This window comes from Oryx dammah, unplaced genomic scaffold, assembly GCF_014754425.2.
Source record: "Oryx dammah isolate SB20612 unplaced genomic scaffold, SCBI_Odam_1.1 HiC_scaffold_6, whole genome shotgun sequence".
NCBI classification, from domain to species: Eukaryota; Metazoa; Chordata; class Mammalia; order Artiodactyla; family Bovidae; genus Oryx; species Oryx dammah.
Window position 1 is genome coordinate 24,788,327 of NW_024070190.1, and position 139,933 is coordinate 24,928,259.

Genomic DNA, 139,933 nt, shown 5'->3' on the forward strand with positions numbered 1-139,933 from the left:
CAGGAGACTTGGGAGGGAGTAGCTAGCTGCCTGTCCCTCGCTGTGCAGACCACAGCAGAGCAAGGCCAGCCTTCCTGCTCCCTGGCTTCCTGTGACCTGCGTGAACATCACCCATTTTCCCTGTCGGCTTCCCTTTGGGAGCCACACGTGTGTGTATGCATGCTAAGTTGTTTTAGTCATGTCCAACTCTTTGCGTCCCTATGGACTGTAGCCCACCAGGCTCCTCTGTCCATGGGATTCTCCAGGCGAGAATACTGGAGTGGGGTGCCATGCCCTCCTCCAGGGGATCTTCCCGACCCAGGGACCGAAACTGTGTCTCTTACGTCTCTTGCACTGGTAGGCGAGTTCTTTACCGCTAGCACCACCTGGGAAGCCCTTGGGAGCTGTATAGGCACTGAGAATATCCTTTCAGAGGATTTGGAAATTGAGGTCAGGGAGGTCAGGGAGCCTGCCACGGTGTCAAGAGAACTGCACATACTTTGTAAAACTAAAAAAGTCTAAAATCAAGTGTTGGGAAGGGTGTGGACCCAAGGGACCGCTTCTGCTGGACAGCAGTTAGCTGTATCTTGCAAAGGTGAACATTGCTGGATCTTACAGTGCAGCAAATGCATACACTCCAGAAAAACTCTTGCAAAGGTAGGTCGGGAAGTCCCAGCTGCACTCTTGCAAGAGCTTCAACCGCGCACAGCTGAGGAGGCTCTGCTGTAGTCACACAATGAAATCGAATGACAGCCATTGGAATGAAGGGTGATGGCGGCATTTCTCAATAAGACTGCAGTTTAGCAGTACTATACAAAGTGAAATAAGTCAAAGATTCACAGTGTGATACTCTTTAAATAAAGTTAAGTCAAAGGTATATATTTTTAGAATATGTGTACAAATATGAGACAAAACTCTAAAAATAAGAAAGCAAGGGCATGGTTCTGGAGGCTGGGGAGACCTCGGAGATTGGCTAAGGGTTAGCCTCATAGGTAGATATAAGGTATTGTCAAGGTCTGAGTTTTTGCTTTGACTGACTTGTTTGTAGAGACTTATATTAATAAACAAATAATAAAATAAAACTGCAGAGTGAGGATCATGGTTCATGCCCTCTGCTGCCCAGGCTGAGGAGGAGGGGAAGGTTGGCATTGCAGATCAGAAGACTTGGCTGCTTTTACCAGGTAATCCTCAGGGCAACAGTTCAAAAATCACAGAACCAGAAGCCACGTGATTTTCCTCTTCTAGGTGGCAGTTTTCTTTTTCTTTTTTTGGCCACACTGTGTGGCATATGGGATCTTAGTTCTCAGAGCAGGGATAAAACCCACACCCCTTGCGCTGGAAATGTGGTGTTTTAACCACTGGACCAGCAGAGAAGTTCATATTTCTTGTGTGTGTGTGTGTGTGTATATATATACATATATATATATAGGCCACACATACAGCTTGTGGGAGGCTTGTGGAATCTTAGTTCCTTGACCAGGGATTGAACCTGGGTCCATGGCAGTAAAGCACAAGCCCTAGCCACTGGACCACACAGGAAACTCCTTAAGTGGCAGTTTTCATATCAATAAAATGAGGTTTGGGGACCATATCATCTTTGAGCCCCCCTATTCGCTGAGTTGGTTTCCCTAGTGACTCAGTGGTGAAAAACTCACCTGCCAACACAGGAGACAAGAGTTTGATCCCTGGATCAGGAAGATCCCCTGGAGAAGGAAGTGGCTACCCACTCCAATATCCTTGCCTGGGAAACCCCATGGACAGGGGAGCCTGGTAGGCTGCAGTCCATGAGGTCGCTAAGAGTCAGACATGACTGAGCGACTTCACTTTCACTTTTCACTTTCACGCACTGGAGAAGGAAATGGCAACCCACTCCAGTGTTCTTGCCTGGAGAATCCCAGGGACAGGGAGCCTGGTGGGCTGCCATCTATGGGGTCGCACACAGTCGGACAGACACGACTGAAGCGACTTAGCAGCAGAGCAAGTTCTGATGCTGTAACAAAGAATCCTCTCACCTCCACCTCCATCTCAGAAGCTGAACACCAGAGAGTTTTGTTCCAGTTCCCACTACAGTCTAAGAGGCCCTCCTTGTCAGCTCTCCTGAAATGCTGACTTAGGGATCTGGCCTTTTCTGCCTTGGAATTTTTCACTCTCCACCAGCAAAATGGGAGAGAGAAAATGTGGAGAAGCCCCAACAACGCTTGCTGCCTCACCAGAGACACACTGCTTCTTCTCACCACCCTGTCACTGAGAATGAGTCCCGTGGGCCCAGCCCAACTGCAGAGGATGCTGGGAAAAGGAGGGAGGGCATGGATGTTCAGAGAATGGGGACTCTCCCTGCCAGAGCCCCCCGCATTTCTGCAATCCTTTGAGCCTCTGAGTCGTTCCAGACCAGATTTGACAGTCTCCTGTCTCTGAGTCTACAAACCACAAAGGCTTTCTGAGTTTATTCGTTCATTCCTTAAGTAAACAGAGGACGTGCTCTGATCCAGCACTGTGTCAGGCAGAGGAGCTCATAGTCCAGTCAGCAGTGGTGCTGGGTGGAAGGGAGTGAGAAGGGAGAAATAACAGTTTTACAGAGATCATGATACCATGCAAACACTGATGCGTGCATGGCCAGTCAATTCAGTCATGTGTGACTCCTTGCGATCCTATGGACTGTAGCCTGCCAGGCTCTTCTCTCCAGGGGATTCTTCAGGCAAGAATACTGGAGTGGATGGCCATGCCTTCCTCCAGGGGATCTTCCTGACCCAGGAATCGAGCCCGAGTCTCCTGCATTGCAGGCAGATTCTTTACCACTGAGCCACTGGAGTTAAGAGTAAAAGAAAAAATATCTACTGGGTGACAGTGGGGCTGGGGGTTGTGATTACTAAAGTCTTCTTTGGGAAAGTCATTTTTTCAGTTGGATCTTGAAGGGTAAGAGTAGCCTGCTGGGAGAACTGAAAGAGGGGGCTCTTGCTGGTAGGAGAACAGCATGTGCAAAAGCGTGGAGGCCAAGGCGGCCTCGCGTGAGTGGGGAAAGGCCAGTGCTTTCACTTTATTGGAAGGCAAGGCACACGTGGTGTAGGGGTGAAGGGTAGACTGTAAGAGCAATGGTTTTTCTTAATTTGGCTGTGTCAAGTCCTTGTTGCGTCATACTGGCTCTTTAGTTGTGGCTCATGGGCTTAGTTGCTCCGAGGCCTGTGGGATCTTCTGGACCAGGGATCGAACCCGTGTCCCCTATGTTGCAAGGAGGATTTTTAACCACTGGACCATAGAGAAGTCCCCTGTCACAGCAGTTCGAGTAGAAAGGTGGTCAAGAATCAGAGATCAAAAGGGCCTTGAATGTCATGCCCAGTGGATGTTTGGACTTTATCCATTGGGCAGCCATGGAAAGATTCTAAGGAGGCAAGGAAGGCCAAGGGTCACTGGAAGGGCCACTTCAGCCACTCCCAAAGTCTCCATTAACCAGTTTCCCTTCCTTCCTTTGATATGGACAAAACATTCCCCAATATACGTACACAGTTCTGCACACTCAACGCTGGGTGAGTGTCAGGCCCCACCTTCCAAACAGATGCCCCACAAGCCTAAATACACACAAATTCCAGAGCCCTCTGTGCCCCACACGTTTCCATCACTGGTTCACAGCGACCGAGCATCTTCTTTCCAACCCTGAAGGTCTGGGGTCTCTCCATGGGGTTGAGGTGGTTGAGACTATTGGTAAAATTTATATGGCTGCTTTGTTTTGCTTAAGAAAAGTGGATGGGAAATTAGAAGGAGGGGAGGAAAGTCGCTGCTGCCACAGTCCCTGTGTGGAACGCCCCATCTCCGCCCCACCATTTTTCTGAAGGCCATTCCTCAGGGAGCACGGGGTCTGCTAGGGCTGTCCCTGTGACTTCTGGGATCAGAGGTGAAGGGGCTTTTGTCATCTTGCCCTAGGTCATGTCCAGAGGGCTGGGCTGAGAACCCTCCGAGATATCCAAGCTGGTGCCCCTCACATCCACTTCACAGAATCTAGCCTTGAAACTGGGCAAGCACTGAGGGCCTTCCAAGGGCCAGCGCCATCAGTGTCCAAGTCCTTCCTGTGTCTTGGAATTCAAGAAGCGGAAAGATTTTACACACGAAGAGAGGATATTCAGCTTTCCACTGTCACACAGTGAGGAACGGGGTAGATTCCAAAGGCCCTGGCACTATTGCACAGTTCCGAACCTGCGTGCAATGGCCAGCTGAGTTTAAGGTTCACGGCTCTGCCCACTTTGTATGATTCCCTCCTGGACAAGAGTTTGTAAGCGAGGCCTGGAGTGATGAGGCTGCCCCTCTGGTTTTCTCATCAGAGAAACTGCACAACCATATCTGGGATTGGTGGGCACCAAACTCTAGCTGGCATTTACCAAGTCTTGGGCCCTGGCAACAAGGGAGCTGCATCCATGGGAAGAAGGATTACCTTTTGTGTGTCTGTACAAAAAGTGATTTGTATACAAGATTGGAGCCCACTGGGATTGAGGGCAGCCTCTTTCTAATTCTGCACAAAGTCCCCATATATGTCAGAGGGTTCTTTGGGATTGTGGATTTGTTTCAGGGATGGCAAATAGTTTTCATCTTGTGGACCAGCTCCACTCTTGGCAGCAAATCCAGAGTGCTGTGTGGAGATGGAGCCTGGAGCCCTGTCTGGGAAGGAGTGCTGCGCTCAGTGACTTCTGCCCTCAGTGGGGGATGGGGCAGTGGAGTGTGCAGGGAGAGTATTTGCCATTTTGCTATCACTGCTGTAAACTGACACCTTCTGTGTCAACACACAGCCCAAAGGAGCCCAGTGCACAGCTCCGGCCCAGAGGAAAGGCAAACGTCAGCCTTCCCAGTGTGTGTCAGCTGTTTAATTCCTGACACATGGAGTACAGGTGGGTTCAAGAGGGTTAGGGGTTTCTTTCATTACAAATCACCATGAGATGTTTTCTACTGACATAAGCAGCATCAATTTGCACAGGACTGTGAAGTCCCTTCTTCTTCCTCTGCTCATCTCTGCCAGCCTTTCAAGCCCAAATTAAAGGCTGATTCCTGTCCCTCTTCCCCTTCCCCTGCCCAAGACACCCGCCCCAGATCCTTGCTTGCTCTTCTGTCCAAAGTTTCTCCTGCTCAGAGCCCAAAGCTCTTGGTTTGAAATGCCACCAAGGACTACCAGATCTGTTGCCTGGGCAACTTTAGGGGCAGACACTTCCCTACATGGGTCCTCCTCCTCCAAACACCATGCCAGGAAAGTTGAATATCACTCTTATTGAAATTATTAATACCACACTTCCTTCCCACATGATTGCTTATTTCCAGCTAGCAAAGCACCTTCCTGTTTGCCTCTTCATTTGACCCTGCCAAGCACTGAGAAAATTGAGGTTTACAGAGTGGACAGAGACTTGTCCAAAGCCACTCAGCCAGGTTTCTTTCCTCCAAATCCTGTCTTCTCTCTGTTGTCTCATCCTGGAGACCACAGGGTGGATGGAGTCGCCAGAGAGGGAATGGGACATGGATCCAACCCTCATCTGAGAGTGCCCTGTGGTCCTGAGGACAGTGCAGGGGCTAGAGTGGGCATGCAGGAGACTGCTGGACCAGGGCCAAGGAAGAGAGAGTTAGATGTGGACTGGACTAGGAGCAGGTGGCTTAGCCCTCAGGCTTCCTGGGTGACCCTGGGCCAGTCCCTTTCCTTCTCTGGGTCAGGGTGCTTCCTTCTCTGTAAACTGAAGGCTTGAGATAGGACCTCTGACTTTTTTTTTTTAAGTTATTTATTTTAGTTTTGGCTGTACTGGGTCTTTGCTGCTTTGCGCGGGCTTTCTCTAGTCACTGCAAGCAGGGCTATTCTTCTCTGTGGTGCTCAGGCGTCTCACTCTCGAGGTGCGTGGACTTCAGTAGTCGCGGCTCATGGGCTTAGTTGCTCCTCAGCATGTAGGATCTTCCCAGACCAGGGGTTGAACCCATGTCCCCTGCACTGGCAGGCAGATTCTTATCCACTGCACCACCAGGGAAGTCCCCTCTGACATTTTGAATGCAAGGCTTCTTAATGTGTACATGATGGGGGGTGGGGACTGAGTTTGGGCTTGGACCAGTCTTCTTATCCTGGGACCCAGGCCTTTGATACCTATCTTGTCACTCTTACCCATCACTCTCCATCCCACGGGAAGGGTTGTCTCGGGGATATGAGGGGTCCAGTCAGCTGCTATCCAGGCAAACTGCCTGTCGGTTGCTCAGATTTATTGATCACTGACTGGGTACAGAGCCCACGTGTTGAGCAGGTGTGTTGTGGGCAAGGGGAGGGAGAAAAGTACAAAGCAAAGAAGCCATTCAGGCTTCAAAGGGGAGCATAATCTGGCTCCCATAATCCCTCCATCCAACCATTGACCTAGCAAACATTTTTGGATCATCTCCTATCTATGTACAGGCCCTGGGTAGGAACTATGGAGTGGGGGTGGTGGTGAAGAGGGCAGAGGCGCTCAGTGTGGCCACCAGGTAGGACCAGTACCCTTGCAGCATCACATCATTCTCAGGGACAGGGGATCCCAGACCAGGTGCCTGAGACTCAAAGTCTCTCTGAGGCTGAGAACCACAGCAGTAGGGTTTTGTGTGGCTAGCACTTTGGTTCTCCACATGCCCCATCATTACCTGTTTATTGCCTGGTACTTGCCTGGTCTCTAAGGCAATTTGAATTTGCAACCCACACTAGGGAAAAAATATGCACTTCAAGATAACAGGACTATCCTTGCCCAGAAGAAGAGTGGTGGGTGGAGACAGATTTCTGGGCTAGTGCTGGGAACCCTGGAGTCTCCTTTAGGCTCCCCAACTGCCTGCTTTTGGAACTGGAAGATGTACAATTGGAAGATGTCTCCTCTCTGACTAGCATTTTCTCTGTAAAACTTAGGGAGAGTTTAGATCGGTGGTTCCAAATCCTATCCAGCCCCTCCCCTTGGAACCTTAAAGATAGTATCAGAATTCCAGTTCAGTTCAGTTCAGTTCACTCAGTCGTGTCCGACTCTTTGCGACCCCATGAATCGCAGCACGCCAGGCCTCCCTGTCCATCACCAACTCCTAGAGTTCACTCAGACTCACGTCCATTGAGTCAGTGATGCCATCCAGCCATCTCATCCTCTGTCGTCCCCTTCTCCTCCTGTCCCCAATCCCTCCCAGTATCAGAGTCTTTTCCAATGAGTCAACTCTTCACATGAGGTGGCCAAAGCACTGGAGTTTCAGCTTTAGCATCATTGCTTCCAAAGAAATCCCAGGGCTGATCTCCTTCAGAATGGACTGGTTGGATCTCCTTGCAGTCCCAGGGACTCTCAAGAGTCTTCTCCAACACCACAGTTCCAGAGATGACCCCAAATGTTTCCAAAAGTAAGTGGTTATAACATTTATTCCCAACAAATGTGTACTTTCTCTTTCAAGGAATAGGTTTAAAATATAAAGGGTACTATATATATGTGTCTCTGATGATGAAAAATATTAAGATTGGTATCTGTGCTATCATTTGTATTAATAATCCCAAACTGTTTGATAGACAAAATCTTTGAAAACATAATCAAATGAGACAAAAAAAAAAAAATCCAAGGGGTTCTTGGTTGGTGACATGGTTGGAAAGAGTGGCATTTGATCACCACTGAAGTCCTCTCACTTCCAAGCATCCACAGATGTGTGCCTATGCAGGTGGTGGGAGAAAACCTCTTGGAGGGGATAGCAGAGAGCTGACCTTCATGGAATATCTTCTGATTTTCAAGCTCAAACTGGTAAGTTCGTAAATATCCCTAGAGGTAGGACAGTGACCCTCCCCATCTTACAGAAGAGAAAGGTTCATCAGCAGAGGTTAGGCGCAACGCCAAGGCCACTCATCTGGAAGGTGGCCAAGCTGACACTTGAACGCCAGGCTGAATGGCTCCAGAACCATTGGAGGTTGGAGTGGTGACTTGCGTCCCCCTCTAGGCGCCTTGTCGCTAGGTTCCTGGCGCTGGCGCAGCGCAGGCGCCCGATTACCTAAATCTGAGAGGGTGAAGGCCTCGGGGCTTCGGAGTGTGTCGGGCGGGGCGAGGCGAGGGATGGTTGTGGAGCCCACCCCCCGCCCCCGGCCGCCACCCCGTGGCATACTTGAACTAGGTGGCCTGCCCTGGGGAGCAGAGTGACAGACGTCTTCCTCAGTTCCCCAAACTCATCTAGAGTCCTGGCGACCGACAGAGGCATTGGGGTGGGCTGGGACCGGGGGTTCGGGCGGAGGAAAAGTGCAAGAAGTGAGGCGGTCACAGAGCAGAAATAGGAGAAGAGAGAGGGTGGGGGGAGGAAGGCGAGGGAAGAGGGCGGGGAGTCCTTCCTGGGGCAGGAACCCAGGCCCCCCTTGGCTAAGCAGACCCGAAAAACGATTCTGCAGATGGAAGGAATTAAGTGGGAGGGGGAGGGTCCTTTGGTGATAGCGAGAGGAGGGAGGGAGATGTGTGTGTGAGTATGTGTGTGTCTGTGCGCGCGCGCGCGTGTGTCTGGGTCTGAGAGGGTAAGGGGAGAGGCAGAGACACATCAGACTAGACGAAAGTAGAAAAGACGAGAGACTGAAACAGATCCGCCGAGAAAGACGACAGACAGACGATGGACACAGGAGATGTTAGTCTGAGAGAAAGAAGAGTATGTGGAAGCGAAGAAAATAGGGGGAAAAAACAAGTGAAAATGAAATCATTGTAAAGAAGTTGGAAAGAAAGACAGCAGTGAGCCGAAAGCAGAGAGAGCCTGGACAGATCAGGCCCGGGGAGCAGAGAGCTCCTGCGGAGCTGGGGAGCTGGGCTGGCCGCGCACAGAGGGCGGGGACTGCAAGGGGCCGCCCATGGGCGGCCCCTCCCCGTGCTACCTATGTAGATGAGCTCTCTTTCCCCCTCTCACCCCGCCCCCGCTACTCTATATTCAATGATACAGCCAATGGAAGGCGAGGATGGTGCCACAAGGGGCGGGGCCTCATAGAACCCCACCCCAGGAGCGGCCGCTGAAGGGGTCAGCACAGAGGCAGATAGCGGATCGCGGGGCGGGGCGGGGCGGGCGGCTCGGAGGGGGCGGGCCCAAAAGTTTCCTGCCCAACTTTCGCTGCCTCCTTCCTCCGCCCGCGCGCGTTGCTGCTGCAGTTGGGGGGAGGCGGCGGCGGCGGCTGCGGGCTGAGCGCGGGGTGCAGGCGATCGCCGTCCGGGCTCAAGCGGCGGCAGTGGGCGCAGGCTCCCCGGTGCCCGCCCCTCCGCTGGAGGGGGGGGCGCGAGCGGGCGGGCGGCCGGGGTGGGGGGCGGGGAGCCGGCACCGCCGCCGCAAAATGAGCCTGCTGTCGGCCATCGACACGAGCGCCGCCTCGGTGTACCAGCCGACCCAGCTGCTCAACTGGGTCTACCTGTCGCTGCAGGACACGCACCAGGCGAGCGCCTTCGATGCCTTCCGGCCAGAGCCGCCCGCCGGCGCCGCGCCCCCAGAGCTGGCCTTCGGCAAGGGCCGCCCAGAGCAGCTGGGCTCGCCCCTGCACTCCAGCTATCTCAACAGCTTCTTCCAGCTGCAGCGCGGAGAGGTGGGTGCCCCCGCGCGCCCCCGCCCTCCGGCGACCGCGCAGGGCCTTTTCCTATCTGCCCAGGTCTTCCTGGCTTGGCCCCGGCCCGGCTCCGTATTGCCCGGCCCTGCTTGGCTTGACTTCGCTCAGCTCTGCCAAACTCGCCTCCCGAAGTCCCCGGGGCGCCGGGAGCGCGTCACCTCCCCGCTGAGCCCGGCCCGGAGTAGCTCTGGGGCGGGTGGAGCCCTCCTTCCCTCTCTCCCAGCCTGGGGCGCCGTGCTCCAAGGGGGCTGGGGAGCCCGACCGGGTGGGTGGGTTCCGGATTGTCTCCAGACAGCCGGGGCGCGGCTTGTGCGGGGAGCCCCTTCCAAGTGTCCTTCCCACGCCCAACCCCATCCCCCTCTTGGCCACCGCTCGCTGGGACGGAGAGTGTGGATTTGCTCCGAGTTCCTCCGGAGGGCCCTGAAATCTTTTCTCCTCCGACTTCGGTGGTTCCCGACCTGAAGGGCACTCTGGAGAGCAGTGACTCACCCGCAGAATTTTTCTGCTGTTCTCACGCGGGGACCCCCAGATACACTCTTCAGCCGCTCGCCCTCCCCCAGCCACATAGGAAGTGGTTTTTGAGGGCTTGACCCCACAGACTGTGCTGTCCCCCGCCCTTCTAGCCTGGAAGGAAATGAAAGGGAAATCTCTTGAGCTCCTGGGAGGGGGCTCGATAGGGGGAGAGGTTCCAGCTGCCCAGTGCCTTCTCCAGAAACCTGGGCCGGCTGCCGTTGCAAAGTCTGCCTGTTGGATGGATTCAGTTACAAAGTCAGACGGGCAGCTAGATAAATACCCAGATTGCATCTTTCCCCAGCTAGATAAATACCCAGATTGCCAGGACCTCCCAGCCCCTTGGAGAGCTCTTCAGAGCCTTCCTGGATACCATCCTCTCTCCCTTCAGCTGGATTCCTCCTGGGCCCCACTCCCACTTACTCCGGCCTCATGTGAGAACCGCAGACACCCTCTGTGGCCTTCCCTCGCTCTGCTTCTGGCAGCTCTCTCTGCAAAAGTGCAGAGGGAGGGGCCTGGGAAGAGGACCCACGGGAGGGGCACTTGCCTTCTAGACCGGGGCACACCGGTTAGCTTCAGGAGAGTCAGAGTCCCTTACCAGTTTGCGGGAGAAGACCTGTGTATACACCAGTGTGCTGGTGATGAGGTGGGAAAGACAGAGGGTCACCCTTTGTGACCCCATAATGTGTTTGCCTCTGCCATTATTGACTAGGGAAGACGTGGCCATGTGAATTGCTGGCCTGAGGCCTAGAGATGGGCCAACGGCAGGCGAGCAGAAAGAAGGGATGGTTGACCTGTATTGGACTGTCAGGCATAGCTGGGGGAGATGAATCTAGAAAGCACCCTTTGGTGCCAGGCAACAGCATTTGTATTCCAGAACTCTTTGTAAACTGTAAAGCACTCTCTCCACCTGAGGAATTGTTCTTGGCTGGAAATCTTTCTTTCTTACAAGGGACTTTGCCTTCTCTTCGGGGAACTGGCTTCTGTGACCAGGGGCTTTGGAGGACAGTGCCTGGGTCTTGTCAGTTTGCTCTCTTACCAAACATTTCTGAGCTCCCTGTGGCCCCCTGGGGATTCCACCAGAGTCCCATGGGGGCCCCAGATTAGAAGACAGATAAGGTGATATTGTGTGAATGGTGGGTGATTTCATGGGGATCCTGTAGGAGCCCAAAGACAGAAGGGAGACCATGGTTCACAGATCAAGTGGGGGTCCCTAAGCAGCCTCTGCTAGCTGCTTACCTTGGTGTCCCCACTGAAGGGGCACATTCCTTTGCTAGGGCCAGTGTAGAAGGAGCTGGTAAAAGTTATCTAGAGCAATGGTAGAAAAAACTCTCTCATGATCTGACTTTGGAAGAACCCTCATCTCTATCTGGGCCTCAGTTTACCTATCTGTAACTTGTAGTCTCTGCTGTCCTCCAGGGTGATGTGTGTGGGATTTGAGAGCTGTGCAGGAGAGAATGCGCCTACAGACAGGCTGAGTTGGGAGAGTAAGGAGGGGCTTTTCCTATGCTCATGGGCCAGTGGCTTCCATGCAGGGGCTGGAAGGCTGTGCCTGCTGACTTCCGGAAGAGTCTCTTGGCTTCAGACTCACCCGCTCTCACCACCTCCCCCCTACCAGTTTTGCCTCCTAAACCCTCTTGAAGCCCCAGCTGTGCTTCTAGGGACAGGCCTTTCCTGCATCCAGGGCTTAGCTGGTGACCTAATATGGCTCCAAAATAGCAACTGGTTGAGAAGGCAAGAAAAAATACCCCCTACCTGAATGCCACTGAGGGGCTTGTCTGGCAGGAAGCAAGTTGTGTGTGGGCCTGCAGGGACTCTGCGAAGGGCCCCAGGGCGCCAGGAGCGTCGCCATTCCATGCAGAGCCTGGCAGGCCCGGTGGCAGCGCCTGCGGATGTGACTTGCATGCTGACCACTGACCACGGCCTGTCTGCGCCGGTCCCCGTGCCAGGAGCCCACCCCCTCCTGCACCACCCCCAGGCTGCTCCCACCACAATAGCAGAACACCATGAATGCAGCTGGGGTTTGGGCGGGGGTGGGGGCTGAGGACATGGGGGCACAGAAGCCCATTGTGCCCCTAGAACCTCCGCTCTGGAAGCTGAAGATAAGCCAAGGGTTCTGAGTGGAACACTGGTCCTGCGAGCAGAGAGGGAGATGGTGGAGTTCATGGGCAAGTGCAGAAACTGGCACCAGGGGGTGACTGGTCTCTTGTGGGGGTTTTCTCGGCTTCTTAGTGTGTGGTAAGCCTGCCAAGCCAAAGCACACACGGGTACTTGGTGCAGCTTTTAAAAAGGCCTCTGGGCATAGAAACTAGACCCTGTGAACGAGCCCCTGTTTCAACCCTTGATCTGTGGCAACAACTATTAATGTATGTCTTTGGAGGGAAATTTGTGAGGCCCTTGGCTATGCCCTTCCTCTCTTTCTCCGGTACCCGAGGAAGGCAGGTCTTAGAGGCAGTTGGGGTTGGTGGCATGAGGGTGAGGGTCTTCCCTGCTATCTTGCTAGTGCTATCTTCGTAGCACTAGGTTTTGTTTGGGAATTTAAATTCACAGCAGTGTGGAGGCTGTGGGACTCCACCTCCAGAAAAGTAGAGTTACCCTTATGTTGAGCATTAGTGCTTAAGCACCTCTGAGTGATGCCAAGAGCCGCTCCTGGGTAGCTCCTGCACCCCCTTAGGGAGACGGAGCTGTCCCATTCCAGGTCAGCTGTTTAAGGCAGCTGTTTTCTTTTCCTCTTCCTCCAGGGCCAGATGTGGCTTGAAGGTGTGGCTCTGCTGTCAACTGATGCTTTGTGGAGGTTGGGGGGAAGGACTTTGGAGTCAAATACACTTTGGGAACACAGCCTAGTATCCTTCCCTTGGAGACACACATTGCCCACTAACACAGTAAAGGCTCTGAGAAGTTCTGCAGGACAGAACCTGCTAACCTTTCTTCAACCCAACATTCTTCTGAATACCTCAAGTTCAGGGCATGCTCCATGAAAGCAGACCTCTTCCTTGTTGGATATATTTTCAACCCGTAGGAGGCTCTTCCTGCAGCTGTTAACCCAGATGCCCTCCTGGGTCCTAGTGCTATCTCCATAGCACCAAGGTCACCCTCCTCTTTGCTTCTCTGGACTCATTGGAGATTTGAGAACAGCAGTAAGGGTCTCATGAGGCTTACCAGATAGGGCTTGAGGCTCCCCCACACACGAGGCTGTTAGAGCCCCTTGAAGGGGTAACCGCAGTGTCCTGATTTAAAAGGTCCTAGGGATTGGCAGTCTTCTGAAGGTTTGGATATATCACTTTTGCTCTCCATTGGTGCTGCTGAGCCGAGGGGCTGCCTGACTAGCATGGATGGGTAGAACAAAGCCACCTGTCTGCTGAAGGTGGGAGTTTGCCTCACTGGGGTTGAATGGGCTTCAGGAGCTGAGGTTTGTTCCCAGCAGCCTTTGTGGTCTGTGTGAAGTGGTGGGGGGCAGCCCCAGGACCTGGGAGGAACAGCCGTTCCAGCCCAGCTGGGAACTTGGGAAGATGCCCGGCTCCCTCTGGCCAGCCCTGGAAAGCTGAGCTCTGACTCAGGCAAGGGAGACCGTTGTTCGAGGGCCTGTTGGCCGAGGTGGCCTGACCCTCCCTCCGTCAAATTCAGTTGATGGGGCGGGCCTAGACTCGGAGGGAGACCACACCTCATGGACCTTCTGAGTCAGGTGGAAGGGAGGAAAGCAGGCAGCGTTAGTAATAGGGAATTAGCAGTGACAGAAAGTCAGGCACTGTCAGCACCAACAGAAAGACCCTGCGGAGAAGCGTCCCTTTGGGTGGTGGTGCTTTCTTCTAGGCATCTTTTCTTCATGGCCCCAGAAGAGAAAAATAGAGGCCTGGCTAGTAACTCAGCAAGTCAGTGGCAGAGCTCGACCTAGACATCTCCTCCATCCCGACTACAGCTGTCCCATTGGCTGGCCCTGCTGGTGCGGGTGGCACTCACCTGGATCGTGCCCTGGGTGCCAGTATGGGGCACGCATTAACCAGGGTGCTCTGTCAGGCTTCAGCGCCTCGCTTGATTTGTCCCCGACCCCAAACCTTCTGAGCAGTGGCAGGCATTGCTTATGGGTCCTGGGCTTTCTGTCATGACCTTGCTGCAGCCTGGGACTCTGTGAGGCATGAGTCCAAGGGTGGCCTGGCTTGGGGGAGGCAGAGGAGATGGACACCGAGGACTTCCTAGCACTCCTGTCTCATAGCACCTACTGGGTGCAACGTGGGGACACTAAGGCTCTTCAAGAGGAGGAAGATAAAGTCAGGGAATCAGTCGAGGATCAGGGCTCCAGGGTGTGTCTCAGGGCGCTTGGTCCCTTGTGTGTATGTGTGTGGGTGGTGGTGGCTGGGATGTATAATCTTTATTCTGCCCTCCTCTGGCCATATAGATTCACCTGAGGTTTCTGAAAACACTAAGCACCAAGCTTTCACTCTAAGCTTTTGCACTTGCTGTTGTTTCCACTGCTTCTAATGCTGCGGACTGTCCTTGTATAACTGATAGATTCCAACTTACTTCTTTATGGCCCCAGTGGATGTCTCTTCTCTGAAGGCTTTACCTGGCTGCCATGGGAAACACACCTCCCTCCTCCCATGCCCCGTGACAGAGAAATGGTACATGCTTCCGGTAAAGCGTGTCTGAACAGTCGGTATTGCTGTGAAATATTACCATATGTGTCAGCACTCTGAGAACAGGAATCCTGTCATCCTGTCACTTGGTAATCCCAGCATCCCATGCTTGGTCAGTGTCTGGGACAGACTAGGTGCTCAGTTGACATTCGCTAGGTGGATGGGTGGATGGACGACTTGGACTCTCTCCTCCTCTTCCTTCCCCAGACTTGTGACTAGGGAACACTTTCCTCAGCCTCTTAGCCTTTTGTTTTATCTCACAGAAGAAGTGTTTATGAATTGCTTGATAAATTTTTAAAGAGCTGATGTGGGAGTCATGAAACCCTATGCGTAGAGGTGTCCCAGCAGAAGTTTAGGTGTGGGAAGGGTTCTTGGCCTTCTTTGGCTGTGGGCCTCTTTGAGAATCTGAAAGCAGCTCAAGTTACTCTCCTCGGTGCAATGCACACAGCACGCTTGTCCACGCACTCACAGAATTTGCATTTGCACATGGTTTCGGGGGGTCATGTGGACAGTGGACCTCGAATCCAGGCCCCTTGCTGTAGAGGCTGCAAGCCTTGGTGGTGCCCCAGACTGTCTAACTATTAGGGACCGTCTAGTCCTCGGATTCTCAGATCCATGCTTTCTGCTTTCATTCAATGCATTTGGTCTAGAAGCAAGAGGCAGCCCACTCCCCAGTGCCTATGCTCGAGCTGGGGAGCTGGGCAGCAGGCTATGAAATGTGAACCCCTGCCAGGTGAGTGGTGACCTGCAGGGGAGCAGGAGAGACTAACTGGGGAGGGGGAGCCTCCCCTGGGTCTGTTCCACTCCATCTTGCTGCCACTGTGCTCCTCCATCCCTTGGTCCTTTCTTTTCCCATTTCTCTTTCCCAACTCCCCTTACCAAGAAGAACACAGCCTGCTTATTGAAATCTGAATCTCCCATCACGTTCTGGGTGTGTCCGGAGGCTGTGTTTTGCACACCCTCGGTGAATGGACTTCCCGGAGGCAACAGTGCCCTTAGGGGTCCTGAGGGGGGGGTTGCTGCGTCTGCCGTGGTCAACACTGCTGCATTCTTGGCCCACAGGTCATCTTCAGACCTTGGAAACAGGAGCAGAACTGGGGTCTAACCGCAGCTGGGGAAACCCTTGGTCTGACTTCACTTTCCCATTGGCCCGCTCCATCCTTGGCCATGGCTGTCTCCTATCCCTGAGCCCAGCCCACATCCATCCCTGCTTTTTGTATAGACTGTATGTGTGTTTGTGAGCATGTGTATGTGTCTGACCCCAGGGGCTGGAGCCCCAGATAGAGCCTAGGGGTGAAGAAGTGCAGATCTCCTTGGAGAAGGGGTGGAGTCATTTGTGAGATGAATGGTTTCTTGTTCCAAAGAGAGGAGTGTGGGCGTGCATGTCTGTGTGTGTGTATAGCAGTGTGGACACGGATGGCTTTGGTGGATAAGGAAGGGGTTGTTCAGCTGATGGAAGAATGGAAGAACCCCCACAGAGCAGGGAACTAGGACCAGAGGATTCCTCCTCTCAGGCCTTCTCAGGCCCCGGGGGCAGCAGACTCCGCATTTGCTCTGCACAGACCTTACCCCTGGTGCTGCGCCCACCTCTGCCAACTGTTCCCTCTTCTCTTCTTGCACCCATCTCTTATTCTTGGCTGCCCTCAGAAGCTCCTGCCCACCTGCCTCGACTCCTTCCTGCCTCTCGCACTGTTCCCTCTTTCTGTCCCGGGGATGGTGGCCAAAAGGAAGCGCAGTTGGTCAGGTTGACTTGGCCTTGGAAATCTCTCCTTGTGTACCCTCAGCAGAACCACAAACCCCGGGGCCTGAGCCCCTCACACAACCCAGAGAAGGTGGTACCCTGTCTTATCAGGCCTGAGGGGCTTGGCAGTGTGGAGTCACAGGGCCTCTGTGGCAAGGAAGATGGTCCTTGCCAGGTGGCTCCCCTTCCTGTAGGGAAAGACAAGCCTCGGAGGCCATTCGGGAGCTGAAATGTAACAGGCCAGCAGATCGGCCTGTGAATCTCCTCTCAGACACGTGCTGGTTGTGTTTCTTTGGGCAAGTTACTCAGCCTTTCTGAGCCTCAGTTTCCAGTTCTATAAAACCGGCCCAACAAGGACCATCTGAACAGTGTCCTTGGCAGATATGAGTCTCAAGAAAGGGAAAGGATCCAGTCGAGTATGTGACACAAGTAGGCTCGGACTAAACTCTAGTTCTTCCCATCTAACTTTCCCCAACAGTCGAGCCAGAACCTTGGAGAAGTTCCAGCCGTGAACAGGAACCTGCTGCTTTGTTCCCTGCATGTGGCATAAGGATCCCACGCTTCCTGCTCGCTGCTGGGGTCACTGACCCGGGGAGGAAGGAGGTGGTCTCCTCCCCAAGGCTGTGCATTTGGGCCTAGATGACCCAGAGCCATACTCTGGGGGGCTTTCCTCACCGCCCCCCCAGCCAACGCAGCAGACTCTGGGGTGAGAGCACCCTCCGAGTTAGTCCATGGGAACTCAGAGACCCTGAGCTAAATCCTTCAAGGCATTAGGGCATCCCCCATCTGTCCAGTGGAGCCCCCTTCTTGCCTGTGACTGTCTACACGCAGGACTATCATGGGCTTGAAGAGCACTGGAGTCTGGTCTCTGGGGCAGTGGAGGATGTTAGAATCTTTGCCTTCGGGGACGTTCAGCCCTGTGGAGAGACGAAGAGGTATCTCTGTATAAAGAGATGAGAGACAGACTTCAGAGCTCCTTCAGGCCAGGGCAGGGGAGTCCCCACCCCAGCCTGCAGCACAGGGCTATGGCCACGAGGTCTGGAAAACCTCTGGAGGGGGCTGGGGCCTCTGTAGCCAGAGGGACCTCAGGAGCACCTGAACCTATGCTTTTCACACCTTCCCTTGGAGCCCAGGCCTGAGCAAGAAAAAGGGGTGGCTTCATGGCCGTATCACTGGAGTCAGAACCAGGTCAAAAACCAGATCCTGGAGGGTTTGGCTCCAGGGTGGGCTTCCCAGGGGTGGACAGCAAGTGCAGGCCTGGAGGGAGAAAAGCAGTGGCCAGTAAGACGCCAAGGGGAGTAGCCTCGCTGTTGTAGAATTAGGGGCTGACTGATGAAAGGAAGCCCTGCCCAGCCTTGCCCTCCAGGCACGAGCGGCAAGGCTTGGGAGAGGTGGTACCCTTGTGAATGAAGGGCCCTCTTGTGTACCATGCTCTGGGGGCATCTTTCAGTACCTGAGTGTCTGGACCTTAAAAAAGCAGGCCTGCAGAGATCATAAAGTTTGCCCTCCTTCCCTGCTCCCTGTTACACGTGGGGAATCCAAAAGCTTGGGGCCAGGCTCCATGGGCAGAGGGGAGGGAGTTCTGTATGTCCTGGCCTCTGCTCCGGTCAGTCCCCACAGGCCGTGGAAACGGCTGAGACCGGCTCGCCTTTTACCTCCATGGGCCGAGCTCCTCAGGGCTTCAGAGAGGAAACAGCTTGCCGCCCCACCCGCTCATCCAGCCAGCCGGCCAGCAGAACTCCTGGCCCTTAGGCCTGGCTACATGCCCTGGCCTGTGCCCCTGGCCTCACTTTCTCTATCGTAACTTCAGAGTGAGTTTGGGTCGGCTGACTGCTCCTTCCTTTCGTCTTTTCCTGGTGTCATCTTGAACTGGGGCTGGGGAAGGCAGTTGGAGCAGCTGTGAGGGCCAGGCCAGTGTACACTGGATGGGGAGAGGCGGCAGGGAGGGGAGCCCTGGCCCCGCTCCTCTGACCCACAGCTGCCTGTGTGACCCTCCTGAGGAACAAAGCTATGACCTTCCTGAGGCGGTGGGAGGGGTGTCAAGCTGCCAGGGGGAGGACAGCCTGCTGGGAGGCCCCTGCCTGCCCAGGGATACCCACGGGGCTGCCCAGGGGCAGGGGTGCGTGGCCACAAGATGGGGGAGAGGTTTTTCAGGGTATAATTAGTGCAGTTTCTGGCACCCACCAAACTTCCCCTTCCTCTTGACAATTTGCTGCCAAAACAGCCCTGATTCCTGTGGACTTGCTTAAATCTTATCCAGAAAAAAAAAAAGAAGAAAAAAAAAAAAGAAAAAAGGAAAGAAAGAAAAAAAAATAAGAGGGTTGTTATTTGTGAAATTGCATTTCCCAGTCATGAGAATGAGTCACACCATTTGGAACTTCAAGTTTCTTGTTTGGATGAACTTTTCTCTGGGAGGCTGGGGTGACACTGCCCTCCCCTAGACCAGTTTGGATGGGGAGAGGCCTAGAGACAAGCTAAGGAGAAACCTTGATGGTTGGAAAGTCCAGGTGCTCCCAAGGCCAGGGAGGGCTAGGAAGGTTGTACCTTCCAAGGGAGATTGAAAATGCTGACTTGGGCTTAGGGGTGAAGGGGGTGTGGCGAGTTAGTGTTTAATGGGGACAGAGTTTCAGTTTGGAATGATGAAAGATTCCTGGAGATGGATGGTGCTGATGTTTGCACTATAAATAACGTGAATGTGCTCAGTGCCATTGAGCTGCACGCTTAAACATTGTTAAAAAGATAGGTTTTTACGTAACGTATTTTCTACCACAGTGAAGCAAAGCAGATTCTGGGCCCTCAGTCCCTGGTGGCTGCTTTGATAGGTATCAAGTGGGACCCAGAAAAACTGTATTGGTTAAAAGTTTCCTGGGTCATTCAATACAAGTTTGGACACACTGATCTAATCTGTAAAATGGGGACAGTGACTCATAGAGCTGTGGTGAGCATTAGTTATCTTAACACACGTAAAGCTTCCAGTGCCAGGGACACTAAAGTGCTCAGTTCGTGTTACTAACATCATCTAATCCCACTTCCGTTGGGACTCTCCCCACATCCCTTAAGGTTTTCCTGCCTTGGCTTGCATACTGCTCCCCCAAGGATGGGGGACCCTCTGCCTTTCAGGATGGACCATCTGAGGCCACCTGGGAGCTGGAAAGTTGCCCTCAGACTGGATGCAGGTTTGTGCGGGATCTTCCACAGTGGCCCTGTGCAGTGGTAGAGCAGAGATTTGTGACCCCGTGAATTATGTAGTCCATGGAATTCTCCAGGCCAGAATACTGGAGTGGGTAGCCTTTCCTTTCTCCAGGGGATCTACCCAATCCTGGGATCGAACCCAGGTCTCCCGCATGGCAGGTGGATTCTTTACCAGCTGAGCCACCAGGGAAGCTCGAGATGTCATCAGGAGCCTTTAAGCCTCAATGCACAGTCCCTGAGGACTGACTGTGTGCTGGGCCTGAGCTGCCCTGATTGTCGTGTCTCTGTCTTTCCTTCCAGATCCCAGGCTTTGGTCCAAGCCTACATGAGAGAGAAAAGAGGCCCAGAGAGGGAAAGGGCTGGGCCAGAGTCACAGAGCAGGATGTCCAGGGAGCCAAGAAGAGTGAGGGCTGTGTCCTCCAGGGAGGAGTGCCGGACCTCCAGAGGCATACTTGTGTGAGCTGTGGGCTCTGCCCTGGTTGGAGGAGGGGTGTCTTGATTCCCTGGGACCAGCTCTCAGCTTACTACCCTCCCTTCCTACACTGAGGGGACACAGAAAAAGAAGTGGTATGCCCAAGAACTGGAGCCTAATAACCTGAGCCCCGTGCCCAGGTTTGTCATCAGCCCCTGGGAAGCTACCTCTTTCTAGCCTTGGCCTGGCCCCAGGAGAAGGGTCTCATGGCCAGCCTCATTGCAGGCCCCACCTTTGCTGAATTCCAGTGTGCCTGGCTGCCCAGAGCCCGTGACTCCTATAAATAGAGGCTGTATACACCAGGAGGGGGCCTGGGCCGCGTCTGCTTTGAAGCCAGGCAAGACATCTGGTTCCTGTCAACTGGAGGTGGGAGAGGTGAGAGAGGTGGGCCGTTTCCTCCCCGGGCTTCCAGAGAGCTGGTCCAGGCTGGGCTGAGGGCTCCCCGGACCCACTGTGCACAGGCATCAGCCTGCAGGAGGCCAGGCAAAGTGCCGAACTTCAGTGTCCTCTTCTGTACAGTGGAAATGAGGCTGCGAGCTGGTCACCCCACCGGCACACAGCAGAGTTGCGGCTCTAGCAGGTGGCTTTCTGCTGCTTGTCTTACCTCCTGGCAGCGTGTAAAGAACTAATGATCACCACTGTCACCATCATCATGTACTGAGTACTTCTCCAGTGCCAGGCAGGAAATAAAGGGCTATGTTAGCCTCCTAGAAACCCCTGGAGGTAGCTGTCATTAATCCTTTTTACTGGATGGGGTCACTGGGGTCCTGAGTGGTTCACTGGCTTGTCCATGGATGCACAACTCGAGTTGGGATTTGAACATGGGCTCCAGGAAGCCAGAGCCCACAGGTGACTAGAGAGTCGGTATGAAACTAGGAATGAAACCACCATATGACCCAGCGATCCCACTCCTAGGCATATATATACCCTGAGGAAACGGAAATTGAAAAAGACACACGTATCCCATTGTTCACTGCAACACTATTTGCAATAGCTAGACCATGGAAGCAACCTAGATGCCCATCGACAGATGAATGGATAAAAAGTTGTGTACCTATACACAATGGAATATTATCAGCCATAAAAAGGAACACATTTGAGTCAGTTCTAATGAGGTGGATGAACTTAGAACCTATTATACAGGGTGAAGTAAGTCAGAAAGAGAAAAATAAATATCATATTCTAACGCATATATACGGAATCTAGAAAAATGGTCCTGAAGAATTTATTTGCAGGGCAGCAATGGAGAAACAGACTTAAGGAATAGACTTATGGACAGGGGAGAGGGGAGGAGAGGGTGAGATGTATGGAAAGAGTAACAGGGAAACTTACATTACCATATGTAAAATAGATAGCCAACGGGAATTTGCTGTATGGCTCAGGAAACTCAAACGGGCTCTGTATCAACCTGGAGGGGTGGGATAGGGAGGGAGATGGGAGGAGGGGGTTCAGAAGGGAGGGGATATATGTATACCTATGGCTGATTCGTGTTGAGGTTTGACAGAAAGCAAGAAAATTCTGTAAAGCAATTATCTTTAAATAAAAAATAAGTTAGAAAGAAAAAGGAAAAGATCAGGGAAGACAAAAAACAAAGAATCGGTATGAATTTGTGTGTGTGTAGGAGCCTGTGGAAGCATGGCTGCACCGGTGGCCGGCCTCCAGGCCTCACAGCCTCTGTCCCCCTCAGGCGCTGAGCAGCAGTGTGTACAAGAGTGCCTCGCCCTACGGCTCCCTCAACAACATCGCCGACGGCCTCAGCTCCCTCACCGAGCATTTCTCCGACCTGACCCTCGCCTCCGAGACCCGCAAGCCCAGCAAGCGGCCCCCACCCAACTACCTGTGCCACCTGTGCTTCAACAAAGGACACTACATCAAGGACTGCCCCCAGGTAAGGCAGCCCGGCCCCGGCGGCGGCTCGCGGCCGGGCGGGCCTGCGGACCAGCCTCCGTGCGCGGAGGAGGCGCAGCAGCTCGCCGGGGCCCTTCCTGCAGCGCCTCGCCCCGTGGCCGCTGGCCGCCACCTCTCTGTCCCCTCTGGTTTTCCTGAGGCGGGCTAGCTGGTGTGAATGGGACAGAGCCCCAGGTTGGGCCTGCACTGGCCAGTCAGCAGTCTGGGAGGGGCCCCCCAGAGTGAGATTCTGAGCCTTCGAGTCTCCCCTCACCCCACCCCAGTCTTCCTGCCAAGGTGGGTCCTGTTACCATCGGGCAGGAGGGGCCAGCGGCTTCCTCACGGTTCTCCTGAGAGCCCATCACCTCCCACTCACAGGGAAGGAAGGAATGTGGGCTCCAGGCCAGGAACCCAGATGTGCGCCCCCTCTCCCAGACCCCACCTCTGCCTGCTCTGCAGCCTGCAGCCTGTGAGGGGGAGGGGTGCCCCCAGGATAGGTCTGGGTGAAGGCCTCAGGCAGGGGCTTCCCCGGTGGCTCAGTGGTAAAGAATCTGTCTGCAGTGCAGGAGACACAGGAGACCCCGGTTCGATCCCTGGGTCAGGAAGATCCTCTGGAGGAGGAAATGGCAACCCACTCCAGTATTCTTGCCGGGAAAATCCCATGGACAGAGAATCCCATGGGACAGATGGACAAAATCCCACGGGCTACAGTCCGTGGGGTCGGAAAGAGTCGGATGCAACTGAGCACGCACACACGAAAGTCTCAGGCATGGGGGGCTGGGCATTGCTCCCTTGGGGTGGGAAGGGGGTGAGGAACAGCCCCCATCTCTCCCTTAGTGTTTCGCTGCAACAAGGTGGGGCTCTGGGGGCAGACCCCACTCACCGGATGACCCCTGACTCTGACAGATGTGGTTTTGGAATCCTGGAGAGAGAGGTTAACAGTTGTGTTACATATAGTATGAGATTATCAGCGATTTTTTTTCCTATTATTTTTTCATACTTTCCACTGTTTTTATAGCATGGTACTACTTTTATTTTATACGTGTAATGGAAATGGAATCCTGGAAACTCAGAAAATCCGTGTAATCTTGCCCTCCAGATGTTGGCAGCTGAGGGTGTGGCCAGGCAGGGCTGGGTCCCTCCAAGACCGGTGAGGGTGCCGAGATGCCAATCACCACTCTTCTCAGGAATGGCCATGCCACGCTTTAGGTCCCTGCTCCTTCAAGTACAGCCAGCCATCTCCATATCAGTGTCACCCCAGAGCTTGTTAGAAATGCAGAACCTCAAACCCAGCCCAGAACTATGATCCCTGGTGATTCAGCCGGTGATCTCAGCCTCCCCCCGCCCCTGGCCAAGAGAGGCCCACCCACCCTGGACCCACTGCTGGCTGCCCTCCAGATCCGCACCCCCTGGGCAGATGTGTGCAGTGAGCAAGGGACCCTTGGCATGAGGGCACCCTGGCAGAGGGTCAGGCCCCTAGCCCCCAGGGTTCTAGGGATGAGACAAGAGGCCACCAGGTGGCTGAGGATCTGGTTGGTGCTAAAGGACGTGCCTGGGCCCACCCAGTGAGCAGCCCCCCATGCCTTCCCTGACTGAGCCCCCCATACCACCCCACACACAGAGCCTGTCAGCTCTCAGTCACCCTGCCTCCAGGGTGGAGCAGGACTCCACCCTGTTTAAGGAAGAGATGGACACTGTGTTAAGTGCTCTCCAAGCATTTCCTTTAACACTCACATCTGCCCAGTGTGCTGAGTACTTTTAATAACCTCCTGTTACGGGTGCATGAGCGCAACTTCTCAGAGCCCCCTGAGAGTGTCTGCTGGGTGGGCAGTCCAGGAAAGCTTCCAGGAGAGGGGCTTGAGTGGGGTTGGCAGGTTGATAAGTAAGGGGTGACCAGTATCCAAAGGCAACGGATGATGAATCCAAGGCAGAGGGACAGTGAAGAGGTGTGTGTGAGTTTTGTGCACTTGCTGCTCTTTCCCAGATGGGGCCAGAGTCTTGCCAACGTGCAGGATAGAGGGTGCCTCTCCTCAGTACCTCTTGCTTCCTAGCATGGTGCTATAGTTACACAGTGTGTTCACTAATCTTGTGCAGGGCTTTCAACTCTGTGGCCGAAGTAGGAATAACAGCTCCGTTTTACAGCTGAAGAAGCAGAGTCTCAGGAGAGGATGGCTGCAGAGAGGGCTGAACCCTGCTCTTGGGACCTCGGTGCTCTCTGCTCCCTTGAGCATTCGTGCTGCTCCAAGCTGAGAAGCCTTAGCCTGTGGAGCCTCATGTTCTCCCTAGAGGTCCTTTTCTAGCCCCATCTCAAACCTGATTCTGTCTAGGATGCCTGCAGGCTGGAGGACCTCCCTTTACTCTTCACAAGTGTCACCATTTGTAAAACAAGGCTGTCGACACTCACATCGTGGATTGCTGTGGGGACTCAATGAAGTAATGCTTGAAAAGTGCTTAGCATGGTGCCTGGCACCCAGTAAGTGCTCAGTAACTGTTGGCCAGCATTATTTTTGTCTCCCTTATGTCACAATGTGGAGTGTTCATGACTGGCTAAGGATTTTAGCAGGCTGGAATAGGGTTGGATGCTCCCCACTTCTCTGCTGACCACAAGCCCCAGGTGCTGGACTAAATTCATCTCTGTACCCCTCTGCCTGCCCAGGTACCACACAGTGCAACAGGTGTTCAGTATGTCTTCCTGAATGAAGGAACAGGTGGAAACCCTTGTTTCAAATGAACTATTATGTAAGAGCTCAACATTTTTAATATTGAAAAGTGGAATGCTTATTTTGAGGAACAGCTTTAATGAGATATAATTCAACTGTTTATAATAGACAAGTCGATGATTTTTAGTATATTTACAGAGCCGTGCAGCCATCACCACCACAGTCAATTAAAGAACTTTTCTTGTCACCTTAAGAAGATACCTCATACTCTTTAGCTATCACCCTCTGGTCCCCCATCTCCTAATAATCACTAATCTACCTTCTATGTCTGTAGATTTCCCTATTCTGGACATTTCATATAAATAGATTCATATAATATGTGGCCTTTTGTCACTGGATTATTTTACTTAGCATATTGTTTTCAAGGTTCATGCATGTAATAGCGTTTATTAGTTCCATGATTTGGGAAGGGTTCCATCCGCTTTTACTTTCTGGAAGAGTCTGTGGGGAATTGATATTAATTCTTCTTTAAATGGTTGGTGGAATTCACCTGTGAAGCTATCCAAGTGTGGGTCTTCTTTTGTGGGTAGATTCCTTTAAATTACCAGTTGGATCTCTTTATTTGTTATTGGTCTATTCAGCTTTTCCATTTCTTCTTGAATCAATTTCTGTAGTTTCTGTATTTCTAGAATTTTTCCATGTCATCTAAGTTATCTAATTTCTTGGCATGAAGTTTGTTCATAATATTCTCTTATAATCCTTTTTATTTTATTTTATAATGTCCCCCTCTACCATGTCTGATTTTTATAATTTGAGTCTTCTCTCTGTTTTTCTGGGTCATTCTAGCTGAAGGTTTGTTAACGTTGTTGAGCTTTTCAAAGAACCAACTTTTGGTTTGGTTGACTTCTATTTTTTTCCTCTCTCATTACTTACTCTTATTTCATTACTTTCTATGCTAATATTTTAAAAAATTGTGGAAAAATACATATAACATATAATGGACTATTTTACCCATTTTTCAGTGTACACAGTTCAGTGGCATTAAGTACGTTCACATTATTGTGCAACATCCCCATCAACCATCCCCAGAACTCTTTTTATCTTGCATAACTGAAACTCTGTACCCATTAAGCAATAATTCTCTCCCCTCCCCTGACCCACCCCCTGGAAACTATTGTTATACTTTCTGTCTCTAAGAATTTCACTACGCTAAGTACCACATATCAATGGAATCATACAGTATTTATCCTTTTGTGATTGGCTTATTTCACTTAGTAGAATGTCCTCGAGGTTCAGTCATAGTATAGCATGTGTCAAAAGTTCCTTCCTTTTTATTTTTGCCTGGTGATATATTTTTATTAAAAACGTCCTTCCCTTTTAAAGGCTAAATAATATTCCAGTGTGTGTGTGTGTGTGTCCGTGTGTCCACCACATTTTATTTGTTCATGTATTCATCAGTGGACAACCGGATTGTTTCTGCCTTTTGGCTGTTGGGAATGATGCTGCTTTGAACATGAATGCACAAATATCTTTGAGTCCTGCTTTCAGTTCTTCACGCTAATCTTTATTATTTCCCTTCTTCAGCTTGCTTTATGTTTAGTTGCTCTTTGTCTCGTTTCTTGAGGGTGAAGGTTAGAATACTGATTGTACATTTTTTTTAAAATTAAATGGAGGTGTTTTTAGCTAGAAATTTTCCTCTGAGCTGCATCCCATTAGTTTCGGTATGTTGTATTTTCGTTTATCACAGGATATTTTCTCATTTCCTTTGTGATTTCTTCTTGGACCCACCAGTCATTTAGGAGTATGTTATTTAATATCCATGTTATTTGTGAGTTTCTCAAGTATCCTTTTTTAATGATTTCTAATTTTATCCAATTGTGGTTGGAAAACATACTTTATATTATTTCAGTGCTGTTAAATTTATTGTGGTTTGTTTCATAGCCTAAAATTTGGTCTGTCCTGGAGACTCGCTCATGTGCGCCTGAGAAGTATACAGCTGGGTGGAGTATTCTGCAAATACCTATTGTCTAGTAGGGTTATAGTGTTGTTTGTGTCTTCTGACTCCGTGTCGACATTCAACCTAGTTATATTGTAAATTATTGTAAATAGGGGTATTGAAATCTCGATTATTGTTGAACTGACAATTTTTCTTCAGTTCTGTTGCTTTTTGATGCATGTATTTTGATGCTCTGCCATTAGGTACATCTGTGTTTCTGATGGGCTTTCCATGTGGTGCTGGTGGTAAAGAATCTGCCTGGCAATCCAGGAGGCACAAGAGACGTGGGTTTGATCCCTGGGTCAGAAAGATCCCCTGGAGGAGGGCATGGCAACCCACTCCGGTATTCTTCCTTTAAGAATCCGATGGACAGAGGAGCCTGATGGGCTACAGGCCATAGGGTTGCAAAGAGTCAGACACAAATGAAGCAACTCAGTACACACACATGCTTGTTTATAATTGCTGTATTTTCCTGATGGAGTAATCCTTTTGTCATTAGAAAATGTCCCTCTTTATCTAGCAGTATTTTTTGTTTTAAAGTCCATTTAGCCTGATATTAGGGCTTCCCTGCTGGCTCAGAGGGTAGAGCGTCTGCCTGTAGTGCAGGAGACCCGGGTTTGATCCCTGGGTCAGGAACATCCCCTGGAGAAGGAAATGGCAACCCACCCCAGTACTCCTGCCTGGAGATCCCATGGACAGAGAAGCCTGGTAGACTACAGTCCATGGGGTCGCAAAGATTCGGACATGACTGAGCGATTTCACTTTCTTTCACTTAGCCTGATATTAGTGTAGCCTGCCTTCTTATGGTTGTTGTTTACCTGATATATCTTTTCCCATCCTTTCAGTTTCAATCAGTTCATATCTTTGGATCCAGAGTGTGTCTCCTGTAGACAGCATAAGGTTAGATCTTGGTTTACTTTTTATTCCACCTGACAGTCCTTGCTTTTTATTTGGGTTGCTTAATCCATTTGCATTATTGATAATGCTATTTTAATGCACTTTTTATATATGCTATTATTGATATAGTTGGATTTAGATCTGCCATTTCACTTTGTTTTTGAAGTTGCTCATGTCCTTTTTGTTCCTTTGTTCTTCCTTCACTGCTTCCTTTTACATTAAGTGATAATTTTCTAATGTAACATTCTAATTTCTTTAAGTATTTTTTCACCATTTTTTAGTTATTTCCTTAGTGGTTGCTCCAGGTTGTATACCCCTTAACTCATCAAAATATGCTTCAGATTTATATTAACTTAACTCCAGTGAGAAATATTACTTAACTCCAAAATAGAAATGTTACCCCCTTATGGTTCTATTCTTTGTTCCTTGTTCTTGGGGCATTCTTGTTATACATATTACATCTATGTCTATTACAAATTCAGCGATGTTTGATAGAGTTATTACTTTATTTAACTTTATGTGTTTTAGAGAAGCTGAAAGAAGAAATGAGTCCAATTATATACCTATTGCTTTTTTCATGCTAGCCTTCTTATTTCACATGTTGAATTCTCATCATTTATTCCTGTGAATTCAAATTACCACTTGGTGTCATTTCCTTAGCTCAAGACACATTTTCTCCCACCCACCTTCTTTGTGCTATTATTGGAAAAGGTACTATATTTCTGTATGTTATAGGACAAATATTTTGAATTAGCTAAGAGAAGAAAAGAAGTACACACTTGTACTGTCTTTTACAATTACATAATCTAATCACCTTCTCAGTGCTTCTTGCTTCTTCCTGTGTATTTTCATTAGTCTTTGGGGGTCACTTGTTTTCAGCCTGAAGAACTTCCTTTAGTATTTCTTGAAAGATTGGTGTGCTAGCAATGGGGAATTATCTGGAAATGTCTTTATCTCACTTTCATTAGTTTAAGGATCGCTTTGTTGGGTATAAAATTCTTGGCCGACAGATATTTTTTAATTTGAGCACTTTGAATATGTTATCCCCTGCTCGCTGGCCTCCATTGTTTCTGATGAGGAGTCTGTTATTATTATTAGAAATCAGCTGTAAATGTCATGCCATTTTTCTCTCACTGCTTTCAAGATTTTTCTCTTTCACTTTCAGCAGTTTTACTGTGATGTGTCTATTTGTGAATCTCTTCATCTTTATGCTGCTTTGGGTCTGTTGAGCTACTTGAATGTGTTGATTAATGTTTTAAATCAGATTCGGGAAGTTTTCAACCATCATTTCTTTCAATGACTTTTCTACTCCTTTCTCTCCTCCCTTTTTATGGAATGACTTTTAAATGGTTTAAAAGCTTTTAAAATCTTAAATGGTCTAACTAGAGGTGGAACGTGCAGAACCCTAGGCCAGCCCTCCCTGGGTCCTGAAGCTGCCATGGAGCCCCAGGCTCAGAGAAAGGGAGCAGTGAAAACGTGGTTAAAGCATTCACTGCCAACAGCCTGGGGAGTGGGATACAGGCACCAGAGGATGATGACCTGTTAATTGATTCTTTTCCAACCTTAAGGGGAGAGAGAGGTGTCCAGAGTTCAGCTCCTTAGACTGGTGAGGCTTCTCATAGCTACCAGGTGCTGTGCAAGGGGACTGGGCACTGTATGAAGAGGAACCCCAGAAGCAGAGGCAGAAAGTGCTGGAGATAAATTTCCAATGTTGGTGGAAGGCGACCCCTCTTTGTGGGGTGAGGCTGTGCCTGGCCAGGATTTCTCTCCAGCCAACGTCAGCACTGGCCCAAGAAAACTAGGATTCAAGAATGTTTATCACTGACCTCTTTAAAAAATCTGTCCCTGTAGCTATCCGTGTACAGTGTGCCAGGTTTCTATTCAAGGGTAATAATAATAATATGAACAGCAATAATAGTGTTCTCTAAGCATTGAGTTTACCTCTGAGCTTAGTGTGTAATATGTACCAGTTCCTTTAATTATCTCAAAAACTCTATCAGGTCAATTGCCAGATGATAAAACCAAGGCCCACAGAAGTTGGGTGGCTCGCCTAAGGTCATACAGCTAATGAACAGCAAAGCAGGGATTGAAACTCAGACCTTCCTGATTCCGGAGCCCATGCTTTTTAAATTAGATCCTACCTCCTGCGTCAGCATCCAGGTTTTGATCTCCACCATCTTTCTCAGAAAGTCAGCGTTCTTTAAAAAGATGGGTTGCTAGAAATAAAGAGGGACAAAGACAGTGTGGACAAAAGCCATATCAGGCCTGGTCTGGCCAAGGCCTCGTATCTGGCAGATTTCTCCACTGGTCCAACCCCAGGGTGTTTGCTGCCCCAGTGCTGTCAAGGAGGCCAGGGCTGGTCGGGGTGCCAGCTGTGGTGACTGCAGAAGCTCCAGGTGGCTGTAGGGGAGCCATGGGTGTCTCTGTTGGGCCTGCCCTCAGGGTCACCGGTGTGTCTCATGTTGGCCTCTGCACACCAGTGTGGCGGGACCTGCTCTGCGTTATCCACATTTGCCTGTATGGTATGTGTGTATGTGGTGAGGCCTTGACTAAGTGCCCCATCCATGTTCAGGACACACAATCTGTCCAGGACAGAGCCCAGCCCAGCCCTCAGTACAACCGCCCAGAGCTTCCTGAGCTCCTACTGTACGTCAGGCCTGTGCTGGACAAGTGCTTGACCTTTGTCCACCGTGGCACAGTGTGGAAAACAGAAATGCTGTTGACCGTTCAGGGTGATCAGGGCTATAATGTTTGCATGAGGGACCAGCTTTGCCTGGGGCTTCATGGGAGGCCTCAGAGAGGAGGAGTCTGAGTCTGGAGTGGGGAAGGCTTCCAGGAAAGTGTGTTAATAGTAGGAATTTGCTTTCCGGGAACCACGAGCCCTTGGCGACAGCTAGCACTCTGGGTGCCTGAGGGGAGGAGCAGGAGGTATGGCTGCAGCAGGTGGTGGAGGATTTGTGTGCCAGGCTACACAGTCTGGACTTGATCTGGAGGGCCAGGAGAAGCCATCCAGGGGTTTTAGGTGACACACTCAGATTGGCATTTTGAAAGATCATGCTGGTCGCAGTTGGGAGGCCAGGCTGGAGGAGGCAAGTCTGCAGACCAAACCAGTCCAGGCGCATGGAGAGATGATAAGACCAGATACAAGGCAAGGGCAAGGAAAGCTGGAGGTGAGGGGACAAATCTTAGACATGATGAGAAGGTGGCATTCATGGGGCCTGGTGACCAGGTGGGTAGGGGGAACAGGGGTAAGCAGTAGAGGAGGTGCTGCTAGATCGCTGAAGTGGCCAGCGGGGTGCCACTACCTGGGACTCAAATACACTTGCCTGAGAAGATAGGTTCCTCTTCCTTTATTCATTTAGTGACATTTATTGAACATCTGCCGTGTGCCAAGCGTGTAGCAGGCATTTGAGGATGCCGTAGTGAGCAAACTAGGGAAGAGTCCCACTTTCTTGGAGCTCATGTAGTATTGGGTGAAGTCAGACAATAAGCACAAATCAATAAGAAGGAGATATGAGATGACAAGAACTGCTGTGCAGAATGTGAGTGGTTTGACCAAGACTGCCAGGCCAGCTTCTCTTGGAGAAACAGCAGGCATGCTGAGGCACTGTTCTTTCAGGGGCCCACAAAAATATCGTAATTTTCATTTATCTTAAAACCAGAAGGAAAAAAATGAATAATAGTAACTGTATAATAATGAATCCAGTCTGAGTGATATTTATCTTTATACCAATAAGGTCATAAAATAGTGGCTCGGATGGTAAAGAATCTGCCTGCAATGCAGGAGACCCAGGTTCGATCCCTGGGTCAAGAATATCCCCTGGAGAAGGGATATTCTTCAGTATTCTCCAGTAGTCTTGCCTGGAGAATTCCATGGACAGAGGAGCCTGGTGGGCTACAGTCCATGGGATTGCAAAGAGCTGGACACGATTAAGCGAGAGACACTTTCACTTTCACTGCAGAGGAGGGGACCCACTGGTGTCCTCCCTGAAGAGTGTCTGAGGCTGCTTCAGTTGGATGGCCTCTACACGCCTCTCTGATGGATGATATGGTGTGAAAACTCCAGATACTACCTTTCCTCTGAAGCTCAGACAGCGTTGAGGGTCCATAGGCCACCAGGAAGAACCCTGATGTTAGTGAAGGGACATCTTGTTGAGGTCAGAGGAAACAGCTTCAAATGTATAACCTCAAAGCCAGAGTTCAAGTTCCAGCTCTGCTTTTTACCAGCTGTACAACCTTGGATGAGTCACTCGCTCTCTGGGCCACCTTTCCTCATCTCCAAATTGTATCTCCTATTGGGGATCGGTGCAGGGCTCTTTGCCTCGATGGCCCACTCGGTGCCTCTGTAGGAATGGAGACTGGGGTACAGATGGAGGCAGTCCATCCAGGACCTAGCGTCCTTTCCTGCAGGCTTCATGGTGGTCACGCCCAGCCACGCCCAGCTGGCAGCCACCCATCAGGCAGGCGCTGAGCTGGGAGCAGAAATTCTCTAAGTCCTGAGCCTCCACCACACCCAAGGTGTTCTTAGGGGGCTAGTTACTCCTTTGGGGGCGGTCTGAAGGATGTTGGCACCTGTGCCTCCTGCGTCTAGCAAGGACCAGGCACCGTGAGGGGTCTGGGAAAGGTCTGAGCCCAGGGGAGCTGCCATTCCTGAGTCAGCATGCCCAGGGCTGCTAATGAAATCCAGATGTCAGACAGAAAACAATCGTCTCCCCCACCCATCTGGCAGCTCGAGTTTCTTGGAGATTGCAAAAGAAGAAGAAAAATAGAGCAGGGAGAGAATTGAATCCTAGAACAGCTGAAATCTTAGAGGTGGGATGTGAATAGTCTCAGGGTCTTGCTGGGGGAGGGGCAGGAGATAAGGGGAAAGTGAAGGCAGGCCCAGATCCCCTCCTCCCCACCCAGTCTCTGTAGTTCCTGGACCCTAGCCCTTCCATCTCTCCCCAGGTTAGAGCAGGCACCCCACAGGGATGTCCCAAGGAGGCCAGGAGGGCCGTGGCCCCCAGCCCATGTCTGACTTCTGCTTGAGTTTTCCAACCCCTCGTTGTGGCCCTGACCTCCCTGCAGGCCTGGGTTTCCTCTGGGGCCAGAGTGGCTGAGCCTGGGGAGGGAACAGGCAGAAAGGGACAGGCAGAAGCTCAGGGCAGGGACCACTGATTAGTTCAGAGCCATCACTATATGGATGTGGAAACCGACGTTTTCTCATGGCTCTAGGCCAGGACTATAAGGACTACAAGTTACAAAAGATCAATGGAGAGAGGAAAGGAGGAGAGAGGGAAAAGGAAGGAAAAAGGAAGGGCAGGAGGGCAGAGAGAAAGAAAGAGGGTGGACACACAAGGTCATTTTGTGATACCAGTGTGGAAGGACTGGGCTCAGGGAGGTGGCTTGCATTGCATGCAGCAGGCATCATTGCACGGGCTTCCTCCTAATCTTGGTGCCTGGGCTTGATACTCCAGAGCTCCGCACAGAACCTGGGATGTCGTGAGTGCTTGGCGAATGTTAGCTGGGATGGGTGTTCATAGGGATGGTGTTCAGTTCAGTTCAGTCGCTCAGTCGTGTCTGACTCTTTGCGACCCCATGAATCGCAGCACGCCAGGCCTCCCTGTCCATCACCAACTCCCGGAGTTCACTCAGATTCATGTCCATCGAGTTAGTGATGCCATCCAGCCATCTCATCCTCTGTCGTCCCCTTCTCCTCCTGCCCCCAATCCCTCCCAGCATCAGAGTCTTTTCCAATGAGTCAACTCTTCGCATGAGGTGGCCAAAGTACTGGAGTTTCAGCTTTAGCATCATTCCTTCCAAAGAAATCCCAGGGCTGATCTCCTTCAGAATGGACTGGTTGGATCTCCTTGCAGTCCAAGGGACTCTCAAGAGTCTTCTCCAACATCACAGTTCAAGAGCATCAATTCTTTGGCGCTCAGCCTTCTTCACTGTCCAACTCTCACATCCATACATGACCACAGGAAAAACCATAGCCTTGACTAGACAGACCTTAGTCGGCAAAGCAATGTCTCTGCTTTTGAATATGCTATCCAGGTTGGTCAGGGATGGTGTAGTGCCTGCTAATTTGGGGGTTGTCCCCCCCAAACCCTGTATTGTGGCCTCGAGTCTTTCCTTCCTCCCCTTCCAAGGCCCTCACCTTCTGGTGTGGTGGTTCCAAGCAGAGCCTTTAAGAGAGCCCACTGGGGTTCAACCTCCAGCAGTGCCTTGGACTAGCTGTGTGCCTTTGGGAAAATCAGTTAAAGGTCTCTCCAGTGCTCTTGCCTGGAAAATCCCATGGACAGAGGAGCCTGGTGGGCTGAGTCCATGGGGTCGCTAAGAGTTGGACCCGACTGAGCGACTTCACTTTCACTCTTCACTTTCATGCTTTGGGGAAGGAAATGGCAACCCACTCCGGTGTTCTCGCCTGGAGAATCCCAGGGACGGCGGAGCCTGGTGGGCTGCTGTTTATGGGGTCGCACAGAGTCGGACACGACTGAAGCGACTTAGCAGCGGTAGCAGCAGCAGCAGGCCTGTTTCCTCCTCAGTAAAGTGAAAATGATAGAAACCTAGCTCACAAGATGTTGTGAGAATGAACGAGTTATTTTATCTGAAGTACTTCAGTGAGAAACACTTCGTACGCACCGTGTTAGCCGTTGTGGCTGTGTTAATGACCATCATGATTGCTATGCCTCAATTCAGCTGCTCCAAACTAGTTTGTGAAGTCCCAGAGGTCTAAAAAAGCGTTTTAAAGCTATGAGGTCATCAGAGGGGGCTCTGGTCCTTCTAGCCCACTGTCACCGCACAGGACAGGCTGCCTCCAGGGCGGGCTGCAGGAAGGCCATGTGATGAGCCTGGCCTTTCTCAGGAGGTTTGGGAGGGTGACTGGGACAGGCTCTGATGACTTTGGGTCTTGCAGGTTGGCTTGAGGGATGAAAGGTTATGAACTGGGTCCCAGAGGCTCCACTCTGTCCAGGGTGGGGGCTCTGGGAGGAGGGATGATAAACCATGGCTAGAAGGTGCCACCTATGGGTTGTCAGCTGCCCTCTGGCCAGGCAGAAGGATGGCCTGCCAAGTGCTTACCCTGGCAAAGACAAGTGGGAGGGATGGACGGATAGAGTGTTGGGGCTCACGGGACAACCACTTTTACATCCTTCCTGCTGCCCCACGCTTGGCAAGAAAGAGTCTGAGAGGGGCAGTTTCACATCCCCTGTTGCCAGTTCTTCTTTTAAATGGATCGCAGAGAATGAACTCAAGGCCCCCAGGAATCTCGCCATGTCAGCTGGCCTCACCTCAATTCTCTATCTCTGGTCTCTGAGGGACAGGGGTGATGGCAGAGCCTGGGAGCCAGAACCTGTCGCTGGTCCTTTAACCACCTTCAAGGCCCAGAGGATGGAGGGCTGGAGCAGAGTGATTATATTCTTGGGCTGATTAGCTTGCTGATGTCACCTCCTCCAGGCAGCCCTCTCTGATTTCCCCTTTCCTCTACGCTCAAAGGGCCCACCCTCTGAGTTTCACTGAGCTGGGCTCAGAGCTCACTCCTGCCCTTCCCCAGCTCTGTCTTTGTGTTACACAGCATCCCCAACCATCTGTGAGATGGGCTTACCCACTTGCAAGATATTTGTGTGAAATGGGCTAGCTATTCCAGTGCTCAATGGCAGCTCTTGTTAGTATTGCTTGCTAGGTTGCTGGGCCTCCCTGAGCCTTATCTGCTCTTATTGTAAAGGGAGGCTCCACGAGCCTGGCTTTGTAGATTTGATATGTAGAGGGTGAGAGGCAGCCTAGGACGCCGTGGTTCCTGAAACCTCCTCTTTTCTCTGCCCCACCCCAGCCAGGCTGCTCAACCACACAGACAGGTGAACGGTGCCCACGGAGCCCCCCAGCCTGCAGTCCTTTCCCTAACATCTCCTTCCTGCCCCCTTTCAGGGCCCAGCTCAAACTCACCTCCATGAAAACTCCTTCCCCAGCAACTCAGGCCCACCAGCTCTTCTCTAGAATCCCACTTTTCATGATCTGCAGCCCCATCCAGAGCCTGGTTCTAAGGCCTCCCATGGCTTCTCACCTGTCTGCCTCCCCACCTTATCCTCGGAGGACAGATGATGCCCCCTGGTTGTGGGCTTGGTGCCCTGCCCTGAAGTGTGGCCCCAATTGGGCCCCCCCGGAGGTGGTCCTGGCTGTTTGCCATTTGAATTCTGCTAACCCCTCCCATCTCAGGCTTTGCCTGTGCTGTGCCCTCAGCTGGTACTTCACTCTCATTTGCTCCATCCTTCCCTCCAAGCCCAGCGCAAATGTGCCCTTTCCTGTGGTGGAGCCCCTGTGCTCCTCACCCTCCCACCTTGTTCCCACTGTCTTGCTGAGCTCTGCCTAGCCGGGAGCCCATCCTCGCATGACCGTCTCTCCTGCTTCCTGGGGGGCCCACTGCAGGTAGGGTCTGTGTCTACATGGCTGGCAAGAGGGCCTGGGCTTTAGGGTCAAAAGCCTTGAGTTCTTATCCCAAGCCTCAGTAGCTGGTCCACTGTGGCCAAGTCGACCCTCCCCATGAGCCTTCACGACCCCTGAGTGCTTGAAGCAGGGTCGAGCCATGAAGCCCATCAGTCAGGGCTTCTGTGAGCTCCAGAAACAATGAGGTAGGGGCAGGCAAACCCAGTTAGAAAACTATAAAGTCGTACCACTAGCCCGACTGCTCACTGAGCAGCTGAGCACAGGTCCGGCATATAGCAGGCGCTCGCAGAGTGTGTGTTGAAATAATTAGGGGTGAATGGACCGCAGAGAGTGACTCAAGGCCCCCAGGAATCTCGCCACGTCAGCTGGCCTCACCTCAGTTCTCTATCTCCGGTCCCTAAGGGACAGGGGTGATGGCAGAGCCTGGGAGCCAGAACCTGTCCCTGGTCCTTTAACCACCTTCAAGAGTGCATATGCTCCTAGAGTGAGTGTGAGCCCGGAGGTTGCCACGGACTCTGCCTTCATCTGCTGGGGGTTCTCGGAGGCACGTTTTGATAGTGGCAGTTTCCCTTCCCATTGCATCTGGGTGGCCCCTCAGGATGGAGTCTGGACCCCATGGCTTTGTCTGGGGTAGGAGGTGACTCTGTTGCTGGTTTCCAGGACTTGATACCATTGACTTGGCTCGCTTTTAAGATCTGGGCTTCCTTTCTCTCACCATGCCCTCCCACATCTAAGGTTTGGGCTACCGAGAAATCAGGCAACAAACGCAGGGAAGGAGCGCCCATGGAGCGGGGTGGAAAGCCTAGAAAAATGTGCCCGCCCTCATACCCAGCCTGCAAAGCGCCGCCACCTCGGGATCTAGGAGGCTCATGCCAGCCTGCACTGCATCTGCAGTCCATCTGGCCACTTTCTTCTCCCACTTCATCTTCCCCTCCTCTCTTCCTTCCTTCTTTTATTTTGCAAGAAAGTACCACAGAGAGGTTAGGCAACTTGCCCTTGGTTCCACGGATGATTAGGATCAAGCCAAGTCTCTCTGATCCAGGAGCCCACTTTTGCCACTGGCCCTCTCTGCCCACAAGAATAGACCCATCCTCCAGGACACGCTGTACACTTGCTGTGCTCTGGCCCAGGCAATAATCAGGCTGCGGGAGAGAGTGTCATTCCCCACCACCACCTCACCCCCGCCCCTTGGCTTTCTCCTTGCCTTGCATCCCCACGCTTCCCTGACTTGGCCAGAGAGGGAGGCTTTGTGCAGGAGTTGAGTGTATGAGGAGGTGGTGAGAAGGGGCATGTTCCCAAGGCGGTAAGCATGATGACAAAGAGTAAAAGCAGGCAGAAGCCCAAACTCCCCTCACTCTTTGGTATTAAGTATGACGCTTAAGCAGGGCTGTTATCTCCTCCCCTCCCAGGCCTTCTAAACCCTCTCATCCACCAGTCCTTCCCTCCTCTGTGTTCCCAAAGGACCCTTGCACAACCAGCCTGGTATCTTGGTCTTCTCTTCTGCCTGTGATCTGGGGCGGGGGCAGGGATGGGCAGGAGGCCGTGAAATCACTAATGGCAATGCTGCTTCTCACTGTGCCCCCAGCATCTGCCATGGCACCTGCCGCAGAGCCAGGCCGTCGTGTTGAGATCCTGTGAACAGTATGGTAGCTGACAGGTGCAGGGGGTGTTCGCTGTGTCCTAGACTCTGCTCTAAGTTCTTCACATGTGTTGACCCATTTAATCCTCACACCAGCCCTCTGTAGGCTCCTATCATCCCCACTGCCCAGAGGAGGAAACTGAGTCACAGAGACAGGAAGTGACTTGCTCAGGGTCACACTGCTCAGCTCCAATCCAATCAGCAACCTTGCTTCAGAGGCTGTGCTGTGATAAATGTGTGAGGGAGGAAGGGAGAAATGAACAAGACTCAGCTGGGAGGTGGGGAAAGAAGGGAAGGCAGGCAGCGAATGTTGGCTGAGCACCCTGCGTGTACCAGGGAGCGTGCTGAGTCCTGGCACATCATCCATGTCCTCAGAGATGTCAAGGAATTCTCCGAGTCACCCAGAAGCCAAGGGCAGGGTGTGGGTTTAAGCTCAGTGAGCCTGACTGATTCCTAACCCTCTGGACCATCAGCTGAGGCTACTGGGAGCCAGATCAACAGCCAGCACAGTTCAGTGAGGGACCCTGAAGATCCCCAGAGAACTTAGCACCGGCCTCTACCTCCAGGCCGGCACAGCTGAGTAGAAGGCAGGACAGGGAGTTGCTCGGTCAGGGCACTCGTTGCCAAGGTGTCTGTGGTTCTGAACAGCCATGGAGAAGGAGTTTAAAGGAGTCACTGAAAAAGACGCAGGTTCAGTCCCTGGGTCAGGAAGATCCCCTGGCGAAGGAAATGGCAACCCACTCCAGCTTTCTTGCCTGGAGGATCCCGTGGACAGAGGAGTCTGGTGGGCTACAGTCCACAGGGTTGCAAAGGGTTGGACGTGACTTAGTGACTAAACAACAATGGTAACCATATGGGTGACCTTGAACAAGCCCCACGCCCTTGCTTCACCTCGGTTTTCCCTTCTGGGCAGTGAACCCAACGATCTGCGTCCTTTCTGCCCCTCAGGGCTGCTTTGTGGCTCTCATGAGCTGAGCTGGAAATGAATTGCAAACCATTCCTGACAAAAGTAAAGAATTCTTAGGAATAGAAAGATTTTTATTTATGAACATCTAGAGGCTTGCTTCTCAAAGAGTGGTCCATGGGCCAGCAGCAGCAGGAGCTTATCAGAAATGCAGAGACTTGGGCCCCACCCCAGACCTACTGAATCAGCGTGGGCATTTTCACAAGCTCCCAGGTGGCTGGTGGGGATGTTAATATTTGGGAAACACTGGTCGCAGGACTATCTGGGCTCCCACTTCCCCATTCCTGGAGACTGCCTTTTGGGCTTTCTTTCCATGGCCTGGCAGGAAATCTCCATCTCGTTGGAGGAAACACTCCGGCCCAGCAGGATCCCTGCCCTGCTAGACGGCTTAGGAGCTGTGAGCACATCCGATGGAAACTGCAGTCATCAGACAGCTCTGTCGGCCTTTGCTGCTCTGGCGGCCCCTGAGGTGTGCCACCCCTTCATCATTTGTTTGGGAGGTTAGCTCCCACCAAAGTCAGCAAGGCCAGCCAGACCTGCAACAGGGGCACCCTCAGGTGGGCTGCGGGATGGCTCTGGGGCTTTCCTCTGAGCAAGTAGAGGGCATCTGTGGCCAGATAGGCTCCATCTTCCTGCAGGAGGGCTAACACTGCAGCGTTTCAGATTAGACATAAGAAAGACTGAGGACAGAGTGGCAAAGGCTGCTGAGGGCGTCCATTCGACTAAATGTGTGGCCATGCTGGGTGAGGTCAAAAGGCAGAGGAAGAAAGGATTTCCGGAAGTTTCCTGTTCTTGAGACCATTTTTGCTTAGAGAGGTCAAGTGACTTATCTAAGGCCACTCAGCAAGCTAATGCAGTGGGGGACCCCTGTCCTCTGACTCCCGACACCTGGAACATCCCTGCATTACAGGCCTCCTGGAGGCTGGGGATTGACCTTGATGACCTCCACAGTACTCCTCTGACTCGGGTGGATACCACCTGGAGGACTTTGAGTGTGAGGGGTTGGGAGCAGGGAAGGAGGGGCTGGCTTAGTGAGCCTAGCAGTTTCTGTCCCGGCCTGCTTGGCCCCCAAGACCGCTGGGGACGCCCCTGGAGCAGGGGTGCTCTGAGGCAGACACCGAGGGTTGGGAACAGGGCCCCTGGAGCCAACAATGTCCAGGCGGAGTTAGAACACAACCTGAGGGGCATGACCTTGCTGTAGAGACTAGGGACCACCGCTGAGTGCTCTGGGGCCAGCTACTTGCGCTCTCTGTTACCCTGTCTGGACTAAGGCGGTGAGGCTTACCAGATCAGTGCTTCTCAACTGGAACTTCACAGTAGAATCACCTCGGGATTTTTTTGTTTGTTTTTTTGCTGCTGGACATTCTGATTCAGTAGACCCAGATCAGCCTGGCCATGGGCATGTTTTCAGCTCTCCAGGTGATTCTGATACACTTTTGCCCAGGTCCAAAGTGGAGCTCAGGCAGGTGTGTGGGAGGGCCCTTCAGGTAAGCGAAACCATATTCGTCCTTCTGAGGTCTTGGGGAGGCAAGATTAGATGGTTCCGTGAGATGAAAATGAACATTCCAGGAGTTCCTACTTGCAACCCTGTGTGACGTTCAGTCCTGGGTTTCTGAGATCCTACGATTCCCACATTTTATTATTCTGGGAAATGAGGCTTCCCACACGGGATGATTCTGACACTTGGTTGGTCTGAGTTTGTTAAGAGTCTGAGGTTCCTACAATCATTTCATGTCAAAGTTGTGGGATTCTGAACTCTCCGACAATTTCTGTTTCACCATGCTGTTATTCTTATTCTTTGAGATGAAGATTCTGCATGTCTGTGATTCTAACACATAATTCTTCTGAATTTTAGAGATTCAGAATCTAAGCTAACGTTTAAAAAAAATGTCTAAATTCAGCAGCTCTGTGATCTGTCATTCCATCCGGGCAGTTGGCCGCCAAGGCCCAGAGCCTGGCCTTTGTCTCCGCCAGACAGGGTGCTGATTGTGTAAGCTTGGACAAGTGCCCCCTCCCCTGCTCGGCCCGGACAGCCTCTCAGGGGAAGAGTGGAGGTGGGGAGAGAAGAGACCCCACAGAGCTGTCTCTCTGCTCTGGCTCTTGCTCCATAGCTCTCAATAGAGGAGTGGAAGGTAGAACAGGGATGAGGGGCGTGTTTGACCTTGCAGCAGGAAGGGCTGTGGGTTAGACGTGTAGCAGCATCTTCTGTTCACTCAGGGCATTAACCCCATCCCACAGCAGAGGGGTCAGTTCCCCGGGGGGGGGGGGGGTCAGCTATGGCTCAGACATTAGAGTCTATCGCATCTAAAGCATCTCTAGACACATGCACCCTGATTCCAGATGGGAAAACTGAGGCCCAGAAAGAGGAAGCGACTTGCCTGGTAGAGCTTGTGTCCCAAACCCATTCCTCCGCACTAAGTGTCCGGCTCCTGCTTGTATTTTCCATCTAGTCCTTCCCAGACCTTGCTTTCTGCACAGAATCGTCAACCTGTCACAGCACCCAGAGGTGACAGGGACCAGTCTTGAGATTCAAGATATCATATTCACAGCCTGTAGCCTGGTGGATTTTGCCAGGCCCAAGAGTGGCTCTCCCCGTCCCCTGTAACCCCCCACCCCTGGCTGTTTTGTGCTGGCCCGACCACACCATCTTCCGTTTCACTGCCCTAGGAGTGGTACCACACCCACCAGCACAGGGCTGGCTCAGAGACCGGGAGGCCAAGGGACAGCTGGGGTCCTGGGGTGGCGGTCCTGCCACTCATTCACTTTGTGACCTTGAGAAAGTCCCTTCTCCTCTCTGGGCCTTTCCATGCTGGGGCCCATGTATCGCAACTCCCAGGTCCTGTGAGGATGACGTGAGATCCTATGTGGGAAAACCTGATGTGATCGGAGGGGACAGAGGCCAGCCTCACATGCTGCTGGCTCCTTACCCTCAGCAAAGAGCCCAGGTCTCACCAACAACTCGTGTTTGTTGAGGGAGACTGAGTGAGTTTATTTATATTTGCTGAAAGGATGAAATTTGGGATTCCAGAGACTTTTCTGGGTTTTCAGAAAGTTGGCAAAATAGAAGGGAAAAAATATAAACGTAAATTTTGGACATGTGAAGTTTTATGTGTCCAAATAATGATGAGGAGGGTGATGAAGTCTGCCAATTACTGAGTTCCAAACATGTGCCAAGCACTCTGTCTTCCCAGGTGGCGCTAGTGGTAAAGAACCCGGCCGCCAACGTGGGAGATGTAAGAGACACAGCTTTGACCCTTGGGTTGGGAAGGTACCCTGGAGGAGGGCATGGCAACCCATGCCAGTATTCTTGCCTGGAGAAGCCCATGGACAGAGGAGCCTGGGGGGCTACAGTCCACGGGGTTGCAAAGAGTCAGACATGACTGAAGTGACTTAGCACGCATGCATGCCTGCCAAGCACTCTGCATTCATGAGTTCAGGAAATCCTCTCACCTCCCCAGTGGATAGATATTATGATTCCCACTTGAGAAATGGGAAACTGAGGCTCAGGGAGCCTTAGAAACCTCCCAAAGCTCCTGCTGTCAGGAATGACAGAGCCAAGATTCAAGCCCAGGTCTCAGAGCTGCACAGCCAAGGCTCTCTCACTTCCGGCTCAGCTGGCTGACAAGATGTGGGGTCATGGGATAGATGGTGGCCAGGGACTAGAAAGACATCTTCAGGAGAGATGAGTGGTTGCAGTTCTTTCTTCCTTCAGGATAATTCTCCCAGTTTTCCATGCGTTTATGTTGATGGTTTTGAGAAACTCTTTGAGTTGCCTCTGCTGCCCAGCCCTGGGCCTCCCCACAGTCCACAGTAGCTTGTGGGGATGGGTCCAGAGTGGAGGGTTCTGTGCAGTCACATGCGTGACACAAATACCCGGAGCTCCAAGTGTGCCTGCTGCACTCATTCCCCTCCGCAGTACCCAGTTCATATGAGCCCACAGAGGCTCTGCTGCTGCCGAGCCTCCGGGAGCTGCCCGGTTTACGGGAAGCGCTGTGAACTGCCTCCCTTGGGCCCCAGGCAGGGGTAAGGAGCCTCTGCTGCCATCTTGACCACATGCTTCCCTGTCGGTGGACTTAAAATGGAGCTGGCAGCTCCCCAGGTGTGTACCCCAGAGAAACACCCACGTGTGTCATTCTTTGGGGCACTGCGTGTGCACCTGAGTGTCTGCAGACATGTGCCCGTCCAGGCCCAGTTCAGGACCCAAGCTCAGCGCCCTTTTGTGGGCAGAATAAGGAGGCTTTTCTCCACAGCCTCCACATGCCAGTCTTTCCCACGCTGTCCCTTCCACTCCCGTGATTCTGATCTTTGGGGATGCTGGGAGTGAGGCAGGGGCGGGAGAGATGGTCTGGGGCCTGTAAGGAGCACGTGTGGGTGGGCCTCAGGGACAAGGACAGTGGGCTTCTGGGGAGCTTGCCGTGGGTGCCTGTACTGAGTGCTGCCCTGGTGCCACCCCTGGGGAGGAGATGTGTCCTCCTGGGGACGGGGTTGGTGTCCGGTGCTTTGCTGGTGCTGAGAGACCCTCTCAGGGAGCATGGCAGGTCCCAGGGCTGAGGAGGTGCTGGAAGAGCTTCTGGAAGTGCCCCCTACTCCTCTTTCTCAGCCCTAGCCTCAGGCTTTCCCCCAGCACTGGACTTGGATCAGGGAGGTCTGAGCCCTGACCTGCCACTTATGGGCTGTGTGATGCTGGAAGTCCCCTCCCTGCCTCAGTTCAGTTCAGTCGCTCAGTTGTGTCCGACTCTTTGCGACCCCATGAATCCCAGCACGCCAGGCCTCCCTGTCCATCACCAACTCCCGGAGTTCTCTCAAACTCACGTCCATCGAGTCGGTGATGCCATCCAGCCATCTCATCCTGGGTCGTCCCCTTCCCCTCCTGCCCCCAATCCCTCCCAGCATCAGAGTCTTTTCCAATGAGTCAACTCTTCGCATGAGGTGGCCAAAGTACTGGAGTTTCAGCTTTAGCATCATTCCTTCCAAAGAAATCCCAGGGCTGATCTCCTTCAGAATGGACTGGTTGGATCTCCTTGCAGTCCAAGGGACTCTCAAGAGTCTTCTCCAACATCACAGTTCAAAAGCATCAATTCTTCGGCGCTCAGCCTTCTTCACAGTCCAACTCTCACATCCATACATGACCACTAGAAAAACCATAGCCTTGACTAGACGGACCTTAGTCGGCAAAGTAATGTCTCTGCTTTTGAATATGCTATCTAGGTTGGTCAGAACTTTTCTTCCAAGGAGTAAGCATCTTTTAATTTCATGGCTGCAGTCACCATCTGCAGTGATTTTGGAGCCCCCAAAATAAAGTCTGACACTGTTTTCCACTGTTTCCCCATCTATTTTCCCATGAAGTGATAGAACCAGATGCCATGATTTTCGTTTTCTGAATGTTGAGCTTTAAGCCAACTTTTTCACTCTCCTCTTTCACTTTCATCAAGAGGCTTTTTAGTTCCTTTTCACTTTCTGCCATAAGGGTGGTGTCATCTGCATATCTGAGGTTATTGATATTTCTCCCGGCAATCTTGATTCCAGCTTGTGTTTCTTCCAGTCCAGCGTTTCTCATGATGTACTCTGCATATAAGTTCAATAAGCAGGGGGACAATATACAGCCTGACGCACTCCTTTTCCTATTTGGAACCTGCCCCAGAGACCCTGCTAATCCCTTGCTATGCACACTGCATGGCTGGACCATGGAGGGCCCGGGGCATCTTTCCCTTTGAATCCACCTTCTTCCCCTTCCTCCTGAGTTTCCTCCCTTTTTAAGACTCAACACCTTTTCCATCAACTCTTCCTTCTGGGCTCTGAAGAATTGCTCTGGGGCCTAGCAGGCAACTCAGAACTGTAGACAAGCCTTGGGACTGAGTGCTTGCGGTACTCACAGCCTGGCTGTTTCTAGCTTGGCCCTTCTTGGAATGAGAGCCTTTTGCTCACCTGTAGGAGAGTGTGTGTGTGTGTGTGTGCGTGCATGCACGCACATGTGTGTGTGTGTATAATTGCAGCATCACACCAGGGTATCTGACCCCCTCTCCATATCAGCTTTGGGGCATACCTTCCCCCCAAGGCAGCTTGTACAGGCTTAGGTGACAGGTTTATGGGCAACTCCTGACTCCTGAGGGCAGGCCCCTGGGCAGAAGCCCAGCAGATAATTATCACGAGGCTGTCCCAGCCATCACTGCCACCGGCTGCCCTGTGACGGCCAGCCCTCCTTCCATCTGTCACTGTCAGCCTCAAGGCACTGCCATCGTCTCCCCCTGCCCTGCCCAGCCCCAGCCAGAGTTAGCGCTGTCACCAGCCAACAGAGGGAGCCCGGCCCAAGCCCCACAGCCAGGCAGGATGGCTGAGGCTTGATCCCTGGTTTGCCCTTCCCCAGGGCTACCCCAGATCTTGACTGCGCTTCCTGTCTGTCTCTGGCATCCCTTCCCCTTTCTCCTGCCTGCCACTCCTCTCAGACCCCACCACCATCGCCTCTCACCAGCCATGTGGCCGCAGCCCCCAAGGTGTCCTCTCATGTTTTCCCACGCCCCAATTCAATTCTTTCTCTAAATCCAGCCAGACTTCCTGAAATGCCAGACTCAACTTGCCACCCCTGATTTTAAATCTTTCCCTAGCTTCCTGTGACCCCCACCTGAAATCTGGCTTTGGAGCATTGTCCCGGGGCCTGGTGTGGGCTGGCCTCCAAGCTCTAAGACCTCTGTGCTTCCTGCCGTCCCAGCCCTTTGCACATGCCACCTGGTCCACGTGGATCCTTCTCTACTTTATCTTCACCTGGCTCTTCCTGTACTTTACACCGCCTCTGCCCCAGCCACCCTGTCATATACTCCCCAGACACAGGCCTCTGTTCCCCCAGAGCACGCCTCTCGGTGTGTGCATTGATGTTCAAGTGTGTCACTTTGATCTGTTCATTCCGCATGTCTTTATGGAGCACCTGTTATGTGCCAAGCACTGCCCCAAGCACTGAGGACAGTCCATAGTGAACAGGAGGGACTTCCCTGGCAGTCCGGTGATTACGACTCTGTGCTTCCAGTGCATGGGGTGTGGGTTTGATCCCTGGTCCGGGAACTAAGATCCTGCATGCCATGTGGCATGGCCCAAAAGTTGGGGAAAGGGAAAAGGAAAAATAGGTGGTAGGATTCTCACCTGCCATAATGAACAGGAAATACAAGGAAAGAAGACAGCTCACCCTGTGCAGAATGACCTACAGTAAAGATCTAGGTGCAAACGGACGTGCTGTGGTGTTAGGTCATGTTCAGACAGGCTTGTCTGGGACAGCCTCTCTGCGGCAGTGGCAGCCTGAATAGAGACAGATGAAGCAGGAAACGAATGGTGGGGAGATGCGGGAGAGGGGCCCTCCTGGCCAAGGGGACGGTAGGAGCAGAGGCCCTGAGACGGGGCGAGGATGCGCTTGGCCTGTTTGAGGAAAAGCAAGAGGGTCAGAGTGGCTCTGCCGACAGCTCCAGCTCAGAGGGAGAGCTGGTCGAGAGGACAGAGGCGGCAGCACAGGGGTTAGCGTGTCCCAGCACTTCTCCCGCCTCCTCCCCCAGCTGGGCAGCCCTCCCCTAGGGGACATAGATGGGTGCTTGTCTGGAGGGCCCCCCTCCCCTCTCCCTGCCCCTCGGAACACTTGTGGCGGGGACAGGAAGCGTCGGCCCTTGCCTCCCAGCTGCCCGGGTGGGACGCCACCGAGCCGGCCGGCCTGCCCGAGGAGGGACAGAGGCCCCATTGAGCCTGCTCTCTGGACCAGTGGGGACAATAGCCACACTGAGAGCCAGGAGCATCGCCGGCATGCTTGTGCAGGAAGTCACCAGCCCGTTGCTACCCCCTCCCCACGCCTCCCAGCCCTCCTGACTTGCTCCTCTGGCTACTTGTTTCAGGATGACCGTCATTTCCAAAATGGTCACTTTGTCTTTCACCTCCTCCCCAGAGGCTCCCTGCTCTGTGCTAGGCCTGGGGATCAGAGAGGAATCGACATGGTCTCTGTCCCTGGGGAGAGGGCTGGGGAGGAGACAGCAGGCACTCAGACCAAGTGGGGCATCCTTAGTGCTGGGGGTGTGGTGGCACAGTGTCTGCCAGGAAGGCTGACCAGGAAGGCTTCCTAGAAGAGGAGTCACCGTTCTGAAGTGTTTCTGCAGCCAGAGTCACAAGACAACACAGCCATAGGCATAGGCAGGGTAAGACCAGCATCTGGCATAGGTCCAAAGGGGGGAAGAAGCAATGGCTTCTGCGTTGTGGCAAGCCAAGGCTCATGCCCTGCCAGACTCAACCCCTGTCTGCTTCTCAGCCATGTGCTGTCTTCTTGTGGAACATTTGCCCTGGAAGGATTTTCAGGGATCACCCAGGCCTAGAATGCCAACACAAGACACGTGTGCCTGTCACCCCCAGCCCATGGCCATGGCAAGGCGGAAGTCACCAAAACTGCACTATTTTTGCCCATCAAGCTAGGATGCTGCTGCAGGGTCTCTCTTAACACAGTGCACTGATGGCAAGTAATTGGACACACAAGATGAGGTGTTTGCTTTCCCTGTCATGCTGTCATTAACAGAGGGGGAAACTGAGACCCAGACAAGGGAGGGCCTTGTCCCAGGGCAGAGAGCATGTTGGGGCTGGGGTAGGGGTGGGGTGTGTTAAGAAACACCCACCTTAGACTATCAACTGGTTCAGCCACTGTGGAAAACAGTATGGAGGTTTCTCAAAAAACTAAAAATAGAGCTACCATATGACCCAGCAGTTCCACTCTTGGATATATACCTGAAAAAAACAAAAACACTAATTCCAAAAGATATATGCATTGCAATGTTCTAGCACGTTATTTACAATTCAAGGTATGAAAGCACCCTAAATGCCCATCAACAGATGAATAGACAAAGAAAATATGGAATATATATGTATACACCCATACACACTCACACACACACACACAATAGAATACCACTCAACCATTTCATAAGAATGAAAATTTGCCCTTGGTAGTGACATGGATAGACTTAGAGAGTATGATACAAAGTGAACGAAGTTGAACAGAGAAAGACAAGTCCTGTATAATATCACTTGTCTTATCTAAATATAAGCAGAATCTAAAAAATACAACAAACTAGTGACTATAACAAAAGGAGCAGACTCACAGATATAGAGAAAAAATCAGTACTCACCACTGGCGGGGTTGAGGGCAATATAGGGGCGGGGGGTGGGAGGCATGAACTATTGGATGGCAGGCTCAAGGATGTGTTGTACGACACAGGGAATATAACCAATATTTTGTAATAACTGTAAATGGAAAATAATCTCTAAAACTGTATGAAAATTTAGAAAAGAAACACCTACCTTGAGTTTAAGTTGCAAAACCCCAGAGGCTGGCACAGACCCCACAGTGGCTGTTTCCCTCTCTGTTAGTTGCCTCCGTCGTAGCATGCCATTCCTTCATAGCTCTCATCACAGCTGTGATTATTTGAATGAGATGCTTTTTTCCTTCCTTCCTGGCTGTAAGTTCAGGGGTCTGGGGTAACATCTGTCTTCTTAACCACTCTGCTCCGGTGCCTCATGGACAGCAGACACTCAGTGCACGTGTGTTATTGACGGCGTGAGCTGACGGCAGGTGGGGTAAATGTACGCAGTCCTGCATCCTTTTTCCATTCCATGGCTGGCTGCTTGGCCCCCACTGGCCTGCAGAGGACAAGCGGGCCCCTGGGGGCAACAGTGGACCCAGGCACCAGACTGGTCAGATCTATGCCAGTACATGGTAAGCAGCCAGCCCAGGTGGTACCTGAACTTCCTGTGGGGAAACTGAGGCCTCCCCCCCACCTCCCCCAGAGCTACAGTAATACCGGAGTGTTGCTCACAGAGCTGGAGCTGAGTGGGTGGAGTCTCTGACTTCTGGCCTGGCTTCTGGGCACCCAACCTGGCCACCAGCCCCCGTGTCTATAGTTCAGGGGCTGACTTTTCCTGACAGCTGGGCCCCTTGGGAGCTGTGTGTGCCAATGCCAAAACAAACAGCGGTGATGGAGATGGGGGCGGGAGATGGCTGCAGGGCCCCGGTTCCTTTGCTTTCCTGAACAGTCGGGGGCCGGAGCCCCTGAGCAGCCAGGCCCCCTGCTCCCTCCATTGTTCCTTGTGATGGTTTCCAGATGCCGAGGAGTCACAGGTTTGGGGCTGGGCCAGGAGAGCAGGCCAGCCCTCCCCCAGCACCCCGCCTCCACCTCCACCACCAGTCCCCCTTAAAGAGATGGCTCTTCTCCTCACCCGAGGCTCTTGTACTGTTTTGCCTAGCAGCCTCACTGTCCTGCATCCAGACCAACTGCTGGGGTAAGGAGCCCTGGGCTCCATTCCCAGCTCTGAGCCTAACTTCCTGTGTGGCTTGGGCTAGTTACTTGCCTTTTCTGTGCCTCTGTATTCTGGGCTGTAGAATGGGCATGAGGGAACGGGGAGGTGTGGAAAAGACAGTACCTGACCCATGCTCCTACTCTAACAGACTGTTATCAGGATCATCTAAAACAGCGGTTCCCAAAGTGGGTCCCTGGACCCACAGCGTCAGCATCACCTGGGAACAGGTAGAGATGCGGATTCTCAGGCCCAGCCCAGACCTGTGGAATCCAAAGCTCTAAGGATGGGCAGTGGCCGGTGTGATGACAGCCCCCAGGTGGCTCTGACGCAGCTTGAGGTGAATAACAACCTGTGCTCCAGAAATAAGAGCTTAGGCGTCGGGAGTCAGAAAGATGGCACACAGACTTCGCAGCTCAGTGGTTTTGGAAATGAGCCTTGGTTTCCTGGTGAGGAAAGTGGATGGATATTCCTACACTGTGCGTGGTGGGATTACTGTGCTGATTAAATGAGACAGATAACACACAGCCGGGTCAGCCCAGCTCCCACACCTGGGCTCCTCTGGGACAGATGCTCCATGAGGGTAGGTCCCACACCTGGCTCACACCACCATCAGCACTTTAAAGGAGCGGGTTCGGAACCCTGGAGAAGGGGCGTGTGCTTTCATAGGAGTGCAGTGGGCTCCGGTGCTGCCTGGATCTGGGCACAGAGGACACGAGATGAGCTGCAGAAGGGATTGAGACCAGAGTGGTGCCTGCAAGAGAAGTAGTCAAGGAAGGCTTCCAGGGGGAAGTGCAGCTTCCCATGGGATTTTATTGGGAGACAAGGTATGCAGAGTGTGCACACCGGTGGGACTGGTGTGCAGAGACGATGTGAGAATTCGTGCTATCAGCCAGCCTCCTCCTGTAATAGGTACATATCACTCCCCTCCCATCTCAGCATCTCTACCCAGTTCCCAGGTGATGCTGCAGGTCCAAGGACCCACTTTGGGAACTGCTGTTTCCGATGATTCTGATAACAGTCTGTTAGCGTAGGAGCATGGATCAGATACAGGTCTTTTCCACACCTCCCCGTTCCCTCATGCCCATTCTACAGCTCAGGATACAGAGGCCCAGAGAAGGCAAGTAACTGTTGCCTTCTTATAAGGATGAGGCTTATTGTCATGTGGGGCTGCCCCCAGAAGGTCGGTGCTGGAGACCAGAGCAGAGGTCTGTGTGCTGTCGTGGGAGCCAGCCAGACCTGAGTTTGGATCCCAGCTTTGCTGCTTCCTGGCTGTGTGATCCCAGGCAAATCTCCCAACTTGTCTGTGCCTTGGATTTCTCATCTGTCAAGGTTATAGTGAGGACGGAATGGCTGCTGGAGGTAACTGCACACGGCAGGAACTATAAGGGTTTTAACAGCTGGGCGCAGGGAGGAGGATGGACCATCTGAGGCCAGACAGTATGGCTCCATCATCCTGACTGCTACAGAGCCCACTGCACTGAGCACCCTTGCTCTTGGAGACAGTGGGGGAGGCACAGTTTTGCCAGCTTTCCCTGCCCCTGGGTGAAAAAGCAATGTCAGCTGCAGCCTGGACTGTGGGGGTGGCAAATAACTCGCTTCCTCCCCGTGACCACCTAGAAAAGTCACATAAGGGCAGCTCCTCCTCTGCCAGGCCCCACAACAGGAAGATGTGTGCCGTGGTCTGCTGCCCCGCAGTGAGCATGAGAGATCCACGTACGCCTCTATGCACACAGGCACACGTGCATTTTCACGTACACACACCCTCCTCTCCATGGCCCATTCTCTGATTTTAATACCAGCCATCACCGTGGAACCACAGTAAAGGCTGGCAGATGTCTGGGCTGGCTTCCAGGAACCTCTTTAACCCCTGCTCTGCCCAATGACAGTTGTCACAGATGACCCTGAAACCAGTCCCCAGCCATGTGGCCCTCATTCGGCCATGAGGGAACTGGATGACTGCCAGAAAGACTGGGGTTGAAGGCCTGCCACTTACTTGCTTTGTGACCTTGGACAGGTGACTTAACCTCTCTGGGCCTCTGTTTCCTCATCTGGAAACAAGGTCATAACGAAGCCACCTACAAGCCAAGTGCGTGGCCCGTGCTGGCGCTCCATTCCTCCCTGTGGTTTTCGCCATCTCCCAAGCATCTCCAGCTCCAACACTCACCTGATGAAAGTTCTCAGAGGTAGACAGCTCTCTTCTCTTTCTACCCCTCGGGATCAGGTCAGGAGGTAGAGACCCAGAGAGAGGAGCGATTGATGTCAGTACAGAGCTGAGGCTGGAAGTCGGGCCTGCAACTTCTCACCAGGCCACCTGGGAGCCCCAGCCCTGGCTCCTGCCAGAGTGGCCCCGAACTGCTGACGTCAGCGTTTCATTGGCCAGGGCAGATCCAATTTCTTTTCTGGCGCTTGGCCACCCTCCGCACCCTTCCCCCACTGCTATTTTGAGCTGAGTTCCCCTGTCCTCCCCTACCAGGGCTGTGACCCTCACACCCAAAGCATCACTGTAGGCTGAGGCCATCACCTCTTACCCACATGCCTTCCTGCCCCAGCACTGGTGCAGAGCCTCCCTCCAGCCAGGTGGAGCTGGGCTGGTTACAGCCACATCTAGCTGTCGCGTGTGGCCAGACCTCACCAGGGATGGCCTCAGATGCAGACCAGGGCCAGACAATCTGTAGAGATGGTGCTGGTGTCCCAAAGTGGCCCTCCAGAGAGCTCAGCACAGCCCAGAAGGGGGCGTCCTGGGAGTTGGCTTCTGCCTGCGGCACCCCTACCCGGACCCACACACCTCACCCATCACCAGCACTGCCCACACCTCTGTCCCCTCCAGCTGTTGATGTGGCCTGAGCCCCATCCAGGTGCTTCAAGAGCCTCTCATGGTCCCAGAGCACTCAGAGACTACTGGGAAACTAGATGGAAGAAACGGCAGTTTTCAAAAAGTTCTTTAAATTCAGGATGAAATCTGTGGCATGCCAGATCATCCCTGGCATGCCAGAGGCTGGGTCAGGGCGGGACATGACCCGCAGCCAAGCGAGTGGTGCAGACCACAAAGTCCCCTGGGAGTGTGGGGAGCCAGAGCTTCTCTGAGGGAGGCAGCCGAAGGGCTCCGCTAGGGCTCGAGCCTGGGACTCGAGTGGCATGAACACCCCAAGGAGGGCAGTTAACCCTGTCTGGGAGGGGGGAGGCCAGATGGAGTGGCCTTGGAGTTTGGCCTTGAGTACAGGAGCATCCACCAGCTGGAGAAAGTTTAAGGGGGTAGGGGCAGGGAATAGCAAGAGCAAAGGTGTGAGGGCAGAGGGGGGTGAGTTATTTGCAGGAAATGATTTCGTTGTTGTTGGAATAGAAGTTTGGTAGGAGGGAGCAGCAGCGACAAAGGTGAGGTCAGCCGGGCCAGAGGGGGAGGAGTCTGAAACTCTCGAGTGTTCTGCCTCCATCCTGCTGGTCCTGGGGGCTCCGAAGCCTCACGTAGCCATTAAAGCACCTGAGGCCAACTCTGCCTGGCTGAATCCCGGTTGCGGCCACCACAGGGGAGGGTCACAGTCTGAAGAAAGGGTTTGCCAGGCAAACGGACCACCCAAACAGGGATGCACCAGGCTCTGGGAACCCGCTCAGGAGGACAAATGGTTTCCAGAGCAGCATCCAGCTCTTGGCCGACCACACAGCGGTTGCAGACCTTCTGTCCATCGCATCCACCCATCAGCGGTGGCGGCAGGACGAGCAATCGCTGTCTCTGCAGTCACAGGAGGGGAGGAAAACCCAGGCCTTTTGCAATCGCTCTGATTCGGATGTTTTCTGCCCCTCTGGACTGGCCGCCCTTCCCCTCCCGCCCCTGAGCTCTGATCTGTGCGGTTTTGCTAATGGAGGAAAGCCAGAAGCAGGAAACAGATAGCTTAGGGAGTGGCTGTTCATGTGATTACAAAGTCTCTGGTTTCCCAAAAGTTTTGCCTGAGAGCAAGTCCAATTGCCTGGCCTTGGGGTGGGATTTGGAGAGAGGGGTTCCTGTGGCAGGGAGGGTAGCTCCTAGGGGTGCTGTGCCCAGAGGCTAAGGGGGGTGGTGTCAGGGGCCTCTGCACTGCTCTGGGTCCTGGAAGGGCTCCTTGGCCTCCGTCGGGGGCCCCCATCCTGTATGTTTTCTCCTTCCCTTTCGGTTCATCTCCCCGCTTCTCTCTGCCCTCGCCTGTCACTGTTCACACCGCCCCCCCCACCCCCGCCTCCTCCCACCGCCCGCCCCGTCTTGGCAGTCTCCTGGCTCCCAGCCCACACCCCCTCCCCACTCCTGCCTGCCTCTGCCTCTGGCCTCTGCCTCTCAGCCGCCCCTTGTCTTCTCTGCTCCATCTCGGCCCTCTCCCTGTCTCCTCACTCCCCCTCGGTGCCCCCTCCCCAGGGTTTTCCTGAGACCTTTTCCTGGCACTGTGAAAGCGTCATTGTTCCCTTGCACTTTGACAAACCCTAGTGTTGTGGAATCAGGATGGCATTTTTGCGGTGGCTTTGGGCTGGGAACGGGGTGGGAGGGGTGTCGAGGAGGCTGGGCCTTCAGGGCTCCTGCTGGGCTGCGGCAGGAACCCAGAAAAGGGGAGGGGGCCTAGAGGAGGCGGCCAGGACGCCAGTGCTCAGACAAGGGGGCCCTTGAGGCTCGGGAGGAAACCCAGGGGGCTTCTTGCAGTGTCCTTCCTCCCTCCCAGCAGCCTGCCGGCCGCAGGGCCCAGCCCACCTGTCCCTCTGATCTCCTGCTTCCTCTGGGGCCTCCGCAGAACCCGCAGCTGCCTCGGCCAGGCTGCAGAGGCCAAGGAAGCCCTCCTGCCAGCCTCCCCGGGCCGTGTGTGTCCCCCCACACACGAGCGTGGGGGACTTGGGAGGGTGGCTTAAGTGGAGTTACAGAAAACAGCGGAAGAAGCAGCGTGGGTCCTGGCACTGCACAGGCTTAAGCTCAGATGCCGCCCCACTGCTTCCTAATTCTGTGACTCTGGGCACCGCTGCCCCTGTCTGCAGCCTCACGTCCTCATCTGTCAGTAGGGTTCAGAGTGCTGGTTTTATAGGCTGTTGCATCGATTAGAGACCATTCCACATGTCTTGCATTGGCCCCGTTGCCTGTCATCTGGGAGGACTGGGTGCAGAATAGCCTCTACCTGAGGACACGGGTCCGAGAGTGTTTCTGCAGGTGTGAGTCTGACTTGAGCCAGAGCCTGGAAGTGTGAGTCCGAAGGTGTCTGTGACTGGTGTAGGCTACGCTTGGTGAAAGGGTCACACAGGGTCAACTCCTTTGGAAGGCCCCAGACTGTGCAAGCATTCCTCATCTGTCCTGTTTATTTCCATATTCCTGGAATGTTCCACAGAGCCTGGTGCAGAGCAGGTAGTCAGTAAATGTTAGTTGAATGAGTGAATAATTGCAGTGGCAGCCAAGGGTTGGCGCTCAGAGATGGGGTCATGGTCCTCGGAGCAGGCTTGTTCTCTCCTTTTCTCACAACCATTTCAGGAGCAGGTATGCGTGAGGTAGGAGGTGTAGCAGGTCAGGTTCAATTCTTGGCTTCATGGCTGTGGGGCCCTGCACAGGTTGCTTGGCCTCTCTGGGCCTCCATTTGCTCTCTCATAAAATGGAAGAACTGTGGAGTGACAAGTTGGCAAGCGGCTGGCACATGGTGGGTGCTCATGAAATCTTGGCGTCCCAGCTCCTCTACGTCAGCCCCTTTACTTGGCAGAAGAAGAAACTGAAGTTCCAAGTTGGGCCCATGAGAGCCAGGGCTGAGCCCAGGCCTCTGATCGTAGCCCCTAATTCCTCCCCATGCATCCAGGCTTGGGGAGAGAGTGCCAAGGGCAGGGGTGCCCCCATAGGCCTAAGGGAGGGGGCTCAAGAGAAGAGGTTCTGGGAAAGAGCTCCTCCTCCAGGGAAGGCCCCCAGCCCTTAGAGAGGGTCCCCAGAACCCTCTTGGGCTTTCCAGGAAGAGTCAGCAAGGCTGCACCAAGAGTCCTGGGCCCTTCCGCCCCTGTGTCTTCATCTATGGAAAGGGCATCTCAAACCCAGGGCTCTTTCCCTCTCTACTCTAGGCCTGCACCACCTCAGCCGCCTGGCTGCAGAGAGCATGCAGACAGGGGACAGGGAGCCAGCAAGGTGCCCATCTGATCCTTATTTCTTCCCCTGCTCTCCCAACTCAGCCATTTCCTCCAGCTGGATGCACTGTGGGGCCAGCCTAGTGCTCCCTGGCTGAGAGGGCCAGCGTGCGTGGGGCTGCCAGGTTGTCCTATGGGCCTCAAGAAGGAAAGCCTGCCCAGTGGATTGCAGCACACCAGTCCTCCCTGTCCCTCACTATCTCTCAGAGTTTGCTCAGACTCGTGTCCATTGAGTTGATGATGCCGTCCAAGCATCTCATCCTCTGTCGTCCCCTTCTCCTGCCCTCAATCTTTCCCAGCATCAGCATCAGTCTTTTGGAATGAGTTGGCTCTTCGCATCAGGTGGCCAAAATATTGGAGCTTCAGCTTCAGCGTCAGTCCTCCCAATGAATGTTTAGGATTGATTTCCTTTAGGATGGACTGGTTTGACTCCAGGCTAACCAAGAGACTCTCAAGAGTCTTCTCCAGCACCACAGTTGGAAGGCATCAATTCTTATTCTAGAGATGGGGAATGGAGAAGGCAATGGCACCCCACTCCAGTATTCTTGCCTGGAAAATCCCATGGACAGAGGAGCCTGGTGGGCTGCAGTCCACGGGGTTGCTAAGAGTCAGACACAACTGAGCGACTTCACTTTCACGCATTGGAGAAGGAAATGGCAACCCACTCCAGTGTTCTTGCCTGGAGAATCCCAGGGACGGGGGAGCCTTGTGGGCTGCCATCTATGGGGTCGCACAGAGTCGGACACGACTGAAGCAACTTAGCAGCAGCAGCAGCAGAGATGAAGAAACTGAGGCCCAGAGAGGAGAAGGGATGCCCCGGGGGCACCCAGCATGCCAGGGCCCATGGCAGTAGCAGCCCTTTCCTGCCTCTTACTCTCCTGGCTGTGTGAGTCCCTCATCTTTGTGCCATCCTGGCACAGTGCAAGGCAAATGAGAGAGTGGGCTTGAGTCAGCGGTCTGGGTTCAAGTCCAGACTCCACCAGCTGCTGGCAGTATAGCTTTGGGTGAGTTACTTAACCTCCTCGTACCTGTGTTCTCATTCAAAACCTGGGACTAAGCATGCTTGACTCACAGGTGATTGTACAAAGAGTGCCTGGCTCCTAAGAGACACCTAGTGAGTATAGCTGTTAGTCTGTCCCAAAGCTCACCAGGGCACAGGATGCTCTGTTGGGCAAGCAGAGGTGGTGTGACCAGGGCTGGGCTGAGACCTTGCAGCTGGGGCCCGTAGCCGAAACCGTGATCCTGAGAACAGAGGCTATACCTCCTGGGACAAGCCAGCATGGAGTCGTCACGTGCAGGTCATAGCCTCAGGTCTTCATCACCCCAGCTCACTGAGTCCTCCTGAGCCAGGGTCCCTGAGATGCTCTCCTTCGAGCGACCAAAGGTGATGATGTCATCTCCCTGCAAAAAACTCAATCTAAAAAAGGCTAAGAGGAAAACAACCTTCACCCTGAAGCCTGACTCACTCCTGGTGGGACTTCAGGAAGCAGGGGCAGGGACACTGATGGGCAGAGTGACCAGCCAGACTCTTATGTTACATGATAGGTGTGGATGATTCTAGCTGTTCTCAGCATTGAGGGGGCAAATGGGGTAGAGGAGGTGGGAAGCCCACACCATGGCTGAGGGCAGGGCAGCTCTGCGAACACGTGCGTTCCAACAGACCCAGCAGCCAGAGGTTGACCGTTGCCCCACACCCAGGCCCAAGAGGACAAGTATGGACAGAGCTGCCATCTCTGGTTCACCACCTTGGGAAAGTGCACGGCGCCCCCTTGTGGGCAGGAGGGGCCTGCAAGTCAGGGCCATCGTTTATTAAATACCTACCTACTCATTTGAGACAATTATTTAGAGCAGAGCATCCTGTCTCATAGAGGCAACCTCCGAACGTTTCTGACTGATTTCCCTCCTACCCTCTTCTTGCACACATTTTTTCTTTTTATAGTTTTACTCTGGGAGCAGACTATATTTGATTGCTTATTCTGCTTTCTTATGAAATGTTTTCCCAAACCCTTTTTAAGAAATCCTCATAAATGTTTTAATGGTTTTGTTGTCATTTGTCCAATGGGTGTAACATCATGAAGGGAACCAGGGCATTAGCTTTTTCCAGCTTGTCACTGTCATAAACCGTGATGTGATGGTCATCTTTGAACTCCCCTGTGGTCTGCATCTCTGATCTTTTATTTCCTTAGAATGGTCACCCAGGTATAGATTTGCTGGGGGGGAGGAATGGACATCTTCTCAAGTTTGAAACCTTGCTGCCGAGTTGCACTATGGAACTGCAGTAGGCAATGTTCCTGTTTGGCCTCCACCCCCAGCAGTTCTGAGTGGGTTCCCTTTCCACACCTGCCTGGTTGGCCTTCACCAGCAAGAAGAGTTGGGAGGACTGCAGAGTTGAAGTGTCCTCAGAGTGACCTGGTCCCACTGTCTGACCAGGGCAAAAGTCCCCTTGGCAGTATCCCTAATAGTTGTTCACCCAGTCACTGCTTGCATACCCCTAGTGACAGGGAGCTCACTACCTATTGGTCAGCCACACAGGAAATCTCAGGAGCTGTTGGAAAGAAAACACTGAGCCACCCCCCAAGAAGTGTCCAGGTAGTGTCAGCATCATCTGCATCTCTCCCCAAGCTTCTGGTATGCCTGGATGACACCCCACCCCCTACCCTCTGCCCAGCTTTGCCCTGGCTGCTCCCTGGCACAAGTTTTCCTTCCCACCTCCATGCCAGCCACCATCTCTCACTTCCCAGGCTGCCCTCCATGCTGATTCTATCCTGATCTGGAGGTCAGAGGGTCTCAGCTCAGTCCCTGATTGGCTGTGTGTCCTGGAGCCAAGTCCCTTGGGTTCTTTGGTCCTTAGGGGGCCCTGTCTGTGTAAGAGGGCTGGCTCCTGAGCCCCACTGAGCTTTGCCTGGGTTCCTGGCACACGTGATCCCCCAGAGGGGAACGTGGCAGGGGCCCAGGTCAGGAGAGCCCAGTCAGTCTTGGCTTCCTTCCCAGCCGGGGTGGGTGGCGGCCCCTGTGAGGCTGTCAGCAGTCACTGCTCACACTGACGTTTATGAGCAGAGGCCGTGCCTTTCTGGGAGGAGAGGCGGCGGGGGGAAGTGTTGGGGGTAGGGAAGTCTTTGTCCCATCCAAAATTCTTACTCCCTTTGGCCCTGCCCTCGTCTGTAAGCACAGCCACAATGGGACGGAGCCCTTCCGGGAAGAGGCCGCTGTCTACCCAGAGCTGCCTGCTGACCTGCCTTCCCCTCCATCCCCTGCCTCCCTGTCCCTGCCCTACAGGTCATCTCTCCCCTTCTGACCCACAGGAGGGCAAAGCCACTGGGCTAGGCTGAACTGGAGGCCTGGGGATTTTTCCTCCTGAGTGCAGGCCTCTGCTTCATGGTGTGGATGCATTTGGGAATGACAGACAGAAAGAGCGAGTTAACTGTAGGCTCGTGGAAAAGCCTGCTGAGCCTGACCTCCTGCCCTTGTACTCTGGAAACTCTTTGGCAAGTCCTTCCACGTGCCTCAGTTTCACCATCTGTTAAGAGGGTCGATGATATTCCCTGCCCCATAGGATTATGGGAAGAGTTAAATGGGAGCTGAACAGGCCGTGGAGCCATGAGCACAAAGCCTAGCCCACAGGTGGTGCTTCGTAAAAACCTGTTCTCTTCCCTTTTCTCTTTGTCCTCTCCACAACATCTGCAGAGCTTTCACAGCCCTTCTGTACTTTTCTTGGCTCTCTCTCCGAGGATTCCAGCAGGTGAAGACACCTAATGCTGTTCATCTTTTGCTTGCGCCTTCCCTGCTCAACTGCAACTCCGGGATGGTTAGCCCAGCCTCTCCCTAGGCTTTCCTCTCATCTTTAGGACTTCCCTCTTACAGTTTATGCTCAGTGGTCTCAGCCCCGGTCTCCACATCACCTGGAACATACCTGCTCCCTCTCCCTGTACAAGGTCCAGAAGTGAATGCTACTGAAATCACTAATGGTTACTGAGCACTTGCAATGTCCATCCACCGAGCTAAGACCTTCATCAGTATGAATGCATCAAATTCCTCCAGTAGCCCTGGGAAGGCTGGCCCATTATCATCCCAGGTTTCTGGTTTTGGAAACCAAGGCACAGAGAGGTTGTATGATTTGCTGAAGGTCCCCCAGACAGTCACAGGTAGAGACAGAATATGTCATTGCTAGCATCTGGTCCTGAAATCTGAGATCTGAGCCACGTCCTGTATGGTGGGGAGTCAGAGCTGGCCCTCCTGGTGCCTGGCCTGGTGACAGTTGTTTGGGAAAGGTGTGCTGGTCCGGCAGAAGCCCCTGTCCCTGGGACCTGCCTGGCCACTTAGAGTCCCTGATGGAAGGCTCTGGAATGGCTGGTTTTCTGGTTACACAGCGTGGCAATACTTCCCGCCTTACCCCTTGCTCGTCTCTCATCTTCTTGCTTCTTCCTTTGGTGCACACACAGTATCTTCTTTATTTGTGTAGCTTTCCTTCTTGTTCATTTCTGAAGCAGAGACTTTGGGGGTACTGCATCATCAGTCTTGCCCCGATCCTCACGCTCTGTGCTGCTGAGTGCCCCAGGATACCTCGACTCCCACCTCTGACACCTTGACCCCTGCCCTTGGCCCCAGATGTATGAGGTCGGGTGCCAGGTCCCATCCATCTCTGAACCAAGAGGCCTGCAGAACCAGATCTCAGGGTGGGTCTGGCTGGGGAAGAACCACCCCCACTTCCACCAAGGAGCCTGGAATCCTACCATTGGTGCGGCACCCCATGCCTATCCTGGTTCCCCTGTGAAATGTAGGTGCCTTTCAAGGGCTTCCCTTGTGACTAAGATGGTAAAGAATCCGCCTGCAACGTGAGAGACCTGGGATCAATCCCTGGGTTGGGAAGATGCCCTGGAGGAGGGAACGGCTACCCACTCCAGTATTCTTCCCTGGAGAATTCCATGAGCAGAGCAGGCTACAGTCCATGGGTTTGCAAAAAACTGGACACAACTGAGCGACTTTCACTTTCACTTCTGGGCTTCCCTGATATCTCAGTTGGTGAAGAATCCGCCTGCAATGTAGGAGACCTCGGTTCAATTCCTGGGTCGGGAAGATCCTCTGGAGAAGGCAACAGACACCCACTCCAGTTATCTGGCCTGGAGAATTCCATGGACTGTATAGTCCGTGAGGTCACAAAGAGTCAGACACGACTGAGCAACTTTCACTTTAAGAACAAGGACCATGAGGCTGAGTTCATCTAGTCTCTTATTTCAGGATTACTATAGAAGGGAGGCTGTGGAAGTTGGGCACCAGGAACCAGGGAGAAAAGGTGCCCCCCAGAAGCAGTTGGAGGGCTTACTGCAGTGTCCCTATCTTGAGACCAGCACAACTCAGAGCATCTTCAGAGTCATAAGGTGGCCTCCCTACTGCACACTGATTGGACCCTGGGCCTTGACCACATGCAAAGCGCTCCTTCTGGCATAACTGGTCTCTCCCTTGAATCTGATCAGTGCTGAGAGTCAACGCTGCCTCGGAGCTCAGGCGGAGTCTTCCCCCCAGGATATCACGGCTGCCAGGAAGGCCAGTAAGGATCCAGACATAAGGCAGTGGGCCCAAAAGACCTGGGCAGCGTTGCTGTCACCTTCTAAGTTTAGATTTACACATTCAGCATGTATGCCCCTTTTTAGGATTTTGTCTGTAATTCTAGTAGGCTGTCACCAAATAGTGGGAATGGTGCCTGGGTGAAAAACACATGATTACTGGAGGAAGAAGGTATTATCTTATATACCGCTGTTGTTCTCCATTAGTAAATACTAACAAATCCTCCTGTTTTATTTGCCAGACATTGTTCTGAGTGTTCTGCCTCACTTAATCCTTGGAACAGGCTTTTGTGGTAGTTCTGTCGCTAATCTTGTGAAGTAACTTGCCCAGGGTCACAACCAGGGTTTGGATCCAGAGTCTGTGTTCTTGACTGTTAGGCACTACTTTGGGAACAAACAAATACCCAGGGAAACATTACTATGGAGGCACACTGTCTCATAGCACAGGACTTCTTTTTTAAAACACTTCTTGCTTTATTTATTTGGCAGCTTCGGGTCTCAGCTGCAGCGCGCAGGATCCTCGCTGCATTGTGTGAATCCTTCTAGCTGCCATGCACGAGCTTCCTAGTTGTGCTGTGCTGGCTCCAGAGTGTGTGGACCCAGCCATTGCAGCATGTAGACCTAGCTGCCCCGCGGCACGGGAGATCCCAGTTCCCCAACCAGGGATTGAACCTGTGTTCCCTGTGTCGAACCTGTGTCTCTTGCTTGGCAGGCAGATTCTTTACAGCTGAGCCACCTGAGAAACCCTAATGTTATATTATTTGGCACCAAAAAGGAATGAAGTCCGGATACATGCTGTAATGTAGATGAACATCACGCTGAGTGAGAGAAGCCAGACACAAGAGGGCAATCATCTTATGATCTACTTACCTGAGATGTCAAGAACAGGGAACCTATAGAGAGAAAGTTAAAGTAGTGGTTTCCTGGGCCTAGGTGGGATGAGGAAGTGGGGGTTGGACGTTGAATGACTGTTAATGGATGCAGAGTTTCTGTGGGGGAGTAACAAATAATGTTCTAAAATTAGACTGTAGTGATGGTTGTATAACTGCGAATATACCAAAACCCATTGAACTGTACACATTAAATGGGTGAAATATTAGCTATATAAATAGTATCTCAGTAAAAATGCTTTTAAAAAAAACACCATTTAGGAGAGAGCTAGTTTCTTTAATATATAAAGTACAGTTGCAAATCAACAAGAAAAATATCAAACCCCAGCAGAAAAAAAAGAATCACAAAGGAAACACAAATGATTCTTAAATGCAAAAATTCTGTCTTGTTTGTAATACATATCATAGAAGTCAAAGCTACCCTAGATTAGCAATGATGAAAACTATTGATGAGTTGGAATGTTAAATTGATACAACTGCAGCTTGGGGTGGGGAAAGGATGCTAATGGTAACTGTCATCTTTAAAAATGAAAAGTGCACATATCCATATACCCAGCAATTTCACTTTTAGGAACTTACTGGGCAAATGTACTCTCATATGTCCAAAATTATATATACTCACATGGAAGTGTTAGTTGCTCAGTTGCGACCAACTCTTTGTGACCCCATGGTCTGTCCGTGGAATTGAATTCTCCAGGCAGGAATACTGGAGTGGGTTGCCATTCCTTTTTCCAGGGAATTTTCCCAACCCAGGGATTGAACCTGGGTCTCCTGCATTGCAGGCAGATTCTTTACCATCTACACACACACATTTATATATGCAAAGTTATTCATTGCAGCACTGCTCGTAATAGAAGAGACAATCTAGACAGTTGTAGTAGTGATGAGAAAGCACTAAAGCTTGCGCAGTTACATAGTATGCTACTCTTAACACAATACAGCAGCTCTGTTTGTACTGATTGATCTGGGGGAAATATTTTATATATGTATGTCTATGATTATTATTAAGTGAGAAAGGGAAGATGCAGAACCAACTGTATAATCTGTCTCCATATGAGTGAGGGAAACGAAAGGATGTGCGTACGTATGTATATGCCGTTCAGTTCAGCTCAGTTCAGTCGCTCAGTCGTGTCCGACTCTTTACGACCCCATGAATCGCAGCATGCCAGGCCTCCCTGTCCATCACCAACTCCCAGAGTTCACTCAGACTCACGTCCATCGAGTCAGTGATGCCATCCAGCCATCTCATCCTCTGTCGTCCCCTTCTCCTCCTGCCTCCAATCCCTCCCAGGATCAGGGTCTTTTCCTATGAGTCAGCTCTTCGCATGAGGTGGCCAAAGTATTGGAGTTTCAGCTTTAGCATCAGTCCTTCCAGTGAACACCCAGGACTGGTCTCCTTTAGGAGTGTATATGCTGTATGCATTTGAAAATGGAGAGTCCATCTTTGGGGTGGTCTAAAAGAAATTAGCACAGCTGCCGAGTAAGGGAGCAGGTGGCTGGGAGCAGGGCTGAGGAGAGACACGCTTTCACTGCTTCCGAGGTTGTGTTCTGCCCACGTTGCCCCTTCAGGGGCCATTTAAACTGCTCCACCCTGGGCCATGTGTTGGTAGGTATGTGCCTGCCAGCTGCCCCTTCATGGCAGCGGCGTTAGAGTCATTCCTCACCACCAGCAAGTACTTGCTTTCTTCACTGTAAAAACCCACCACCAGCTCCATTCTTCATTCCCATGCGAGTCTCCCAGCCTTGGGATCCCCACGTGAGCTCTGGGCTGACTGGTGTCCTCTGGACCTGGGACAAAAAGGTGTCCCCATGTCCGCACCTGGGGACGTAGGGCATGAAGGCTGAAGGGAGAGACCGTGGGGACCCGGTGGGGCATTGTTTTGGCCGCATGGACCCCAATCCCTTGTATTTGCTTCCTGTCCTCTAGGCACGCCCCAAAGGCGAGGGTCTGACCCCGTACCAGGGCAAAAAGCGCTGCTTCGGCGAGTACAAGTGTCCCAAGTGCAAGAGAAAATGGATGAGCGGCAACTCCTGGGCCAACATGGGGCAGGAGTGTATCAAGTGCCACATTAACGTGTACCCGCACAAGCAGGTGAGGGGCGGGGGCAGGGAGCAGGCGGGGGCAGGTGAGGGGCGGGGGCAGGGAGCAGGCAGGGGCAGGTGAGGGGCGGGGGTGCAGGGAGCAGGCGGGGGCAGGGGGCAGGTGGGGCCAGGGGAATGTTCCGAGTGGGAGGAGGAACAGGGGAGCAGGTGGGATGTATTCAAGGGTCTTTATCTAGAACAGATAGAGGAGGGTTGGTTACCTTTTTCCTTACTGAGCTTCAGTTTGCTCCTTCATACGCTGCTGGCCACATCTATCCAAGTGAGCCCTTTCCTTTCCTTGTCTCATCGGAAATGGGAGGTGGGGGCGGTTGGAGAGAGAGAGGGCCTGTTTTCCCAGGCAGGGAGGGAGGATAAAGGGCAAACCATACCAAGACCCTGAGACCACAGACCCAAGTGAATTTTGGAAGGAATGAACTGGAGGTGCGACTGTGACACAAAGAGGGATGAGAGGGCAGCGGAATGCCGTAGAAAAGCGCCCTTCATTGGTTCATTTGCCCAGTTGGCGCCTGTACACAAGGCAGCTGCTGGGTGCCTGGGACTGTGCAACAGGGCTGGTGGCCAAGGGCCTGCTGCCCTACTGGGAGGGGGTTGAGGTGGATCACCCCAGGGAGGTCCCACTCACTGCAGGCTGCAGAGAGGAGGAGGCATTTACTCTGGGAAACTACACCTGTCACGAGAGGGTGGATGGCCATCCTGGGAAGAGGGTAGAGCAGGTGCAAATGCCCTGAGGCTGTTGGACTTGGGCTACTCAAGGCTCAGAGCTCAGTGAAGGAGCAGGAGGGTGGAGTGGGAGGATTAGGAGAACTAATGGGACAGTCCCCAGAGGAATTTGGGGGACCCCACAGGGTAACTAAGAGTCAGACACGACTGAGCGACTTCACTTTCACTTTTCACTTTCATGCATTGGAGAAGGAAGTGGCAACCCACTCCAGTGTTCTTGCCTGGAGAATCCCAGGGATGGGGGAGCCTGGTGGGCTGCCGTCTATGGGGTCGCACAGAGTCGGACACGACTGAAGCGACTTAGCAGCAGCAGCAGCAGCACAGGGTAACACCAAGAAACAGCTTCATTTACAGATGATTACTCTGGTTGTGTGTAGAGATTGGTTTAGAAGGGCTGGGAGCCGTGGGGAGACCAGTAGGCAATGGCATGGCAATAATGCCAGGCAAGCCATAGGAAGTCTGTGGGGCTGCCCCGGGGTCTGACACAGAACGTCATGGGACTGGATGTGGATGGTGAGGTGAGGCCAGGAACCCAGGAAAACAGTCACACTCTGGCTTGAGCTCCTGAGTGGATGGAGGTGGTCATGACCACGGTGGGCAGTCTGGGCTGGGGGCAGCTTGGGGTGGGACATAGGTGTTCTAGATAAAGGCAAGAGACCTCTGTTACATGTTACATGTAAATCCAGGTCAAGATGTCAAGAAGGCAGCTGGGTTTGTTTTTCTGAAGTTCATGTAAGAATTCAAGGTGGTTTACCGATAATTGGGTACCACTGGCCTAAAAAGGTATTTAGGGAATGATGAGATTCCCTGCAGAATGTGGACAAAGTAGAGAAGGGATTCCCCAGACCATGTGCTGTGGAGTCCCAGCATCCAGAGGTCAGATGAAGGAGGAGCATCCAGTGAGGAAGGCCACAATGCAAGGAGTCCCCGAGGCGGGAGGGAGCGCCATCCCGGGCTCAGGCAGTGGCTGCTGCTGAGCTGTCAGCTGTCATGACCACGGAGAAGGGCCTTGAGGTTTGGTAACAAGGAGATGGTCCCGAAGCTTTTACTTTTACCTGGAGGATTTTTTGAGCTGCCACCCAGGTCTGAGAACCACTGAAGTCAACACCCTGCAGGTCAGGCATAAGCGGAGTGAAGATTTTGATTCACGAGGGGATCTGTCGGCCAGGGTGGTGGTCCTGGTGGCAGAGGTTCCCTGGGCCAGGCCGCAGAGGAAATACCTTCACTGTCCACTTTTTCAAAGGGCATTGGTTGTGGAGAGAAGCAGAGAGATGGGACCATAGCTGGAGTAGAGACAGGCCATTGAGATGGATGTTATAAGGTGAGAGAGCCTGGAGCATGTTATGGGTAAATGAGGGTGGCCCAGAAGAAAGTAAAAGCCTGGTGATACTGGGACAAGAGGCATGCCTCATGGTCGGCCCAGGAGGGAGGGAGGTGGAGGATGCCTGGAGAGGGACATGGAGCAGGGAAGGGGACTTCACTTCCAAGGCTTCTGTCTCCTCAGTGAAATGGGATGCGAAGTTTTCAGCTAAAAGCCAGGGTGAGGAGGGGTATGGTGAGCTTGCTGAAGGATGAGGGAGGAAGCAGGTCTACCAGGAAAACATAACCAGACTGGCCAGCAGCATCCAAGCCCAGGGGAGCTTCGAGACTGTAACTGTCACCAAAGCCATCAGCTCACTTCTGCTCCTTGCCCAGCAGTGTTCATTGTACGCAGGTGCGAGCGAGACAGCGCACGGGCTGAGGGCCGAGGTGCGCCAGGAGAGTGTTTCAGAGGGAAGAGGGCCAAGTTTGGGGCATATTTGGAAAAGTGTGCTTTTGGAAACGCCTGGTCCGGGGGCATCAGCTAGTTGGTCAGGAAAGGAAGCCAGAGGAGCCCTGACAGAGAGATGGGGCCAGGACTGGGTTCAGGAGAGGAGCTGAGAGCTGCCACGAGAGCGTGTTTCTCAAGACCAAGTCCAGGGTGTGGCCAAGGGGTGTCGGGAGAGAAGGTTAGAGTTGGTGAGGGAGTCGGGTACTGAGGAGCTGGGGGTAGGGCAAGTCTCTCCTGAGGATGGCAGGAGCAGGGGGTGGAGGAGGGCACAGGGAAAGGGAAGCCAGAGGGTGGGGGAGGCTCCCCGAGGCAGTAGTGTCAGGCTGAGCTCTGAAGGGGCCGTGGAGGGTCGGCAGACCGAGGGGACTAGACTGGCATGGGGGTGGCAGAGAGCAGCGTGCACGTCTGGTGAGGGAAGAGCATGTACAAAGTGGAGAGGACAGGAGAGCCGAGGAGGGAAGCTAGAGGGAGTTTGGAGGGAGGGGCTGGCTCAGAGACTGTGACCCAGAATTTGGTCTTTGTCCTACTAGGAGGTCTGGGAGTCGTCCAGGAGCGCTCTCGTGGCTGAACTATTCTGTGATTTTGTGACTCTTGTGCAGGCCTCCGTTGTTGCTGGGTTTCCATGGTTCCCAGCACCCACCCTGTGGCTCCCAGGCAAATAGATGAGAAGCTGGCCACACAGCCCAGCTGATGAGGAGCTCCATAGTGCAGGGGCCTGGTCCACGGCCTAATGACACCGAGGGAGACACTGAGGCCCTGGGGCGCCAACACAGGCTTGGTGACCCAGTAGCTGGGGCACAGATATGTGGCGTGCACATGTTTTGGAGCACATCAGGGATGGGGCTGAAGGCGAGCAGGGTAAAGAAGCCTCAGCCTCCAGGCTCCCGAGGTCTTCCTGGCAATTCCTAAGCAGGTCTGGGACCCCAGTCCAAAGGCACCTCCCATAATGTCCAACCATCAACACAGGCGCCCAGGGCCCTGGGGCGTGGCCAGTGCTATCAGAGGGATTCCTTCTTTCCCTCGCTGGACACATTCTGTTGAGGACTGCTTGACTGGTCTGTGTAGGTTCTAAAGGAAGGTGAAGGTCAGGGCGCTGCCAGGAGCTTCCTCTCCAACCCAAGGGATGGGATTCCATTAGACAGGGTTACCTACTGGTGTTCAGAGAATCCTGGCCTGAGTCACAGGTGTGGCCGTGCTCTGGGTGCCATTTGCTGAGCCCCTGTACACCCTTCCTGTGTGCTCTGCCTGCAGACCAGGTGTCCTGTTCATCCTGCTTCACTGGGAGTGAATTTGCAATCTTGAGAAGTCATGCGGCCTTTCCAAGGCCCCCACATAGACGTGGGGCCTTGGAATTGAATTTGCACCTGTCTTTGGAGCCCGGTCCTGAGGCCAGGTGGGCCTAGCACTGCACTCCTTGAACTGGGTGGGCTGGAGCACACCCCTGGGGTCCCAGCGCAGGAGGGAGGATGCCAGGCTGCAGGTGAGCCTCAGCCGCTGGAGACTCGGGAAGATCCTGACAGCAGTGTGCAGTGGCCAGGCACTCCTCTGCATGTTTTATCCCTTTATCCTCTCAGCCATCCCAGGAGGTCAGCTCTATTGTCTCCCCATCTTACAGAGGAGAAGACTGTGGCAAAGGGCATAAGTGACTCACCCAAGCTCAGTAGAGAAGCTGAAACTCATGAAGGGTGGGGCTAGCCGAGAACACCTGCAGGGGACAGGTGCAGGGGAGGGGGGAGCAGCAAGTGCAGGTCAGGCCGGCTGGCTGGGGCAGGAGTCGGGGATAGGCCAGTTCCTGCCAGAACTCAGATGTATGGTGCCGGAGTCTGTGCTGGTGGTCTGGGAGGCTCAGTCCCAATGACTCTCACGGCCCGTGACCATGAGAGGGGTCCAGTCCATGCACCCAAGTCCACCGGGGCCCAACTCCCTGCAGTGGCTCCAGCCTCCTTGACCCTGCCCCTGTATTGCCTTAGTACCCCTTCCAAGAGGCCAGGGCTGTACCACCATTCCCCCAGGCTGGCAGCAGCCTCATCCGTTTCATTTCATTGTCTCCAACCTGAAAGCTCAGTGCAAGCACCGCCTCCCTGATCATCACCTCCAGAAAAGAGTCTCTGGACCAAAAGCAGGAGAATCTTCTGAGCATGTGTGGCTCTGCTCTTCCCTCTCCCAGTCATTCTGTGCTTGTTTGTTGAGCACCTACTGTGTGCAACAGGGAGACAGACCCAGAGAGAAGAAGGGACTTGAGTGAGGTCATTCAGCCAGTCAAGGGGGCCTGGGACCCCAGTCTGCCCTTGCTTTACTCCCCAATCTCCTGTCACAGGGCTCTTCTTCCTCAGGGAAGTGGCAAGCTGGGGGCAGGACAGAGGGGGTGATGGCCCTGCCAGGCCCCCCAGTAGTCAGGAGCCTTTGAAGAACTGAGAGGAGAGGCTTGGAGCATCTGTCCCCCCTGGACTCCCCCCAACCCCTGCGGTGGAGAGGGGCTGCTTTATTTCTCCTGCTCCCTGAGCTCTGACCTGTCGGTATCCATCTCTTGAGAACTCTCCACTTCCCCTCTCCCTGCTCCCCACTACATCTGTTTCCCGTCAGACTCCAGCTGTGGCTTCCCCCTGCCGGCCCTGCCCTCCAGGAGAAGAAAACAAGAATGGGCTTTGCCTCCCTGCGGGGGGTGGGGGTGGCCCTGGGGTGATCAGTCCCAGCTGCTGACTGTTTTCCCTCTGCAGAGGGGAGTTGCCTTGACAGCTTCCCCACCTCCTCCACCCAGCGCCTGGGCAGGGCTGAGCCAGGACCCATGGAGGGAAGGGGCACTGACAGGTCACAGCCAAGGAACGGGAATGGCCAGGATGTTGCAAGTGGGTTTCCCCAAGGGTTCAGCTGGTTCCCCTGTTCTCAGCCTGCCCCCTTCTACATAACAATAGCAATGATGCATGGTCTTAATACTAATAGACAGTTTGCTCTTTATGTACTAGGCACTGTTCTAGTAACTTTGCGTGTATTAACTTATTTACTCTTCACAACAACCCTATCAAGTAGGTACCCTTATTGAAAGTGAAAGTGAAGTCACTCAGTCATGTCCGACTCTTTGTGACTCCATGGACTATAGCCTACCAGGCTCCTCTGTCCATGGGATTTTCCAGGCAGTAGTACTGGAGTGGATTGCCATTTCCTTCTCCAAGGGGTCTTCCCAACCCAAGGACTGAACCCAGGTCGCCCGCATTATAGACAGACGCTTTACCGTCTGAGCCAGCAGGGAAGTCAGGTACCCTTATTAGCCTATTGTATAGGTGAGAAAGGGGACTTCCTGGTGGCTCAGTGACAAAGAACCCACCTGCCAATGCAGGAGACGTGGGTTCAGTCCCTGGGTCAGGAAGATCTCCTGGAGAAGGAAATGGCAACCCACTCCAGTACTCTTGCCTGGGAAATCCCATGGACAGAGGAGCCTGGCGGACTACAGTCCATGGGTCGCAAAAGAATCAGACACAACTTAGAGATTAAACAACAAAAGAAATGGAAAAAAATGAGGCCCAGAGAGGTTAAGTGACTTTTGAGAGGTCACACAGCTCATAGGTAGTGTGAGCCCAAGTCTGACATGAAGACAAACTGTTTCTCCTCTCCCCTGGGCAAGAAAGCTGGTCATCTAAAAGTTTCTTGCGGTGAGGCCAAGGCTCCTGCCCTGTTTCTATGTCTTCCCAATGTGGCTGTAGGCCTAGAAGCACGGAAATGACGTTTTATGACCCTGCATCAGAACCCTGCCCACCCACAGTCCGTCACCTCCCAGAGCCCTCTGACTTGTCCACTCCCCACCTGCTCTGAGTGTCAGCTGCAGGCCAGGCACTGCATAATTATCCAGACAAGCTGATGTGCTCCTTTTGAGCAGTCTGCAGCCTGCCTGGGGGCAGCGCTCACACTCAGCTTCCCTCTAGGACCATCCTGGGTCCTGGTCACGGGCACCAAGGCTCCCTGGGCCCACACCAGCCTGCAGTTCCTGCCCCTCTCCTTGGCATGTGGCTGCCATCTGGCCCTGACCAGCTTTCTTTGAGTCCCCTCCAAGTCCTGTACAGGGGACCTCACTACAGGTAGGGGTTCTGGGCTGGGGCTACAGCTGCCAGCCAAGAAAACGTCTGCTTAATAGCCTCCATATGTTTTCCAGAGAAACAAGCTAGCTTTTGAGAATACCAGAGGGAGCAGGGAAGCCCCCCGTGTAATAGAAATGTGCTTTTACATGCTGAACACCCCTCAGTTTACAAACATCTAGATGCCTGACTCCTCCCTGTAAACAAGCTGCAAAAATGGCCCATTTAACAGATGTGGAAGCTGAGGTTCTGTGAGGTCACATTGTGAGTGAGCAGCATCAGAGGTCTGACAAGTCACCTCCTCTCTCTGGACGTCAGTCTTCCATAAACAGGGCAGGCCCCGGGGTGCGGGATGAATCAGAACACTGGCTACTGACCTCATAGAGCTAAGGGCTTGCTTGCCCCAAGCCTGAAATGCCATGACCCCATCCAGGTTAAACTCCATGTTTAAATTTACTTTAAACTGGAGGGCAGTTGCTTTGCAATGTTGTGTTGATTTCCGCTGTGCAGCAGCAAGAATCAGCTATGTGTATACACAGATCCACTCCCTCTTGGGCCTCCCTCCCACTGCCTGCTGCCCCGCTTCTCTAGCTCATCACAGAGCACCAAGCTGAGCTCCCTGTGCTGTGCTGCAGCTTCCCACTAGCTGACTGTTTTACACACGGCCGTGCATATATGTTAGCGCCACTCTTGGTTCGCCCTACCCTGCTGTGTTCACAAGCCCATTCTCTGTATCTGCATCTCTATTCCTGCCCTGCAAATAGGTGCATTTTTCTAGATTCCATATACATGTGTTAACATATGATACTTGTTTTTCTCTTTCTGACTTGCTTCAATCTGTATAACAGGCCCTAGGTTCATCCACCTCACTTCAACTGACTCAGACTCATTCCTTTTCGTGGCTGAACTCTTGAGTCTTTTTTTTTTTTTTTTTTTTTGCCGCACCACATGGTTTGCAGGATCTTAATTCCCCGACCAGACATTGACCCTGGGCCCCCTTAGGGAAAGCGCCGAATCCTAACCCCTGGACCACCAGAGAATGTCCTAAACTCCCCTTGAGTCTTGAGGCCACAGGAGCAGATGTGGGGTGACAAGTGGCCTGGGAAGAAGCAGTGTGTGCGGGGAAGCAGGGGAGGTAGCTTGGGTCTCCCTGGAGCGGGGCCTCCATTTCTTCAGCTGGATCACGTCTGTGCCCCATCTGTGAGCTTCAGGTGGTGGCGGCTCAGAGAGTGCTGGCTGGGGGTGGGGTGTTGGGAGGTGGTAGGCAAAGTGGTGTCTGGACCTGGGGCTCTGGGTACAAGACGCCCTCCCACAGCTCTGCTCCCAGCTCAAGGCCTCGGCCTGTGCCCTTCAGTCCACAGGACACGTGTGTTACCTGCAGCAGGCGAGAGGCAGGAAGGGTCCTGGGCGCTTTGGGAAGCAACCTCTGATTACAGGCTCATGTGCCCTCTCTCTGCGCCCTCCCTGTCCCTGTCACCTTCCTCCTGTCTGCCTGTCCTCTCTCCACATCTGTCTCACTCCTCCTACTTTGGTGTTTCTTTCTCTCCACCCCCCTCCTCCCCACCCTTGGGCTCGCTTCCTCCTTCCTCTCTGCAGAGACCCCTGGAGAAGCCCGACGGCCTGGACGTGTCTGACCAGAGCAAGGAGCACCCCCAGCATCTGTGTGAGAAGTGCAAGGTGCTGGGCTACTATTGCCGGCGCGTACAGTGACCTGGCCGCGGGCCTTGCCGCCCACCCGCCTGCCCGCCAGAGAAGACGCCACCCCCGCATGTCCCCTGCGCGTGTGCGGAGGGGTCCTCGCAGGCTGACAGATCTAGGGGGTGGCCTCTTAGATTCTTGGCTCATGTATGTTGACAGTGTTACTGATGTCGCTGTGTGCCCCCAGAAGGCTGAGTCTCTGAGACTCCCTACAGTGGATGTGGGTCTGTGTGAAGGGGTCGGGGCGAGCAGAGGTCAGCACACAGGACCCCACAGAGTCCTTAGTGTCCCCCGCAGGCTCTCCTCTGAGACTCCCTTTGGGCTGAGCAGCCTTGTATTGGCCACGAGTGCACTAAATTTACTGTGAATCCTAGAGCCTGCAGGGGACTGTCTCCCCGAGACCAGCCAGGCCGCCTTCTCCCACCCAGAACCTTCCAGTTCGCCCTGTGTGAAAAGCCACTCTCGCAAAGCCCCAGTTTTCCAAGTCAGCACTCATGGTGAGCTGACACCTGTTCCAGCAGCTGCTGGGGAGTGGGCACTTCTGCCCCCTGCCACTTTGAGCCCCAAATCTGACTGCCTCTAATGTCACTGGCTTGGCACCTGGGTGCTGCACCCCACCCCCCACAAACCCAGGGGTCAGGGACAGGGAGGCATTGAATGTTGCAGAGGGTTCCAAGGTGTGACCTGGTGCATGTCAGGCCACGCCTCCACCCCTCACCCCTGCCACGTGCCTCCCCTGTTGCTTAGATTTTGTTGGTCCTATTTCCTTCCCTCCCTCTTCCCCTCCCACCCTTGCTGGGGGGCCACCCTCGGACGGAGGTTGTAGAACCCAGCAGTGAAGCCACTCTGGCAGGAAGTACACAGGCCTGGAAGATCCAAGCCCCAGGTTCTAATACTGGCCCCGCCAGTGATGCCCTGTGGAGTCTTGGGAAGGATTCTCATCTCTCCGTTTCCCCACTCATCCCGTGAGAGAATGACAGCAGAGAGGTGTTCTGAGGTCCTGGGGTTCGTCCTGGCTGCACACCGTGTCCTAGAGCAGAGAGCTTTATTTGGAGAGGGTTTCCAGGTCCTGTAAACCCACTATCCTGTATGCCACGGGAGCCAGTCAGTCACTTAATAAGTCATGTGGAAGGACCTCGGTCCTTCCCTGTTTGTCCCTGAAACCCCAGCTCTTCCTGTTGTCCCCTACCCTGCAAACATGAAGAAGTGTCCCCCCCCCCTTACATAGGCAACACCAGTACAAGCTACAGAACCTCTCAAAGGTTCTGTACAAAGCCGGGTTGATGATTCCTACCTCCCCAGGGGACGGGGAGGCTTCTTGGCGCTCACACTGGCCAGGGCCATGCTGTCCCAGCTAGCAGGAGGGATCACCTTCCCAATGAGAAGCCCTATTTTTATTGTTATGTTACCCTTCCTTTCTCCTGGGGGGTAGCTGGCTTGTCAGAGCTGAGTCACTTGATTTTTGCCCCAACATTATGCCTCTGTGGGGGGAAAAAAAAAAATCAGACCATGAAATGGGCCTGAAATTCAGTGTTTACCACAGCTCAAGGACACCCAACCTGTGTCCGGTCGCCTTTTGTTCTCAAATGAAAATGCTTTGTACAACTGAGGAGTTACAGCGAAGTGTTTATAGGGGTCCAGGGAGTGAGACGAAGAGATGGAGAGAGTGTGTGTGCAGCCAGAGGGCTGCAGGGCAGGTTTGTGGGGGAGGCCATGCCCTCTGAGCACTTAAGAGGAGAGTATTTGCTCCAGCCTGAGCCCCATAGCCGCCTCCTTCCGGCCACAGGGATAGAGTGCAGGTCCCTGGCTGTGAACACGCGCACCACCCACCCCTGAGGAGGCCCTCCCGGCTGCTCCCTGCCTGCTCCCTGGTGTCAAGGTGAGCCAGAGTCACCCTGGCCCAGGGCTCTCCTTCCCGGAGGGGAAGCTGTTACTGTCAGTCATACGACTGCCCTGCTAACGAGAACATTTGTTTCGGTGGACGTTGCGCTGGTCTCTGCTGTGTGGACCGGGCTCAACATTTCCAGGGACCTGGCCCCATGGGGGGACCTTGGTCTCAGAGTGCCTGGGCTGCAGTTGTGGGGGAAGCCCACACCCTAGAAAGAACCCAGGCTCCAGACCCCTGGAGGCCAGGGTGTTCCACAGGTCAAGAGGGGAAGGGATATCACCCCAAACTGACCTTTCCAGTGGGCTTGTCCAACTGGCAGCCACTGCACCCCACCATCTGTACAGAGCCGGCCAGCGGGGGCTGGGCCTCCCCCTGAGGCTGCCCTTCTGCACCACCCACTCCGGTACTGTTTGGCTGAATTGGGGAGCTGTCTGGGCTCAGCGAGAACCACTGCTGTCCAGGCTGGTGCTGTAAGAATTAAGTGCTCAGAGGGCCTGGGTGCCCAGGAGACAGGAAAGTGTGTGGTTGTAGTACATTCAAAAGGGACAATCGCTTGCAGTTAGTAGGTCTAGCGATCCAGTTGGGAGATAACCGTGTTTACCCAGTATGAAGAATTCAATAGTTCTACTTGTGAATTTGTATTTATTTTGAGTTATACTTGACACAGAATTCCTTTTTTTTTTTTTTTTAAGAAAAAAATACTATGTGTGTATTTTGAAACGAAAATTCATGGATGTTAAAATTTCTGCATGGTTTCCAATTTTTCTCACAACACTGAATTTGTTACCTTCTCCCGAAAACTTCACAGTGATTTTTGTCTGTATATATTTGAGGGCTTTTTTTAAGAAAAAAAAAGAAAAAGAAAAATATGATTGCTTGATTTTTGAGGTTAAACAAAAAGAGAGGCATTTTCAAAACTTCAGAGCTTTCAGGAGGGCAATAGAATATCAAAGGAAGATTTCTGGAAGTATTTTTTGCAAACCTTCTGGTTGAGCCGCAAGAAAATATTTATGGTGAGAACTTTTCTCTTTTTCCTGTTTTTTTTTTTCTTTTTGGTTTGTTTTTTTGTTTTGTTTTGTTTTGTTTGTTTTTTACTATGCTTTGGTCTGTAAAAAGTCTGCACAACTGAATTACATTAAGAAGGAAATATTGTCTACATAGAATATTATATGAAGTTGGTACATAATTCTGATGAGGAAAAAAAAATCTTTGCAATTCTTTAAGCCATATTATTGTTATTCTCTGTTGTTTTCTTTGGATGAAAATATCAGTATTAGGTAGCCAGCATATTATTCAAGTGCTTAGACTTATTCATGTGTTCCTGTCCTGTATTTATACATATGTGTATTTGGGAAAGTATTACTTTTTGTAAGGGAAGCTATTATTAGATACTTAGTGAAAAAGGGAATGGTGAACCCTTTGAGCCTCTTCAGCTGAGGATAGCACAGCATTAGAATCCATTCTCTTGCACCTTCTTATTATTATCTTGTTATCATGGTTATTAATCTTGTGGGGGGCGGAAGTGAGCCAGGTTAGGAGGAGGTGACACGTGACTACGTAGCCCCTCCATAAGCCGGCCAGCTCCAAAGATGGCTTCCTTGGCCTGGTCCAGGGCTCCCAGTCAGCAGGGCCCAGGGAGGGAAGAGGAAGCAGGAGGGGGATTTCTCCGACCTCCCTCTTTGGAGCTTTGCCGTCTGAGCCATCCCTCAGGGCCCTGTGCTCTTTGAACTTGGATTTGCCACCCAGAGCCCTGAGACCTGCCCTCCAGCATCTAACGGACTTGAATCTACTTGGAACAAATATTAAATCCAGCATCACTACATCATAGCCCAGAGTGACAACTAACCCTGACGTTTGGGAGGCGTCCGGTCTTCGGGAGCTCACCGCTCTCTGTTGTCAACTTCACCGTTCAACCTCCTCCACTCCTGTGTGGTGACCCTGTCGGTGTCTGTATCTGTTAATATGTGTGTGTCCAGCTAAAAAGACAAACAGAACCCGCGGGCCAGCTCGGAGGGTGCGTGGAGAAGCCTCCCAACCTCTCCTAAGGGCCGCCCTTGGGATGGCATTCCGTCGTGTGCCTTATTCCTGGAGAATCTGTATACGGCCTGCCTATAGAGATATAGCCTTTTCATGCTCTATTAAAAGAACTTTTAAAAGCAAGAGAGGCTCCTGGGTTTCCTTGTCTACACAGAGCATCAGTGGGGAGCTGGACATTTTCACAGACGCAGGAGGCCATGGGGGTGGGGGGCCTTGGGGCTGCCCCCTGGTCTCTGGGTGTCTGGGATGTCTTGTCTCACCTTGTCTCTACCCCGAGCATTCGCCTCCTCCCAGCCCCTCTGTCCCCAAGCAGACATTCTCCGGGGCGAGGGCCCTTCCCAGGCAGGGCCCCAGACTGGGCGAGATTGTCGGCACATTAGGTCACGGCTCGCTCTGCAACGGGGCTCCCGGTGACCATATATAGGAGAGAATCTTCCTCAGAGACGGCAGCCCCGGGCCTCCGCTGCAGCTCCCATTTGGCCTTCTCTCCAAGCCCAGGATTGGGGCCTCAGATGCTGAGTATCTCACAGTGAGCAGACTCAAGTGTCCGGGACCTCCTGGAAAGTCCCTGGGAGAGGAAACAGAGGGCCCTTCTTCTGAGCAAGGACCAGGCTGGGCTGTCTCGATGTGGGGCTCTCCCCGAGGGCCATGGCTCACAGAGCCTGGAGCCACAGTGAGCCTTAAGGAGCCACCTGCATACGGAGCCCCTCCACTCAGGGTCAGCGGCTTGTGGTTCTCGGCCTGACTGCTCACCAGCATCACTTGCGGAAGGCCTGGTCCCACCCCACACATGCTGAGACACGGACTTGGGTTCCCTGGTGTTCCCTCGTCAGTCCCACATGCACGCTTGAGAAGCACCAGGCTCGGAAGTGGGCATTATGCTCCCATGGGGCTGACGGGGATGGGAATGAGGAGACCATGGGCAAGGAGCTACACCTCCCCGCCAGCCACCACATCCTCAGCTCCGTGCACTTGCTGCTAAGAATACACCGCCTGGGGTGTGGTGGGAAGTGGGTGGTAGGGGAGACTAGAAGTCCAGGTTGTTACGTGGAATTTTTAAATTTTGGCAACTAGTTTCCGACATGTCTATGGGCCAGTCCGTGCCTCCAGACTGCAGCCTCTGAGATGGAGCAGAGAAAACAAGATGTAACTCCTTGGGATCAGGAAACACAGATGGGGAAGTGTGGGGAACAGGCAGGAACAGAGGTCCCTGACTCCAGAAACAGGATCCCTTGCCTTCTTTGGGGGGCACAGTGAATCCTGAAATCTATCAAGCCCTTTCCCTTTACTGGCACAAAGAAAGAATTCACTTTTGGGTGCCTGGCCTCAGGCTTTGTGAAGTGATGGGCAGGGCAGGTGGGTGTCATTGCAGCCAAGCAGTGAGCGGAGAGGGGATCCAGTCCAGAAGAGTGGGCGGGGAAGAGAATCAACCCCCAAAAGAGGGCATCTCCACCTGCAGCCCAAGGAGGGCTGCGCTCCCGATACAGGTCTGAGGACTCGGAGCCCGTCCATCGCAGTGGCCCTGTGCCCCGTCATGCTGGCTTCCAGATCAGTCCTATTTCCCACAGCTGGGTGACCCGGAGCAGTTGCTCTGGCCTCTCTGAGTCGTGGCTTCCATGGGGATGTTGTGCGGATAAGTCAGCCCAGTGAACGCAAGACCCTGCACACAGCTTGGCAGCAGGGTGGTGGGTATGGGGCCAGCACTGTGGATCGCTTGCTCCCACTGTCTGTGGCTCAGGCCAAAGATCACACAGGGTGTCCACGGGGACACCAGGCCTCCAACCCAGGAAGCTGGTTCTCTTGTTCACTCGCCGAGCGACCCCGTCCTGGGCCCGAGGAGTCAAGTCTAACACTCGATTTTCCGCCTTGGGTGTCCTGTGCACGTGCCCCGGTGTTTGTTTTGCTTTGTTTTCTGTGGAAAGAAAACAAATTCAAGGCAAGCACAGCCTGCATTTCGACATCTCCTGGAGCCGTGGAAACCAGTAATTCCCCTGGACAGGAAGGATTTCCGGTTAAACTTAATGTCCACGTCCAGAAGCAGCTGGCAGCCGAGAGTAGAGAGAGCAGAGTCCACAGCAGAAAGGGGCGTCAGTGGACCCAGATGGGAGGGCCCAGCTCTGACCCACCCCTGCCTCTCTCCCCTTGGTGTCCTCCGCCACCCTCACACCCCTAGTTGAGGCCTCCAGAGAAAAGGGCTCACTTGAGATCACTTGGGCGACAGAGCAGGATTTGAACCCTGAGGTGTCACCTCCTGGTGCAGTGTTTCAGAGGCAGAGCCGGGGCTCAGCCCCGAGCAGCGTGCTGCGCCCACAGCTGCAGAGTTGGGCGAGGAGGGCTCCCGGGCAGAGGTGGTTTGGGGAGTGGGCAGTTCCAGCCCATGAAGGCCTTGGTGTAAGACACCAGACACCGGGAAGGGAAACCAGCCAGTTCCCCAGCGTGGAGTTGATGGAGAATATGTGCTCAACCAACCCCCCACCACCACCTCAGCACCAAAGGCCTTGGGGGCTCAGGGGACCCTCGTGGGGCCCAGGCAAAGCTCCTAGCACCACCCTCTTCTTGAAACACATGCGTGGAGCTGGGGCACGCAGGACCGACCGCAGGCTGCAGAGGGTGCCCTGTGCCGAATGCACCTCCTCTTGCTGGCTCCTGCTGCCATGCGGCTTCTGCCCTGGGCCCTGGCCTCAGGCACACGCCTCTCCTGTCCCTCGGGGCTCATATGTGCTCCTAACGGTCAGGGCAGGAGCCAGGGCAGAGAACAGTACAGCAGGTGGGGAAACTGAGGCCTGGGGAAGGCTGCGATGCCCCAGACTGGCAGACGGGTCCTTCCATCTCCATGCCGTGTGCTTTTTCTGATTCCAGCCAGAGACTCCAAGTGCCTTTCCACCAGCGCGCTCAGGCCTTCAGCAGACGACTAGGGGTGAGCCAGGTCTGGGCCACGTGATGACCTGGGTGGGGAGTCAGGTCCTGCCTGCTCCCAGACAACTGGACCCCAGCTCCCCACAACCTAAGGTTGGGCATCCAAAGGCCACCCCAGCTGCTCCCTGACCCGCCTCCCACATAGTGTTGGGAGGGGAGACGGGGCAAGAGAAGGTGACGTGGAGGCGGTGACGACTGGGGAAGGGCTCCTGCAGCCGGAGGCAGGCGTTTGGTTGTTCCTGGCACTCTGGCTGGAGCCAGGAACAGCCTGTCCTCGGGCACAAAGGCCCCTCCTCACACCTCTCCACATTTCTGCAGAACGGTTAGAGGCTTGGGCTTGTGGTTCCCCATCTCTCTCTCACACACACACGTTCACATACCTCTTTGTACTTGCTTGCACTAACATATATCCACACACTGACACACGTGCACTCACACACTCTCAGACACACTTACACACACATACCACAAACATGCACGGCTGCAGACCATTGGGAGTACTGAGGGGGTAGGGAGCCCCGAGGGCAGCCCCTCTCCCTGACTCCTGTTAGCCAAGGGTCACTTTTAGAGAGGAGGAAACTCCCGGCCAGAGGGCCATGGACTTCATGTGACTCTGCCACCTTCCCCACAGGCTGTACCTCCCTGCCATGAGCCAGGGGTCTCTGGAACCACCCAGTGGGTGAGAGAAGTCAAGCCCCAAACACAGGTCCAACACACTGACCGTAGCCTGTCCTCGTATTGCGAACAGTGGAGCGAAGTCATGTCTTGTCAGGTGTGATGAGGGCCCTGTGAAAAGTGGCCTGTGATGAGGGTTGTGCAAAAAGTGACCTCATCTGTTAGACACGCGTGTTGAAGGTGAAGCGAGACAGAGCCCAGGCTTTGGCTTTGTTCTCAAATAATCCAGAATATAGATGGGGGTTGCTGAAGCGAGACGGACAAAATGGTGACCACGTCTGAAGAGGGGGTCCAGGGCCCTGGGGATCCACTGCCCTACACGCTCCACTTTGTGTTCCACTCCTGGGCAGGAGATGAGCTCACGGCAGCTGGACCAAGGAGGTACGTGGGCCTCGTGGGAGCAGGGCCTCCAGACCTGTCCCTGCCCTCATGCAGCACCATCCCCCACAGTCTGTGCAGCTGCAGCGCTGGTGTGGCCTGGCTCACCACAGGGTTAAGTGTGGAATGAATGAGTGAGGTCTGCCCAGCATGCACGTGCCAGCTGCTGGGCTGCGTGACCGCCACGTGCATCGTCAGTCTTGGTCTTCCCCACGACTCCGTGAGCTCGGTGCTAGGATGAGCCCCAGTTCACAGAAGAGGAAGCCAAGGTCCAGAGAGGTTGACAGACTTGTCCAAGGTCATACAGCTGATGACAGCAGAGCCTCTGCCTGTGCCCCTTCCCAGGCCCTCTTCCCATCTCTCAGCCCAGGGCTATGTCAGGTCCAGGGTTTAGTCCCTGCCTCTGGCAGCTGTGCCACCGCCCAAGACAGCCAGGCGTGGGGCCGGCCTGCCTCAGCCCCCAGGTCTCTGGGCCCCACACCTCACACGAGCCCATCAGCCTTCCTGGGGTAGTCTGGAGCCAATAATCAGCTAGTGCAGCTGCTGCGGTGGTTATTGCACACCTGGGCAGAAGCTAGAACTCAAGCCAAGCCACTCAACACAGAACACAACCCCCAGGAGGTCTCCACCCCCTTCCAGCCCTCTTGAAAACCTCCCTGGGGGCGTCTTTCCCAGGGAAGCCCTGCTGCTACCTCCACTACCTCCAGGAGAGCCAGGCCGGCAACCTGTCCCTTCTCTCCTTGCACGATCATCCACCTGGCCCTCCCCTGCCCCCCCTTCTCAGGCCTCCTCTGCCCCACCTAAACCCTCCCCCGCTGGAGCCCTGACTTCATGCCCATGCCCCTCCCACATGCCCCCTCTTGGTCCTGGAAGTGAAGGTCCATGCCAAGCCCTCCATGCTGGGAGCTGAGTAGCATCCTCCTTGCCCACCTGCTCAACACCCCCCTTCCTCTGGTCACCCGCAGAGGTCAGGGCCCAGCCCCCGCCGCCCCTCTGCACACAGCTACTGCAGCCTGTGGGGCAATTTGGGATCCAAATCCTGCCTTGTATGTCCAGCATTGTGGTACCTGCTGTGACCTCCATTTCAGCACCCCTTCAGTTCATCCTGGCAGGGACTCTGGGTCAGACAACTAGGTGCAGGACTGCAGCTTCACTATTCATCAGCTGTCCTCCGGGGCAGAGCGAGTCGCCTCCCCCTCCCCAAACCCCAGGTTCCTCTCTTGTAAAATGGAAATGATACTGCCTGTCCCCCAGCTGAGGGTCATGATTAAACACCTGGGATGTGCTTAAGCGTTTTTAACCTACCGCGGGGGTGACAGTTCCCTGGGTCTGTGCTGCTCTTGAAATGCCATCCTCCCCCCACCCCTCATGATTCCCTCTCTGTCTTTTGCCTCCTATTATACCTCTCAGCACCTTGAGCCAGGCCTTCTGAAAATTTTATACCAACCAGGCGGCAGATGAGGCTTTGCCCCAGGACAGGATGTGAGTCTGTCTGGTCCTTGGACTGTAGCCCCTCCCCGCACCCTCCCCAGACACCCACACCCTGTTCAGCTCTCACTGGGCTTCTGCCTGAGTTTCCCCCTTGTGCTGCAGCAAATGACTTTGCCTGGCACATAACTGGTCTTCCTCTCTCTGGAAACCTGACCCATCCTGACCCCACAGTGGACACTGCTCCAAACAGCTTGGCCCAGATCTCTCTCCCTCAATATCCCTCTCTCTCTCTCTAAGTCGCTTCAGTCGTGTCCAACTCTATGCGACCCCATAGATGGCAGCCCACCAGGCTCCCCCGTCCCTGGGATTCTCCAGGCAGGAACACTGGAGTGGGTTGCCATTTCCTTCTCCCATATCCCTGGCAGCTCAAAAATTCGCCCCCTTTCCTCTTGCAGAAATCGGCTGGTCCCCTGCTGCCCCCTGGTGGTTAAGTCTGAGAACTGCGACTTCCTGCAGGTTTCAAGCCTGCACAGGGGTCAAAACGGGATTTATCTTCTTGCTCTCAAACCCGAGATGAGTCCTGACCACTCCAGCACAGTTCTACCCAGGCCTCATGCAACTTTGCTTGAGTAAAACTGTCAAGTGGTAATATCTGAGTTTTCCTTCTTGATTATAAAAATAATACATTCACAATGTGAAATGGAAAAAACACAAAAATAGGATGTGAAAATTCTTAGCAGCCTAATTTCCTCCAGAGACACCACTGTCCAATTTGGCCCTAACCTTCCCTAGACTTTTTGCTTGTAAAAATATTTGTGTCTGTAATGTACACACACACACACACACACACACACACACACACACACACACACACACTGGGTTATACTTGACATGCTGTTCCATAACCTGCCTTGTTCTCACCATCACCTTTCCCTGCTAGCACAGAAATCTGCTTCGTTTGACTGACAGCTGATTGCACTCTTTTGGTAGCTGATGTGTTTATCAATTCCCTATTGAACAGCATGGGCATTCTTGTTTTTAAAAGTCAATTTTTTTTTTCTTAATTACCTTTCTGTTTGGTACAGTAGGAAGATCTAGGGTAAGGACTTTTATCTCAAATAAATAAAGAGCTCTTACAACTCAATGGTAAAAAGACAAATAATCCAACTTAAAAATCAACAAATTTCTTCAAAGAAGATGTTCATAGGATCCATAAACACATGAGGAGATGCTCAACATCATTAGTCATTCAGTTCAGCTCAGTTCAGTCGCTCAGTCGTGTCCGACTCTTTGGGACCCCATGAATTGCAGCACGCCAGGCCTCCCTGTCCGTCACCAACTCCCAGAGTTCACCCAAACCCATGTCCATTGAGCCGGTGATGCCATCCAGCCATCTCATCCTCTGTCATCCCCTTCTCCTCCTGTCCCCAATCCCTCCTGGCATCAGAGTCTTTTCCAATGAGTCAACTCTTCGCATGAGGTGGCCAAAGTACTGGAGTTTCAGCTTTAGCATCAGTCCTTCCAATGAACACCCAGGGCTGATCTTCTTCAGAATGGACTGGTTGGATCTCCTTGCAGTCCAAGGGACTCTAAAGAGTCTTCTCCAACACCACAGTTCAAAAGCATCAATTCTTTGGTGCGGCGCTCAGCCTTCTTCACAGTCCAACTCCCACATCCATACACGACCACTGGAAAAACCATAGCCTTGATTAGATGGACCTTTGTTAGCAAAGTAATGTCTCTGCTTTTGAATATGCTGTCTAGGTTGGTCATAACTTTCGTTCCAAGGAGTAAGTGTCTTTTAATTTCATGGCTGCAATCACCATCTGCAGTGATTTTGGAGCCCCCAAAAAATTAGTCATTGGGAGTATGCAAATCAAAACCTAAATGAAATACTACTTTGACGACAAGACTCAGAAAGATGAATAATAAGAAGTGCTGGTGAGGCCATGGAGAAATCAAAATGCTTATGCATTGCTTGTGAGAATATAAAATTTCTAGCCACTCTGGAAAACAGTTTGATGTTCCTCAAAATCTTAAACATGAAGTTGCCATTGAGGCTAGCAATTCTTACACACATGTAAAGTAGTACAATATTATTTACAGGTAATCTGTGATAAGTTAAGCTACATATTGTAAATCCTAGAGAGACCACTGAAAATACAAAGTGAAGAATTAAGTCTAATCCGTCAATAGTGGAGGTAGAATGAAATCATTTGGGAGGAAAAACTCAATCCAAAAGAAGGTAAGGAGGGGACAAAGATAAAATAAATAGAAAGGAGGTCAATTTAAATCTAACTATATTGATAATTAAGTTGAATATAAGTGGCCTAAACTTTTAATTGAATGGCAGAGTTTGCCAGATTAGATAAGAGAGCAATGCCACCACTTACAAGTTCCTTGTCTTTTAACTCTAACTCTTCCCTTCATTACCCTGTTTGTGATACCGTAACCATTGTTTCTTGCCACCTGAAGTTATATTAACCTTTATTAGTAGAGGGGCTCCCCTGGTGGGTCAGACATTAAAGAATCTGCCTGCAATACAGGAGACCCAGGTTCTATCCTGGGTCGGGAAGATACCCTGGAAAAGGAAATGGCAACTCATTCCAGTATTCTTGCCTGGAGAATCTCACGGGACTGAGGAGCCTGGCGGGCCACAGTCCATTGGGTGGGAAAGAGTAGAACACGACTGAGCAACACACACCAGACAGACAGACAGACAGACAGACACACACACACACACACACACACACCATCAGTAGAGGGCACTAGAGAGGCACTGTTAGGTGAACCCATGTGTGGTTAACACCTTTTTGCATTAAACTTTCCCTGTTAGAATCACTGTGTTGTTTCTGTATTCTGTCTGGACCCTGAGCAGCGTTGACACTGGCGGTGATCCTAGGAGATAACCCTACAAAGGTGGTAGGTAGAGATGTGTTTAGCTGCGCCCCTGGGCTTGAAGGCATGGCTGAACAATAGGAAGTGGAATGATGGTGATGCATGGCATGCCGTGACACCACAGAGCCGTCACCTGCGGTTAAGTGACGAGAGAGGCCCGTGCCTTGGGAAGCCAGGTGGCTGCACGCACGATGGTTATGGCAGTATCCATGACCATAAGGACCACACTGTGCAGAGAATTATTCTGAGCACGCTTGATTGTTTACCAAAGGAAAATGACAAACATGTCCTTTAATTCTCGGCTTATGTTAAGGTCTGAGAACCAGAAAGCTTCCATGACAACTCGAAAACATCTTTCATTTCTTATAGAAATGGACTGACATCATTTAAAATCAAACAAAAATTTAATTGTGTAATCAGCTGAATTACAGTATCATTTGAATTCACAGTCTTGCTAAGGCTTTCACGTGAAGAGCATCAGTGGAAAGGAATTGGATCCTGAAGTCTGTGATGGGGACATCTGTTTGGGCCCAAATGAAACTAACAACTTGAACCCTCCAGTCACTCCATTCCTCCCTTGCCTGTGCAAGTAGCCTGCCCTTCTGTGTCTGAGAACACACTTCACCACAGATGGGTGCTTTGAAAGGTAATACACAAGACCAACCAAGACTTCCATCACCAGGTCAAATCTCAGCATTTTCCAGAAGGACAGGACATCAGAGTAACAGCTTGCACACCCAAAGAATTGAGACTTTATTGCCGGGAGCCAACGTGAGGAATTCCACCCGTGACAAGGTCATGCGGCAGAGCTCTGATGGCAAGGCTAATCAGACCTTAGGTTTTCCCCCTGGAATTTCCTGAGCATCCACCCCCCCAAAAAAATAAGAATCTGCCTGCTTTTCCACTCTTCTAATATTCTCTGGAAAAAGTCAAATCAGGGCTTTAGTCTTCTGCATTTGAAAGGGATGTTTCAGTTAAACCCCCTTGATAGCTCTCTAGCTTGCCTAATAGGTTCCCCGCCTCTTACAGCTTGTGAATTGCTTACAACCCCCCAACCAAGAGAGGCATAAAGCTTAAAATCACCTTAAAGATACAGAGCCTTTTCTAAAGAGTTAAAAATCATATTGGTGACGGGTTTTCACTGTTGACTCAATGATTGCCGCCAGACCTCCATATTTTATCTTTTAGGCACCTGGGAGGATGTTAATCAATGTAAATGGGATATGGAAAAAGATATATAGTAGTTTTGATGTTAGCAACACTAGACTTTTGAGTTAATTACTTCTCTTTGTTATATATCACTGCACTCCTCTTGTGTCCTTGCTATGTAAGAATGTAACTTTATTTAGTGCTTTCTGAGAGTGGCACCAAACCTTGGGAAGATCAACACAAATAAGTCTTCTGGTCGACAAACCCTATCAGAAGAAAGGCTGTAAAATGTTAATTGGCCCTTTTTGGCCAGAAGATGATGTAAATCACCTAAGACTTGTGTATACAATTAGGTATGCAGAGAGAAAAGCCTGGTTTTGATAAGAGTCTGGGCTGCTAACACTGCATAATTTTGTATTACCCATTGATCTCTATGTACAATCAAAAAAAGGTATAAAAGGCCTTTCTAGACTACAGGGGCCAGAGCCAGTCGCTGGACTGGTTTCCCCCATGTCTCTCTCTCTCTTTCCTTTTCTCCCTTTCCCTCCCTCTCCTCTTTACTTTAATTTCAGGCTGAATTCCCATCTGGGGCGTGGAGGCTCGCCAAGTCTACTTACTTGCCCTGGCTGTTAAGACCCACGCCCGAAAGGGAGCCTAAGGCGAGGCACCCTTAGATATTCAAGCGAGTGCTGGTGGCCCAACGTAGATGGTGCAAATTCCTTGTCTGGAATTTTATTGGTCTTCCACGTAATCCAAGTTATTCAGCCTTCTTTCTCCACTTAATTTTCCTACTACACTATTTTTTCCTAATCTAATCTTATATTAATAAATAAATAAGTTTTCCTCGCCAACACCATCCCCGCTTCGAATTCCCTGGATCCACCGGGGCTGGACCCCGGCACTTTATATCACATATTTTTAAGCATATTTATTGTGATATTGTTCATGTGTCATACAATTCATCCACCTGAAGTATATACTTCAATGTTTTTCCAGTATATTCACAGATATATGGAGCCATCGGAATACGCAGCATGGAACGAAGACTTTCTCTGTTCACCCTATTCCAGTGTATCCCAGACACAGATCTGACTCGTGGCCTCCAGAAGTTGTTCACTGAGAAATTTTCTCCTGTCTGGGCCCACCCAAGCCACCAGTCCCCACAAAGCCTGGCTAAACAGGCTGACCTACCCATCACCCAAGAGTGTCCACCTGGAAACTCAAGTGAAGCGTCTTTTACAGGCGGAGGGTCTTACTCCAGCTTCCCGGAGCACACAGTGAATAGTGTTTCGCAAGTTAACCGTGACTTCAGTGGTCTGGTGGCCTCCCTTTTCAGCCTGGCCCCCTCTCGCCTACACTCAAAATCTCAAACTTTAGTTGAATTGTTATCTGAAAATTCAGAGACCTAGATTCCACCCTCAGAGACTGGTATCCCACAGGTCTCAGCTGTGGCCTGGGAATCTGCATGGTTTCTCAGCACCACTTGATTCCTAGGAGAAGCATTGTTTCGACCTTACCAGACCTTGGGAGCACCAACTGCCATTCCGTTTCATGGAGCAACATTCTATAAAGCCTAGCAGTGTGTTAAATTCTCCCACATCCTCATACATGCTACACGAAAGAAGTCAGACACAAAAAGTAAATCTTGTAGGGTTCCATTTCTGCCAGGTTCTAGAACAGGTAAAAGGTATCCACAGAGACAGAATCACTGGGTTCCTGGGAGCAGGCACAGAGGTAGCTTTCTGGAAAGATGGAAGCTTTCCATCTCTTCATGGAGATATGTTCTTTAATTTAATTCGGTGGCGATTACTCAGTGTATTAATTTGTGAAGTCATTGATCTGTACATGTAAAATGTGTGAATTTTATTGCAGGTAAATTATACCTCAATGAAGTCATTTTTTTTTAGCTTTTATAATCTTTTTAGTTTTTAAATTATGAAAGCATTATAACATATTTACAGGACACTTGGAGAATACAAAGTTACTTATAGTTCCACTATATATTACAATATTTTTAAGTAGATAAATCAAGATTTTTTTTTTAGTTGGAGTTTCAATATCAAACTCTCAAAAATTAATAGAATAAATAAAAAAGTAGGAGGATATAGTAGACCTGAAAAGCACTATGGACCAATTCAACATAAGTAAGATTTATACAATTTCACACAACAGCAGAATACTAATTCTATGCAAGTTCCCATAGACTGTAAGCCAGGAGGCACTGGAACATATCCAGGGATGTAAAACAAGGCACAAAAATTTCATGGTTTAAAGGTTCAATGAAGTCAGTGTGAAAAGCTCTCCTGTGTTGTCTCAGAAAACTGCTATTTCAGATATTTAAACACATTGTGTTTACATGACATCCACGTATGATTCCATCTGTGAGAGCACGTGTATGACTCACTGTTCCCTTCATGCATTAGGCACTGTGCGTCAGCAACAAGTCAGCGTCTTAATTTGTCTGTTGCGCAGGCTCTGCTTTGTATAGTAAGACCAATTCGGGCCCTTGTGCAAGAGTTCTAGGAAAAGAAATATAGGGAACAGCCCCACCTTTGGGAAATTCTGTTTTTAGGAAATTCCTGAATACTTCCTTCCCCTACATCACACGAGACTCCTCTGCATGGGAGGGACACGCTTGCACATACACATACGCTTCCTCCTTGTCAAAAAGGAAATGCTCTGTGAACTGAACACATGCCCACAGGCTCTGTGGCCCTGCGGCCCCTCAGAAGTCACCAGGGGCCCAGTGGTCACACCTCAGGGGGCTGGCCCTCACACTTGTCAACAGCACCGCTGCCTCCCAGAACCCCCAGAGGTCAAGAGGAAACCACAGGGACGGAAATCATGGCTTTGACCTAAGAAATTCAAAGAGCTCTGAATGTGTGTGATCTGAAGACAAAGGAGTCTGTGGAAACGCCTCCCACGAAAGCCCTCTGGTCTGTTAGGTCCAGGATTCTAGCCCCTGCTCTGCCAACTGACTCAGGAGGTCACCTTGGCAACCGTGACCCCTCTGGCAGCCTCCGTTTACCCATCTGTAAAATGCTGGATGGACTGACCAATAACTGTTATTGATACTTGGCTCAAGATCCCACTCTTCAAATGAGATCCCTTTTAGAAAACATAAGAGGGTATCTATGATTGAAAGACCACCTGATGTGAAGAGCCCACTCCCTGGATAAGACCCTGATGCTGGGAAAGATTGAGGACAGGAGGAGAAGGGGTTGACAGAGGAGGAGATGGTTGGATGGCATCACCTACTCAATGGACAGGAATTTGAGTAAACTCCAGGAGAAAGTGAAGGACAGGGAAGCTTGACATGCTGCAGTCCATGGGGTTGCAGAGTCGCACACGACTTAGCGACTGAACGACTGAAGGGAGGTTCAGGGGCCGTGCTCATGTCGGAGGACGCTTCAAGGCTCTCTGAGAGCTGTTTGAGAACTACTAGATGAGCTGAGCTCCCAACCCGTGTAGCTGACTTCACAGAGACTCTCTGTGACTCTAATGACCCAAACCCTCTACTTATTTTTGCTTTTCGTTGCTAAGTCACTCCCACCAGGCTCCTCTGTCCATGCGATTATCCTAGCAAGAATACTGGAATGGGTTGCCATTTCCTTCTGCAGAGGATTTTCCCAGCCCAGGAATTGAACCCAAGTCTCCTGCATTGCCAGGCGGATTATTTGCCGCTGAGCCACTATAGAGAGTCCAGCCACAGTTAGCTGAGAATGGCTACAAGGACCTGGGACCACACACCATCACACTCAGGAAACTCCGAGGTGAGGCAATGCTAATCATCCTGTGATTCTTCTATTATTCAGATGGTCCTCCCTTGGCTGTTTAAGGAAGTTCTTACTCTCCTCCTACCCCTCAATCTGCCCCCCATGCCAATTTAGAAACCCCTGTAACTCCAAACTTAAATGGCACAGAGGGAAGTGAAGTCCACATCTAGTCCGACGTAATCAGAGCTCCTTCTTTTCTAAGACCCAGACACACCAGAAATGGTGCCCTTGCCCCTCCAGACCACATGCCAGGGCCCATGCTGTGTACTTTCCACAGATCATGTCCAACCTTCACCACCCTGTGCGCTGGGCACTGTTATCCCATTACTCTGCTGAGCAGAACTGAGGCTCAGTCACCCAGAGGCATACCAGGGCGCTAGGGTGGGCTGTGGGTGCTGAGACAGTTTGTCTGAGCCTGTTTCCTCTCCTGTTGAACAGGATAACAAGAATACCCTCAGAGGTTGCTGGTGGACTGCAAGTCCACATAAAGGCCCTGCTCAGAGCACGGAGTGACAGCAGTTAACAATAAATGCTGGCTCCAAACACCTGTGTTATAGACAGTGCTTGCTAAAGGCATGGACACCAGACAGTCCTTTATAGAAAATAGGATTTATTTTCACATCTAAGGTGAACATAAAGAAATTTTCCAAAAGTATATTGTGTACATAATCAATAGATTTAATTTATTAAACACACAGGAAAAACAAATCAAAGCCCACCAGGAAAACACACCTTGACTTCCTTCCAGAGCACATAGCACTTACAGGCTATTTCTATTTTCAACCTGGGAATTCACATTGACAAGGCACAGCTTGCAGTGGGGTCTGTCCCCCGGTTCAGCTGCTTCCACCCCCATGGGCTCTCCCCAAATACAAGAGCAGCAAACCAAGGGGATTCACAGTGGCTGGGATTAAAGGCCGCGGCTGTGGGACCGTCACAAAGGCCTGGAGTGCGCTCCGAAGGCCAAGCTCTGTAGGTCTGTGGCCTGCGCCTCCAACTCAGGTAACGCCACAGCCTGGAGTAGTTAGTGTCACAGCTTCAGCTCCAGGGAGTCTAGTGAAATTATTCCGATCAGAAAGACAGTATTAAACAGACATGACAGCCCTTTACAGCAACTGGCTTTCCCCTGTGGTCAAAGAAAAGGCAGAAACCGCCTTCAAAGCTAACCCATCATCTGTGCCCGAGGCACGGGTGAACTTGAGCCGGGCGGTCACAGGCAATGCCTACGAGGAGCGGCAACACTGTATCCACAATGGGCGTCCAGAAACGGGGGCTGGGGAAGGAAGGGCACTAGGGAAGCTGCCCGGTGGGTCCTGTGGGGTCTGACACTCCTGAGAGGCCTCCTGGAAGCACACAGGGTCAGCTCAACTGGCCGCAGTCTGTGATGACAATCTTCTTGGATGTCTTCCCACTCTTGGAGCCAAAAGATTCTATTTTCTTCACGACGTCCATGCCCTCTTTCACATGGCCAAACACAACATGTTTGCCATCCAGCCTGGGAGGAGAGGTGAGCCAGGTAAGCAGAAACGAGAGCGCTGCAATGTCACCCGGGGTCACAGTCCCTTGGTCAGGGAACTATTTACTGAAAACAGCAGTTCTGAAAGGAACTCGGACTGAAAAGCTGGCCCAGCCTCTCACAGGTCCCATATGGAGCCTTGCTGAGTTCCCCAGCACACACCAGAGGATGGCTCCCTCCCAGGCTGTGCTCTGGCTCACCTGCTGTGCGACCTCAGCCCAGGCCACTCAACCTGAATCCTGGGAACCTCACCTACAAAGAGTGAATTGTTCTCATTCTGCACAGGGAGATGATGGGATATTGAACTACTCTGAAGAAATAAGTCTGTGTAAATGGAATCATTTTAAGGTTTGTTTTTTTTTTTTTAATGTGGACCATTTTTGAAGTCTTTATTGAATTTGTTACAATATTGTTTCTAGGGTTTATTTATGGGTTTTTTTTTTTTTTTGGACACGAGGCATCTGGGATATGAACTCCCTGACCAAGCATCAAACCCATACCCCCTGCATCAGAAGGTGGACTCTTAACCACTGGAGCACCAGGAAAGGCCCTTATGGAACTGCCTTAACTGTCAGGAACTCTGAGGTGAGAGCCAAGATGATATGTATGGTGAACCTACTCGAGTCCCAAGCAGCTCTCAGCCTGAGAGAGTCCCGAGAATCTAAAAGGCAGCTCAGTTCAGGGCCATCAACCAAGCCTGGTTACACTTTGGGTTCCACTAGGGGTTTTCACAGAAGGAGGGCAGGCAGGGCCAGCAACAACCTGCCCACTCCAACATCCGTGTCCCTTCTGGCTCAGAGGCTACAGATCACTAGTATCCGCCACCACCCGGGTCTCCCTAAAGTCCTTGGAAACGGGCTTTATTATGTTTTAGCTCCAGGCCAGCTGTTGTCCCCTTACCCGGCTGAGATGCCTCAGGGTGAGGACACAGGGGACTCTGGGAAGCGAAAACTGTGGGAAACTGACCTGGGAAGACATCCCTAAAATACAAGGGCAATGGGAAAGAGGGTTCCTGGGGGGCTGGTGGCTGCCACAGGCTGGTGCTAATGCCTAATGAGAAATCCGGTGTGATATCCAAAAGCTGTCTACTGCAGCATTTTCCAAGGTGCAGCCCAACGTTAAATAAGCTGGGAAACGGCAGGTTAAACCAAGTGAGCAAGCTTCTGCCACAAGCCATCCCGAGGCCTGGTAAGTTCTGCAGCATTTCCCCAAAGTATTTTGTAAAAGAATTCTTTCCTGTGTGTACATGTGCATGCTCAGAACACTGAGAAATTCCAGCTACAGCAACAATGGGAAGCCTGATCAAAGACAGAGTTGCAAAATAACCCAAATTAGTCCTCAATCCTTTCGGGGCCTTTCTCCTCTTACACACTCAGCCGGGTGAGGGCTACTGCCCCAGAGCAGAGAGTTTGGCCTCAAACTACCCTCCCCCTCCAGCTCAAGGCCACCCCTGCTACCCTGAGGGCCTGGACCAGGAGCCAGCAACTCACCAGTCTGTCTTTATGGTGCAAATGAAGAACTGGGAGCCGTTGGTGTTGGGGCCCGCATTGGCCATGGACAGGACACCTGCGAAAACAAGGGATGAGCAGGCTGTCCCAGGAGGCATCTCACCTGGGAGCTGTTCAAGAGCGGATGATGTACACCACAGGAAGGAGGCTTGGGGCTGAAGCTACTTGGGGCTCAGAAGAGGAGAGCCAAGCCCAGAGCACACAGCCACCCAGGGCCTGTCCGCCTTGACGACACAGGAGGGAAGGGCCTCCTGGAAGCTCTCAGTGGTAGAGCAGGGGCAGGACCTCCAGCCCTGAACTCTAGCTTTTTCCACATCGCACGTTGGGTTCTCAAGGTAACACAAAGCTAGGGCTTTGCTTAACGGCTCTCAGAGAATGGTGGTCAAAGAAAGGTTTGTTTTTGAAACAGAGCTCAGGATAAAAAAGCCTCTGGGACAATCCAGTAAGCCCACCTATCACCCTGAAGGAAGGAAGATGTGTCCCTAGATGCGGAGCTATCCGGTTGCAGCCTCCAGGCCTGCTGGGGTGGCAGCGCCAGGCTCACAGCTCAGGGCACATACCCAGGTGGAGACTGACAGCCTTACTCACCCGGCCCCTCGTGCTTCAGCTTGAAGTTCTCGTCAGGAAAGCGGCTTCCATAGATGGACTTTCCCCCCGTGCCATTGTGGTTGGTGAAGTCACCAGCCTGTGAACACGGAGCGCCAGCTGAGTGTCGCCACTAGAGCTGGCAGAGGGGTGCTATTCCCATGCTGGGACACAGCGCCCAGCCCTCCAGGGCCCACCCAGCTGGGAGCCCTCAGCCAAAGGGGTCAGAAAACACCCAATGATAGAAGGGCTAATATAATGCTAAGGAGCGTAAGCAACAACAAAATAAAGGTTTAATACTTTCTGCCCCAATAACTACCCTGGTTTCTGAATGATTCATTTTTGTCTGAGTGAGATTTTAAATGATCCTTAAAAATTCTCAGCCATTTCGAGCTGCTTCTTAAGAGACCTAGAATTTTCTACCCACAACTCTTGGAGGGTAAACAAGGAGGAGGCCAGCAGTCCCTGTTCCCCGGTGTGGTCTGTGGGTAGCTGGCACAGAGCCAGGTCCCTCCGCTGAGCCCCAGTTCCTGTCCCAGCATCTCCCTTCCACCCAGCCTAGGACAAAGTCCACCCAGGGCTGGTGGTCTTCCTCACGGCTTGCCCGAGGCTTCCACAAGGAGCCACAGACAGAAGAGCCCAGGGTCTGCCAGCCCCAGCCCCCAGCCCCCATCATATTGCTCTTTTCCTGAGATGACCTCCTCAGGTGAAAGGGATCACCTGACCAGCTCTGCTTTTGAAGCATCCACAAATGCCAATAAGGTGTCCCCAGAGAGGACCGGGCCTCCCGGTGCCTGGTCCCACCATCCCATGCTTCCAAGAGCCCACCAGCTTTGGAGTCCCTGCCCCTGCCTACTGTGGTGAGAGTAAGATCCTAGCCCAGCTTGGACATCTGCTTCGGCTCCTGCTCAATCTACAGCCTCAGGCAGAGCTGGGGACCTCTGCAGCTGAGAGCCATGGGCTGTGGCCAGGCCTGTCCCACAGCCACAAGCCCCGCCAGTCACTGCGTTCCTCATGTTCAACACGTCAGCAGGCCCAGCCCCAACCCATGCCACTCACCATGATGTGATGACAGCCACCAGGTCAGGGTAGAGGGAACTGGGGGGCAGAAATCCCAGCTGAAAGGACTTCAAAGAGGTCATGACAGCCATGCTCCTGCCTCCAGGCCTGCTGGCCTCAGACATGAGCCCCTGTCTTAGCAGGGTCTGACCTAACACAGGACAACCCTTAGCATGGCTCAGGTCCTGGCACCAGCGGAAATTCTCGCCTGCCACACCTACCCACAAAACTTCTAACACAGCAAAGCTAATGCTTCTGAAAAGAGGCCGAACATATGACTAAAGAGCAAATGCATTTAACCGAGAAAGATGCCCTATGCTGGAGAGAGGCTCCAAGTCCGGACCTGCGTGTTCTTGTCTGTGCCTGGCCTCCCTCCTCCTCCCCTTCCTCCTCATCTCCTATGCCGAGTGCTTGGTGGGACACACTGGGGGCTGTGGGCAGAGACCGAATACACTGTTACTCCAAAGCCTCCAGCACATCCACACCCCGATGCCATTCTCCCTCCGCCGCTCCACTCTCCCAGCCCTGCCAAGCAGGGCCGACCTGCCGCTTGTCCTGTTGCTTAGCTCCTGGGGCAGGGAAGGGATTATGGCTGCCAGGACAAGCTCCAGACTCTCAGAAGGAGAGGACAGGCTGAGCGAATGGCCGTGGTTGCCCTCCATCCAGTACTCTCCAGGCACAAGCACACTGGCTATTCTCCGTGATATTCTCCAACGTGCCCCCGTCTCTATGCCACTTACAGAAGAAGTCGAGGCAGGAAGAGGCCCACCATACCTGGCACATGAAGGACGGAATCACTCTGTGGAATGTGGACCCTTTGTATCCGAAGCCCTTCTCCCCGGTGCACAGGGCTCTGAAGTTCTCTGGGGTGGCGGGGGGAGCGGGAGGTGAAGGAAAAAAGCAGGTCAGCAGGGCCAGGCCTCAGTGCAGGGGCCACAGCTGGTTCTAGCCGGCGCCCTCTCTACGCACCCACCCCCCGGACATGGAAAGACCCCTGCCCCGGGGTCTCTGCTGACCGTGTGACCTGGGACAAATCATCCTGTGCCCTGACCGCAGCATCTGAGCACTGTGGCAGGAGTAGCACCGGGTCAGTGGGGCAAGGAGTCCAAGTAAGTCCACCCTCCACCAGGAGGCTCAGAGAGGGTCAGAGGCTGCTCCAAGGTCCCCAGCAGCTGAGCACATGTGGTGGTGTACTCCCATCTGGCCATAGGTCTCCACCCTGACTCCTCTCACCATCCCACCCACCTCGCCATGCCCCTCTCTCTTCCATGTGGCCCAGACTCAGAAGGCCCCAGTCCCCGTCTTACCTGCTGTCTTTGGGACGACATCTGCCTTCAGCTGCGGGGAAAGGAGAGGGAAGACAGGCTCAGTCCAGAGGCAGAAGAAGGAAGGACCCAACCCCCTACACGGTCCAGGAGCCAGGGAAAGCACCATTCCTGTCATTCTCAATCCTCCGTGGGAGGCCACCTAAGCAATCATTTCTGCCAGCTGCTTCCTGAACTGCAGGTTGGGAGGGGCAGCCTCGATTTCCCAGTCTGTCAGAAGAGATGACAACACCACCCTGGCCTTCTTCTGGGGGCAGAACTGGCAGAGCTGCTTCAGCTGGGCCCAAAGCATCAGAGACCCAGGGCTTGGAGAGGGTGGCCCCGGGGGGGAGCCAGTCCAAGCTCCCCAGTGGGCAGGTGGGAAACTGAGGCTCAGAGGCAGGAGGGTCAGGGAAAGGGAAGGCTGGAGCCCCATCCAAGCCTGCCTCTGGCCTCCCAGTTGCAAGAGCCACTCTGGTGCCGAACCTTTAAAATAAACAGGTGCTCTCCATTTTCCAGAAGAGGAAACCGAGGTTTAACTGAGACACCTTTGTTTAAAATGGGCTTGTAGGCTACATCCAAGCTTCCCTTCTGTTACTTTCTGGACTGTGTAGGTTTCTTGCTTTGTCTTTCAAAAAGGCCCACAGAGCTGGGACAGGCACTGTGTTACCTTGGGAGGGTGGCTGGGGTTGGGGTTGGAGCGAAGAGCTCTGAGCACAGTGCCCTGACCCCAAGAGGTCTAGGCCACGTCTGTCTGGTGGCTGGAGCTTGCGGCCAGGCCAGCCGGAACTGCTGGGAGAGGAGGCGGCCCAAAACCACCTTAGCTCTCCCGACAGCCCGATAGCGGGGGGCGGGCCTGGGGCCGGCTCCGCCTTCTGCAAGGGCCACCACGTGAGCTTCCAGCCCGCCCGCCGCCCCGACCCCCGAGCCCCTTGACACACCCACCTCGAAGCTTGGGCCTAGGCGCTCACCCGGTTAAGTCTCGGAGCCCCTCCGCGGCCGGCCAGCGGGGCGGACCCTCCTAGCCTACGATCTGACCTTGAGCTTTCTCCTCCACACGCGCCTTCCCTCCCGCCTCCACTAGTCCAAAGATCCGAAGGGGAGGCCTGGAGAGACCAGTCCGATGCCCCTTCTTAAGAGATGGGGAAACTGAGGCCCAGAGCCCGGGGGCAGGAAGCAAGGTCACCCAGCGAGCCAGGCACAGCGCCGGCCTGGAGTCCAAGACTCTTCCGGGACCATCCCCCACGCCCAGTCCAGCGCGGTCCGGTCCGGTGGTCTCACCTCCAGCACCACGCGGCCGAGCGGCTGCCCGTCAGCGCCCACGTCCAGGTACACGAGCGGGTTCCCGGAGGAAGAGGACGGGCCGCGGGAGCCGCTGCCGCTGCTGCAAGCGCGGACCGCGGGGAGGCGCAGGTGCGCTGAGCGCGGGCCGGAGAGCAGGCCGAGCAGGCGGGGGCCGCAGCGGAGCGCCAGCATCATGGGCTCGCGGGTCCGAGCTAGAGATCAACCGGCGAACGGAGAGGACGGAAGGGAGGGTCACTAGTGCACAGAGGGCAGAGTCAGCGGCTGCCGCGCACCGCCGCCTTTATTGGCCCAGCCGGCCTCGCGGCCCCGCCTCCATCCCGCCCCCTCCAACCTGTTCGCGGGCTCTCCCTGCTGGTCCCAGCTGGCAGCGCACCCCGGCTGGTGGGGCGGCGAGGCGTGAAGTCTGAACACACCCCAACCAGGGCTGGAGACCTGAGGGACAGATACGACTTCGCCAAGGGAGGCCGGTTCTATTTTGTGAGGGTCCCAATAGATGAAAAGGAGGGGTAAATGCTAAAACGTGGTTAACTCCAAAATAGGAGCCGCCATATGTTTTTCTTTGAATATAACAGAAGTCTGCCTTTGAGGCTTTTGTGTTCACTGTCCCTTGCCCCATAAGCCCTGCAAATGGACAGAGAGACCAAGAAAGACCGTGGCAACTGAGAGTCAGTCAAAGAAAGTTGGAGACGAGAGGCGGGATTAGAATGAGAAGTGACAGGAGGAGACAGGCAGACACCTCCCATTGTGAACACAGGGCTCCTTGTCCAAGCCTGGGCTTGTCTCCAGATGCTTCTAGAAACCAGTCCCTCTTCCAGACTCAGCCTGGGCCTGTCATGCTCTTACCAGACCCCCAGCCCTCTGCCAGGACTGGGTCTGACTCCCCGTCCCTGACCCCCAGACTGATAGTCCTGAATGCCAGCAACCAGGACAGATGGCTGCTAGCTCCCCTCCTGCCCCCAATCCTGCCCCCAAAACTGCCTCTGCGGGTAACATAGCACAGGGGCCAGTCCAAGGAAAAGCGAGAAGGCAAGATGGGACGAGAAGGGGAACTGAGAGCGAGGAACCACAGTGAGGGGGAATCGACCCCCCAGGCTGAGGTGGGCTTCACAGAAGCCTGCGGGCATGGGAGGCCCACAGGAAATGAATGACTGGAAGGGGACTTGGCGGAGCATCTGAGCCAACATCTGCAGTTCCCAAGATGTGTGACTGAGGCTGGGAGAGAGGAAGGCGCTGCCCAGAGGTCAGCGAACCGGGAAGTCCCCCGCCGCCAGCGGCTCTGCAGAATAGTGTGTGATTCTAATCTCTCCCCTTCTTGTTTTCCAGGTCTGTTCCAAGAATGAAAGGAACAAGAGTAAGGGGGCTGGTCAGCTATTAAGTGCTGTGCCGTGAGCGTCAGTGCAGGGCAGAGCGTGGATGGTTTTTGCTCAGACAGTGGTGGGCCTCAGCTGCAGGGGCTCAGAGTTCTGAGTGGGGAGAGAAGAGGGTGGGATTTGGGCCTTGGAGTCAGATGAACTTAAACTCTAAATTGACCTGCCCCAGACCCTGAAATGACTCTGGGAAGAGGTCAGGCAGAAAAATGCTGACCTGAGGCAATTCATGAGGGCAGAGCAGAGGGTCCTAGCTGCATGGGAATACTGGCTTGGCCCTTTTCTGGAAGTCCACAGTCCTCTTCTCTATTTCTGGCCCAGGAGGAGCCTGGTCACTCATTGATACCCCAGCTGCCTCCTGGAGCCCAGATGCTCCCCAGGTCCCAGTCCAGGACAGGGCCTCACTCTGTCCTGAGGAATAGCTTCTCCTTTTTGTGATTGTACCTTGAAGTAGAATAGGCTTGCTGAGGAAGCTGGCTTGCTCCCTGCCCTGTGTGGGCCCCCAGCACATCCCCCACATCCTCCCCTATATCAGTGCATACTGCAGATTACAAAGAGGAAGAGAAGAATCACCTTACATGTCAGTTCCAGGCCCTGGGCTCATATAGCTCTTAGCTAACCAAGTATATTCTCAGTCCCCTATTGTCTCGCAAGCCGGCTCCTGGAGGGACTCTGTCTCAATGGAGTATGAGAGCCCGGCGCCAGGGAAGAGCTGCCTTCACTTGTGTAACGGCTTTAATTTCCAAAGCCCTTGCCTAGCCCTCACCGCAGCCTGAGAAGCAGTTCCATTGCATAGATGGGGAAGCAAGGCCCAAAGTGTTAGGTGGGGGAGTTGCCCAAGGACAGAGCTGGAAGGAGTCTGACTCCGAAATCAGGGTTTGCATTTGTCGTGATTATCAAGGAGCTGGTAGTTGGGACAGAGTGGGGAGGGCAAGAGAGACCAACCTTGGACAGATGACACAGCAAGAGAGAAACTAAGGAGTTAGCCAGGGGGCTGTGGAACTTAGGGGACAAGGAAGATGGTTTCTGTCTGGGGGGTCAGCCTGGAGACAACTGCATTTGAGGGACAGAGACAAAAGGATGCAGAGAGGAGATTCCAGAGGGGGAACGAGTCAAGGCCAGCCCAGCACTAGGAGAGGTCAGGCCACCTTCAAGGAAAGGCTCCAGTGTTAACCATGAGCTGAAAGCCTTGCAGGGGATGAGGTGTGGCAGTCATAGAGAATCCTGAAGGCCAGCTTGAGGTCTCACATTGTTGAATAGCACTGGGAAACCATGGATGGTACAACACTTCATCCCACTGTGTTACACCTTCTATCCTCTTTGGAAAATCAGACATCATCACTGCCTCTTGCCTGAGCCAGAGAAAATTCCACCTGCTCCACAGGCTCGGCTGTGAAATCATTTCTTCCTGTGCTGACTTCAGTCAGCATCAGGAGCAGGGACTGTCCCTGGACTGAGCCAGGGACTGAAGCATGCCCAGTCCCCACCCAGGTGTGATGGGGCAGGTGTCACCACTCACCTGGCTCTGAAGCTATTTGTAGACTCTGTGTCATCCTCAGAAACAGCAGTTTCTCTCTGCTCAGCCCAAGTGGCTTCTTATCCAGGGTGTTAATGGTTTTCATCACTCAGGGATCCTGTAAAGCCATCTTTAGGCCTCACAGAGCCAAAGAACAGTCAGATTATGCTGACATCTGGGGTTGCAAGCTCAGGTACCTGTTGGGGCCAGGCAGTGACACCTCAGGGTGAAGCATGCTGGGCAAGGCTATAGGGAGAAAGTGGAGGCGGCACTGTGTCCAAACAGCACAGTTCAAGGGCAGCTCCTGCCCCAGCCAGTCAATTACTGTACATATACAATGGGTCCAGTGTAGTCAGTCTTCTCATTTTTCAATAAAAACTGAAAACTTTGGGTTTTATGGAAATCTCCCAACTCATATATTGGCAACTCATTTTAAAATAAAATTAAACCCTGAATTAGCCCTAAACAGCATATTCACACCCTGGCTGGGGCCTCTGGACCTGTAGTTTGCAAGCTCGGATCTCTACTATGTAGATGAGAGACCTGAAGTTCAGAGAGGGACAGGAACTTGCTTCTGGTCACACAGCTTCGAAGTACTGGGACTGTGGTCAAACCCCTCTCTTCACACTTACCGGGGCTCTTTCTGCAAGATTCACTCAGCAGACATGTTTTCAGGGCTCCTACTAAATGTGGGGTCTGAGCTTTGCCCTCGAGATACAGAATAGCTCCTGTTTCTTCTAGGTGGTCTGTGGGGTTACTAATGTCTGCGTCACAGAATTGTGGGAGCTGGTAATGACACCCCACTCCAGTACTCTTGCCTGGAAAATCCCATGGATGGAGGAGCCTGGTAGGCTGCAGTCCATGGGGTCGCTAAGAGTCGGGCACGACTGACTTCACTTTCACTTTTCACTTTCATGCATTGGAGAAGGAAATGGCAACCCACTCCAGTATTCTTGCCTGGAGAATCCCAGGGAGAGAGGAGCCTGGTGGGCTGCCATCTATGGGGTCGCACAGAGTTGGACACGACTGAAGTGACTTAGCAGCAGCAGCAGCAGCAGGAAGCTGGTGAGGGGCACTGAATGTGAGGGCCTCTGTGAATGAATGAATGAGTGAATAAATGCACACTGCCTAACCTAGGCCAGCTGAGGACTCAGTCAAAGTGGGAAGGATGGCTTCGACTGAATGATATGGTGCCCTATGGATATGTACCCTAAGGTGCACTCCTGTGAGTGGGATTTTTTATGGGTGGATTTAAAAACATATATATTTATTATTTTTATTTGGTTTTGCTGGGCCATAGTCAGAGTATGTGGGATCTAGTTCTTCAACCAGGGATCAAACTTTGCCCCCTACCTTGGGAGTGTGGAGTCTTAGCCACTGGACCACCAGGGAAGTTCCTGATAGATGGATTTTCTTATGGGTAGATTTTTACTACTACTGACCCAAGACTCCCTTTAATAATGTAAGAACACCATCACCACACCAACTGGTGTGTAATATTTGCAGGCTTGCTTAAGTATATTCATAAGACCGTGTGTCTTTTGATCCACAACACAACTTGTGAGGTCAGCTGGGCTGGAATGTTATCTCACCTGGTACTGAAGCGACTTAGCAGCAGCAGCAGCAGCAGAGGAGGAAACTGGAGCCGTAAGTAGCAAAGTGGCAGATAGCTGAAGGCTATACCGAGGAGCCAGCCCTTGAGCCAGAGTCACTGAGTTTGGGCTCTCTCGACTCTATAAAACAGTCATGGGGCTAAGACTCCATGCTTCCAATGCAGGGGGCCTGGGTTCAATCCCTGGTTAGGGAACTAGATCTCACATGCTGCAAGTAAGACCAGGGTGGCCAAGTAAACAAACAGATACAAAGTTATGATGGCATCTTTCCCTGACCCTACCCCCAGTGAATCAGGCGGTCTCTAAGATGGTCCCCAGTGATGCCCCAGTAGTCACAGCCTGGCGTTGCCCCCATTTTGGATGTGGGCTGGACATAACAACTTCCTCCTAGTGAACAGAATAGGGCAAAAGTGATGGGGTGCCTCTTCCAAGATCAGGCCACAAGGAGACTGTGCTTTCTGCCTTGGGCTCGCTCTCTCCGTCTCTCCTCAGCAGCTGCCCTGTTAAGGCACTCAGGCAGCCTGTGGAGGCCCTGGTGGTGAGGAACCCAAACTGGCCACTACAGGAGAGACTTGGACATGGCGTCTTCTGCAGGCAGCCAGCAGCCATGTGAGCCAGCCTGGACGTGGATCCTGCAGGCCCTGTAGAGCCCTGGGGTGACTGCCACCCAGCTGGCACCTTGACTACCACCTCCTGAGAGACCTTGAGCCAGGAGACCCAGCTAAACCATGCCCGGACATCTGACCCACAGGAACCCTGAGACAATAAGATGCTTGTTCCTTTAAGCTCCTCAGTGTTGGGTCACATGTTATGCAGCACAGATAACTAATAGATAGATGATACCTGTAGCCAGGGCCCTTTAAAACCCAGCTCCTATCCCATCGCTCCACACACAGCTCCATGCTGACCTGCCATCTCAGCAGGCTTGTGTCTTCAGCCACTCTTGGCAGAGACCTCAGGGCCCAGTTGGCAACAACTGGCCCTGAGAGATGGCCTGATGGGTCTTGGTGACCATGTGGGCTGGGCTGCTATTGTTGTCTCATTCCTCTGAAGGAGAATATGTGGAGCCTGAGAGAGAGGGGAAGGTGTGAGGAAGCCATTGGCAAGAGGGCCTGAGCTAGGGATTAGCCATGGCATTCCAGTGGCCTCAGAGAAAGGACAGTAGTTCTTAATAACTTGGTGCAGGGCTTTGCACTAAGCACTTTCTAGACATCACCCCATCCTCAGGAGAAACCTGCTAACTGGGGGATTCGCTTTGTTTACAGATGAAGGAATGGGTGTCCAGAGAGGGTAAGCAATTTCTCCAAGGTCCCTCTAGTGTCAAGTGGAGACTGGCATTCTTCCCCATTCCCTTTGGCTATGTGTCTTCCTTCAGGAACTGGTGGGTTCCAAGTGGCACCACTTAGGTGGATCATACCAGATATCATCCCTTTCATGCAGCCTTTCTTCCGGCTAGCCTGACAGAGTGCTTGGCGGTTTTGATGTGCAATCCCATCTATCCTTGTGATAACTCCACAAGGGAGAGGCTCCTGTCTGCACGTGGTGAGGACAGCTCCAAGCCAGTGACTTACCCAAGGCCACACAGATACCAGGTGGCTGAGCAGAACTTGCCCAGGTCTGGCTGGCTCCAAAGCTTGCATTGTCCCCCGCTCTGGCTGGGTCTTCTTGCGCTAGAGAATCTACCATTGGTTTTCAGCCCTGCTGGAGATGGTGTCTACTTGCACAGGTGAGCGATGTATAAACACAGTTATTCACACAGAGTCAACAGGAAAAGGAGCCCTCAGCAGGACTCAAGAGCTTCCCAAGGAAGCTCAGGTCAGCCATCATGCACACCCACTCCCACCTGTGTTGACCAGCCCTGGTTGGTATTGTTATCCTAAGGATAGGGCCTCATTGCCACATTCCCTAAAAGTGGGACTTGAGCCTCTGCCAAGACTAAGGGGCTGCTTGGGCCAACCTCATCTGAGCTCTGGGCTCTACTCTGTGGCTGCCAGGAAGCAAGAGCCTGCAATTCTGCATCCCCAGCCCCTCTTTCGGTTTGTTTCTCCTGTTGACCTGTGTGATTTTCTTGAATCTATTGGCTTTATCCTCAGTCTCTACTTACTAACATTTATATCTCTTCCTCTTCCAGTTGAATAAATTGCCTTCGAATTAACATTGCCTACCCTCTACATAATCAAGATTGCCTACCAGTGATGGCAAGTGTTGTTTTTTCTTCCAATTAAAATAAGCGCTATAGTCTTGGATGCTTGATGACAGTAAGAATATTTATCATTTACTGCACACTCAATATGATTGCACATGGTAAGAATTTACATTCTTTCTTCCTATTTTGGCTGTGCCACATGGCTTGTGGGATCTTAGCTCCTTGACCAGGGATTGAACCTGGGCCTTTGACAGGGAGAGCATGAAGTCCTAACCACTGGACTGCCAAGGAATGCCCTATATTACTTCTTAATCCTCCATGGCCCTTAAGAACAGGTACTAGTGTTAACTGATCTTTATAAAGCAGTTACAAAGAGCTCCTCTTTGGAGGTCTCCAAAACTAACAGAGGTTATATAAGCTGTCTGACCTTACAAAGACTTCCTCGCATTAAGTGGCTAAGCCTGTGTTTGACCTGACTTGGCCTAATCCCAGAATTAATCTCCATTGTCCCTGGATTTTAGTACAAAAGATCAGCAGATACTAGTCAGACTGGAAGAGGCCTCAACTTATATAACAAAGATTTCAGATATTAGATGAGCTTGGAAAATTGATTGACTCTCAGGCTGTGTTCCTTAGACTGCCTGTCGGTATCACAGGGCTGTCCCTGGCCTAGGTTCAATCCCTGGCTGGGGAACTAAGGTCCCACAAGTCATGTGGCATGGCCAAAAAAGAAAGAAAGAAAGAAAGTACATGAGCAATTCAAGTTTATTATAAAATAGGTTTAGTGTTAGATGATTCTCCTCAACTGTAGTCCAGTGTAAGTGATCTGCTTATGTTTAAGGTAGGCTAGGTTAAGCTATGATGCTTGTAGGTTATGTGTATTAAATGCATTTTTGACTTAGGATTTTCAACCTAAGATGTGTTTATGGGGATGTAACCCTATTACAAGTTGAGTCTGACCCTCTGAAGGTTGTTGTGAGGTCTGATGAGATGCTGTAGGTCAAGCCCGTGGCACCGTGCCTGGCATGAAGAGAGGGTGGAAATGACTTTCTTTTCAACTCGGATCTGCCTCTCAGACATCCCAGCCATAGAGCCCACAAGGGGCTGACTTCCGGGGGTATCTGTCACCCCTAAGCTCTGAGCAAACAATGAACAGAAGGGCCACCCTTGGGCTCTCTCTGCCTATTGAAGGTTCAGAGAGGCTGCTCCAGTCACCCCTGAGCCAGACCTGGCAGAGTCACCATGAGGGCTAGGCTCAGCAGAGAGCTGGCGGAGGGAGAGAGAGGAGTCTGCGTGGCGGCGGGTGTGCGTCTGGGGAGGGTCCTATGGCCAAGGCTCAGGGGTTGCTCACCCTCCCATCCTCGATTCTTGTTCCAGTGTCGTCAGGCACTGTGGTTGGACTGCCACTTACCGCCTGGTCCTTCCCCAGCCCCACAGGCCACTCTCTAGGACACCTTGTTTGCTGAAGCCCCCCTGTCCCGCGTGGCACCAGCCTGGTATGCTCAGCTGTTCCTCTCCCCAGGGCTGTCCCCACAAGCCATCTCTTTTGACAAAGGGCCAGTGTCGTTGGGAGGGCAGGTGCTATGCAGTCAGGACGGCAGCCAGGCCCACATGGATGCTGGGCGGTCAGATCACAGAGGAGTGACCGAGGCCGGGCTGGCTGGGGCCAAGGCCAACAGGCTCTTCTTTGTTTTTGTTGGTTTTGAGCCACTTCCCCAGAAAGAGGTTGGGGAGGGAGCCAGTCAGATGCTTGGCCTGGGGAGATGAGATATATTTGCCAAGTCAGTGGTTAGAGGTTAGATGAAGGCCCCCCAAGAGGGGTGCAGTCTCTCCACCCTCCTCACTACTGGCCCAAGGCCCCAGCGCAACTTGAGACCAGCAGCAGAGAACTGGAATCCACTCCTTTCAGCCAGAAGAAGACCACCCTTCTACATGACAGCTTGTACCCCCAGCCCCAGTCCCCATTTCCTTCTTGGTCAGCTCCATCAGATGGTTGAACTCCTGCTTGGGTCCACTGCCTACCTCTCTGCTGCCAGGTTGGGCCACCTACTGGTCCCACAGGGCCAGCCTTCAAATATCCATGCGGGCTAGTCAGCCCTGGTGAAGGTGTCTCCTTCTGACCACCCCTGTCCCCCAACAGGGGGACACTTCTCTGAGTACAAGCTGATCACAAGCAGGATTTAAGCCAGCAGTGGGCCAGGGCTGTTGACCATCTCAGGCCTTATCAATAAAGGCCAAGTACCTAAAATGTGAGAGGTGAGAATCACCTTCGCTATTTGCAGCTTGTATTTGTAGGAACAGGATACAGATATTAGAAGAGGTCACAGAACAAAGACAAATCAATGGGAGTTTCCAAGAGGAATGAATGAAATCTACAGATTTTAGGATGGTAGGAGGATGGACAGAAACCTGTCAAGGACTTCACGTAGTTGTATTTTTCCCACCAGATCATAAGCTCCTTGGGGGTCTTGTTCATCTCTAACTCCATCACCATCCCATTCTGTAACTACGTGTCATCACTAGCTCATGGTGATGGCAATAAATATGGACAAGATCAATGGATGGATAGATGGATGGACAGGGGAGTGAGTGGGTGGGTGGATGGATAGGTGAGGGACAAACTGATAAACAGCTGACTTCACAGACAGCATTGGGGGAGTAATAACTGTCTGAATCCTGCCCTGGGAGGAGGCCAGAATGGAAGTTGCATGACCCTTGCCAGCACAAAACCTGGGCTTCTCAGTGATTTCTTAGAGGATGTAAAAAGCACTAAACGTAAGAGAAAAGATGGATAGCTTAGACTTCGCTAACATTAGTAACTTCTGTTCAACAAAAGACATCATTAAGAAAATGCAGTAAAGACGTGAAGCCATATCTATATGAGATGGTGGACGTTCACTAAACTCACTGTAGTCATCATTTCATGATGTAGGTAAGTTACATCTTTATGCCGTACACCTTGAACTTACACAGTACTCTATGTCTCTTATACCTCAGTAAAACTGGAAGAATAAAACTGAAAAAAAAAAAACGGAATTCAAAAAGAGGTAAAGAAGTGAAGCCATGAACTGGGAGAAGATATTCACAGTGCATACATCTGACAAAAGTTCATATCCAGTAACATTAATAACTCCTATAAGTCAATGCAAAAAGGCAAACAGGCCAATAAACAGTGGTCAAAAGACTTGAATAGGGATTTCACACAAAAAAAGCATATCCACATAACCCATAAGCATATGAAAAGCTTATCATAAGTTATTATCATAAGTCATTAAAGGAAAGCAAATGTTTTAACCAGTCCATCATAAAGGAAATCAGTCCTGAATATTCATTGGAAGGACTGATGCTGAAGCTGAAACTCCAATACTTTGGCCACCTGATGCGAAGAACTGGTTCATTTGAAAAGACCCTGATGCTGGGCAAGTTTGAGGGCAGGAAGAGAAGGGGACGACAGAGGATGAGATGTTTGGATGGCATCATTGACTCAATGGACATGAATCTGAGTAAACTTTGGGAGTTGGTGATGGACAGGAAAGCCTGGTGTGCTGCAGTCCACGGGGCTGCAGAGAGTCGGACATGACTGAGTGACTAAACTGAACTGAACTGAGTTTTAAAGCCCTAGTGAGATAGCATTATATCGCTATTTGGATGGCTAGAATTAACAGGGTGAGGATGTGGCATAGCTGGAACTTTCCTGCATTGTTAGTGGGAATGTGAATGGGTACAGTCATTTCAGGAAACTGTTTGGCAATTATCTACTAAAGTTAAAAATATGCTAACCTATGACTCAAGAGAAATTCCACTTCTAGGTATATATTCAAGATAAATGAGAATGTCCATCTGTACAAATACTTTATTTGAACATTCATAATAGCCCCAAACTTGACACAACCCCAATGCCCATTAACAGTGAGATAGATACCCACATTGTGGTACATCCATACAATGGAGTGAAGTGAAGTTACTCAGTCGTGTCCAACTCTTTGCGACCCCATGGACTGTAGCCCACCAGGCTTCTCTGTCCATGGAATTTTCCAGGCAAGAATACTGGAGTGGGTTGCCATTTCCTTCTCCAGGAGATCTTCCCGACCCAGGGATTGAACCCGGGTCTCCCGCATTGTAGGCAGACGCTTTACCATCTGAGCCACCAGGGAAGTCCCACCCAGCTATAAAAAAGAGCCAACCACTGATGCATACCGCTTCATGGGTGAAGCTCACAGACATATTGAGCAAAAAAGACAAAAAAAAGCCAGAGTGTCTACTGGATGATTCCATCTTTAGGAAGTACAAGAGAAGGTAAAACTCATCTAAAGTCAGAGAAATCAGCAGTTATGTTTGGGGTCAGGTGAGAGGGAAGGTGGTACAAGGAGCTTTCTGGAATTCTGGAAATGTTCTATATCTTGACCTGGGTGGTAGCTATGTGTGTACAATTCCTCGAACTCTACACTGATAACATATGCAGTCATTATATTATTATGGTATACCTCAATAATGGGCCTCCCTGGTAACTCCAATGGTAAAGAACCTGCCTGTAATGCAGGAGATCCGGCTTTGATCCTCGGGTTGGGAAGATCCCCTGGAGAAGGGAATGGCTATCTACTCCAGTATTCTTTCCTGGAGAATTCCATGGACAGAGGAGCCTGGCAGGCTACAGTCCATGGGGTTGGAAAGAGTTGGGCATGACTGAGCAACTAACACACTTTCTATATCTCAATAAAACATGTATCCAAGTTTAAAAAATGTATCCAAGTTTCCTTTGTTCAGGAATAATTCAGTGCACCAATAATTCAGTGGACGTGGGGAAAGGGAGAAACCAAGAGGAAACCCTATCATGGCCCTTCAGAGATGCTCAGTTCTCAGGGCTCAGTGGAAAGCATCTCAGAGGAACTTTCTGACCAGTGATTGAGTCCTTGCTGAGGCCGATGACAGGGAGAGAAGACGCCTAAGGCGAGTTCCAGGGCGGGGTATATGATGACAGAGTGACGCCCGACAGGGACTGTCCTGCCAGCTCCTCCCCAGGCCACTGTGTGCTTCATCTGCTGAGGCCCACAGAGGGAGCTGGCTGAGCCTTTATGCTTCCCTGCCCTCCTTTGCCATGTTCTGAGGGGAAGGGTAACCCCTCAGCAGCTTCCCATCCAGACTCTCTGGGAGGGAAGCGTCTGTGTTGGCCGCTGGACCAGCAACTGCCCACCCAGCTGAGGTCAGAGTCGCGCGGGAGGAGGCGGGAGAAAAGCAGGCCTTGGGCTCCTCCTCTGCCCTCCCAGACCTTGGTTGTCTCCCTGGTCACACGGGGAGGTTGGGCTACCCCTCCCAGGTGGCTTTTGCTGGAAGTTCTAATGGTTCCCTGGGTGCCCCAAACCACCCATGAGTCGAGGTGGCCCACCCAGCCTGTAGTCTCCTCCCTACAGCATAGCAAGCACATCTGGAAAGCCCCAGGGCGCCACTCTGCTGATCTCACGGGGCCCAGGTTATCTTGGCTTCTTCTCCCATAAGTCATGGAGCATCACAAGACGGTGACACGGGTGACAGCTGGAAGCCCAAGGGATGGAGTGGGAACAGACTGATGACTAAAGCACCAGAGGTGCAGAGAAAGGGACCCACGAGCCACGCTCGCCCCTCCCCACTGCCCACCTCCTGTCAATCAGGAGTGCCCTCCCCACCTCCTTAGCATCCCTTGGGCCCATTCTGCCACTCCTGCCCCAGCTTAGAGGCTGGAGGATGCCTCTGCCTGTGCTCCAGCCTGAGCCCCTCTGTCAGACTTCCTCAATGCTTCCAGGAGGTGCTTCCCACCCCACCTCCAACTTTATTCGAGTTTGAAGAGCAGAGTTTGAAGAGTTTTGACAGATGTTTATCTTTATGCAACCAACACCCCAATCAAAGTATAGAATGTTTCCATCATCCTGGGACATTCCCTTGTACTCCCTGCCACCCCTACAAAACTGAGGACTCTGTGGGGTCAAGACACGGGACTGGCACCCAAAACAATCTGTGTTCTGGTGAGTTTTGCAAGTTCTTGAATTTCACATACAATGGAATTTCATAGTAATTAATTATACACAACATATTCCTTTACATCTGGCTTCTTTTATACAACATAACGCTTTACCCGCATCCATCTTATTCATCTATTTATTTGACTGCATCTGGTCTTAGTTGCAGCATGTGGGGTCTTCTTTGTGGTGTGTGGATCCTACATTGTGCTGCATGGGGCCTAGTTGCCCTGTGTCTTGGGGGATCTCAGTTCCCTGACCAGGGACTGAACCTGCATCCCTGCATTGGAAGGCAGATTCTTAACCACTGGACCACCAGCAGAGTCCCTACCCTCATCCATCTTTTGGACTAGTTGAAAATGTTTCCATTTTTGAACATAACTCAATTTGGTTATCCATTCTCCTGTTGATGAACAGCTAGGCTGTTTCCAGTTTTTGTCCACACCAAAACTTGTAGAATTCTTCATAATAGTAAAAAAAAAAAAAAAAACAACAACCTAGAAACAGCCTAGCCTACAAGTTGAATTGCTGGGATATACAGAGTGTATGTGTATATATATATATACACACACACACACACATCTTTGTGAGAAATTACTTTTCCAAAGTTGTTTTATCATTACAATCTCCCACCAGTAATATATGAGTATTCTGGTCAAGTTATAACCATTCCAGCATTTGATGTGGTTAGTCTTGTTTATTTTAGCCATCAGAAGTTCTTTTTAAAAGCCAAATCTTAACAACCTGAATATACATCAACTAATGAATGGATAAAAAAGTGGTAAATCCATACAATGGAATATTACTTGTCAACAACAACAACAACAAAAATCAAGCAGAAATACATGTTGCAACACAAATGAGCCTTGGAAACATTATATTAACTGAAAGGGGCCAGTCACAAATGACCACAGATTGTATTCCAGTTATATGAAACATCCAGAACTGGCAGATCTATGGAGACAGAAAGTGAATTAAAGCTTACCTAGGGCTGAGGGGCTGGGAGGGCGGAGGGATGATAACTGATGGGCATGGGTTATCTTTTGGGGGTAATGAAAATGCTCTAAAATCGATTATGGTGATTCACAGCTCTGTGGATACACTAAAAGCCATTGAGTTGCACACTTTAAATGGGTGAATTGTGTGGTCTGTGGATTGTATCTCCGTAAAGCTGTTTACAAAACCCACCACATTTAGTTAGCTGGCTACCCCCTAAGCGCCCCAGTGTCCTCAAGGTAAAGACCCAGATTCTCAGGCCCAGACTCACCCACATCCTCTGGCTCTTCCCCAGGCGCAGTGGAAATTCTGCCATTTCCAGATGCCCCATCTCTCGTCATGCCTCTGAGCCTGTGGACATACTTGTCTTCTTCCTAATCCTTGTCCACCTCATTCTGACTCATTCTGTATGGTCCAGCTCACCTGATAGCCTTCTCTCACCTTTCTTCTGATTGCTCATTTGTTCGTTCACTCATTCGTTTATTCATCAAGTAATTATTAGGCTCCCGCTGTATACCAGGCTGTAGTCTAGGCACTGGATACACCAGCAAACAAAACAGACAACCTCCCTCACTGAGACTGCGTGACTGTCTCACGAGCAGCATCGACTGAGCCCTTAGTAAATGTGAAGCCTCAAACCCCAGCCCCCACCCTGCCAGCCTCTGCTGGTTTCTGTTCCGACACTAACCCCTCTGGACTTTCACAAGTTGATGGTAGGACTGCCACCCCCACAAAACTGAGGACTCTCTGGGGTCAAGACACGGGACTGGCAATCCTGGGCATCAGAGCAAGGCTGATGCTTCCACGGGCGCCTCCCTCCACATCTTATAGGGCCCTTGCTTAGCCCTGCTCCCACCTATCTGATCACCACCCTTCTTGAGCAAGGCAGGATTTGTGATGAGATGAGAAGGTGGGATGCCCACTGCCCACATGGGTCACTGAGGCCCTGAGAGGAGAACGAGTGAATGTTTGAGGTCACACAGCTGTGGGACTGATAGGAAGCCGGGTTCTCTCTCTCTCTCTGCTCTGGGCAGGTTCCTTGTGTCCTGGCCAGCTCTAAAGGCTGAGGATGGATGTCCCCCAAACCAGGAAGTGATTCCAGGCCCAGCCAGGACCATTGCCCCCAGGGCTGGTGTGGTGGGCCTGTCTCAGGCTGGAGCAGCACGTGGCAGGACTACCATACAGCGGCAATGTGTCTCCTGAGCCTCCTTTGCCCTCGGCCCGGCTCAGGTGAGTCACACACACCTGAGCATGCAGCTGTCCTCTGGGCAGCCTCTCCCCAGGGAGTACAGTTTACAAGGGCAGCCACAGGAGCAGGGCTGCGAGCATACCTCCTCAATGACTGGTTAATACTCAGGTGTCCTTTTCATGATGACATTGCTTCCAAGGCCTCGGAGACATGTGGTTCCTCCTTGCTCTTGTTCATTTAGGTCTGCTCTGGCGGCAGCGGGGTGGAGCTGGGTCTTCAGCAGGCAGTTCAGGATATCTGAGGCCTTCCCGGATCCTCACCCTTGGGTCTTTTTAGCTCATTTCTCCTTGCTTGCCGGGGTCGGGGCCCTGAGGCCTGGGGGGTCACCTGCCTGGGGTTGTGCCCCTGTTCCTCTCTCCTGCTGCACCACGAGGTGGGGGACTCCCATTACATCCATCACCCAGCGCTTCCTGGGACTCGTCCCTCTTTGGGCACCAGGCTGCGGGACTGGAGGTCTCTTTCCAGCCGCCTCTGGCACCTGGAGGAAGAGGCTCACAGGACACGCTCCTGTTTCTCCGCTGCACACCACTAGGGGGCAGCGCAGAGGCCTCAATGAGGGTGAACCTGCCTCCTCCGCACCCTTGGCCCCTAGCTGCAGCCCCTCACCTTTCCCCTAGTGTGGAGCAGCTGTGAAGGTGCTAACGGGGTTGAGTGATTGTATCAAAGTCTCAGGATGTTGAGGGTAGGGATCAGGCTCTGAGCCCTTCCTGGCATTAGTGGTGTCCTCATGTACCAGAGCGGTAACCCTGCAGGCCTCTGAAAAGCTGCCCATATGCACCCTGCGTCTTTCTCCATATCCTCTCTCTCTCTCTTTCCCTTTCTCTTGTGACACCACATCTTTCCCCAAAGCCATGACAACACCTGGGCCCTAGTCCTCAGGATATGATGGAGCTCAGCGGTCCTGGGAGGACCGGCCCTGGGAGTGACACGAGGGGAGGATGGCAAGGGTTTCTCTGCATCCCTCCATGCCTTGAGCTTGGGCTCTTCTAATATAACCACCAATCCAGGGCATCCTGCATGGCATATAGGAATTTGCTTCACGCTGATGGTTTGGTGACCTATGGTTGCATGACAAACTAGCCTGAAGCAGCAGCTTCAATCAATGACAAACGCTGATTCGGCTCATGGACCTGGAAGCTGACTGGACCCAGCTGTTGCTGATAGTCCTCCCTTGGGGTGTTCTGGGCCAGATACTGGCTAGGCTGGGGTTATCTTGAAGTCTTCCTCACTCTCATGTCTGGTGCTCAGGCGGAAACACTCAGACAGGCAGGACTGGACACAGCTGGGGCTCCAGGGACATCCCTCACTTTCCGTGTGGTCCCTCCCTGTGGTCCTTCCAGACTGTGGCTTCCGAGAGATGGACTTCTTTAAGGTGGCTGAGGACCCCCAGATCTATAAGAAATATCCATGTTTCTCTCTCTTATATAACTTGACTTTTTTTTTTCCTGACAGTAACCTTAATGTTCTTGAATGTTTAGAGAGTTCCCACTCCGTCCTATGAACTGCATAGCAACACGTCTTCTGTTAACTTGGCAATGAAGGGCATCCAGTCCAAATCACTTCACTTTAATTCCTGGGTTTCCTCCTGGATCACAGAACTGATGGGGAGACATCTCCATTTGAAGACAGACATACACACACACCCCTTTGTCATGTCAGGCCTCCCACGGTTTTTCCCCTTCTTAACAACACTCTCACATCCTTTGGAGGGAATCTTTTTCCCTCTACATCTTCTGAGTTTATAAATCAACCCATCCAGGTGCCTGAGCCCTACAGTGTAAACCAGAAGTCTGCAAACTTTTTCCTAAAGGGACAGATAATATATTCTTTATGTTTTGTGGGCCAAGAGGCACAATTGAGACCATGATATAGGTACTTATATATGACTTGAATTATGATAAAGCATCAAGGATGCAGAGAAGCCATGAGATTAAATAGCTATTTAGGGGGCTTCCCTGGTGGTACAGAGGTTGGGAATCTGCCTGCCGGTGCAAAGGACATGGCTTCGAGCCCTGGTCAGGGAACAGGGATCCCACATGCCATGATTACTTGCGCACTGTGATGACCTGTGATGACCCGAGTACCCTAGAGGCCGCTCGGCAACAAGAGGAGCTCCTGCAGTGAGGAGTCCTGCATGGCAACTAGAGAGCAGCCCCTACTTGCTGCAGTGAGGGAAAGCCCACACACAGCAGCAAAGACAGTGCAGCCAAAACTTGAGAGAGAGAGATTTAGGAAGTCAAGTCATCAAAACTTGGTTGTTAAGGTTGTGAGAGGGATGGGGAAATTGCAGACTAGGCCACAGGGCACGGGAGCAACATCCAGAGAACCGAGGCGTGCTGGGTTAGGTGGAGTTCTCCAGAAGCAGAGCCTGAGATCGAGATCCATGTGATAGCGATTTATTGAGGGACTGCTATTCAGAGCAACCTGTACAACTAGGAGGGGTGGAGCAGGGAGAGGCTAGCGTTGGCCTGATCACAGAGCAAGGGCTTTGGAGCATAAACTATACTACATGACATCTTCCTTAAGGCAGAAAGCCAGAATTTTAGACTCTGTTCTAGCCATTGCTTGTGGGCTGCCCCTATGGGGTATAAGTTCCCAGATAAGACAGTTCTTGACACCTCAGGGCCATTCTCTAGAGAAAAGGGGGCTGTGGGCTAAGAGCCCACACTCACAGTAGCTCTGGGCTTTGGCCTTGCAGAGGGATGTGGGCAGAAAACAGCAGTATTTCCTATAGTCTTTGCACTGCTCAGACCCACCTGCTTCTCACATTAAGCTGACCTTGTCTGCCTACTGACAGACCAGAGTCGTCGTTGGTTTGGGTTGTAACCAAAGGATAGCATCCACCCTCACAGGGTGTCATCTCCAATCTGATACCTCAGCTGCATCTTGACAAGGCCGTTCTACCATCTCTCGTCCGCAGCCTCTGTGCGGTGTAGAACCTAGGATCATGGAGTCATGGCTACACCATCTTTTCTGTAACTCAGACCTCTAGTCTGCAATGATCTTGTATGAAAACCCACATCAGTGAATTAGACACTCTGTGAGCCCTCAGATAGGGCTTCCCTGGTGGTTCAGACATTAAAGAATCTGCTTGCAGTGCAGAAGACCTGGGTTCGATCCCTGGATTGAGAAGATTCCCCTAGAGAAGGGAATAGCAGCCCACTCCAGTATTCTGCCTGGAGAATCCAATGAACAGAGGGGCTTGGCAGGCTACAGTCCATGGGGTCACAAAGAGTGGACACGGCTGAGTGATTAAGCACGAGTCCTCAGATAAGGGTGCTGGCCTCAGGCCCTACAGGACAGAGAGGCAACCCCTTACCCAGAAGGTGTATCAGTTTGAGTCAAGGTGAATCATCCCCGTTCCCCTGACAGAAGGGGTCCTATGTAGTAAACCTGCACCAAGTGGCTTGTTGATCTGCTTGTGGAATGTTATTGTATCAGGGGCTCAGCTTTGGTCTTCATGGCTGACAGGTTGGACTTTGGTAGCTAGATGAGCCCTGATGACAGGGAGCCTCTGCTGTTGGGCTCATGTAACTTGATCTCTATCTCGCTGACACTCTGTTCTCCATGACACTTGTTGGAAGCCCATATTATGCAAAACACTAGATAGAAAGCAAAGGATGGGGACAGATTCTGGCTGATCAGCTGGTCGAGTCACCCTGCCTCCTTGGTTGTTTCGTGCCTCTTCTGTACTGGACGCTCCCTGGCATCTGATAAAATGTGCTCTGTGGGTCCTCACATTTTCCCCAGGCTCATAGGTCTAAACACATGCCTCTTTACCAGTCCTCCCATTTCAGGTAGGCCATTCTTGCTCTTTCCAGTGCGTGGTCAGGACACTTCAGGAGCACTGAAGACCCAGAAGAGGGGATTGTCACGGAATCCAAGACAAGGGAGTTTCAAAGCAGAAGCGGCAATTATCAAAGGTAGACGTGAGGTCCAGTCTCCAGACCAGTGAGCTAAGCCATTTGCCCCTGCCTATGAGCACCTGTACATCTTTTGCTTAGTGACCTCTCTCCATGCAGAATAGAGGACCAGGCGCACAGCCTGAACCTCTGCCCATTAGAACGCTCTCTCACTGTAGTCTTTCGGCCCCTTAAGAGGGGCTGCGGGGCAGGCTCTGCCCACACGGGACTTGCACCCACATATCAAGTGGCCTCATCTGTGAACCATGCTTAGGAATCTTCCTTGTCTGCCAGCTGGTTATAATACACCCTCCAGGTAGCAATAAGTAACTGCCGAGGGGGAAGCATTGGTGCACCATCCTCATTTCATGTCTTGAGGGGTCTAACTTCTTCCCTATCAGGGACCTGACTTTGGTGTAGGAGAATGGCCTAGATGGCCTTTCTGAGGTTCTGCTGCTCTAACGATGAAGTCCTTGCCTCATCTCACTCTATCTGGCCCCCAGCTGCAGAGAATAATTTTGGTGCTTCTTGCCAACAGTTTCTGTGCACTCTTTCACTTTGTTTTGAATGGCTGATGGAGAGATCTGAGACTATTCTTTCCTTTCTTCAATGAATCAGTGACACTTTGCAATAGCCACGCAATTCCATAGTCTTAATAGTTATTCTTTCCGCCTGCCCTTCAAATGCGAGAGACATTGCAACAACTGGTACAACCCCCCGACCCGTGTGCCATCCCGGTGCGCCACAGGTGAAGATAATGGGAGTAGCAGACACTCAGCTGCCCCATGCCCACAATTGGCACCAGTGGTGGGACCTCATTCACATCTAGTCAGTGAACGCCTCCAGCATCCTACTCCCGAAGGCTGCCTCCCAGGCCCCCTCCTGCACCCACTGTCTTAGTCTGGTTCCCTAGGAGCAGAGCCTGAGACAAGCCTTCAGATTCCCGTGGTTAACTGAGGGAGTGTTCTCAGGAGAAACCTACAAAGGAAAGAGTGAGGGCGAAAAGCAGGAGAAAGAGCAGAAGAAATATCTGGCCTCGGGTGAAGTCCAGCCCCGACTGGATCCACAGAGGATGCTAACCACACTGCAGTAAAGGCTGTCATTTGGTGGCTTTTAGTAATCATCTTTGAGTGTGGAATCCTTGGCAGGGGTGCACATGTGTGTGTGTGTGTGTGGGGTGACCTCCCAGGCAAGGAGGTCCCTGTCTGCTGAGGACAACTGTCCTGTGAAGAGAAGTGAGTTGCTGGCAGCCAACACCCTCCAGACCCTTAGGGATTGGTGCCAGCCAGAGAAGGGGAGCTTGACAGACCTCCACTGCTCTTAGTGACGATGGGCCCTGTGAGACAATGAAGACCACGGAGTCAGGGGACTTAAGGAGTACCAAAGACCCAGAAGAGAGGATTGTCATGGAATCCAAGGGAAAGGAGTTGCAAGGCAGAAGTGACAACTGTCAAAAGCAGCCCTGAGGTCCAGTCTCCAAAAGGGGAGCAGATTTGAGAAAACAAGGGGTCATAGGTGAGCTTGTGAGAGTAGTTTTGGAGAATGTCAGAGACGTTGGCTGCATGGTGTCAAGGATGACGAGCGATCAAGGGAAGATTGAGAAGTCTGCATGAGAAGGAGCAGAGAGACTGGACAGCGAAGGGTGGGGGTGAGGCTGTTAGACCCAGAGCCTTAAGCTCCAGGCCTGCGGAAGGGAGTGGGGGAGGGTCCGGGAAGGGGCTGAAGTCCTTCCCAGAAGAGATGGAGGTGACAGTTTCAGAGGCTGAGGAGGGACTGGTCCTGACTGGGGAAGGAACACCACATCCTCTGGGCCTGGGTGGAAAAAGATAAGTCTGGGGGAGGATGAACACAGGTTAGTGGGTGGGGGAAAGTTAGTGGGGGTCTATGTGAGAGGGGGGTAGCTTGCTAAGCAAGGTGGGCATGGTGTAGTAGGAAGCTGGAACTGAAGAAGAGAGACTTTGGTGGGCAGGTAGGAGTTCCTGCCCTGAGGTCTCAGTGAAGCAGGAGATCCTAATTTGTCCTTGAAGCTGCATGTGTGGCTGAGTCTTTCCCTACCAGCACTCTATGGCCTTATGTGGAGGGACAGTCATTTAGCAGAGGGTGGGGGCTCTGCAGGGTGGGTTGGGAAGAATGGAAACCCAAGATGACCCATGGGCTGAAGGACATGCTGAAGATCTATGAGGGGAGAGGAAGCAGAGGGTGGAGAGCAGTATGGCAGGAGGCTGAGTTCCAAGCTGCTCTAAGCGAGGCCCTTCCTGGGATTTTCCCATTGGCTTCTCTCACTCTAGGCCCACGGAAGGAAGCAGTCGGTCTCAGGAGGAGTTAGACGGGTGGGGTGGGCGGGTCTCCATGCAGCCTTGCTAGGCGGTCACCTGACTATATTAAGCTGTATCCCTGGCTTCAGGCTCTAAAGCTAGAACAGCAGGAAGGTTTGCTTTTTATCTTAAAGTTGGGGGAGCATACTTCCCTGCCTCTCCCTCCCCACCCCCTGCCCACTTCCTGCCTTTAAGGCAATGGCATTTAAACTTTTTGTTTTTAACCACAACCCACAAGTAAGAATTAATTTTACAGCATGATTCAGCAGACACAGACACACAATTGCAACAAAAGTTTCATGATATAATCGGCACCCTTACTTTGTAAGGGTGCTCTTTGTATTTTCTATTTCATTCTCATCTATTTCTTTAAAAAGTGCTTGTCACAACCCACCAAAATGATTTCATGAGCCACTGACAGGGCTGTGGGAAAGCTCTGCTCCAGGGCAGTGGGGCCTTTCGGGAAGCTGTCATTGATGCTACTCATCCCTCTTCCAGGAGTGTCGGTTCTCAGAGAAAATGCCTCTTGCCAGCAGAAGGCAGTGGCCACAGGATTCCAGGTTTAATGTAAACTCTCCTCCTACCCTCCCCTTCCATCTCCCTCCAAGAAGAGAAGCTGGCCACCCTGGAGAAGTCCCGGAGGCAGGGGACTTCCTGGCCCCCAGTTCTCCACCGGCAGTTCTGTGCCTGACACCCTGCACACGTCCTCCTGGCTCACTCTGGCACACACACACCTGCTCACATGCAGATCTGTGCTCTCTCCTGACACACATTTCCCCCCCGACGAACGTGGACACATACGCTCCAGGGGATATACTCTCGGGTGCCTACCAGATTCCACTTCCTTCTTTGGACTCGGCCTCACACTGTCTCTGCGGAGGGAAAGCCACAACAGCCAAATTCTAGTCTGTCCTATTTTCTGAGGCCAGAGCTGAGAAGAGGGGAGCTCTTCTGATGCTGGGCTCTGAGAATCAGGTTCACTTCCCCGAAGTTCAGGAGACACAGGAAGGGAAGTCAGTTGTGTGTCTAAGGCTGTAAGAACAGTTAATAGAAACAGGACCTGGGCAGCGTCTGTAGCAAAGAAGCTTATGTAAGTTGCAATCATGGGCAAGAGAAGACTCAAGGTCCCCCTTAAAAGGGAAGGGGGCGAGGGTGCTGAGAAGTAGGGTGGCCAGAGAGAGGTGGTCAGAGGGACAGCAGCTGTCTTAACATGATGAGATTCCTGTTACTAAGACCAGAGAATCCACCAGGGGCTTGCTATCAGAGCCCAGGCAGCACTGCATAGCCTTTGAGTCACTCTGGGTCTGAGTCCCAGAACCCCGTACAGGGCCTGGCACCATTCAGGGTCCTTTTCCTGCCAGCCAGGCCATCCCTTCCCCAGGACCAGGGACTGCTGGAGACCCAGAGGTGAGACCGTTGGGCGCTGCACACTCATATGGGCTAGGTTCCAGGTTCTCTGCAGGGACCCCTGCATCAGGGGCTCCTCCAACTTAGTACCTGACTGCACAGTTTCTGTTTGTTTTGCAGGGTGATCGGGCAGGGGTGGCGGTTGATAAAGCAAAACCAGCAAACATCCAAACCACTCCTTACCATTCACAAAATCGCTAGTTCGCCAAACCTTCATTTTTGTCCATTTATTTAGAAAAAAAAAATTAACATGGGCAAATGAGATACCTCAGTGTTACAACAGAGTATAGAAATGTCTAGCAATAGTCAAATAATTTGATCTTTAAATACAAAATAACCACATGAACACCTAATATACAGGTTTCATCTGAATACATATTTATTAGATAAATATTAGAGGCTGTCACATCATCTAACTACATACAGTTTTGCAAGACTAGAAATCACAATTAGTTTTCTGACCAGTTTAAAGTATGAAATGATTGCATTGTACAGAGATGTACAAAGATGATGACGGTCGCTGTGGGGGTTACTTCAGGCTGCACGGTGGGTGTGTGTTCACGCGTGTCTGTGTCAATCACCTGCGATCATGATATCAAAAATTATACAAAGTATGAATTTGGTTACAATTTTCTTCTGAAATCCCCTTTTCTTTTCATTATTTCCATAGCACCCTAAAAATACACAGGTGGCAGGACTAGTACACTGAAGCTAAATAGTACATGTAGGTAAAATAAAAACAAAAACGGAACAAAAAATTCCTTTCCACACAGAGTCAGAGTATATTACATGATGAGACAGATGCGGAGAGAGACCTCACAGACGCTAACAGACAGGATCTAGTTTTTTTCCACATTAAGATGGAGTTTCCAAGCCTTTTTGTTTTGTTCCGTAAAATAAAAACAATACACATTCCGAGGGAAATGAATGCATCTGTTAACATGTCTCTATTTCTCATTTACATATGTACACATGTCCCTTGAGTGGCTGCTGCCCGCGTCGCCCTGTGTGGTTGGGTGAGGCTGAGGGAGCAGACGTGGAGCTCTCTGGGGGTTCAGGGCTTCCTTTAGGGAGAAAGTATTAGTTCCTTAAAAAATAAAAATGGCTACAGGAATATGATCCATGGGTAAAGCTTCAAACCAAGAAGATGGGGTGATTGCTTGTACTTGGGCCTTCCCGCCTGCCTGCTGGCGCCCTGTCCATTCCGTGGAGTGGAGGCAGCAATGTGCCTGTGGCCTGGGTGGATGCTTGTCATGAAGTGGCTTGCTGAGGCATCGTTTTTGCTGAGGTTACATATGGCTCCAAGTAGTCATCTGAAAGGGTCAGGGAAGCATCTCCCCAGAGTTCAGAACCGCCCTTGCTTGGGGAAGCCGTCGTCACCTGACTGTGTCACCAACTAGGGCTCGTTCCAGCCCCAGACACCTTGATGCCCACCCCCCACCCCCACCCCACCAACCCGGCTCCAAAATCGCTCTGGAAGAGTATGTGCCCAGAGCGTAGGATGCAGGCACCACAGGTCTGGAAAGCTCTTTGCTGAACTTGCTGGTGGAGGCTTGCTTGAGAGGGGACCCAGGAAATCCACCTCAGGGTGCTGAGCCCACGGCTTACTCAGAGACGGATGAGGGAGGTGCCCGGAGCCTGGGTTGTGGGCAGTAGATAGACCCTCTGTGCTAGAAAGCTGTGGGTAAGTTGGTGAGCAGAGTGGGGACACCCTGATAACAACAAGAACACACCCAGGCCTTTCTGAGACAGTCTTGCAAGGCAGGAAGCGGGAAATTCTAAGGAAGGCATCTATAGGTCTGTCTGGGGCGGGGCATCCCCAGATGGCCTGACATAGCTGGAGCTAAGGGTCACTGGTCGGAGACGGCCACATGTGTCCCCACCAGCTAACTGGGGATGGCTCCCAACAGCGGGTAGCCTGGTCTTCGTCTAACTCACGGTACAGCCACCCATGCTTTTCGTCCCTTCATCTGTACAAATGGCCCTGGTTGCTTTTTTGTTTTTGTTTGTTGTTTTTTTTTTTTAAAAAAAGGGACTCGGTCTTTGTCGTTGAGTCAAGGTATTTTAAAAACACCAGCAAAGGCTATAACCAGGTCATGAAAATGTTGAATATTATCAAAGACAATACTAAAATATTCACAAAGATATTTACAAAAGCAATTCTTAAAATAATTGATTTGCATACGGAACACCACGCTGTTTGAAAAAACCTCAACAACGGGACAAAGGAAAGGGGTGGGGGAGGGATGATGGCAGCTTTCCTACAGAAAACTCTGTGCCGGGCCCGGCTGGTTCCGTGACCGGAAGTCAACTGCTGGGGCCAGCGTTCTGGTCAGATCCAGAGGAGTGCTGGGTGTCCCCCGGCCAACAGAGGGGGAGGCAGAGACTGAGAACATAGACAGTGAACGGGGAAGCGAGCGAAGGTCCCGGGCAGCAGCAGGGGAGGGGCACGACAAATTTACAGAGGAGATCCAAGCGACCCAACCGCCCAGTATCACAGGCCACGTGGCTCGGGGAGCACAGGGGAGCCTGGAACAAAACGGACGGACGCCAGAAAGCTACCCGGGGCACTCTGAGAGCGAGCGAGCGGTTGGCGGGATGGAGCAAAGCACGCAGGGTAAACCAGAGGCTGCTTCAGCTGGAGCAGGAGTGTGGGATGAGCTTGCAAGAGCAGAGGGACACGAAGCGAGGGAGAGGCTGGCGGCCAAGAGCTGGGGCTGAGACAGCCGCAGAAACACCATGCAATGCTTGATTCTGGCACACACGGCGATGGGCTGCGCTGGAGCCCGGGCAGCCTGGAGCCCAGACCAGACGCACACACAGCGATGGGCTGCACTGGAGCCCGGGGCAGCCTGGAGCACAGACCAGACAGAGGAGCCGGAGAGCAAGCAATGCCCAGGATTCCTGCTGCTGAGCCCTTGCATCCCCTGTCTTTCCACCACCCACCCTGCTGTCCGGGCGGACACGGGCACTGGGGCAGAGGGACGTGGGCATCCCACGTAACAGTCTCAGAGGGGTGGGGGAGGGGAGCAGAGGAAGGAAGCAGAACACACAGGAGAAATGGTTCGCTTGCTGTCCAAGTCCAACGTTCCTCTTCTCCAAGTGACTTCGTAGCTTTGTTGCAGTCGTTTAAAAACCAGGAGAGGCTTGGAGCAAAACTGTAAGTTGCTGATTCTATTGGACTCCAACTTTGACTGGTGGCCCTCCCCTCCTCCAACTAAGGGCACAGTAATTTCAGCTGGGTTCTTTCTCTGCACCCCCATCCCCTCAAGGCTGGGCCCTGGCCTGAGTCAGTGGTTCTAGGGCCATCCTGGCTTTGAGAGGCCCTGACTCCCTTTTTCCACCCGTCCCCGAGCAAGACGGTGAATGGCTCTCCCTTTCTCAAACACAGAATCTTGTCCTTTTTCTCTGCTTTCTGAGACTGTTCATAGGGTATCCTGGCTTAAGAGGTCTGGGGTCAAAGCGATAGCCTTGGCCCCTGAGAGTTCTCTTGCCCAGAGGTTTGTGCTTTTCTGTGGCGGGCGATGGCGGTGGTGGGCAGGCTGTTCTCAATGCCGCCAGCTGCCGCTGCTCCTCCAAGGCTTGGGGCCGCCGGGGTCTGGGGGGCTCTCTCTCAGGGTCACAGTCACTTGGAGATGGCTCTGGGCCAGGAAGCAGGGAAGCTGGGTTACAGTTTAGAAACTGGAAGAATCTGGGGGGCACTGGAGGGTCGTCTGGAAGCCGCCATCAGCGTGTGCCCCCTCCCTGGGCTGTTGCCCCGTCTCGAGGGTCATCTTCAGGGCCTGCTCTGGGCGTGAGCTCCAGACCCGCACTGCCTTCACAGCACACCCTCCTGCCCCTTGGCTCTGAAGGCCGCAGAAGGGGCGGTCCGAGGGCTCGGGCTCCCAGCGGGGAAGTGTGGGGGGCAGACGGGGAAGGAGGCCGAGTGGGGAGGGGTGGCCCCGATGCAGGGGTGGGCTTCAGTTGTTCTCAAAGAGAGACAGGAGGTCATCGTTACTATTGCTCGGCAGGTCGGGGGGATCCAGGTATGAGAGGAGCTCGTCGGGGTTTGTGAGTTCTGGAAGGAGCTGGAAGAGAAGTACAGAAGCCCAGTTGAGGCGTCAGCCGAGGGCTGGGCCAGCCCAAGGCGAGGAAGGCAGGGCACCCCCAGGCCTGTTCACTTGCCCTCAACCTGCCTCCTGGGGTCCTGGCCCAAACAGAGGAAACTAAGTGCTCGTGGTCCCCAGATACACCCAGGCCACCGTGCTGGTCTGGGGCACACCGTGCTCACTTCAAGTCTGGACAGTGGGGCCCTCAGCCCATCAGCTGGGAAGGCTCCTCAATGAACAGAGTGATCCTTACACTTGCCACAAGCAACTGGGGGTCACTTGGGCCTCCCAGCAAAACCAAGTGGCTTTGCACATAAGGCTGGGTGATCTCTTTGGATACCACCACCCCACACCTCACCCAAGAACTCCTGGCTCCTTGCTGAGCCCGTGGCTGGCTGGCAGACCAACCCTACCCTCTCCTGTGAGGTCCTTGGAATCTTCTGATCTCACGGGGGAACCCTCATCAATCTACAAGCACCTGCCCTGGCCTGGTCTGGGGAGGAGAGTCAGACAAGAACTCAAGATGGCCAAAAAGCCGAGTGAGCCCCATTCACTACAGAGGTCAAGGGTGACTCCTGCTGGGGCTGGGGCATGAGGGAAAGGCGTGATGGAGGAGAGGGCGGGCCTCCTGCCTGAGAATCTAGTCTAGGGATGAAGGATGGGAGGGGCAAGTGCTGTGTCTCTCTCCCCAGCAGCCCTGCCCAGCTGCCCAGCACCCATCACCAGTGTCCCCTGCCCCACCTTCCAGGTCATTCAGTTCTCAATGTGGGGGTCTGGGGGGGGGTGGTGAACCCTAAGTCTCAGCGTCCCACTTCCACCTCAGTCACCACCACCCCGTGTGACCCGAGGCCTCTCACAGTGAGCGATGGAGCGAGCAGAAGCACAGGGCATGGACGACACACAGACTAGAAACTGGAGACAGACATACACCAGCGACGCAGATGGACGGACCCTGTCCCTCCAGCCCCTCCCCTGCCGCGGGGCCAGAAAGTGTGGCAGACGCGGAGATGGCAAGCCGATGTGGGGGAGGGAGAAGGGCGGGGATGGGTGGGGACCCTCTTGGGCTGCCTCCAGGACCAGCCCAGAGGGACTCTACTACGGGGCCCTGGGTGACTCGGGGCAGGGCTGGCCTGCGGGACTGTGGCCAAGGGGGTGGGGGGCGGGGCCAGCAGCGAGGGGGCGGGGGCTGGCCCGCTGTGGGGTTCCCTGGTCCTGGAGCCAGGGCAGGCGGGTTGGCGGGGCCCACCCTCCGGCCGCCCACCCCTCCTCACAGCTAGGCCTCCACCCCGGGCCTCAGGCCCTCGACACCCGCCCCTGCTCTCGGACAGGTCCCAGCGCCAGGCCTAGCCCCAGGCCGAGGCATGTGGTGACCCCAACTTACATCCAGCGAAGGCTCCGGCATGTCAGATGCTCCCTGCGCTCCGGCCTGACCCTCTAAGGCTGAGGAGGGATTAAAGGTCAGGTCGCTGTGTGGATGGTTGCCGGGAGCGGCCTGTGGCGGTTGCCGGGGAGGCTGGGAAGGAGGAGGAGCCCCACTGTGATGTAATGGAGGCCCTGACTGGCTGCTGGGGTGTGGGACGTGCAAACCTTGTTGTATGGAGGGATGGGGCTGGTCAGAACTGCCAGCGTGTGGCATCTGTGGAGGAGGAGAGAGCAGGAAAAAGAGAGGTGAGGTGACGAGGTACAGCGACGAGACGCCTGGAGAAATGAAAACCAAACCAAACCAGGAAAATAACAAACCCCCAAAACAAAGCCACCCCTCTACAAAGCTGAATGCTTTTTTTTTTTTTTCCTCTGCAGAGAAACAAACAAACAAAAATCCTCCCCCCGAAACCGCCCGTCAGGGAGGCTGAGGCCACGTGGGGCCGGGAGGGAGGCGGCCAAGCGCTCTGAGATGAGCGGAGACACTGAGATCTCGGGGTCCAGGCAGGCCCCTGGGAGCCCCTCTGCCTCCCTGGCCTGGACACCAGCACAATGAACAACAGCAAGGGCAGGATGGAGAAGCGAAATGGGCATGTTTCCAGGGGGCAGGGAGGCGGGCAGGAGCGCTGCTGGCGGCGTGCTGCAGGCCCGAGCTGGGCTGGCGGAGAGCGGACATGGACGACAGCATGGGCGGGCGTGCAGCTCGGGGAGGGTCTCTGCGCCCCACATGGGCCCTGGGCCGGGGCTGGCAGCCAGGGCTCCAGCGCGAGCTCTGCCTGCTTGCCCCAGGCAGGGTGCAATTGAGCCCATGGAAAAGGGGCACCTGGGCCTCCACGGCATGCTTCTCTCATAGACAACCTAAAGGCCCACACTCCGCCCCATGTGCACAGGGGCTGTGGGTGGGCAGGGGACACAGGAGTGAGTGAGTGAGAGTTACACTTCCCCTGTTGGTCTGTTTGCTGCCTCAAGCAGTCCTGCCTTCAGAGCTCAGATCTCAGAGTGAAAGGTCCAGGTCCTGGCCCCATTTCCAGCATTCCCCAAGCGACCCCCACCCCAGCCCCGGCCCCGGCCACGCCCCTCACACTCTGCTAGTGCAGGGAGCTCCCTGACCGGCCAGGCTGCTCACTCAGAATGGGCAGCCAGGGGGCCACTTGTCTCGGTGGTCTTTCGTTACCCTCCTCCCCACCCCGTCTTCTGGGCCACGCAGAAACACTGACACTTCCTTCGTGGGTTTGCAAACAGCAGCCACACCGTCCTGATCTCCAGAGAACCCAGTTCCTCTTCCTGTTTCTCCTAAAAGTCGTTTCCCGGGCCTTGCTGTGGGCCAGCCTCTGCCCACAGTTCAGGTGGCCCCCTGCAAGCACCGCCCCTCCATCCTGGAGCCCTGAGAACAGGCGATGTCCACATGACCTTAAGGATGGTGACCCTGGGGGAACATGTGTGGGATGCAAATGAAGTAAGAAGGACCAGGAGGGGCTGGAGGGACGGCCACCACGGCTGTCAGTGTGAGGCCAGCCTGTGACTCCTCCCCACGCCTGCAGTGCTCCACAGTGACTGCTTTGGGAAGCAGGGGGCAGGAGGGGGCTCCACACACCTGGAGCTCAGCCCCAGACAGACAGCCCCCTGGATCTGCTGACACAGCTGCCCTCCTTGGCCCTGACATCTTGCTGGAATTATCTCGGAGCTTGGAGGGGCGGGTGCTCTCTGGGGCTGCCAACACACCCGTCAACATCCCACTTGGCACAGGAGAGCCCTTGGGTGAATGAGCGCCTGCTTGGGGCCCTCCCACTGTGCACCGTGAATCATTCTGGCCTCGCGCTCAGCCGGGTGAGGCTGCTCTGGTTGGGCAGGTGTTGGGGGTTGGTCGCGATTGCACCCCACTGCCTTGTACATCTGTACTTCTGGGTCTAGTCACCATCTAACATAAGCCGAGAAATGGCCGAGGATGGTGCATATTTGAGAAGCATCCTGGGGGGCTGTGAAGTCAACTCACAGGCTTAGGTCCCTCTGCAAAGACCCCAGGCAGCAGAACTGACAAGGTGGTAGAGAGACTTGTTGGACAGAGGAAGGGAACACTGCCCCCGCTGCCATGTTCGAGTGTTGGGAATTGTGAGGACCCAGAAGGTGCCATGTGAATACGGGGTCAGGGGATGATCTGGGCGACTCCTGCGCATGGAACGCTGAGATCCTGGGGAGCAGGGCCAGGGAAGGGGGCTAGGAGAAAGGCTCCCAGAAATCAGAAGCCCCACAGGGCAAAAAGTAACTTACAAAAACACGGCCAAAGGCCTGTGAAAGCAGTTATTTCTGATGTGGCATTCTGGGTTCCTGTGGGCAAGTTACTACAGTGCCCCTTACTCAGAGTCCTTCTGGTTAATAGTCGGTCCTGCTGAGAATTAGTGGCTCTGGTGTACAGGACAATCTCCTGGCCCAGTGGCAGAGCCAATTCCATGTCAAGTGTGAAGAACACAGTGCAATCCAGAAGCCCCTTCCTTTGAGGCCATACTGTGAGAATGGAGAGCTTGGAGAGGTACCTTCGGTTGCAGGCCCAACCCCACTGCTGGGCATTGACGAGACCCCCTGGCCCCTTCTCTCTGGCAGCTGTGACCCAGGACCTACTGCCAGGCCCTCCATGACTGCCCCTTGGCTAAGTTGAGAGACACAAAGAATAATTGAGGCCTCAGTCTTCAGCCCCTGGGCCTCGGCTTTCCCAAAACACCAACTATGTTTCCTCCATCCAGGCACCACCAGAACTTCTGCTCCTTGAGCACGAGACCTGCGTCTGTCTTGCTTGCAACTGATACAAGGCACAGCCAGGAGGTCAAACTCAGAAAATGCCCACTAGACCAAGTGGGATCATCCAGCGCTGCCTAGATGAGGACCTGGGGGGGTGGTCAGACCTACCACCACTGCTGGTGGGGCCACAGGAAGAGAAGGGATGGCATAGGACACCTCACCCAAAGGGGCTTTCTCAGCGACAGAGTGTGTGTTAATATGTGAAGCAGGATGGGAAGTGAATCCTCTTGGGTTAAGTAGATGTCCTCACATTTCTTTTCGCAGAAGGAGGTGATCAGACTCTCAGGGAGTAAAGTGCTTGGGTTTGGGACAAAATTCTAGATGGCTGGATGGAGCTATGATAAGTTAGTGTAAGAGTGTGTGTAAGAGGGGACGGTGTGTGTGTGTGTGTGCGTGCGCGTGTGTAAGATGTGTGCCACGTGTATGGCAGTGTGTGGGCCTGCGTGTGGGGTGTGTGCAGGCATCCGCACGTGTGCACATGTATGCAGTATGTAAGTGCAGCTAAGAGCCTGAAGCTTCTGCCATCTGCGAACCTGATGTCCTGGGTGAAACAGCCAAATCCAGGGATGCTGTTGAGCCATGACCCAGCCTTAGTTAGGCCCCCCACTCCCTCCTGAGTCCCCAGACTTAACTCTCCACCCTCCCCTTTGCCTGGGAGGGAAGCAGGCAAACATCAGAAAGGTCCAGGGGAACCCTCTGTCCCAAACAGCCCCACACTGGGGCTGGGGGCACTGGGGAGGTGGAGGGTCATGGGCGAGGAACAAGTACTCACAGTCTCCTGCATGGGGTGACTGAGGGGCTTCTCGAGGGTGGCCATGTTGTTGGGCATGTCTGGGGGGTGGGAGAGCTGGGGGGGCCCGTGCATGAAGTCATTCATGGACGTCCCACCGGGGTTCCCGTGGGGGAAGTCAAAGTTGCCATGGCCTTGATAGTTGTTTCCTGAGGATGGAACCAGATGGGGAGGGGTGTCATCAGAGGGAAAATGCCCCCCCACTCCCTGCCCAGGGAATCAGAGTGTGGAAACGAAGAACTCAGGCCTAACCCCCTGCAAGGCTAGGGTCACCTCTGGCAGCTCAGACCTCCAGGCTGTACGGTGAGGCCCATGGTCCTTCGTACCCCTGGGTGTCTGCTGGTCTACAGCTACAAGCAAGGCCAGCGCAGGGGGATGGGGTGGGAGGGACTCCTGTCGGCAGAGGGTCCTAGAATGAAGCCCAAGTCTAAACTCTCTGCAGGATCTGCTGGGCTAGTCCCCAGACCTGCTCCCCTGCAGCCACCCCATGCCTGCCCTTCATCACTGGGACGACCCAGGCCCAGAGCAGGTGGCCAGAATCTGCCCCGTAAACAAAGGAAGCTGTTTTAGATTTGAGAGTCCACCCTGAGAAGTCAGCTGTCTGGCCCCCAAGCCGCTGCTCCTTTTACCGGGTGGTGGTGGCGAGAGCTCAGAGGATCAGCATGCTGGAAAGCTGGGCCCCTCAGTATGCTGTGGGACTCTGGCTAGATAGGCTAACCTCTCTGGAAATCTGATCATCCTGGAGCCCTGGGGACCTAAGGGCAGGGATTCTGTGGGGTGCTGCCATCCCCAGACTTCTGGGGGACAGGGACGGTGCTCTCTGGGAACCGAGAGCAGTGCAGTGCAGCTGGGTCTGGGTGGCAGAGAGAGTGAGGGACAGTGGCAGTGACCTCGGCGGCTGAAGGCTGGTGCTCCAGGCCCCTGGACTCTTGTCTCAGAGGGTGGGAGAGTTGCAGGGACAGGGCCAATGCGCAGACCATCGGAAGGAAACACAGGGGGCCTGGGGAAGGGCCAGAACTCCAGGGGCAGGTGGTGGCAGAGTCTCAAGCAAAGGGGCTCGGAAGCCCCTGAGATCGGCAGCTGCTGGCCCGGGAGCTCCAGGAGTCAGGAGAGGAGGCTGAGCAGGGTGGGGTGCGAGGGGCAGGAGGCTGGCTCACGGCTCAGTGTCTCACGCCTGCCTTCCCAACTGGGTACCAACCCGCAGGGCTGGACAGAACCAAGCAGTGGGACGGAGAAGGAAGGATGGCACTGCACCCCAAGGCCAGCAGTGGGGTGTTGTTTTTTGAGGGGTGAGTTACCTCTGCCTCTTCACACCACAGCTTCCCTGCACCTGCCACCATCACCCCAGAAATCCTGGGCCCCTGCCACAGCTTCTCCCTCCCTTTTCATCAGCCATCACCCACCTTGGCTGCTGTAGTCGTTGGAGTTGGTGTTCCCAGGCGGAGGCGGGAGTGGATAGGGGGACGGGCCAGGGCCCAGGGCAGCGATCATCTCCATGACATTGGGCATGATCATCTGGCTGGGACTCATGGTCTTGAACCTCTTGGAGGGGATGCCATCAGGGTCATCTTTAATGTGTAGGTCCGACTTGATGGGCACTGGCCGCCAGCTGCACGTGGGGTCAATGGTGACCTCTTCAAACTCGGAGCTGGGGGAACAAAGGGGCAGAGCTGGGGTCCTGGGTACCAGGTGGTAGACACAAGAGCCTCCAGCTTGAAGAGACATTGTGATGCTCTCATCCAGGCTCGCTCTGCCCCCATTCCCATCACACTCTGCCTACACCAGAGGTATGGGAGACTTTTACATCTTTGGAGAGAAGGGGAGACTGAGGCTAGGTAAAGCAAGTGGCTGTGCGGCTGGCCCCAAAGCCTGCACTCACGGCACGGCTGCCACCGCAGGCACCGTCAGCTTCCTGCTCTGACTGAGCATGGTCCTTCCTGGAAAGTTCATCTGCCCCCAGGTAGACAAGTCCTTAAATTTGCAGAGAGGTGAGGGATGTGGGAAAATGGTCTGCCAGCCCAGTGGGGGATGAATTATCAGGGGCAACCATGTATGCTCACCTCATGCCATCAGGGCCCACATTCTTGCTGCCGCCCCACCCCTTCCCCACGTGGAGAGGCCTACTTACTGTTGGATGGCATTCAGGATGCCCCACATGTACTGATCCACCTCCAGGCCCTCCAGCAGAGCGGTTTTACTATAAAAGAAGAGAGGCAGGGCTTGGCCTTGGCTCCTGGACCCTAAGGGGTGGAGACACAGCCCACTCCTCCTCACTGTGTCCAAGAGACTCAGCCCCTGCCGCTGGTTACTACTGGGGCACCAACAGGAGAGGGCAGCCTTGCAACAGCTTGGTACAAGGGGACTATGCGCTGCGCCTGTGATCTGAGCCCCTCTGCTATGCATTTAGGGCAGGTGGGAGGTGGCTGGACCCCATAGAACAGGCCCCAAGCTCCTCCCACAGCCAGGTGAGTGTGCTTATGCTGAGGCAGGTATCACTTACTTGCACACAGGACACCTCCAGGTCCCTCTCTCACAGTTCAGCTGCAGGTATGACTCCAAGTCAAAGCACTGTAGAGGCCGAGAGACAAAGACAGATGAGCCCAGGACCCTCAGAAACCACTTATAGGCAACCCGAACTGCCTCTGGGACCCTCATGAAGATGTCCCACCAGAGAGGGAGACAGGTGATGGAGAAACCCAGGGTTGGGTGGCTGGGTGGAGTGATAATCTTGCCTATTTTCTGCTGTGCATACAGCCTATGGACCACGCCCTGCAACGCTGTGCCCAGCCCTCCTCATACCAGCCCTGTGTACCAGATGACCCATGGCCTCCTAGCAGCCTTCCAGTTCCCCTGCAGCCGCCCCTCACCAATCCTGCCACTCTCACTGGCCGAACCCACGCGTGGAGGACACGCTCCATCTGGTTCATCAGCATGTATGAGACAAATTAGGCAACCAGACATCCCCTGCCCCCATTTTCCCAGGGAAGGAGCTTTTGATGGAGAGGGGCTCCTGACCCACTATGAAGCCCTTGGGGCCTGTTGTAATAGGGTGGGGGCTGAGGGTGTGGCTGGCCTGGCCCCAGGGTAGCCCCTACCCAATGCATCTCACCCACTAGGGCTGCCTGTGCTTAGCCACTCAAACTGTGACCAGGCACTCAACCCACAGTCACTTCCTGAATTCATGCTCAGGGCAAGACCTCAAGATGAGCCAGGCAGAGATGCCCCTGCTCTCAGGCTCACATTAGCCATGGTGGCCGAAAGGGAAGTATTTCCAGCTGGCTTATGACATCTGCCAGGGCTAGGACTGTCTAAATCCAGTTCTGGAGCCCTCTGGGGCTCCAGAAGAGGTCTCTATAATTCTTTATGGCTCCTTCTGAGAGAGGAAACAAAAAGAAGTTGAGTGGCTACCTCTCCCATTTGTAGACATCATGACAACTGTCATTATCTGTCATATCCCAAGAGTTCTATAAGTTGGGCAAGGAAACTGTCCCCATGGCCCAGAGGAGGTACTGAGGCTTAGAGGGGAAGAATGAATTGCTATGATGGTGCATAACCAATGAAGCCTGAATTCCAGATCCCCAGCACTTTCATTTTGGGGGTGGGGGCTCCATCCTCTTATTTCTAACCTTGTTATTCCTCCATCCTCTGAAATGTTCACGTCTCTTGGTTCACAGGGAAGAAGCAGGTCCCACCAGTGAGGTTTACATCCATCCTAACTGCTCAATAAAACCTCATGAGACTTTCTCAAATCCAGAGAAGTTAAGTCCTGACACTTCAACAGCTCACTGACGATACCTAAACCAGATGGACCTAGCTCTGAGTACACAGAGAAGTTGCTTGAAGGATAAACGATGTCAGGAATGAGTGAGTGAGATCAGCTGCTGATGGCCACAGCATCCTTCCAGGGTTGGAGACAGCCCTGCTGCCCTGTGCCTACCCCATCGCCATCCCAGCCAGATTCCAGGAGGCTCCCCCCAGGACTGCTCACCTGGACATGCTTGCAATCATGGCCTCGAGCAGGCAGCTGGATGCGCCGGAATGTAATGGGGCACTTCAGAGATACCTTGATGGCTGTCTGCTCCACGCCATCCTCCCCATTGAGGGTCGTGTTGCCCGACGAGGCCGCCACACTGCTGAAATTCCGCTTGACTGCAGGGTGGAGGCAGAAATGGATAAGAAGGGCAAGGCTGCCCTGTACTTCCCCCACTCCCTCAAGTGGCTGATGCACACCCTGGTTCTCCATGCCCCCTAACACTGGGAGGTCTCTTAAATAGGTGCCGGGCACCTTGGCCTGGGTGAAAGCAAGATTGGCACACTGGCGGCCCTGGGATGCCCAATACTCTGGAATGACACTCTTCAGGCGAAAAGTGTGAAGCGTCCCTGGAGGTGGCCATGTCGTCAGCCCCCCAGCCTCTGCCGTTCATGCCCTGTGTCTTCACTAGGAAGGCAGGACTTTCTGTAAAGCCCGCAAAAACAGTCTGGCACCTCACTGATTTTCTGGGTCAGTGGGAGAGCCCCTCAGGCACTTTTGCACTTAGTTCTCCAAGTGTGGAAATGGCCTGGCAGGATTCTAAGGCTCAGCATACGAACAGGCACATTTGAAGGGGGGTAGGAGCATACTTCCCACTTACTTCCTGCATGGTGCCCCCAGCCCAAGTGTCTGCACCTGGGACTCGGAGCCAAGTCCCTCTCTCTCAAGTTAGGCTGGGGCTGTTGAGGTAAGGAGTCCAGTCTGCAATTGACCTCTGTGCTTCCCCCGCAACAAAGAACCCTCTTCTCTAGTTCCTCCCATCCTTCCAGGTGATCACCTCCAGGGAGCCTGTCCGGACTACCTACACCATGGTATCTTGGTTTAATCTGCCTCGTATCCTGTGATAACAGTACTGTGTACTCCTCTGATCGTCCGATCAGAGCCTCAGAGGAGGGGCACTGGAGGGGAAGGGGGAAGGGCTGGTGCCAGGAGACCCTCAGGGCCCAGTGGTGTCAGGCTCGAGGGACAGTGCCTGCAGAGAGACTGGGGTCTGGTTCCAGCCCTGAGCCTCCACTTACTTTTCGTGATACAATGCTCCGCGGGCAGGAGTCGCTTCTTGAGGAGGCCTTGCAGCACGGAGCGCACAGAGGGCCGGTGGACCAGCTGCAGCACAAAGAGGTGGGACTGCCAAGAAAAAGCGGAGACTCGGACCCTGCCATGTGGCCCCCACGCCCACTCACCACGCCCCAGAGGCTAAACACAGCAAAGGGGCCCACATCCACAGTGATGCCCTGCAGGAGAGGGTCCTGGGACCCTGGTAGGAGAGGGTCCTGGGACCTGGGAGAGCCCTAAAGGACCAGGATGTGTCTTGGGACCTGTGAGCTGGGGACCCAGAGAGAGGTCACTCCCCAGGGACAGTGGGTCTCCACCAAAGCTGAGTCTGATGCTCAAATAGCAACACCCCCTGCTCCCCCCTCCCTGAAGGAGGTCACAGGACATAAGGCATCAGAATTGGAGCCAAACACTTCCTACCCTTGCACCCTGCTGTTTCCCCATCATGCCTACTCCACCCTTCCTGCCAGAGGATGTTGTCTTGTCTTCACTCCTCCAGGAAGCCTTCCAGGACTGCCCTCTCCAACAAGCCCCCACAAGCTCCTCTCTCTGACAGCATCCCTAGTCCTGTGACCCCTATCTCTGGGTGGTCTTGAAGCCCCAACCCTCATGAGGGCTGGATCAGAGCTCTTCTCTCTCCTCTAGGGAGGCCAGCAGGCAGGGGCAGGTAAACTGCAAATTCCCAAGCAAGCCCTGAGTGCCAGACCCTGACCCTGGGGGAGAGAAGCATGGCTCAGATGTGGTCCCGGATCAGTGAGTCACAGGTCAGGAGACACACACAGACACACACAGACACACACACACACAGAGCTTTGAGCTAGCACTGCTGGGTGACCAAGGGAGGGTGTTAACTCCAGACTTGGTGGAGTTGGGTCTGGGGGAAAAAGATGATTAGAATATAAAAATTTCTTGCAAATGAGGCATGAATGGAGCCTAGCTTTGAGGGAGACACAGAACTTCCCCAGTGGAAGAAGGTGATGGGTGTGGGGGCAGGTGGTGTCCAAGAGCTCCGGGAGGAAGTGGTGCAAGGGTGTAATGCAAGAGGGGAGGGCAGAGCACGATGGGCTAAGTTTCATCCCACAGTCCCGGGCGGGGGGGATGAGGCACATTTCTGGGCTACTTCTAAAAGATCACTCTGAGGGCTGTGGGGAGGGGACCCTAGGCCATGGCTGACCCCACGGGGCGCTGAGGGTCTCCCACCCCCCACCCCCGGCACACTCACGCAGCAGCAGGCGGTGACGGTGATCTGGATGGTGTTGCGGCCTGGCTGGCACACGTGCTTGAGGTGCAACGGCTTGTGGGATGTCTTGTTGTCCCCGCGCTCGATGGTGAGGGGCGTGGCGTTCACGCTGACCTGCACCGAGGCCGGCCAGTTGGTGTTCATCTGCCGGTCCTCATGGTGGTAGCACTTGAACTGCAGCTCCAGGTCAGACCTGGGGGTGGGGCTGAGGCTCAGGGCGGTGCTGCTAGGGGGCTGCCCCGGGCCTCCAGGATGCCTGGCGGGGCCACACACCTCGGCCTCATCACAGGCCCCGTCAAGTCGCCCAGGACTCCGTCTTCAGCCATAAAGTCTCCCCCGACTGCCTCCTCTCTCCTCTCTCACCCTGGACATTCCCACTGCCCAGGCCCCCCAACCCCATCAAAACCCATTCCAACAACCCCAGTTCCCCCAGGACTCCCACACACTGTTTAACCATAGCCTCACAACTCTGGCCACCATCTCCCAGCCCCCTGTACGTAAGGACAGAGACAGAGAGACAGAAAGGACAGACACTAACTCAACGAGACCAGCAGGAAGACTGATTATGTCCTAGGCTCCTGAGGAAGAAGCATCCCAGGCCAGGGACTTGTCTGGTTTAGTCCCCCCATTCCCCTCCACGGTGGGCCCCAAGGACACGGCCCTGAAAGAATCCCCACAAACCCAGCAGGGACCACACATGCGTGAAAGGCGAGCAGGGCCAGTAGCCAGGGCACAGGAGGTCTCACGGGTGAGGGGTCGCACGAGTAAGGAGGGGTGGGTGAGCAAGGCCCCTGCACGGGCATCTCTGCTGCCTGAGTGTCTGTGCTCCCACGCCCTTATGCTCACCCTGGCTGTCTCAGGCCTGCTCTGCAGCCTGATCAGCCTGATCAAGCCAATGGGCCAGCTGTGTGTGCAGAGGTGTGTGTGCACAGGCAGGCGCTCAGCTCAGACACATCTCATGCCCTCAAGGTGCTCAGCGGGCAGCTGAGTCCTGGCTAAGAAGGGACCGAGGGTGGAGACACCAATGGGTTCTGGCATCTAAGAGGTCCGAGCCCAACTCCCAGTTCTGCTTCTTGCTACCTGTGAGGACTCACCCAAGCTAGCCACTTCTCTGGCCTCAGTTTCCTCACTGTCAATGGGGCAAGCAACGCCCGCTCATAAGATCAAAGGAGATCAGGTATAGGAGGCTCAGAACACAGAGCCTGGGCTAGCAGGGGGCCTCCAGACCCCACACTCCAGCGCCGGATGTTTGAGCAGCAGCCCTGCCCAGTGGCCAGCTGCTTGCCTGGTTCAGGAAGGACCCAGCTCTGCTCCTGCACCTCTCTCTATTCCTGGATCTGGTCACATGAGCCACAGTCAGGGGCCAGATTAGAGTCCCCGCTGGAATATCCTCCTTCTCAGCCTTTAGGTCTCAGCTAGCCACCGTTTCCTCTGGGAATTTGTCCTTGAGCACTTGCTTTGGACCGGGGTGAGTGACAGCTGATCCCTACCCTCGGGCCCCTACGCCAAGGCAGCTTTGTCTGTCTCCCAGGCACTGCAGGTTTCCCATGACATCCCCAAGGCCTTGCACACAGCAGGGCCCAGTCAGTGATGCTGAACAGGTGACGGTGTCAAACAGATGCTGTTACCACCTCTCCCAGGCAAGGCCAGGGCCTCAAGGCCGCCTCCACCTGGCGTGGGCTGTGCTGCGCGCTTACACTCACCTCCACATCAGCGTCTGATGGACCGTAGGCCGCAGGTGAAAGACGTGGTTGCTGACGGCCAGGTTGTGCTCCAGGCGGAAGGGCTCCAGCACCACGCCGTCCCGCACAGGGAACGTGAGCCGCAGCTCGTCATTGTGGTTGGCTGCACAGGGGAGGAGCCGGTGAGCCGCACCGCCCTGGCCGCCGTGGCACACGACACGCGCCCTTGGCTGCATGCCCTGCGTGTGTGTGTGAACAGGGCCACAGCAGCCGGGCTGTGTGGTTAAGGGCACACCAGACAGCTCCTGGCATCTTCTGGTCCACTGGACCCCATCCCAAGCATCTCTGCATCCCAAGCCCCATGCATCCTGTTTTTGTCCCCACCTGCTGTCTGCCCTGGAAGCCCTGAAGACTGTCCCCAGTCCTTTTCCACAGCTGAGAGCCACTCTGCCTCCCAGCTTCCCGCTGCTCAGGGAGCTCTCACATCCTCCACTCTTTCCACATGCCCAGCCCGCACAGGCCAGCAGTCAGACTTCCAAGTCCCCTGACTCCCGGTGTACTCTGAGGGAAGGGGAGGTGGAGGCATGTGGAGGTGTCTGGACAGAGGGAGGACGTGAAGCAGAGAGCGGGGCACTCACCTGGGGGCGGCGGCAGAGCGCTCATATTTGGCTTGATGTCAGGTGGGAAGGGCGGCTTAACGTCTTGGCTAGGGGACAGGTATGGGGGGATGCTGCTTCCGGGGGTCATGGGGGGCGTGGGGTTCCCTGGAACAGGTGAGTGGGGGTAGTTTGCCACAGGAACTGGCCTGGGAGGCTGGAAGGAAAGAGAGACCACATATAGGTTACGGGTTTAAGAAATAAGGAAGGAGGGGCCACGGCTCTGGACACAGACCCCACCCACCCTAGCATCCCAGGGCTGCGACCCTTGCTCCCCCAAGGGAAGAGACACCCCCCTCCCCCCCGCCGCAGGGAAACCCCTTCCTCCACTCTGGGCGCACTCAGGCCTCTGCCCCGTAGGAAGACTGGTGGGTCTGGGAAGGGCATCACCACCCTTCACTTGGGTCACGACATCGAAAGACTGTAGGGTCCCCAGCCCATTTGGCCAGCGAGGACACAGGCTCAGGGTGATGGAGGACTTGCCTAACATAGTCTGGGGAGAAGAAGAAAGCTAGAAACAATTCCAGGTCTCCCGCTGCCCACAGCATGAGTGTAGGCCATGTCCTTCACCCCCATCCCACCACACTGGGGTTCCCAGATGGAGTCAGGTGCGAAGCATCTCCAGGAGCCCCTTCCCTTAGTCTCTGAGTCCCCACATTGCTTTTTTCCAGGGCTGGCCAGGTCCACACTCATTCCCATCCCACCCATCTGAACTGTGGATTCTCCAAGCATCTCTGTGGCTTGGAGCAGATGGGCCTACTGACGTCCAGAAAGACTGGGGCAGAAACAGTGAGGCCCCCTGTAACACAGTGCACGTGGGTTATAATCCCCAAGACGGAGACTGGGACATACCCTATTGACGTTCCCTTGGCTGTAGCTGCTGTAGCTGCTTCCAGAGAAGGTGTTATTTTGTCCATTAAACTGCTCTGGCTGGTAAAGCAAGATAAACAAATCCATGAATGGAAGGCAGAAAATCTACCAGAAACCCTCTCTCTCCCTCCTGAAATGAAAGTCTTCCAGAAGGACAGGGGATGGTGAAGAGGCCCACCCAGTGCTGGGGTGGGGGGCAGGGTAGGGGCAGAGCAGGTCACTGCTGTGGTCAGCGTTTTGCCTTTCTCTACCTACCCATCGCTACTAATTTAGTGAGTTTATAGAAATAGCAACACCTAATGTGCTGAAGTTGGGGTAAAAATAGTAAGCCCACGTAAGCCAAGTGGTGGGTGGTCATGTAAGTTGGCATGATTTACGAGCAAATAGGTGTAAATTATTTCCAGAGTCTTCCTTGCTCCCGAGAATGTACTTTATAGTAATCCCAAAGAAGGAGAGTTACAGGCATGAAAATATTATAGTACTATTTCAAAAGTGAAACCGCAGGAAAAACCCCACATGTCCAACAGAAAGGATAAAATGCCATATGGTTCTCAGTAGAATGTTAGGCAGCCATTAAAAGTGACAACCACTGGGACTGTAGCAATAAGTAACACTGTGTCGAGTGAAAGAAACAGGTTCAAAATTACAAGGTAATAAGAAGCATATAACGTTGTTGGTGCCCATGTGCATAGAATAATCAAACGTAAATATATTCCAGTGGGTACTTTTTCTTAAAAAATATATTTCCTTCATTGTTATTATCTTACATGCACTATAAATAGTAAAGGGAGAAGGAAAACCATCATCTGAGTCCTGTGAGAACAGGAACCAAGAAAAGCCAGTCTGTCATTTTGGTCATCACACGCATAGCTCGGAGCATATGAGGCCACATCCAGAAATCTCCGCCTGCCTCCTGGTGACCTCAAGGGGTGCCCAGGGCCAGGATGACGCAGGCAAGGGAAGGGAGCTGAGCTGGTGAGGAGGGAAGGGGCCCGTGGGGCAGCGGGACTCACCTTATAATACTGCCCCATGTTGACCGTGGGGGGCGGGTACTGCCCAGTGCTCGGCTGGCTGGGCATCCGCTGCCCGGGGTAGTTGGGAGACGTGAGCGGCCGCGGGGGGTTGGGGGTAGGGTACTGGCCTGGCTGGGTGGGGAACTGGCTGTTTGGTCCGTATTGCTGGTTTCCATAGTTAGGCTGTGGTGGCAGAGAAAGGAGCAGGGAAAGGTCATCAGTGTCTGGAAGCCAAGCTGCCCACCGATGCTGGGGCCGCTTCCTCTCCTCTCCTCTGCCCCTGATGGCTACCACCCACAAAACGTCCACCCCGCCTGCAAAGAGGAACAGCTCAACCAGATGATGCCTGGGGCCCCTTCCTGCCCTGAAATGCAGGGACATAACAGCTGGCCTGTCTTCTCAAGGGCCACCTCCCCTGGAAGCTGTCTTTTTGGAAGCCCCACGCCCCCGGGCACTTCCAGAGCCTCTCGTTCACACCATCAGGAGGGCACTTGATTCCGAAGCCCCCTTTGGGTTTCTCCTGGTGCTTGGTTTGTGACAGACAACAGGAGGCACATCTGCAAAGGTGAGCCCCTGAATCTGGGAGGCTCTGTCCCCCTACCCCACACTGAGCAGAACACACTGATGTTGAGTTCTGCGTCATCCACGCAGAAGGTGGGAGAACCAGGCTGGTGAAGGGACAAGACAATCCCGCTTGGGGAAGGCAACCGTTCCTGGGAGGGGCAGGATCACTGTCCTGGGAGAGCCACCCCCCAGCCTCCAGTTTCCTCCTTATTCATAAGATCAGGTGACCCTGGGGCACCCCACGTCATTCCATCCTGCAGAGTTGGTGCTGCTTCCCTGTCTGTTGAAACTCCTTGTCTATTCACTGTCTCTCTTGCCCTCTTGGCTTGGAGGTGCAGGGGATGGCTAAGTCCCAGTGTCTGGCAGAGAATAGGCCAGCAATTAATATTTGCTCAATACAAGAAAGAAGGGCAGAGAGTAAGCAGTGGAGGAGAGCCAGGTTTGCATCAGCAGTAAAGCACTTGGTGCAGTTCACATTACTGCCATACAGCAGTTGTTCTGTGTTATGGCGGGATTTCTGTCACATCACTGCAGGACAGGAACTGGAAGCTGCGACTGTCCACCAGCAGAGTCCTGTGCGGGACCAGGTGACTGACCCCAGCCCCTGCCCCAGGGTTCCAACAACCTGAGAGGTTCTACGAGCGTGTATATACTTAGAGATCCCCAGACAGGCTCAAGCTGTGCAGGCTGTGGCCCCCGGCGTCACAGCCCCGTGTCAGGTACTGGGTAGCTGGGTAGCATCAGCAGTTTACAGGAGATGACTTAGTAAAGATAACTGAGAGCCTCTGGTGTGCCCTGCTGTGGCAGGCGAGAGGCAGGGAGCCAGCAACGTACAGGAGCAGGGCTGACACCAGGCTGATGCTGGGCATTCTGCTGCCTCTGCTGTGACACCAGGCTGATGCTGGGCATTCTGCTGCCTCTTCTGCGGTCACCTCCTTGGGTGCCAGCAGTCCCGAGGCTGGGCCTACAGATGCACTCCCAGCCCTGCCAGTGGGGATGCTGGGATTCTGA

The 139,933-nt window shown here is 53.1% G+C and overlaps 3 protein-coding genes across 11 annotated transcripts in view; 1 reads left to right on the forward strand and 2 right to left on the reverse strand.

The window, feature by feature from the left end:
• Positions 1-9,104: 9,104 nt before the first annotated feature.
• On the forward strand, positions 9,105-81,769 carry ZCCHC24 (zinc finger CCHC-type containing 24). 4 transcript variants are annotated; one of them, XM_040242611.1, is made up of 5 exons: positions 9,105-9,505; positions 21,760-21,960; positions 63,325-63,489; positions 65,464-65,541; positions 71,694-71,771. In XM_040242611.1, exons 1-4 carry the CDS (start codon positions 9,260-9,262, stop codon positions 65,524-65,526), a joined length of 675 nt encoding a protein of 224 aa, XP_040098545.1. In that variant the 5' UTR covers positions 9,105-9,259; the 3' UTR covers positions 65,527-65,541; positions 71,694-71,771. The 4 variants fall into 4 exon arrangements, with proteins under 4 accessions (XP_040098545.1, XP_040098546.1, XP_040098544.1 ...); XM_040242612.1 differs by lacking the exons at positions 65,464-65,541; positions 71,694-71,771 and adding an exon at positions 81,576-81,769; XM_040242610.1 differs by lacking the exon at positions 71,694-71,771 and having other exon boundaries at positions 65,464-69,113.
• A 7,763-nt stretch (positions 81,770-89,532) lies between these two features.
• PPIF (peptidylprolyl isomerase F) lies at positions 89,533-96,516 on the reverse strand. The gene is made up of 6 exons (XM_040242613.1): positions 96,197-96,516; positions 94,919-94,949; positions 94,386-94,474; positions 92,556-92,652; positions 91,950-92,025; positions 89,533-90,438 (listed from the first exon to the last, which is right to left on the reverse strand). The coding sequence occupies exons 1-6, from the start codon at positions 96,392-96,394 to the stop codon at positions 90,303-90,305; spliced, it is 627 nt and encodes a 208-aa protein (XP_040098547.1). The 5' UTR covers positions 96,395-96,516; the 3' UTR covers positions 89,533-90,302.
• A 22,421-nt stretch (positions 96,517-118,937) lies between these two features.
• The window catches only part of ZMIZ1 (zinc finger MIZ-type containing 1), a 243,110-nt gene continuing 222,114 nt past the window's right edge, over positions 118,938-139,933 (reverse strand). For 4 of the 6 annotated variants that reach the window (XM_040242618.1, XM_040242619.1, XM_040242617.1 and 1 more), the window contains 13 exons: positions 138,359-138,541; positions 137,328-137,405; positions 136,458-136,632; positions 135,841-135,982; positions 134,120-134,330; positions 132,864-132,969; positions 131,803-131,963; positions 130,315-130,382; positions 129,943-130,011; positions 129,218-129,462; positions 127,797-127,963; positions 124,191-124,445; positions 121,846-122,788 (listed from right to left, as the gene is read on the reverse strand). In XM_040242618.1, coding sequence (XP_040098552.1) covers positions 122,681-122,788; positions 124,191-124,445; positions 127,797-127,963; positions 129,218-129,462; positions 129,943-130,011; positions 130,315-130,382; positions 131,803-131,963; positions 132,864-132,969; positions 134,120-134,330; positions 135,841-135,982; positions 136,458-136,632; positions 137,328-137,405; positions 138,359-138,541 — 1,968 coding nt within the window. In that variant the 3' untranslated portion in view covers positions 121,846-122,680. Of the gene's footprint in view, positions 122,789-124,190; positions 124,446-127,796; positions 127,964-129,217; positions 129,463-129,942; positions 130,012-130,314; positions 130,383-131,802; positions 131,964-132,863; positions 132,970-134,119; positions 134,331-135,840; positions 135,983-136,457; positions 136,633-137,327; positions 137,406-138,358; positions 138,542-139,933 lie in introns of all 6 variants that reach the window. The other 2 variants (XM_040242615.1, XM_040242620.1) reach the window with 2 other exon arrangements.

Coding starts and splice junctions, on each gene's coding strand:
- PPIF (XM_040242613.1), bottom strand. CDS start 96,394: ATGATGCTGGCGCTCCGCTGCGGCCCCCGCCTGCTCGGCCTGCTCTCC. Junction 94,950..96,196: donor TCGGCCGCGTGGTGCTGGAG/GTGAGACCACCG, acceptor CTTTCCCCGCAG/CTGAAGGCAGATGTCGTCCC. Junction 94,475..94,918: donor TGTCGTCCCAAAGACAGCAG/GTAAGACGGGGA, acceptor CCGCCACCCCAG/AGAACTTCAGAGCCCTGTGC.
- ZCCHC24 (XM_040242609.1), top strand. CDS start 9,260: ATGAGCCTGCTGTCGGCCATCGACACGAGCGCCGCCTCGGTGTACCAG. Junction 9,506..21,759: donor TCCAGCTGCAGCGCGGAGAG/GTGGGTGCCCCC, acceptor TGTCCCCCTCAG/GCGCTGAGCAGCAGTGTGTA. Junction 63,490..71,693: donor ACGTGTACCCGCACAAGCAG/GTGAGGGGCGGG, acceptor TCCTCTCTGCAG/AGACCCCTGGAGAAGCCCGA.